The sequence below is a fragment of the Mobula hypostoma genome, chromosome 28, assembly GCF_963921235.1.
Source record: "Mobula hypostoma chromosome 28, sMobHyp1.1, whole genome shotgun sequence".
Classification (NCBI taxonomy): domain Eukaryota; kingdom Metazoa; phylum Chordata; class Chondrichthyes; order Myliobatiformes; family Myliobatidae; genus Mobula; species Mobula hypostoma.
The window spans coordinates 11,869,989-12,014,167 of NC_086124.1; the positions used below are offsets into that span (position 1 = coordinate 11,869,989).

Consider the following 144,179-nt stretch of genomic DNA (forward strand, 5'->3'; position numbering starts at 1 on the left):
TGATATATATAAAATCTAGTATACTATTATGTTATCTTGGTTTCTTATGCTTAAATTACATTGTTTGTAGTATTTTCTTTTTGGTATTGTTATCTTTTGGAATTTTATTGTACTTTAACATTGTATTAATGTTTATATGGCTTACCTTTTTTGTATACTTACTCAATAAAAAGATTTAAAAAGAAAGAAAGAAAGGATTCAAGAGGATATTGTATTCAAATCATAAAACAAGTGAATAAATCCATAAGTATACTTATTTATGGTGCATGAGGTCTAAACCAGCTAAAAAAAAGATGATGCTAATCCCAATTTCAGCAGGTTATGGTGTTTCAAGTTGCTCATAAATGCAGTGAGGATTTCTGCCTAGTCTAACCTTTGAGACAGGGAGCACCACAGTCTGGATGATTTTTTTTCTTCAACTACTCTCTAACTTTCTGTCCATAAGCCCATAAGATATAGGAGCAAAATTAATCCATTTGGCCCATCGAGTCTGTCAATCAACTTTCGTTGTTAAAAACATAAGGGTATAAGAAACAAAAGCAGGACTAGAGTCATGTTTGCTGTCATTCATTATGATTGGGGCTGATGTTTTACTTTTTCTGGAATATTGTGCACAGTTCTAGACTGCCCATCTAAAGAAGGATATATTTACATTAGAAGGAATATAATAAAGGTTCACAGATTGATTCCTGGAATGGAGGTTTGTCTTTCAGAGAATAAGCAGATTCAAAGTAACCCAGATCTCAATGAACATTCACATCCTTCAGTCTCCAACATTTAAAATATATCTTGGCCATACAATTTCTATCTAACTGGATGTCCTCACATTTTTCCACATTATATATGCCACACCCTTTTTCATTTATTTAATGCCTGAATCTTTTCTGCATTATTCTATCAAAGCAACATGCCAGTATATTACCCCAAACAACTTGGATAATTCTGTTTAATAACCTCTTGTGTAGCACCCAACTTTGCATCATTAGTAAACCCACCAACATTCATTAAAACACACACAAAATGCTGGAGGAACTCAGCAGGCCAGATAGCACCTATGGAAAAAAGTACAGTTGACGTTTTGGGCCGAGACCCTTCAGCAGGAGATGCTGACTGGCCTGCTGAGCTCCTCCAAAATTTTTGTGTTACTTGCATTTCCAGTATCTGTAGATTTTCTTTTGTTTGTGATTCAATTCATTAATATAGATTTGGCACAGCTAGTGAAATGCTTTTTGTGGCAACCTGCTATCAACAGGCTCCTAACCCAGAAATGATGTTTTCTGTCAGTTAACCAATCTTCAATCTATACCATCAGAATGGTGGACTGTATTTTATTTTAATAACTCCTTGCACAGCATCTCATCCAGTCTTCTGTAAGTCCAAAATACATCTGATTCAATGATTCACTCTTACAACATGAGGAAACTGTAACAGATTGACAAGCATGACCTGCCTTTCATAAAACCATGCTGATTCAGCTTATTTCTTGTTTCACTGCTCAGCAACTCCCTTAATAATATTCTTGAGTTTCCTTGTTGCTTATATTAAGCTGCGTTCCACTTCTCTCTCTTTGCTTACCTCCAAGAAGACCATAACCTAGTCGTGGTTTGGAGGCTTGTGTGCCTCAATGACCCGGAGGGCTATGTTGGCTGGATTCAGGGCTTTATGCTTTGGCTCTTGGTAGGGTCACCCACGCCAAATAGGTCAAAGGGTAGAGGCCAGACTAAGAGTGGTCCACTGGTCCTCCAGGTTCAGCTCAGGGCTAACAACTCTGACTGCCAAAACAAAATTGTTACGGAAACAGCAATGAAGATTCCTTCTTCACCTGCGTGCGATGGTATTCCTGAGTCTCCACCCGTAACTTGCAAGACTGAGGTAGTGAAAACCGAGAGGAAGCTACAGGCACGATGAAGGAAGCCCTGAACACCGCCAGAGATGGAGGGCCTTCATTGCTGCCCTAAACGCCAGCAGTGTAACAGGCAATAATGATGATGATCTCTTTGCTTAACTTCTGGGATTACATTTCCTGCCTTCTAGTCATGGAAACTTTTCCTGGATCGGTGGGGGTTTGGAAAATGTTGAACAGTGCAAACCCAACTCTAAGGTACTACCTTCAAAATCTTGAGATGCCCAAAATGTCAACTGTTTATTCCCCTCCATAGCCTATATTCTGCACGTTAATTGAGAGGCAGGTCATTGGTTCCTGGGAATTTATCACCTTTCAGTCTCTCCATACTTTCCCTGTAATAATTGCCTTCAGCTCCTTGTTCACTTGAGAACTGCTGTGCTGCATTATTTCTGGAAGGTTTTTTTTCTATCTTCTTCTGTAAATACAATTGCAAATATTTGTTTTATTTCTCTGTCAAGCCCTTATTCACAATATATTTTTTTCTGTCTCATTCTACAAGGAAACAGTATTAACTTCAGCTAAATATTGCCTGCTTACACAACTATGGAAATGTTAATAGTCTGTTTTATGTTTCTTAGGACCATAATATATAGGAGCAGAAGTTGGCCATTCGTCCCATCGGGTCTGCTCCACCATTCGATCATGGGTTGATCCAATTCTTCTAGTCACTCCCACTACCCTGCCTTCCCCCCATACCTTTTGATGCCCTGGCTAATCAAGAACCTACCTATCTCTGCCTTAAGTACACCCAATGACTTGGTCTCCACAGCCACTTGTGGCAACAAATTCCACAGATTTACCACCCTCTGACTAAAGCAATTTCTCCCCATCTCAGTTCTAAATGAACATCCTTCAATCCTAAAGTCGTGCCCTCTTGTCCTAGAATCCCCTACCATGGGAAATAACTTTGCCATATCTAGTCTGTTCAGGCCTTTTAACATTCAGAATGTTTCTATGAGATCCTCCCTCATTCTTCTGAACTCCAGGGAATACAGCCCAAGATCTGCCAGATGTTCCTCATACAGTAACCCTATCATTCCTGGAATCATTCTCGTGAATCTTCTCTGAACCCTCTCCAATGTCAGTATATCCTTTTTCATTTCATCTAGAGATTCAAACAGGAATGTGTCCGATGGGTGACCATAGCTAAGTCTCTGAACAGTGGGGTGGGGAGAAGCATACCCACCATCACTCTCATCCTGATGGCGCCTTTGTGTGTGTGGATGCGTCAAGCTATGTCTAACACTGATGTACATAGCCTTGTACTTGACTCATATTGCAAAGGATTGCCTGGCCCCATTGTCAAGCAGTGACCCATTCAGTAGTACACTGCTGCATTATTTGTCCTTCATGGAAAAGTTCTTTCAATAAAATATCTTTGAACACAAGTTCATCAGGCAGCAGTCAGCATGCACTGTGGCAGAAGGACTTTAGGGATTCCGCAGGATAATTCTGTGGAAGACTGTCAATCCACTTGGCATCACCAGAACTCACCGATGAGCACCAAGGTCTTTTTGGCTGGCAGTAAGTCGAGCCCTTCCTGTCTGATTCTTCTGCATATTTGGAGGTTCACTCCCAATCCATGCTGCCCTCAGATCAAGGTCGAGATTATCTCTAATCTCTGTGGATTGTGCCTTTGCAAGGAATGTCTGAAAAAGGATGCAAGTGTCCTTGTCAAGGTTTATCTCGAGCAGTTGTGTTACAAAGGACACCTTCAAGGAGCGGCACTTGAAAAGGTGGCACCCATCATTAAGGACCCCCATCACCCAGGTCATGCCTTGTTCTCTTTGCTATCATCAGGGAGGAGATACAGAAGCCTGAAGCCACACAATCAACAATTCAAAAACAAGGTTGTTGCTGCTACACCACTTAACTAGCTGGTATATCTCACTCCTGTACGCCCTCTCATCTCCGTCTGAGATTCTGCCAACAATGGTTGCATCATCAGCAAATTTATAGATGGCATTTCAGCTATGCCTAGCCACACAGTCATGTGTGTAGAGAGAGCAGAGTAGTGGGCTAAGCACACATCGCATGAACACTGGAAAAACAGAAACCCCATGAACACTACCTCAATACTTTTTAAATTTCTATTTTGCACTTATTTAATTTAATATATATTTACTGTAATTCATGTTTTTTCTATTATTATATATTGCATTGTACTCCTGCCGCAAAGACAACAAATTTCATGTTATGTGCCGGTGATACTAAACCTAATTCTGATCTAAAGACTATTCTCAAGGATGCATTCTGACACAAATGTTGCGTGCTTTTCGAAAGTCAACGAGGTGAAAAATGTACTTTGGCTTTCCAGTACAACAGAGCACCAACTGACACTTTCCAGGCTGCAAGGATACATGGTAAGGGAGGCACTGAAGCTTGCTGCTACCTCCTAAAAGGCTTTCTGCCACTAGACATTGAAAGATTAAACCTGTATAAAAGCCTCTCAAACACGAGAAGTTGTGCAGCTTAACAACCCACTTGAAGGGTCTCAACTCAAAACATCGACTTCATTTCCCTCTATAGACTTCCTGACCTGCTGAGTTCCTCCAGCATCTCACATACTGCTCCAGATTCCGCCATGTCTCTAAAAGTTTTGATTCACTCAAAATACTATATACGTACACAGAACGTCCTTACACTATAAAATGAGACCCCATAAATGATCAACCATGATCATTGTATGCTGTCTATGTGATTCGCAAACTCACAATATAGAATCAATGACACTACAAACGTATAGACTGAACACTGTAAATGTACAGAACGATTTTTTGTATTTCTTTTATGCAGTGCATTTTTACAATGAAAGCAAATAAAAAGATACTGTCTCAGTCTGAATTCAGATTCACAATCAGGTTTACTGTCGCTGTCATATGCCATGAAATTTGTTGTTGTGTAAAGACGTAAAATAGCTATAAATTCGAAAATAAATTAGTGCAAAAACACTAGTGGTGCTGGAGGAGAAGAAGCCATCCCGAATCGTTGAGCAACATGCACAAAACACTGGAGCCACTCAGCAGCGTTTTGTATGTGTTGCTTTGGATTTCCAGGCTTTCTTGCGTTCCTGAATCGTTGAGTGCGGGTCTGCAGGCTCCTTTAACTCTTCCCAGTGGTTGTCAGGAGAATTCTCGGCATTTCCCTTGTATTGTGCACGAGAAAATGCTTCTATATTTTTTCTCTAAACTCATAAGACATCAAGCTCATAAGACATAAAGAAAAAGGCGATATATAAGTATATAATTACTCGGCCGGGCTTTTAATCATCGTCTTCCGACCAACCTCTTCACAGCCATCAGCCAATGACAGCCTGAGTGTCGCGTTATGGCGTACTTCCGAAGGAGGGGGGAGAGGCCTCAGCACCCCGTGCCATCCGAGGCACTGATTGGCCGAGGCTTTCAGTACGCAGAAGCGTGAGTGGTCGGCTGTTGCACGAGGCCTGTTTGGCGGGTTTTGGCCGAGCGGCGTGCGTAGTTTCGTCCGCCGACCGCTTGCTGAGGAGAAATGTGGAACAACGCGGGTGAGTGAGGGAAGGCTGCCCCTGAGCGTGTGCTGAGGAGCTCGGCCCACCCGGCTTGCCGCACTCCACCCGCTGTCTTTGGTGCGGGCGGAGGCTGTAAGACTGAAAGAAGTTTGGAAGTGTGCAAATGTCAACAGGACGGGGCTGGGAGAATGGGCGGCCCAGTGGCCTCTGGAGGTGTTTTGGCTTAGGGAAGGGGCTGCAGTGGAGATGCGACCAGGTTTAGTAAAGAAGGGATACCGTCTCGGGTAGAAGAAAAGGGATAATCTCCAGATGGGGTCGATTATCCACCTGCACCATAATCAATTAAGTTTTCCAAGCTTCTATCGCCAAAGTACTTGAGAAATATCAACCTTCCAAAACTTGCTTTTTTTTGTACAAAGAGCATTACAACAATAGTGACATTACGGTGAGGGGCTGCCGCACTGAATTTCAGACATGAGGAGCCCTGATTCATTGTAATTATCAAGGAGGGAAAATAGTATTTACATTTGTAAGATGCACGACTTAAAATCATATAAGACTTGCGTCATTTTGTAGCTGTATCAAGTTTTGGTCAGGCCATATTTCAGGTATTGTGTGGAGTTCTGGCTACTGCTGGGGCCAGCCAGAAGAGCTGGTTGAAGGATGGGTTGGAGTATTAGCTACAAGGGCAGGTTGAACAAACCTGGTTTGTTTTCTCTGGGATACAAGAAGCAGAGGGGGTCACCTGACAGAAGATTGTAAAATTATGAGGGCCATAACTAGAGTAGGTAGATTTTTCCCGAGGTTGCAAGTATTAAGGTACTGGAGGGTGTAGCTTTAATCTGAAAGGAAAGTTTAAGGAGACTTGAGACAATTTTTCCTTACGCAGAAAGTGGAAGGTAGGGGAAGCAGATTTTATTAACGTACAGAGTGGAATAGCAGTCCCCTGATTTAATCCTATCCTAATCACAGGACAATATACAATGGCTAATTAACTTACTATCACAGACAGGTATGTCTTTGGACTGTGGGAGGAAACTGCAGCACCCAGAGAAAACCCCACGCAGTCACGAGGAGAACATACTGCTTACAGGCTGCGGCGGGAATTGAACTCGGGTCATCTATATTGTAAAGCATTGTGCTAACCACTATGCTACCGTGCTGCCCCCAAACATTTGACAGTAATGTTCAGGAGGCAATTGGATGTGCATACTTGGGTGGTAGAGGTCAAGGGTTTAGAATATGTTATTGATACTGATAATGTTACAGTTACTTATCTAGGGGTTTCCACACTCCCCCTGTTACTGTATTTCCTTCTACATCCTGGAGATGTTCAGGTAGCTCTGGATCAAAAGGGTTCAAAAACTGCTTCCTGTAATGTAAAAAAACTTAGGAAGTGCACACCAAAATGTTTCCTCAAGGCATGTCCTTGGCTGGACAAACTGGCTATCACGTCAATTAACGTGCAGCTTGAGGCTAAGTGGATTGTTCAGATAAGTTTGTCAAGATTCAAAGTACAATTATTATCAAAGTATGTATGCCATATACAACCCTGATGTTCATCTTCCCACAGGCAGCCAAGAAACAAAGAAATGCCATTAAACCTGTATAAAGAAAACACCAAATACCCAATAAAAAGAACACATCACACAAATAGCAATAAAAGAGCAAATAGCACACAGAATATTAAACATCAAACTGTAGAGCCCTTGAAACAGTCGAAGAATGAAGAATGTTCAGTTTAACTCATCCTGTGCCTGAGTGCAACAAAACTTAGACAATATTCAGACACAAACATAAAAAGGGCAAATGACATGGGACTATAAGACATAGCAGATTTGGGCCGCTTGACCCATTGAGTCTGCTCCACAGTGCGAGCTGATAACTATCTCCATCACAGAATCTAATCACCTACTCTTGATATCCAATGGTATTGCCATCAGAAAGTACCTCTTCACCAATATCTTGGGTGGGTCACTAGTGATCTAAAATGCAAGTGGATCATTGCATAAATGCTATGACTGCAAAGGTGGCTCAGGCCTGTAATCTGAGTGGGTTGCCTTCCTACGCATGGCCTTCCCATCATTTTCAAGGTACAGGTCAGATGCTCCGCAGTTGCAAGGATGATTACATCAGTAGTAACATTCAAGCAGTTTATCATAACCTGGCACCCTATCCTTTCTAAGTATTGATTGCTATCAGTGTGACTGCAAGTATACCATCTACAAAATGCATGGTAGTTAAACACCAGGGCTATTTTAACAGCGTCTTCCAAACTAGCAACCACTATTTTGAAGAACAACAATGGTAGTTGGGATGTGGGGATACCAACACCTGCTGATTTCTTCTCAGTTGTATAACATTCTGAATTAGAAATAAACTGCTATTCCTTCATCAGTGACTAGCTCCTGGAACAACCTAGCAGTGTACGGACTGCTGATAACAACTTCTGCAGCAATCAGGGATGGACCTTAAATGGACTTTCCATTCAATCGGGTGGAGGGAGAAATCCTCTTTGAAAAGAACAGTAGGTAGTTATTTGTATGAAATAGTATTGTGTTCTACTTCTATGACTGATTTGTAACATTTTTGCCAGGCTCTTTCGATGGTGGTTATGGAAATTTTGGAGATACTGGTTCAGGAGGTGGGGGCTACATGCAGTCACCTGGCGGATTTGGTTCTCCTGTTGGAGGTAGTCAGAGTGACAGGAAAACAGTAAGTATTTCAATAGAATTGGCTTCATAAGCACAGCCAAAAATTTTGGGACACAATGTAAAGATTTTCAATTTGAAAATTCTTGGTTCTTGTTTAAATGGGCAGTGCTTTCTGTTTTACTGATTTTTGTTTTTACTATCTTTAGATTATGCAAGTTATATTCTTTTCCCTTTGTTGTTTTAAATGAACAAAAATAACAGCTTTTTATTTGGCTATTTGGTTTGACTTTTTTTTTTGGTTCTGATAATATATGTGTAATAGAAAGTCTATGCCATGCTGTAGTACATTGGCACCATGCTTAACAGTGTGGATATTTTTCCAGGGGCAAAACCACTACAATGGGTTACGATAGTATTATGAATCAAAGGCTGCATAACTGCTTTGCCTGGAATCTCAGGCAACACCTTCCCTTCTCATAGCTGTACTGGGATCAGGCCTGAGTCACTGCCCTCCCTTTGCTGTCCATTATTGTGCACAAACCTGATGTGAATCCCAGCCTTTTAATCACAAGCACGCAGAAATGAAATGGGTTTGATGTGGAGCGATTGCCTGTGAAGGCTAGTGTTGTTTCAGCCAGCTGAGTTGTACAATAACTCAGAATTGTAGTTTAAAGCTCAATTGCTGGGGACTGCAAGCACCTATTCCATGTATTGACAATCTCCTGGTGCCTACAGTTAGTTCTTCACCTCTTAGCCTATATCATGGGTGTTGTCTCTCCCTCTGACTGTACAGCTTTCCTAGCCAGAGTTTTGTCTTTGGTGAAAAATCACGGGTGAGTGATTGGTTATCTAGGCACGGAATAGCTTTGCAGCCAAGCAGGGGGGTGATACCAACTTGCGTCACATCCTGCAGATGGAGCACACTTTCCTCTACCAAAATGGTCCTATTTACTACTTTTGCAGCATATATATTAAAACAAGGAAAGCACAGAAGATGGCTTTGCCCACCCATGCAAGAATGATGTGCAGATACAACATACACCAACAAAATGCTGCCAGAAGCTTACATCTCAGAGGTGAGCAGTCACACTGCTCCCTGCTACTTAAGCAGGCAACCTCTCCAAGTGAAACCATGAGTGACTTAGAGGGCCAACAAAATGCAAATGTTTAAGCCAGGGTCCTAGCACAGTATAGAACGGCACAGTGCACAGCCTATGCAGGTAACTCTTTAACAATATCCTTGAATGTTTGGGTTGGAGGATCAAGAGTGCTTCGTTGCTCTGTTGGGTTGGTCTAAGGGCACTTGCACCTTATTTATAAATGTGAATTACATTTTGTAACTAAAACACTATATTCTTTATTATTACTGATTTCCCCATTGTACTACCTCCATATACTTGCATTTTGAAATGGTGTGTATAGATCAGCGGTCCCCAATCACCGGGCCGCAAGTCATGTGCTACCGGGCCATGAGGAAACGATATGATTTGCCGATATGAGTCAGCTGTACCTTTCCTCATTCCCTGCCACGCACTGTTGAATTTGAACACACGCAAGGTCATTACCTGCATGTCATCCATGTCAGCACGGGAAGGAGATCAACTCCTCGAGCTTGCAAATGACGACGGGCTGAAAAGTATGTTTGACATAACATCTCTGCTGGGATTCTGGATCAAAGTCAAGGCTAAGTATTTGACTGCTACTCTTGCCCGTTGGCAACCCTTCCCCCACCCCTCAGGTCTGCCAGTCTGCAAGAATATTGTCAATAATAAATCGGTCCGCATTGCAAAAAAGGTTGGGGACCCCTGGTATAGATGACATGCAAAACAGTTTTTCCACTATGTGACAATAAATTCAATTATTAGTGTCGCCTTTGAACATTTTTAATTAATACATTGTAACTTTGCCTTTAAGTTATTAAAAAAACATCTTGGAAAGAATAGCATTGTTACTTATTGATAATTTTAAGAGTTGCATATTTTTTAACTGCATCAAAATGGTTCACTTAAAACCAATTGTGGTTTGTATCATTTGACTGCAAATGTGTCCTACATAACAAAGGAATATATCTTTGTAGTCTGACGATGCTGTCATTTTCCTGACTGAGCAAGAGGCAAATAAAATGCATGTTAGTAAAGCTATTTATGGCACATATTTATTAAGAGTATTTTTAAAATAGAAAAAAATGTTTTAAGGATAGGACATGATGACTAATCAAAAATATGATTTTAGTACTTAAAATCCATCAGACTAATTGTCTTCTTGGAGAACAATATAGGAATAGTCATGTCCTTTAACACTGTTACACTTTTTTTCTTTCTCTAAACATGTTATAAAGGATCTGGTAAGCCATAGTTTCAAAGGGTTAACTTTGTTTTCACTCTAGAGATCCCGGACCCAGCAAATCGTTCCTTGTACAGTGTCACAGCTGATGTCTGCGTCACAAACAGAGGATATTTTCAGAATTGGAGAGGTGGAGTTGTCTCAGGTGAATGAGAACTTTAGGTTTTAAGTATGCGTGAATACAGTACCTGTAGAGCAGGGGTTTCCAATCTGGGGTCTATGGACTCCTTGCTTAATGGTAAGGCTGCATGTCATAAGAAATGTTGGGAACCCTTGCTGTAGATTAATTTTAAACTAACATCAATTTATGGGTGAATATCTTTGTAGTTATAGTTGTTTTTATTTTCTGCCCTAAAATTATTTATTTATTACATTTTCCAGCGGTATACAAGTACACAATAAATCTCTAAGATGACCAATATCCTGAAGTTTTGAAAGAGGTGGTAAATACCATCTTCCAAAATAGTATTGATTCTTGAATTGTTTCTGTGGACTGGATGGTACTAAGTGTCAATCTGTTCACTGAACATCACTAGGGAAACTCTGGAATCTATTAATGGAACACATGGAAATGAATAACAGGATTGAGCAAAGTTGGCATGGATATGAAAGCAAAATAATTTTTGACTTATCTGTGAGGATGTGACTAGCAGAGTGGATGATGAAGAGCCAGTGGATTTTGTATACTTGGATTTTTGGGTGGCTTTTAATAATGTTCAACAAAAGCTATTGGTAAGAAGGTTAAACCTTGGAAATGAAGGCAATAAACTGACAGATTGAAAACTGGTTATTGAACAGAAAGCAAAAGATGGGAATAAAAGGTTCTTGGTTTCACGGGATTTGTCTATTGGGTAATATGGGGATTGATGTTTGCAGCCATAGCTGTTTGCAGTTTGTAAATAGTGTGGATGAGGAAGCCTATCACCAAACAGGAAAAAAAAGGTTATGTTAATCTGGTTTAGAAGTCATTTGATTGTTTAATGATTTGTAGTTTTGAAATAAAAATGATGCTAGATATACAAATGTAATGCTCCATCTGTAGAATAAGAAAGAAAAAAAAGCATGGCAAGACAGCCACCTGGAAGTTGTCCTCTAAGCCACACACTGTCTTGTCTAGGAAAGGTATTGCTGTTGTAAGGTCAAAAATCTTGCACCTGACAGAATTGTGTGTATCCCCAAATCTCAAGGCTTCCAGTAGTTTGAGAAAGGAGCTCATGGCCACTTTTTCAAGTAAATATTGACTTTGCCTGCAAAGCACATATCACTTGCACTAAGAAGTAACTTGTCATAATAATGCTAGTTACAAAAAGATTTCAAACCTAGTGTGGAATTGAGAATTGGTGGCAGGGAACCAAAAGCTCGCTGTCACTCCTGCAAACTGAATGCAGTCACCAAATCTATATCTGGTTTCTCTGATATTGAGGAGATTACAGGTGTTGCAGATAATTGCAAGTGTTGAGTAACCAGTGAGTGTGTTTGTGTTGCACGGTTAGAGGAAATGCCCTACTAAAAGTTGGGTGGTAACAGAAACCTTAAAAGCAGTTGAGGGAATGGTAAAATTTATTTAAAAAATAATGTAAGGAAAGGATTTAACTTGTGACAACTTATATTGACAAAATTTTAGTTGAATGTTGCTAATTTTTATCTGGTGGAATGAGTAGCTCGTAATACAATTTAAAGGAAAAGAGAATGGCAGATGCTGGAAATCTGAAACACTGCGAGTTTTTCCTCTGTATCTGCTTTCTGAACTAAGTATTTGCAACTTTTTCTGTTTTTATGATTTTGCAGGTTACTGTGGTTGGCATAATCAAAGATTCAGAAAAAGCCCCAACAAATATCCTATACAAGTTGGATGACATGACGGGACCCCCCATGGATGTGAGACAATGGGTAGATACAGATGTAAGTTAACAAGCCACATATTGTACTCGATGTTGCATTTTTTAACTACCTTTTAAATATAAAATCAAATAACTGGTGACCTTTGTTTCTTAAGATGTGTGTCAGTGTGCATACTATTAAAAGATGCCATGTCCAAATGTGCTGAATAATCTATTAAAAAGTTGAATCTGATAACCTCATGATGTAGGTAATTTAGCAGTTGTAAAATTCTGTTTATGATAAAATATAATAGTGCTTCTACTTTCATCTGTAACTTAGCTATTTCTCCTTTACAGTAATTAATCCTTTAGTGTTTGTGACAGAAAATTCTGTATTGTACACACAGTGTTATTTTCTAACTTGCCCCTTGTCCATAAGTCATAGGAGCAGAATTAGGCCATTCAGCCCATCAAGTCTGCTCTGCCATCCTATCATGCTTATATGAAATTTCCCTTGCAATAAATAATGCTATTATTTTCTCAACTATCTACATGCCAACTTTTTGAGAACGATACACTGATGCACCCAGTTCCTTCTGCATTTGGAATCTCAACGTTTGGATAATGGCCTGTAAATAGCACATAACCCCTTCATTTTAGAGACCCAGGATGGTAACCAAGGCACAGAACAATTACGGATTGATAATCGGCAGCACCACATTCCATAAATAAAACATAAACTTAAAAGATGTTGTCTTAATATCGTTTAAATTTTGGCATACATATAACATTCTGGTAATTCTTTCTGTCTAGAGCCAAAATATCCAAGCCCAGAAGTACTGATGGCTGGACTGTACTTATTGCACCATGTCTTTGCATAGCTGTGGCTTTACACATACCCCCTTTATTCCAGTCCAAGAGTTAAACAGCATGGAAACAGGCTCTTTGTCCCAACTGGTCCATGCCAGCAAATATGGTCCATCCAGACTAGTTTCATTTGTCAACATTTGGCCCATAACCTAAATATTCAACTATTTCAGTAACTGCTTTAACTTTTCTTCTTTTGTCGGCTCCCTGAACAACAAATATACATACTAAAGTGCCTCAATTTCACAGATAGCTCATAATTGTAATTTCTTTTAGATTCATTCCATAATGTGATCTTGCTAGAACTTGTACAGGTTCACATTATTATGCCTATGTTCACAATTTAAATTTTGCGAATTCAATACCTTTGAATATCACCGCCCGTACTGACTGTTCAGATTGAATTCGCAATTCAACTTATTTTTAAGTACAGTTGATGAGTTGAATTAACAAGATTGAATCATATAATTGAGGTTTAACAGTTGAAAGAGTTAAGAATTTGAGCACTTGAGCACATGGGACAAGGTGGTAGGATGGGTATAAAATAGTAATTAGAAATAAGCAATGGAAGGAAGAACTTAAGGAATAAGCTTCTAGATTTCAAGCTATGTGAAATGAAAAATTTTCAGGCTGAACTTTTTTCAAGTCAGGAAATCTTTAAATGATGAGTAAACTGTAAAAAGTAGTTTCAACATTTACATTTGTAGCATCTGAAATGAAGTTAAAGCTTCAAAAAGCTATGAAACAAAAATGTTATGCTGAGTGATTAAAATGCTTTGACAAAAGAATGGTTTAAAGTGTATCTTGAAATAAATAGCTGTTCCAAAATTATAACCTGATGATTATAAACTGAAGGAGGTTACGGACGGGGTGGCATTGGAAAGATTTTACAATCTTTTATTTTTTTTAAATTTGGGGGTGTGCTGTACCAGAAGCCAAGCAGATTGTGATGTGAAGTTTGACTAAACTTCAGATTAGTGGCATATGCAATTTGGGAAGTGTTCTAGAGAGCCTTTTATAGTCCAGAGATAGCAGGGGAATGATTGAGGATTTCAGGAGCAGGTGAGCTGAGATGCATTGGAGAAGGAAGTGTGTACTGCTGATGAAAGAGCTGAAACAGGGTCCAGACAAGATAAAATATCCAAAATGCAAGCAGTCTGGATTAGCACTAATAATGGCCAGGGAGGGGATTAGAGCTGAAAATAAAAACCTCCAAATGCTGGAAGTGTGAAATTAAAAGAAAACTGGGAGGGTAGGGGAGTGTTTAAAATAACAGCAAGGCTGAGCAGTATCTGAGGAAAGAGTTAAGGTTCAGAACTGGGAAAGAGTTTTTTAAAATTTCCATCAGAAATGGTGGGAGAGATTGAAAGCACAAAGGGAATATTTGTGATTGCAACCCTGCCCTCAATTTACAGCGATGAGTTGTAGGGGTTGTCTGGTCGGATGTGTTAATTGAGACAGCTAGGTGGTAATAAGGGTGGAAGGACCAACATAGTTGCTTCAGTCTTCCCAATATGGCCATTGATGTTACAGTTGGTGCACAGGAAAGGTTAAGTGGTGGTGATGTAGCTGTGGTGATCTGTAGGCATAACTTTGAATGATTTCGCCAACAAGAGAGGAAACGTCTTAAGAATAGATCATTGACGTCTTTAAAGATAATGATGTATGAGCAGAGGACAAATGTAAGGGGGTTGTGTGGAACTTTTGTAGTATACTGGATAGGCCATAACTGGAATATTGTTGCAATTCTGGTCAACACTCCAGAGGGGTTACGAATGACCTAGAGTATGTACAGGGAATATTCACTAGAATGGTTCCACAGATGAAGTATTTTGCCTATAAAGATGGACAAACACTACTTTTTCTCATTGGAGACAAAAAAGTAATTGAGAATCTTAATGTGTTTAAAATCAATATAATAGAGAAAAATAGAAGTTAACTCCTTGGATGCTTCAAAGACTTGAGATATGTTTGAAGAGATGGGAAGAAACTATGGGCTATGGAAAACCTTTTTTAAACATGTTTATAATCTCCAGGTGATGGAAAGAAAAACTTACAAAAGGACTTTCATTGATATTTAAGGGAAAAGTCATTTGTGGGGTCCCAAGGGGAAGAAGTAATTTCACCCAATAGATCTGTGTGGAACCTGATGAAGGCAGTTCCACCCAACACAGACAATCGTGAAGTCATTTTCTAGAATTTAGTCAGTAACACATTTTAGTTAGCTGCTTTTTGCCAAATGCATAATATCTTTATTTGCTATTTGCTTTATGTGCATTTTGCTGTTGATCTAATATGATGCCAATTTTCTTCCCCTTCAACTGCGTACGTTGCCATTTTAATTTTGTGTGCTCCTATTTTGTTTATATTTGCTCTCAGCTATGTTTGAAATTCTACTTCTGATTGTCTTCCCACTGATTTTGTTTAATGCAGGAAGCTGGAAGTGAGAATATCGTGGTTCCTCCAGGCACCTATGTAAAAGTAGCTGGGCATCTTCGATCGTTTCAGGTAATGCATAAAGGTGTAATCATTAATTGTAGAGCATCAGTAGATCTTTGTCCAATTGATATTTATTAAATTTGGTTAGTTTTGTATCTTGGGATATGTGGGTTTGAAAATTGTTGCTTTTGTTCTATGTTATTCTCATTATTTCTTCTGACTGCTGAATACTTAAGTAAGGAACTTGTATATTTTAACTGCAGTTATTGTAACAATGCTTAGCGTTTTTTCTTAAAATGGAAAATTTTATTTGTAGAATTATAGTTAGTCTGAATGTGCTTCTGAATAAATGAAACATTTGATAGTTTTTGTTTGTGGAAGAGAACTAAATTCTCTGAGAAAGAGAAACAGTATTTAAACAATGCTAATTCTGATGATCAGTTAGTCTTCGATTGTGGAGTTTGGACAAAAGCGATCCATTATTTACGCTAGAAGGATGAGGACAGGGCAGTAGACTTTCCTTTGCAAAGGAGGTATTGGGTGCCTCAGTGGGGTTAAAAGTGGAAAAAATCCTAAAGCTTAACGAGGTGTATCCCAGGTTGTTCTTGAAGGCAAGGGAGATTACCAAAGATCTGACAAAAAAATTTCAAATCCTCTCGGCATAAGTGCTAGGTAACTAGAGGACAGCAGATATGGTACCTTTATTCTGGAAGAGAAGCCACAGGTCCTAACGTAACAGGAAAATTATTGGTGGAGAAAATACTTTATTTGGAGAGGGAGGAAATGTGTTTAGTCAGCATAGCTTTAAGAGGAGACACTTTATAACTAATCATATTGGATACTTAAAGAGCAGTATTGGTTGTGAGGTTGATATAACTAACATGGACCAGTTAACCTTTGATATGGTCATTCTTGGGAGACTGGTCCACCAAAGTCAGAGGCAGCTTTTGTCATAACATTCAAGTATTTAGATGTGTGCTTAAAGCACAAGAGCATAGAAGGCTGAATTCTGGAAAATAGTATTTATATAGTCAAGTTCTTGATAATTTGTATTGACTTGAAGTGCCTGTTTCTGTACTCAAAATTCCATTAGCCTTCTACTTGTAAAAAGTCTGTAATTGCTTTACAGTACATATTTTTTGATTTTGAGAACTGTTTGAGATCCTATGTAACTGTTCAACAGCGTTTTGATCAAGTGGCATTTATTCTTGGTAGAACAAGAAGAGCTTGGTAGCTTTTAAGATAATGCCTTTGGAAGACATGAATGAACTAACATCACATATGTTGGAGGTGGTGCAGGCCCATCTATTGCTGAATAAACCACAGGTGTGTACAAAATATTTATGAAACCTTGGGCTTTCTGTCATTATGTTCCTAATATTTAACTTTGTAATAGAGTGAGAAATTGTACTGCCCTTCATAATTGTTGACTTTTGAACTGTGGTTTCTATCTTGGGTAACCTGAACTGGAAAAATGTTTCATTAGGTGAATGGTCACGAGCCAAGAGATTAATCATCTGATGGGGTTGAGAGGGAAAATAAATCAGCCATAATCGAATGACAGAGTCATTGCGAGATCATAAGTCATTTGATAGGCTGAATGGCCTAATTCTGCTCCTATGTCTTGTGTCTTACTTATTCCTAGTTGACTAATTCACTGTGGGGTGGAGGGCAATGTGGGTAAGACCTCTATTAGTTGAGTGAACATAAATTGATTTGATATGGATAAGGATAGGGGATTGGGTACTGAGGGAAAAAAATGGTCATTTATTTGCATGGATTCAAGTATTTGGGAGAGGGGGAATACTCAGGACAGTTGAAATTTATTCAGTTTTGAGTTTCAATACAATTTAAACCAAATATTCACATGGTTGTAATCCTGCATGTCTTTTTCTTTAGTCTGTCCCCGGAGGATCTTCTCTAGCTTTGCACAGTTCAATGCGAAATGAAGCAGGTCCAGTTGGAATATATGCTGGTGCTAATGACGCACTGATGAATGGTCTAACAAGTCAACAAAGTCAGGTAAAACAAACTTGGCATGAACCTTGTCTAATAATAATCCATTTTGCCTCTTTAAATGTCTATTCTTTAGACATCATCTATTCTTTTGCATCCACTTTAATTGACTTTTGTGTAAAGTTGCATTAAAATGGATCTCACCCAAATCTTATTTTCCACCTCCTCCCCCCCGTCTCCCCCCCCCACACTTCCTGGAATTATATTGCTTTACCATGATTTCCAGGTGAATTAAAGCCCATCTGGAAATTGTTCCAGTTCAATCATTCTCCTTTGCCTTGGTGTGTCTAATCTTTTGCTTGGTGTCATTTGTACACCCAGTGAGATCACAAGTCATCCTTTGCACATTTCCTCTCTTGCATGAATTAGATATTTTGGTTTCTACATCACCTTTGTGAAATACTTCAGTTCTGTTTACTGCAGCATACCCAACCCTGCCAATGTGCGTTGTTATAGTGTGTGATACTAACAAACTCCAATGACGCTTTTAGTTGCTACACTGTCCTAATTATACTGTTGTTACACCAGACATTTTTTGAATTGTTATCTTAAAGTTGGAAGTAAAATTTATTATTGAAAACTGATATGTATGTTTTTGTGCTGCCAAAATAATATTTCTTCAGGTACTGAATTTAATTCGAAATTGTCGGGAACAAGAGGGCATGAGCATTGACTACATGAAGAGAACACTGAAGAATATGAACATTGTTGCTATCAAGTTAGTGTCATTTTTGTTTTAGCAAAAATACTTACAATAAATTTATGTTAAACAAAGACTGATGGTTACAGTTTTATTTTAAACAGGCAGGCTGTGGAATTTCTGAGCAATGAAGGACACATTTACTCAACGGTGGATGAGGATCACTTCAGATCAACGGATGCTGAATAAATGTGAATCAAGCATGCTTTTAGTATTTGAGCTGTTCCAAAACCTGCAGAGGCTTTGTCTTGGATACTACACTGTGTGGGTAAACTTAAGTAGAATTTGAAAGAGGGAACAGTGATACCTCTAGGCATTTTCCTTGTTTTTTGTTGTGTAATTTCAATGCAACAGCTTGACCTTTCCAAACATCTCTTCGGTAGTCCTGTAGCACAGTATCTGATACGTCGTTCCTCTGAGGCTATAATAGAGGAAATTGTACTACTGCTACTGCTTGGATTTAAAATGGAGAATTTAAATGGTCTTAATGCCCAGTCTTATAAGCATTTATTTTTGTATAAATATGATCAGAAGAAACAAAATGTATTGATATAATTTAACTAGTTAGCTTAGGAACTTTTAATTTTTGCAAATGCCAAAAATTATGAATATCTGTTAAAATTGCCAGTTTTATGGGCTGTTTCACTTGCCCTTGTGCATCCAATTGGATAAAGTGTCCTAAGTATTAATTGCTAATAATTTATGTAGAGTATAAGTTGTCTCAAACTTTGTTAAAAAAAACAGGTTTTTAGCTTCATAACTTTTTTTTGAATATGGACCTGAATTATATTTGTTTTTGCTGTCGCAACATCAATATCAAAACCCATGGATTAGAATTTAGTTTTTGTTCATCCATTATTTTCCTAGAATTTTTCTTTTCTTAACTGTATAAAGTCATTTAGAATTATAGAATAGATTTAAAAATATTGTCAGTTTAAGTGGTACATATGTATAATTTTTGTTAGAATAATAAAACAATAATTTTGCATTACATTATTACCTCTGCCTTTTATACCTTTGGGAATGGAATACCTTTTTAATTGAATAAAATTGAACAAAATGAAAGTTTTAAGGCATAGACAAGTGAAGGGATGGCTGCATTAATAGATATACTGGGGTTGCACAGTTGGAGTAACTTGAGTTTGTAGCTCAAGAAGTGGGAGAACAGGTACAAATGAAGGCTTTAGTATCAAGTGAGGTAAGATTGGAAACATATAGGCAGTAATTTGCCAGTGAAGTAGGATGATGGTGATACGAGAATGTGACATTGACATTCAAAACTTTGTTTCAAGTAAGGTAGAGGCATTGTAAACATTTCTATTTCGGTCTGGGATGGTTAGTTTCCTAGGCAAATGTTCAAATTTTCTTTCTTTGGACCTAGTGGATCAGAAATGAGACCAGTGGCATGGAAAGTAGTCATAGTTACATAGTGAGGAAACTGGCTCCATTGGACTAAATAGTCTATGCCAGCCATATTGCTGTCTGAGTTCATCCCTTTTGGTCTGCTTTTGCCACGTATTTCTTTAAACCTTTCCTAGCCTTCTTACCTATTCAAATGTCTTTTAAGTGTTCTAATTATACATGCCTCTACCACTTCTTCTGGCAGCTTGTTCTATGTACCTACCACCCGTTGTGGAAAAAAACTTGTATTCTTTTAAATCTTTTCCCTCTTAGCTTCCATGCCCTTTAATTTTAGACTTCCCTATTATTTTGGGCATGGGGGAATGTGGACAGTTTTGTATGGAGGAATGGTCTAAAATTCCTCCTCACCATTGTGCAAGTCTGATCAACCACTGCAGGAAACGTTTGGTGGAGGTTTTTGCTGCTCTGGACAGAGAGTAGGTACTCGGCGAAGCAATCTCCCAATCCAGGTTGGGACACTCTGATATTCAGGAGGCCACACCAGGAGCACTGAATACAGTAAGTGACCCCAACAGACACACAGGTAAAGTGTTGTCTCACCTAGAAGGACTGTTGGGGCCCTGAATGGTAGTGGGGGAGGAGGTGTAGGGGCAGGTGTAGCAGTTGTTCTGCTTGCAAGAATAAGTGCCAGCAGGGAGTTCAGTGGGGAGGGATGAATGGACAAGTTAGTGGCATCCCTGTAGAAAGCAGGAAGTTTGGGGGGCACGGGGGTAGGGAAAGATAACTTGGTGGTGGGATTCTGTTGGAGATGGCGGAAGTTACAGAGAAGTATGTGCAGGAGGCGGAGGCTGGTGGGGTGGTACGTGAGGACAAGAGGAACCTCACCCCTGATGGGGTGAGGGCAGACTTGCGTGAAATGAAAGAGATGCGGTTGAGGGCACATTTGATGGAGGACCATATAACAACCCATGTGTTTCTTGCAATAGTCTGCGATATCTACAAATTTGTTCCTCTAAATCCTGTGGACTTGTTGGGTGGTCTATAATAAGCCCCATTAATGTGGTTATACCTTTCTTATTCTGTAGTTCCACCCATGAGAGCTCAGTAGACGAGTTCTCCAGTTTGCCCTGACTGAGCACTGCCATGGCATTTTCCCTGACTAGTAACGCCACCCTTCCCCCTTTAATCCCTTCCACTCTGTCATGTCTAAAACAACAGAACTCCGGAATATGGAGCTGCCAATCATGGCCCCTTTAACCAAGTCTCACTAATGGCTGCAATATCATAATTCCATGTTTTGATCCATACCCTGAGCTCATCTGCCTTTCCTACAATATTTCTTGCTTTGAACTATACACAGTTCAGAATATTAGTCACACCATATGGTAACTTTTGATTCCTGACTTTCTTTGAGGTCTTAACATCTATCTCCACAACCACTCTACTATCTGTTCTGGCACTCTGGTTCTCATTCCTGCAACTCTAAACCTCTCCCTGTGCAGAATTAATAAATCTTCCTGCTAGGATATTAGATCCCTCCAGTTCAGGTGCAATCTGTCTCTGGCAGAGAGCCCAATGATCCAAAAATCTGATGCTCTCCCTCTTACACCAACTCCTCGACCACTTGTTAAATTGTATGACCTTTTTTCTGGCTTCACTAGCACATGGCATGGGTAGCAAACCTGAGATCACAACCCTATAGTTAGTTAACACTTAACTCCCTGAACTCACTTTGCAAAACCTGATCCCTCTTCCTACCTATGTCATTGGCATCTATATGAACCACAACCTCTGTCTGCTCACCTTCCCACTTTAGAATGCTGAGGACTTCCAAGATGTCCTGGATCCTAGCACCCAGGAGGCAACATAACATCTGGGAATCTTAATCTTATCCACAGAACCAGCTTTCTGTCCCCCTAACAAATCCCCTATCACCACAGCTCACTTCTCCCCACATCCCTTCGGTGACACAGTCAGGCTCAGTGTCAGAGACCTGAATGCTGTGACTTTCCTCTGCTAGGTCATTCACTCCCAATAGTATCCAAAGTGGTATACCTGTTGCTGAGGTGTATGGCCACAGGGGTACTCTTCACTGGCTGTTAACCTTTCTGCCCTTCCTGACTGTCCCCAGTCTCCTGTGTCCTACACCTTAGATGTAACTACCTCTTTCTATGTCCTATCACCCCCTCAGCCTCCCGAATGATCTGGAGTTCATCCAGTTCCAGCTCCAACTCTTTAATGTGAAGAGCTAGAAGCTGCAGCTGGATGCACTTCCTGCAGGTGAAACTGTCAGGGATGCTGGAGGTCTCCATCCCACAAGAGGAGCATTCCACTATCCAGCTTGACATCCCTGCTGTTCTAACTGTGCAAATATAAAGAAGGAAACAATAATTAAATGGAAAAATATATACCTGCAGCTTTTTCGCCTTCCCTCACTCAAGCCTTTCCTCGCTGAAGCCTTGAAGAGCTAAAGCCTCAATAACCACTCTAACACTGTCCACTCCAGCAAAGGCTGCTCCACTTGCCCACCTTATTTTGATTTGTTCTTGCCAGTGAATCCCAATTGCTGATTCGCCACTGCTCAAACACCAAACTGTTGTGAATTGATGCCTTATGTACTCAATATGCGAACCTGAGTGAGCCATGTCTTCTTAGGCTTCCGATTGCTGATTGGCTGCTGCTCATATATTCTTCATATTTTAAGGAATACAAAGCAACTGTTTGTTATTGCCAATTGTATGGTATACAACTTCATTAAAACTTGTAATTGTGGTCAGAGTACAACATTAAACTTAAGTTATGGATTGCTGACTACTTAATACCAGCCATGCATATTTGTACTAAAATCTGAAGGATATCATCTTCACACAAAAAATAATCGCACACAGCATAAAAATTATAAAGTATATTTACAAATTTCAGCTTTATCAAACCGTTAATAGGAAAGAGAAAGAAAAAGTACAAGGTTCCATTACAGTTAAACCAGTCCAATGTGCACAATGACCATTGGAGCTTGTACTGCAGTCATCGTTTATTCACCCGCTGGACCTACAGTCTACACCACATTCCGAATTTTGTTGGAAATCCATCTCGAACAAATGAGCCCTCTCTCCTCTTTCCTCTCTCTCACACAGGAGTATTGGTCCTTCCTCCTTGAAGCCATTCATCTGCACAAAGCACTTTGTGCCATGGGGACTCTTCTTGGGGACCTGAGGTGGAAGGTGTTGCATCGGGCAGTACCGTACAAGAGATTCTTGAGCAGGTTCACTGACTCCCCGTCCAGCTGTCCATTCTGTGGACAGGAGGAGTCAGTGTACCATGCGTACACGGAATGTGAGAGGTTGCAGCCGCTCTTTGAGTTTATCAGGGAGCTGCTGCTGAAGTTCTGGATGCACTAGTCTCACGCTCCTCATATACGGGCATCCAGTTTGGGAGGGGACAGGGCGTTAGGAGCATCTCCTGGTAGGCTTGGTCCTGGGTCTGGCCTAGGTGGCCATCATGGGTCTAGGCGATGGAAATTAAAGGGCATTGCCCGGGCCGACTGCATGCCCCTTTTCCGAGGATACGTTTGTGCCTTTGGAAAGGGAGCATGCGGTCACGGCGGGCACATTCGGGGACTTCCGTGAGTGGTGCCCCCACCCCAGGTATTGACTGTTCTATAGATGGTGGTAACCATATTTTAATTTGAGTATACTTACTGTATTGTAAATATTGATTGTCTGTACCTTGTGTATGAGTTGTAAATAAACTTTTATAGTTTTGTAAAAAAAAAGTGGGGAACTCTTCCAACGGCATTCCTCCCCTCCGTCCTCTACAGTTCCTACCAGGAGATCTGCAAACCAGACCACTGTCTGTCACCAAACTCTCTCCGGCCCACTTTCTCACACTCCCACCATCCGGATAGGAATGTTGTGTCATCCAAAGTTGAACAACAAGGCATCTTATCTCTAGCCGAAACCAAAACATTCTACCAACAGGAGACACTACTTTTGCAGAAAGCTGCTAAATGAAATACCTACAGTATATCGGTATAAATCTTAACCAGGACATTACACATACATGTAAATACTTCCTGCTGGATTTCAGCAAAAACAAAATAAAATGTAAGAGAATGGTGATGGAAACTATTTCAAAACAGTTATCATGGACATACGGGCAAAACTGAGCAGATGCATTACAAAATGCTCTGCCTTTGTCTTTTGAATGGATGGTGCAAGTCATCCCAGGGCAAGTACCATTCATGTTTCTTTTAACTATCTTTTAAGGATAATGATGTATTACAAAGTATTCCTCTGACTCATGCATGTTTTCTATTGAGAAGAAAAATGACACAATTGCTTTCCTGTGTAAGTGTGCTGTTAGCAAGACAGAGCAGAAGTAAATTCTTATCTTCAACCAAGGACACCTTTCATCATATCCTGTGGGATAGAACAGACAGAGTAGTTCATAACTAGGCATCCATGTAGTGCTATGGACTATCAAGAGCAGGAGGTATTGATAGTACTGTGCAAAAGTCTTAGGCACCCTAGGGTTGTGGGACAGGTGGCAGAAGAGTGCCAGGGTGGTGGCACAGGTGCAGACACACCCAGATCTGAGATACTAGGCAAGGTTATTTGGTTCCAAACAATTGGTTTATTGATCATTATAGAATGTCTTTCTGGTGTTTCCCACTCTCTCCCTTCTCCCCAACCTTGATTCCCCTCTCCCTGCCCCCTTCCCTTTCTCAATCCACAATGGAGACCCCTATCAGAAACAGGAATATCATCATTCACACGTCATGAAATTTGTTTTTTTTGTGGCAGCAGTACAGTGCAATACATAAAATCACTACAGTACTGTGCAAAAGTCTTAAGCTCTATAATATATATGCCTATGACTTTTATACAATATTGTGAGAAACAATTTTAGTACTAACAATCAAGGTGGGGGATCAACCGCGAAGGGCATGACTGAAAACTTGATGGTAAAGATGCAAACCAGCGTCCCTGTTTCATTGCCATCCATATTGTAACACAGAAATGTTGAAATGGATAAATTTGACATTGTCAAAATATACATTTCTATAGCTCTGGAAGTGAAAGTTGTTTTCTTTACTTCATCTTCAAAAAAAATCTTTCCAAATTATTATTTATCATACTTTGGGTTCAGTCATTTCAGTGCAGTTTCCTCAGAAGCTGTTCATCCTCCAGTCCTCAGGCATCTGCAAAGGAATAAAAGTAATTTTCCAATTTTAAAGTGAACTATTTAAACGTTGACCCAGATTGCAAAATGTCATAAAACACGATTTATAATTCTATTTGTCATTCTGATGTCAGCTGAAAGCTGTTGTGACATTGATTACATTTTGATTTATCTTTTGTCAACCTTAATTCTGATAAGAACTTTGGTAAGTCAGAGTGGATTTGGTGTTTTTGTATTTAGCCAGTAACATCATGAAGGTTTCTACCCACACTCCTCATGGACTGTTTGTCCCAATTCCATCTGGGAGGAGGCTACATAGCATTCATGCCAGAACTACCAGGCTCAAAAACAGTTACCTTTCCCAAGCGGTAAGGCTTATTAACACCTCCCTCCACAACGCCCCACCACCACTACTTTATCATTTCCTGTCAGTCACCTTAGGCACAGTATCACTTCATGGACACACAATCAATATACATATATAAGCTATCTTATGTAATTATACGGTATTAATTGTGTTTTTACATTGCGTTTTTTTCTGCTACAAAAGATCAGGAGTAAGAATTACTAAATTCTCCTTTACACTTGTATACTGGAAATGACATTAAACAATCTTGAATCTTCACAAGATTTTGGTTCTTTGCGGGAATGGGACCTGGTCTCAGGGCCTCACGACTGGCCACTTTTTGATATCCCTAGGACACAGGGGCTGGAAGACTAGCGTGCCTTCAGCGTGCCAGATTTTTGTGGCTCTGGAGACAGGCCGATTCTAGGCTGGTGCCCCCGACTGAAGCGTTGTGGGAGAACACCGAACATCGGGAGCAGCAGGTTTGCTGCCGTGGGATGTGTGTCCAGAAATCTGAGCCTTTCTGGGGATGACTCTCTGAGTGCAGAGCTCAGAAAAAGCAACACAACAGACTTTTAACATTGTAAATCAGCAAGTTGCTTATTATGACGTCCCTCTCGTGAAATGGGGAGACTTCTTTTTCCCTTTGCTTAGACTGTGTATAGATAATGAAGTATCAGTGGGACATGTTGCATGTTAAGGGGAAAATGAGTAAATAGCTTCTAGTAGGAATTTATCAACAAAATTCATAGAAAGACATTATTACTTCTGAACATTTTATATTTGATAAAGAGGTGGGGAGAAAGAGTGGGGCTGTCAGTTTTAATTAAAAACCCATACTATGGCTGTTGATAATTTGGTTCTTCAGTTAAGGACATCTCCAATCCATGGCTAGTCTGACCTAGCTGTGACTTCTAATTACCCTCTAAAGTGGAACAACTGGTCACTCATTTCAGGAAACTATTTCCGATCAACACCAAATCGTTGCCTTGCCAATGAAATTCATGTAGAATGAAAAATAAAAAATGATTAAATTACAAGGATGCTTTGGAAGTTGCTTAACTCAGGTAAATACTCAGGGAATTGCTGTTGTTCCTCTCCGCTCCTTGTAGTGCATCAGATGGCAACCTGCCATTTCTTTAGCATTTGTCTGTCGTTTTTTTTAAAAATATGAGGCCCAGTTGCTAGCTCAATGCTCAACCCAGCATGGATGAAAAGCGTGCAAGGAGCTGGTCGGATCTGAACCCAGGACCACTCGCCTCGAAGTCTGGTGTGGATGCCACTACACCACCAGCCAGCTAATTATGGAATAAAAATAGTCCATTTTGGTGTGCTTTATAGATCATAGTTTGGGAGATTTCTGTAGTCACAGAGATGCAGGTAATAGGTGATAATATCGATGACCTTGTACTATTCATGGAAAAGAAGGGAACACCTTTAAAATGCATGTTAAAATGCTTCCTGAATGAGGCAGCCACCAGCTTAATCAGCAAAGGTTCTAGATTTGCTTCGGAGAAGTATAATGATTGTAACAACAACAACAATGGTAATTTTGGATAGGCAGAATCACACAAACCTAAATGGATTTCTTATGGGTGGAATGGGAAGAGGTAAAATGAAGGTAGCTTGGGAGCATATGGAGAATGATCATTAACCTATCATATAAGGTGGAGATGAAACATGGAATGGTGCACTTATCCCATAAAATGACAAGCATAACTTGGATTTATGAGGGTTCTCTTTGGTTTGGAGAGTGGATAAAATTAATTTAAAAGTTGCTTAATATGAGAAAAGGTCAAACAGACACAAGGTGGTGATGCTGCAGGGAGCTGATTTGACCTGTCCAAGGAAGAAAACATTTTAGGATGTTCTCATGAGAGGGATGGGGGAGAAAGTAAAATTTAGCTTTTAGACGAACACAGTAATGAATATGGAGCAACAAACAATCTGCAGGATAAATTCAGTGGGTACAGTAGGAGGAGGGAATTGTCAATGTTTGAAACTCTATCAAGGCTCTTCTGATGCAGTTTTGACTCAACGTGTCAACAATTCCTTTCCTCAATACAAATGCCACCTGACATCATATCTACAATAATAAATATGTTAACTTCTGCTTCATATCATATAATGAAAGGCATCCAAATGGTTGTTGTGATGCGTCTAGTAGTGTTGTGGGTAGTGCTTGTCGCTCTCACTTTCAGCTTCCACCGCTGGCTAGCTGTCTCACGAGGAGAGATGAGTGTATAAGTCTCTCCCTGCCAGTACATAACCTCTCCAATAGCAAGCCTCATGTGGTGCCTCCTTGCTGGTGACAAACAGAAGCCGAACTCCTTTCAGACTTGGGCTGAACTACAGGGGATGGGGAGGAAGTCTGGCCCCTGCACATGTAGCACACAGGCCCACCAGTGTGTGGATGCCCCTTGGTGAACCAGATTTCCCAGCTATGGGTAAATAGCCCCACTGCCTCGTGGACAGCCTCGGGAGAGACCAAGGCTACGGGTGTAAACCCAGACAGCAAATCCAGAGTGGAGACCCTAAGACGGCTGGACGTCATTGAACATCCTTCCGGCAGCTCCTGCAGCCAAACGTATTGCTTCATAAGTTATCCTTTGGACTACACTGGTGAGGCCGAGAGGGTGATCTTGACGACTGGCCGTCTCAGGATCTCCATACCTTCCTCCCAGGCTTGTGATGATCATCATCACCCATTGTCCTTCAAGACAGATGGATACCAACCACCACATCACTCTAACAAGAAAATTGCCAGCGAGATGGACCTTGGCGAAGGTGAGGTCAGCGTAGAACGGGTTGATATGCTGGGACATGTCAACGTTAAGGAAGGGGATGTGCTGGAGCTTTTGAAAAACAACATTGGGTTCAGATTTATTTATCACATGTACATTGAAATATACAGTGAAATACACCGTCTGCATTGTCAATCAATGCACTGGAGGATGGGCTGGGGCAGCTTGCACGTATAGCCACACATTCCATGCCAACATAGCATGCCCACAATGCTCTTGGAAAAGGTGACTGAAAGGCCTGTGCTGTGTTGTACAGTTCTAAGTTCTAAATGCTTTAATATCCAGGTTTTCTATCAATGGGGGATCTTTCAATCTGCAATTATAACAGAATTCCAGTGTGACAAAAGGCAAATAAAATTTCTACTGTATAATTTTTAAAAAGCTGATTCAAAGATCGTATAATTTATACAACCTTGAGTTTTGTTTGCTTACAGGCAGCCACAAAGCAAGAAACCCAAAAGAACCCAATTTAAAAAATGAAAATAAAGACCACAACCAAATGCGCAAAGAAAAAAAATGTTGAAGGCATTTTGAATGAATTTTAATTTTAAAAATAGTGTAAACAAGTATTTTTTTCTTAATGTTATGAATCTGATAACATTGAATTTTGAAACTGAATAATTTCTATAATTACGGGAATATATCATAGCTTTGTAGTATTTCTCTAGAACTTCATTAAGCAATATGTGCAATAATGGTTTTATCAGCCAACAAAATAGCAACTTTCTAATTTCGATCATCTTTAATCAGTATTTCTTTGGACTAATTGATATTGGCTAATCTATATGCGTGCATTAACAATTTATTTTGCATCTAATAGGACTAAAATTGCATGCTAAAATTTTGCTGCTGCTAATCCCATAATATATTTGAATTTGATTTGAATTTCTTATTATGTACTTGGCACGAGTAAGAGGATGGTTAATATTCTATAGCTAATTTCATCTGATCTTTGTGACCATTTGGCGAATGGATTTTTAGTGAATTATGTGTGAGAGTTAAGATTTCTCCATTTTCTTTAACTTCCTAATCCTAAGCGGTGAAATTGAACCAGGTTGTTGGTGCTGTAATAGCGTTATGCTAACCCCCATGTTAACCACACTATGTCAAGGATAGAACTTAAGTTTTCATTCTATGCTTTCCCCATTTTCTGCCTATTCCTAACCCTACAAGTTTGAAATGTAGTACCTTATTACATCAAAGCTCTTTTGTTACCCTATTTTCAATGATACTCCTAATTTTCACCTGCAGGTACTAATACTTGTCGAAATTGAATTGACTCGTGTAAAGTATTACTTTATTTTGACCGTACAAGTCAATGATGACTTTCAGTCAAACAATCAACACTTCTTTCCTTCTTCCAGCAAGTGGCTACCTTCTGCACATGGACTTCTGTAATTTTGCTAGGCTGCATTCACACGATCTCCCAAACTTGCAACTCCAACCTCCAAGAAGAGGGGATTTGAGTGCATTGGATCACTACTACCTGCAGGTTGCTAAGCCGATCCTCCTGACTTGGATACATATTACTATTTCTTCATTATCACTGGAACCCTGGAACGTTTTTTTTTCTCCCCTAGTCATATTTTTCAGCATTCCTAAGGGGTGGATCGCCACTACCTTCTCAAAATGGTTGATAAAAAGCCGGTCTTGCCAGCAGTGCCCTGATTCTGAAAAAGTGAATAGCATTAAAAAATAACAATGGCATGTACTTGTATGTATTTTTCTCTAGCCTCTGTAGCGTACAACCAAATTGCATGAAAATAGACCGTGCATTTTTGATTCAATATAGGTCTGCACCCCAGACATTGCGCATTCATGCTAAAGGTAGAAAGTGGTAACAACAATCAGATTATCGAACATTACTGGAGACAGAAAGATTTTGGCTCAACAACTATTTTTTGTCACAAATTAAAGTAATATTGAAACAGTGAGCTACTGGTCTCCCTCTCTCATTGGTGCAGTAGCGATCTCTCTCTCCCTTGCTGGTGAGAGAGCCTGTCTGAGATACCAAAGTGTTGGGTTATGGACTGTAGTTCTTGAAGGACTCTAGATCAAAGCCTCTTTGAGGGGTTTTGGCTGTTCGCTGTTGCTTGCATGGTGGGAGGTGGTGGATGGTGCCTTTGCTGGTGTAAGTGCAGAGTGGAGGCGGAGGGAAAGGGGAAGGGTCAATACTTCCGCTGTTTATACGTGGGAGGGGAACTTCGGGGTTCTGATGTTTCTGTTATTCATTCTTTCGGGCTCTTTTCTGTTTCACAGAGGTCTTCGAAGAGCAAGAATTCCAGGTTATATACATTCTCTGATATTAAATTGAACCATTTGAAGTTACACAACCAAGCCTCTTTTGGCTTCCTCTACCAAATCAGATTGAATATTAGTTTGTTTCTTTCCCAATTACCGATAGCTCTATACATCCAAGTATTTATATATTGTATATTCAAATTATTCTTTATGCACTCACCCCTAGGTTGCTCATTTTTCAAAAGCTATGGTGTCCATATTCTCATTGTATGTAGAGCTGTTAGGTTGGCTTCTTCTACCTGTTCATAGTCATGGTCACCGTCAACGTCCAACTCTTCTGTCATTTCATTGGAAGGAATCTGTCTTGCTTTACATAAGGCCCTTGGAGCAACTTCGTCCAAACTTTCATAATCATGGCCAGATTCGCGGCTTAATTTCTCTGCTGTTTCATTGGAAGGAACCGGATAACAAAGAGTTAGAGATTAGAACTTTAGACAATTGTACATAACACTGGACAAAGATTTTGCTTCCTGAATACTTTTGGGTGCACCTTACGGATTTTGGGAAGCTGATCATGAAAATCATCATGTAAGTTCCTCATCATGCACCATTTTTTGAAATCCCCTATATTTATAATTTAAATTCATCATTCAGGTCAGAATAACTGTTGCCAAGATAAGGAAGGCATTTTTGTTGGTCCACACATTGAACAGGTCATTAATGTTCGAAGAACTTATAGCGGGACTGGAGAAAATCGCAAGGAAGGCATTCAAGGAACTTCTTGAAAATTTTCTTGGCAGCTACAGAGCACTAAACCATATGAAGCTGGTTGACAACATGCTTCAAGCATACAAAACCATGAAATGCAACATGTCACTAAAGATTCATTTTCTGCATTCCTGTTTAGACTTCTTTCTTGTGAATTTTGGCACTGTCAGTGACGAGCATGGTGAAAGGTTTCACCAGCACATTGCGGTCATGGAGAAACGGTATCAGGGCAACTGGAATGCATCAGTGCTAGCTGATTATTGTTGGAGAATTAAGCAAGAAGCCTTAATCATAGAGTACAAATGAAAATCATCAACAAAACATGTTTAGCTTAGTTGAACTATTGCAAAACATCAGCACTGCTATGCAATTAAATGCATTATATTTGATAAAAGTTAATTTCTTGTTTCTCCAAATTCTTACATGATGCAGGTAGTCAGAAGTTACGTTTGTGTTCAGCTTCAAGGGGTCTATCATGAACAAAAAAAAATTCTGACGAAGCAAATTTGAAAAAATTTGCTGTCCGGTGTAATCAGAGTATCCTGAAAGACCGTGAATTTTCTGCTAATTCCCAGTGTTAAATTACTTCCATTATGCTTCCAAGCATAAAAGAGCAAGCTGCTGTACATGTTGTTCACATTTCTATGTGAAGATCACCTTGGCTGCAGTCGCAAATTTGCCTTCTGTTGGTTGGGACCTATGCTCTTTTTGTGTTTGAACAGCATGTCATGTCTATGCTGTTTGCCTTCTTAAAGAGTTCTGTGGGGGCAATTTCTTTCCAGTTCTGAAGGCTTAGGTTTCTCCATATTCTTTCTGGCTTTTTCATTCCAGTATCTGATCACATAGTTACTATGTGCACTGTCTCCAATTACCTGTTTTCTCCATGAAAGGCTCTAGCACTGCCGTGAAGAGACATTGTGACTAGAATGTCGAGAATAGTTCCCTTTGATGCATATTTGGTATTAGTAATAAGTACTTTACTGATCCCAAGTGGAAAATTTCATTACAACGTTTAAAAACACACTTAGCAGTGTGCAGGCTTAACTAATACTATAGTACAGAATAACAATATACACAATAATCATTTACAAATGTGCAATAATGTACAAAATAATAAAACAGCGACTATTGTACTATGATGCATGTTCTCCTTCTGCATAGAGATGAACTGTTGTATAAGCTTATTGCATTTGGTAGGAAAGATTTTCTGTAACGATCCTTGTGACAGCGGAGCTGAATAAGTTCAATTAAACCATATAATTGAACAGACCATTTGGTTGTTACTCCATGGTGGTTTATGTTGACTCTACTAGGACCTCTTTTTGACTTCAAACAAAAACATTCTTCAAGTACATATCTCACTCATTTTTATTTCTTTCCAACTTGTTTACCTGGTTCAATTGGTCATATCATTTGCAGACTGAGCTTCCTCTGCATTCATAGCCCTCATTTATTGCTTCTTTTCTGGCCCAAGTATTTGGATTACATTCCTAACGTTTACCTTAAAAGCAAAAAGCTGCAAGAGATAATTGTAAGGGAATTGGCCCAATCAGGAATCAAACTCAGGTCACTGGTACCGCTGAGGATTGTGAATAAACCCACGATACAGGCACGAGTTGACGTGCAAATTCAAAAGCAAGCTTTACTTTCTTTTAGCCAAGATGGGCAAAAGAGGCAACTAGTCCAACTCAAAAGTGCAGTGATCCAAACTCAAGTTCAATAATCCAAGATCTTGATGCACAAATAGGATCCAGAAATGGCAGGCAGTAAGCAGAGATGAAAAAAAAACACACTGTAAAGACTCTCCCCCCCAAAAAAAAACCTGGAGGGTCTTTCTACTTACAAAATCACACTTTAAGACAGAGCAAAGTATGGGAATAGGAGGCAGGGTTTAAATACACAGACATTAATTGGGAACATGGACAGTCAATGATCAATAACAAGAAAGTCCAATAACTTTTGAAAAAAAATCTGAGGGATCTAGGTCTGCCCCTGCTGGCCAACCCTGGAATAGATTGGAGTCCTAACAGACAATTATGTATTCATTAACTGCTAGAGCTTAGAGTCATAGAGTTACCCAGCATGGAAACAAACCCTTCGGCCCAACTCATCCGACTATGCCTGCCTGAGATAGTCCCATTTACTTGCTCATATCCCTAGTCTAAATCTTTCCTGCAACACACGCAAAAGTTGCTGGTGAACACAGCAGGCCAGGCAGCATCTCTAGGAAGAGGTACAGTCGACATTCCGGGCTGAGACCCTTCGTCAGGACTAACTGAAAGAAGAGCTAGTAAGAGATTTGAAAGCGGGGAGGGGGAGGGGGAGATCCGAAATGATAGGAGAAGACAGGAGGGGGAGGGATGGAGCCAAGAGCTGGACAGGTGATTGGCAAAAGGGATATGAGAGGATCATGGGACAGGAGGCCTAGGGGGAAGGAAAAGGGGGAGGGGAAAGCCCAGAGGATGGGCAAGGGGTATAGTGAGAGGGACAGAGGGAGAAAAAGGAGAGAGAGAGAAAAAGGAGAGAGAGAAAAAGAAAGTGTGTATATAAATAAATAAATAAATAAATAACGGAAGGGGTACGAGGGGGAGGTGGGGCATTAGTGGCAGTTAGAGAAGTCAATGTTCATGCCATCAGGTTGGAGGCTATCCAGACGGAATATAAGGTGTTGTTCCTCCAACCTGAGTGTGGCTTCATCTTTACAGTAGAGAAGGCCGTGGATAGACGTATCAGAATGGGAATGGGACGTGGAATTAAAATGTGTGGCCACTGGGAGATCCTGCTTTCCAATCTTTCCTATCTGTTTACATGACCAAATATCTTTTAAGCATTGTAATTGTACCTTCCTCTACTACTTCCTCTGGCAGCTCATTCTCCCTACTTAGGGTAAAAGACTGTAACCATTCACTTTTAACTACACTATTCATGATTATCCCTTGTGGAAATATATCTGCAACCCTGAAGTCCTCAGATCTGTAATTTTTACAAAATCTAATGTGACAAAATGGAACCTGTGAGATCCTAGGGTGCTTTGCATGTCTGTGTGTGCTTTATGACAGGAGATGTGTGTGCTTTATGGTGGTTGGGGGGGGGGAGTGTTCTGACAACAGAGTAAAATAGGACACAACTTCTAAAGAAACTTTGAAGCACATATGTCAGGAACTAGAGATGGATGCCGATGATGATGAAGATAATGGAGGAATGTTATGGAATGAAACAACCTAATTATTGTTCTCTGTTAAATGTATAGAAGTGCTCTGTTTAAGGCTGAAGCTATTCTCCAACAACACTGTATGGAGAAGCTTCCCTTGTAAGTAATATAATGTGCTTTAATTTGATCTATTCTGAATCTGTTGTAGTTTGTTACTGTATATTGGTAGACCTAGCTGAATATCAGGGGATAAAAATCCTAGTTTATCAAATCTCTTCTGTTAACTCCCCCCACCCCAGTCCCAGTAACATCCTAGTGAATCTTCTCTGCACCCTTTCCAGCTTAATGGCATCCTTCCTATAGCTAGAGGAACAAGATCGGCATGCAGTACTTCAAGTGTGGTCCCACCAATGTTGTGTCCCAACTCTTGTAGTCAGTGTCCTCTCTCATAAAGGCAAGCATGCCTAACACTGCCTTTCCTCGCCTTGTTTCTCTGTGTAGCACTTCCGAAGGATTATGTACTCGTACTCCTAGGTCACTCTGTTTTACAAGACATACTAAATAAGAATACAAAGGAGAGTAGGCAAGATAGAAAGTCAGGGTGAAAGATGATATATTTAAGGGGAATCTTAGGGGAAACTTCTTCACTTAGAGGGTGGTGCAAGTGTAGAACCAGCTACCAGTGGAAGTGGTAGATGCAGGTTCAATTATAAAATATAAGAGAAATTTGGACAGAGAGGCACAGAGGACCATGGTGCAGGTAGATAGGACGAGGCAGATGATCAGCTGGTATAGGTTAGATCAGCTGGAAGGGCTGGTTTGATTTTTCAGATTTGTTTTGGATGACTCTAACTTAATCTTGAATTTTGGGCAAAGAAAATAACATGTATCATTTGTTATCAGGAATAGAAGTCAAAACTCCATCAGGGCAAGAGCCATTGAGAAGAACATCTTACCTGCAGATGGGGGAGTACGCAAGATGGAGGTTTAGGGTGAAAGGTGATATATTTAAGGGAATATGAGGGAAAACTTCTTCACTTAAAGGGTAGTGCAAGTGTGGAATGAACTGCCAGTGAAAGTGATAGGTGCAGGTTCAATTATAACATTTAAGAGAAATTTGGATAGAGGGGTACAGAGGGTCATGGTCCAGGCACAGGTAGGTGGGATTAGGCAGAAGGCCAGCAGCCACGAAATAAATCGGCCAGAAGGGCCTGTTACTATGCTGTTGTGCTCTATGTCTCTATGATAACTAATCTTGAAAACTGTCAGATTTGTCCTCAACTTGAATATTCAGATTACACTAAATTAAATTTAAGCATGAGTTTCAGGAAAGGAAATGCAAGTATTCACGGAAATGATAACATTTATCATTCGTTATTAGGAATAGAAGTCAAACTGCCATCAGGGCAAGAGCCATTGAAAAGAACATAAGATCATAACATATAGGAGCAGAATTAGGCCATTTGGCCCACTGAGTCTGCTCCACCATTTCATCTCATGACGAACATGAAGAATTTTCCTCTCATGAAGAACATCTTACCTGCAGTTATATAGGAACTTCTGAGGATACTTAGCCAAGATGCTAGCACATAGGAAAATGTTTGGAGTTGCATTTACACAGTGCTTTTATTGAAGTTTGATCTTCCATAAAACACTGCAAACAATGAATGTTTTTAAAAGTATAGCGACTATTACAGTGTAGGAACTGTAGCATCCAACTGAGATTGTGAAGTAGATTAACAGGCTATTTGGTTTTGTCTGAAGTCTAAACACTGCCCAGGACTTTGGCATCGTTTCACTGAACTTTAAATTATACTTTTGATTTCTATTATTCATTTGAGAGTATAAGGGGAGTCTCAATATAACCTCTTGTCTGAAGATATCTTCAAAAGAGGAGCACTCTCAGTACCATCTTAGATTACATGATGGTATGAACCCATGATTTTGATCAAGATACAACTATATTACTACAGAGGTAAATGTGATATTGTGTTCTCCGATATTGAATGAGATACATGTAAACCCTTCAGTGACTTGGAGATCTTGAGAGCTAATCTAACTGATAGGATTGAAAGTGAAAGAGCCTAATGCGTCACTCAATTTGATCAGCTAAGTGACAACGTGTTTTGAAAGTAGGAGGACATTTTGATCGGTCATTTATCCTGCCCTCCAAGAGGACCACAACCTCGTCGTAGGGTTTGGAGGCTTGTGTACCTCAGTGACCCAGAGAGCTATGTTGGCTGGAGTCGGGGCTTTATGCTTTGGCTCTTGGTAGGGTCACCCATGCCAAACAGGTCAAAGGGTAGAAGCCAAGAGTGGTTCACTGGTCCTCCAGGTTCGGGGGTTCAGCTCAGGGCTAACGACCCTGACTGGTCAAACAAACAAAGAGCAATGAAGAACCCTTCTATACAGATAGAGGATCTACCCTGCTGCCCTAAATGCTAGTGGCATAGCGAGCAGTAAGTTTATCTTGTGGTACTAACACAGGGACATGTATAACAGGTGGAAGTTCATATTTAGTCTGTGTAGAAATAGAATAGTGCGGTAGAATAGAATATGGTGGAAATTCTAAAATAACTGCTTGGAACTCTGGTTAGATTCCAGCATGGAGCTCTAAATTTAGCTGGACACATTCCTGCAGGAATGATGTTTTTAGCCTTCGAAGATATCAAAGGCCAAATACGTCAGCTGGAGCCAAAAAGAGAGTAAATTATGAGAATAATTTTCACAAAGCAGTTTGGCCACCCCTTGAATAGAGATGATTAAGGACTGATTATGAAGTTTAGATTAGTGATAAGGTGTAATAGAAACCCAACAAGTAGGCAGTTCTTCCAAGAGAACATAATCTTTAAACTGGACTTAAGCCGTGCAGGGTAATCAGGAAGCATTTCTTTACAGGTCGGGCCAAGACCCTTCGGCAGGACTGGAGAGAAAATGATGAGGAGTAGATTTAAAAGGTGGGGGAGGGGAGAGAGAAACATGAGGTGGTACCGGGAGGGGGAGGGATGAAATAACAGCTGGGAGGTTGATTGGTGAGAGAGAGTCAGGGCTGGAGAAGGGGAGTCCACTAGAAGGGAACAGAAGGCCATGGAAGAAAGAAAAGGGGGGAGGAGCACCAGAGGGAGGCAATGGGTGGGCAAGGAGATAAGGTGAGAGAGGGCAAAGGGGATGGGAAATGGTGAAGGGAGGAGCCATTACTGGAAGTTTGAGAAATCGATGTTCATGCTATCAGGTTGGAAGCTACCCAGACGTTGTTGTTCATCCAACCCGAGTGTGGCCTCGTTGCCACAGTAGAGGAGGACGTGGAATGAAGCAGAGCCAGATGAAAAACAGAGCAGATACGTTCTCATTAAATGGCAGAGTAGTCTTACGGTTCTAAATGATTTAGTCGTCTTGCAATATTTATTGTTCTGGAAAATAATTGGTGACTGATGATTCTGAGCTTTGAGCACAGAGGGGCTCTGTTCATAAAAAATTAAAGAAACTGCTTGGCTGTACGTAGGTCGTTCTAAGAACTGTTGAATAGGAAACAGGTCATGCTTATTGCAGACTTCTTTTAATGATCAGTGGAAACAATTGGCACAGACAGAGTAGACAGTGAGAAACTTCTTTCCCAGGCAAGACCAGAGAGCATAGGGTGAGGAGTGCAAGATCTCTGCTTATTTCTGATCCTTAAGGTTCTTCCGGGAGCCAGGAATGTCGAGCAGCCTTAATTCCAAGATTACAGTTTACTTTAGAGTACAAACATACAAGTACGAAGCAAAATAAGAGAGCTGAGAAATGATGCTAAGAGGTGTTTAGATGCAAAGACAAAGGAATAAAGAAGCTAAGATGGTGCCACTGGAAAATTCTATCATTGTTATAGAGAAGGCAAGTCATTCCTTAGACAGGAATAAACTAGTTAATAGGCTACATAATTAAAACAATTGCATCATGTGTGTAATGTGCTAATACTTAGCCAATGAAAAATGAGGAAGGTGTTAAACAAGAGAAAATGTGCTGATGCTGGAAATCAAAGACAAAGACACATGCACACAAAATGATCAGGATGAAGGACCTCAGCCTGCAACTTCAACTGTTTACTCTTTTCAATAGGTGCTGTGTCTGGCCTACTGAGTACCTCCAGCATTCTGTCTGTGTGTTGTTAAGGTGACAAACCGTTAGTTTAGCTGCTATACCGCTTTCTGCCAGTGAGTGCGAAAAATACATGAGTTTGTTAAAAAGTACAAACCGTATAAAAAGCATTATCAGAAAACAAAAGTGGTTTCCAACAGGAGTAAGATGTTTAGAGGGTATCCGAGGAAGAAATTTTTTTCCATCCCCAGACTGGTTGGCATCTAGGATGCTTGGTGCGAGTGACGGAGGCAGAGACTCTCATATCACTGAAGCAACAACTGAATGCGTACTTGAATTGCCGAGACATAGTAGGCTGCAGATCAAATGCTGGTCAGTGAAATTGGTATAGGTAACTGGTGGACAGCATGGATATAGTGGGCTGAAAGGCTTGTTTCTGTGAAGTATGACTGACTATCATGATACATTTGACAAAGTCATGATAAGCAGTGACTGGCACAAGTGACAATTAATCATTGCCATCACAAGCTAACAGAGAAATTTATCAACAAACTATTTATGCAGCCAGCAAACTGAATGAATCAATTTGATATTAATTTGCCCTGCATAAAATCAGCCATCTTTTCCCAATTCAAACCAATAAAAGTATCACTTTTCAGCTTACCTTCAGGAAGTTTAGGAGTTTTCTTTTTTTCCCTTTTTTGGGCTTTTGTGTATTCATTAGGAGTAGCTTCTGCATGTTGCTTGGAAAAGAGTTTTCCTGATGGCAATGTCTTGCTCTTGGCTGCAGTGTTAGATTTTGGAGAGACATGTGTTCTCTTTAACAAAATAAAAGAGTCATTTTTTAGACATATTCATTGTTCTACACACTTTTCATCCCACATTGCACTGCATACCTCAAATTCCAAATCCTGGCTCACGTATACACCTACTGCTCCTCATGTATCTTAACCCAAACTTGGTTTTTGGCTATGTATATATCTACACGCGGATAACTCAACCATGCTCCACACCTGTATATTTCAATATCAACCACTTGTGAGTAAAGAGGGCAAGAGGTCCTGATTCATTTTTACCTACACATTCTTTCTTTGATTTGGATTATTCTATGGTGTTCAGAATCAGAATCAGGTTTAATATCACCGACGTATGTTGTGAAATTTGTTGTCTTTGCAGCAGCAGTACAATGCAATACATAATATTTTATAAAGACATGAATTACAATAAGTGTTTATATGTGTGTGGGCACGTGGCCAAGTGGTTAAGGCATTGGACTAGCAACCTGAAGGTCGTGAGTTCGAGCCCCAGCCGAGGCGACGTGTTGTGTCCTTGAGCAAGGCACTTAATCACACATTGCTCTGCGACGACACTGGTGCCAAGCTGTATGGGTCCTAATGCCCTTCCCTTGGACAACATTGGTATCATGGAGAGGGGAGACTTGCAGCATGGGAAACTGCTGGTCTTCTATACAACCTTGCCCAGGCCTGCGCCCTGGAGAGTGAAGACTTTCCAGGCGCGGATCCATGGTCTCGCAAGACATTTATATGTGAAACATCCTGGTTTCCTTGGCTGTAAAGTCTAGGGAAGACACACTCTCCGATCTCACCAAACTCGTGAGATTAAGACGGCTCTCCCACCCCAAACGCCAGTTTCTGTGGATGCTGTGTAATTTGCTATCCTGTTACAAATTAGTGCCATGAAACAACAGCCAACACACTGCATACGATTAAAGGAATTATATTTATGAATCTTATCTTAACTAAAGGGTTAGTAAAGAATAACAAAAAGGAAAGGGCCCATTCTAATCAAACAGTCAAATGTGCACAAGTTGGAGCTCATCTTGAACTTCTCCATCACTCACGCGCTGTATTCCGTCTTGGTAGCCTCTAACCTGATGGCATGAATATCCATTTCTCCTTCTGGTAAAAAATACTGTCCTCCACCCTTTTTCTATTCCCCACTCTGGCCTTTTATTTCTTCTCACCTGCCTATTACTTCCCCATTGCTCCCTTCGTACTCCCCTTTCTCCTAGGGAACACTGGGGGGGGGGGCTTCTTCACGCAGAGAGTGGTGGGAGTGTGGAATGAGCTGCCAGACGAGGTGGTAAATGCGGGTTCTTTTTTAACATTTAAGAATAAATTGGACAGATACATGGATGAGAGGTGTATGGAGGGATATGGTCCATGTGCAGGTCAGTGGGACTAGGCAGAAAATGGTTCAGCACAGCCAAGAAGGGCCAAAAGGCCTGTTTCTGTGCAGTAGTTTTTCTATGGTTTCTATCTTCTGTTGGGGTATGAGGCAGCATTCCAGACTCAATTTGAAATTCTAGAACTTTAGATAACATGTTCATAAAGGACCCATTTCTATCAGCCATCTATTTCCCCCTGGTCTTCTGGGCATATCTCAGTATGCCTAAACCACATAAACAACACATTACACAGCCATTGTCATTGCCATCTGTCACATGACTGAACTTTATCTGTCATGAACTCTTCCAACCAGCAAGGGGCGCCAGGTAGCGGCAGATCTTGACACACGTGAACGTCAATTACTTGACTTTATTAGAGTTGCTTAATGATGTTTCCACAACCAATGATCTCAATTTAAGGACTCTTTATCTCATGTTCTCGTTATTTACTGCTATATATTTGCATTTGCACAGTTTGTTGTCCTCTGCACTCTGGTTGATCTTTTATTATTCTGTTATAGTTACTATTCTGTGGATTTGCTGAGTACGCCCACAGAAAAATGAATCTTCGGGTTGTGTATGGTGACATATAGTTTTTGATAATAAAATTTACTTTGAACTTTAATGACTATTTTTATCATTAAGCTAACACTGTGTTTTTTGTGTTGCTCATTCTTGTCCTTAAGTGATTACTTTTCAATTTCGACCCACACGGGTTTCCTGGGTTTTATGTTCTGTTTAAGGTTATTTTGGGCCAGTACTGATCGCTGACTCCTGGATTTGAGTTTTGTGTGCTCGAGTCCCAAGTAAGTGAGCTCCTAGTTTGATTCTTCCCTATATTATTCTCCAAATAAATCTTCATTGTTAAGTTCTACTATGGGGTCCTGAGTTTATTCTGCACCTGGGTCTGCTCGTCCGAAGATCTTTGTTCCGCTCACACTTTCCTGCTAATTAGACTAAATTACTTCTCTCTTTCTCAGATGAAGAGTCCCTCATCTGAAACACAAATTGTTTCCTCAAATGCCGCCTAACCTGCTAAACTTTCCAATACTTTACATTTTCTGTTTTTGTATCAAGTTGGCTCAGGTTTTTTTTTTAAATATTCTACCTCTACAAGCTAGCCTGCTGGGCAAATCCCATCACCTTACTGTTGACAAAATCTAACACTGATCAAAGCAACACACACAAAATGCTGGAGGAACTCAGCAGGACAGGCAGCATCTATGGATGTGAATAAACAGTCGACGTTTCGGGCCAAAACCCTTCACCATGACTGATCAAGATGACCAAGGAGCTTAATGTATTTTGATACATCCAATTACAGGCGTTCTTTCTTTCTCCCCCCACATACCTTTTCCCCATCTTCTTATCTACTGAAAACTAACTTTCTCTCTCTCCCCCTCTCCCTCTCCAGAGCAGTTACAGCCTGGAGCAGATCAGACACCCTCATACTGAATGGTACAGCAGTATTGAAAGGCTACTCCTACTTCTGTTTCACAAACAGGAGAAAATGTGCAGATGCTGGAAATCCGAGCGATGCACACAAAATGCTGGAGGAACTCAGCAGGCCAGGCAGCATCTATGGAAAAGACATTTCAGACAGAGACCCCTTGCCAGCACTGGAGGCAAAAAACGCTGAGGAGTAGATCTACTGTAGTTGTAAAATAGTCAAATTAAATAAGTAGTGTAACACTCACAACACGCTGGAGGAACTCAGCAGGTCGGGCAGCATCCGTGGAAATGATCAGTCAACGTTTTGGGCCGGAACCCTTCGTCAGGGTTCCGGCCTGAAACGTTGACTGATCATTTCCACGGATGCTGCCTGACCTGCTGAGTTCCTCCAGCGTGTTGTGAGTGTTGCTTTGACCCCAGCATCTGCAGAGTATTTTGTGTTTTAAATAAGTAGCGTAAACATTAGAAATAAAAAAAGTAGTGAGTTAGTGTTCATGGGTTCAATGTCCACTCAGAAATCGGATGGCCGAGGCGAAGAAGCTGTTCCTGAATCATTTGAGTGTGTGCCTTATGGATTCTGTATCTCCTTCTTGATGTTAACAATGAGAAGAGGGCTTGTCTTGGGTGATGGGGGTCCTTAATGATGGACGCCACCTTTTTGAGGCACCGCTCCTTGAAGATGTACTGGATACTCAGAGGTTATGATGGAGCTGACTAGGTTTACAATTCTCCGCAGCTTACTGTGATCCTGTGCAGTAGCACACCCCCCCATCCCCTGCATACCAGATCGTGATGCAACCAGTTAGAACGCTCCCCGCGGTACATCTGTAGAAACAAGGCTGCAGAATGAAGGAGGAAAAGATCTGCATAAAGAAGAAAGAGGGAGAGTAAATAAAGGACAATTGAAGAAGTGAGAGACAGAGGCATAACCTTGAAAGAGAGAAATGGGAATGCAGGAAGAAAGGCTAGATATTATTTTGCATGCACCTGATGAAACTGTTGCTGTCTAATCAAATACAAAAAAACTTGAGCCTCTGACGGCTATGCTGATGGAGGAGTGGTTAATAGTCACTTTGAGTAGCACAAACATTCACCAAAATAGTTTGTGGTCAGTCCTTTGTACCGTAAGTTTCACAAGATGGAGAGACCTCTCTACCAAAGGAGGTGTAAGACACTCCTTCCCTCTGCTAGCCTGCAGGTCTCCCTCGGGTAAGGTGTAGCACCTGCTCAGCCCCCCCGATCAGGGTCGCGTGACCATGGGAGCAGGTGGTGGATGGTCGTACGCGCAGCCGGTGCACATCACAAGTCCTGGTTATGCGACCACTGACACCGGGCAGACAATCTCTGAACAGTATTGATAATGGCTGGGGCGGGAGGGGGGATGGTGTCACTCGACTTGTAAAGACACTACCCAGAGAACGACAATGGCAAACCACTTCTGTAGAAAAATTTGCCGAGAACAATCACAGTCATGGAAAGGCCATGATCACCCACGTCATACGACACGGCGCATAATGATGATGTCATATGACATGGCACATAATGACGATGCTTCCATAGCTTTTTTTAAAAAAAATCACCCTTTTTTGTAGTTTGAGTAGGATTTACCAACACAATTTACCTGCCTTTAAGAACAAAGGAAAATCTTTATACAGAATCTGAACCTTTCTCTTTGCCTTGTTCATCCTTTCAACTAAATCATCCTAGGCGCACACAATGTTTCTAGGTACCTCCAGTGAAATAAAGAAACCAAAAAAAAACACTCACAGACGTTAATAAGAATCAGTGAAACCCTAGTACAAAAGTGAAATTCAAAGGACACTGGAAACTAATTATCCTATTGTAAGAAATTTAATGCGGGTATGGACTGACCGTACATCAAGAAAGCAGCATCCAGCGCTAAAGATCCTCACCATCCGAGGCTTCCCCTCTTCTCATTACGACCAAAGAGGAGGTACAAGAGCCTGAAGACCCACATTCAACGATTCAGGAACAGCTTCTACACCCACCCCTCATCAGGCTTCTGAACAGTCCATGGATACTGTTGTGCTCTTCATTTTTAAGGCTTTACGTAATTTATCTCTGTGCACTGCTGCTCCAAAGCAACAGATTTCATGTCGTGCAAGGTAGTGATGATAAATCTGATCCAAGTCCTAACCGGCAGCATGTTGAGATAAATTGAACCACAAAGACATTACAGACGTTGTTAGACAGGCTCCGGTAACCAAGTATAAAAGTTGCATTACCATGGAGTTAGCAGCAGAGGGCGTAACTGTCTTAAGAAACCCATTACATTTTGGCAAGTGAAATTTGTAATAAAGTGACTCTCTTGAACTTTGAGCCAAGCAAACATAAAGGGAAAAAATGGGCGTGGTTTCATACATCTTTGGTATGTTTAGCTGGAATCACATTCAATCCTAACCTCTCCTAAGGCACAATTTCACCAGAATTATTAAGCATGAGCAATTTACATTAAAAATATTATTAGAGTTGTTTACAATCAAGAGAAAATCTGCAGACGCTGGAAATCCAAGTAACACGCACACACACAAAATGCTGGAGGAACTCAGCAGGCCAGGCAGCGTCTATGAAAAAGAGTATAGTTGACGTTTTGGGCCCATCTGCACTAGAGAAAAGAAAATCTGCAGTCCTGATGATGGGTCTTGGCCTGAAATGTCGACTATACTCTTTTCCATATATGCTGCCTGGCCTGCTGAGTTCCTCCAGTAGTTTGTGTGTATTGGGTGCTTTACATCCTGTTTCTTGTGTTAACTAACTTGTGATGTGTGGGAATACGGTCGAAGTTTCAGGCTGAGACCCTTCTTCAGGACTGGAGGAAGAGGGGAGAAGTCAGAATAAGAAGGCAGGAGGAGGGGAGGAAGAAGTACAAGGTAGCAGGTGATGGGTGAAACCGGGAGAGGGGGAGGGAGTGAAGTAAAGAGCTGGGAAGTTGTTTGGCAAAAGAGATAAAGGGCTGGAGAAGGGGGAATCTGATAGGAGAGGACAGAAGACCATGGAAGAAAGGGAAGGGGGAGGAGCACCAGAGGGAGGTGATGAGCAGGTAAGGAGATGAGGAGCGAGAGGGAAAACGGGAATGGGGAATGGTGAAGGAGAGGGTGGGGACAATTACCAGAAGTTTGAGAAATCGATGTTCATGCCATCAGGTTGGAGGCCACCCAGATGGAATACAAGGTGTTGCTTCTCCAACCTGAATGTGGCCTTATCGTGGCAGTAGAGGAGGCCGTGGACTGACATGTCAGAATGGGACTGGGAACTAGAATTGAAATGGATGGTCAGCAGGAAATATTGCTTCTTGTGACGGATGGAGCGAAGCTGCATGACGAAGAGGTCTCCCAATTCATATTGTGTTGGCTAAACTAGAAGTACTGTTTGGGGCCCTGAATGGTAAAGAGAGAGAGGGGTACCTTTTCATAGACAATCATGGCAGGCAGCATTAGAGAGCATTGAAGTGTTGGAAGTAGAAGTGGGAGTAGGGAGAAAACTGTCTTTAATTAACATGCACTCTTCCATTTTAAAGCCTTGTCTAATGGGCATCAAGATACTTTGAGACACAAGACCACCAACGGACTAGTGATAGCAAGATCTTGCACTGAATTTATCTCACAGAACTGCTGCCATCTTCACCAATGACGCCTGTGGGCAAAAGTGCAGGATAAGAAACCATCACTGCACTGATGATCAGAACTTTGGATGTCCCGTTGGAGACAGTTGTGTGTTACAGGGAGGTGGCACAAGGGGGCCCTGGTGTGTGAAGGGCAACTGGAGTTCGGCGTGAAGTGTACCGCACCTCACACAGGAGGCTTCTCCCACTGAACAGCTGAAGTTGTTCTACGCACCATTACCAAAGGAAATAGTTTCTCTCCATTATTCATCAAAAACATCTCAGTTAGGTAACATTAGAATGATTGAAAGCATGGCAGAGGAGGAAGCCATGTTTTGTATTCATGGAAATAAAAGCCAATCTTATTTCATAATTCCAGTGTCACCCTAGTGAACATATGCGGCCCCAAAGCTAATCTCCGCACTCTGATACACTGTATGGTGTGCTGAACACTGTTCTTGCTCTAAAATGCAAGGTTCTTACCTCAGGAAGCGAGGGTGGTTTGAGCTGATTGTTGTCCGGAAGAGGAGATTTAGGAGGATTTTTAACCGGGGTAGATGCTACTGAGAGAGTTCCTTTGCTAAGTCGTTTAGGAGGCCGAGGTGGAGGACACTGAGTCGAAGTAGACCTTTTCAACAGGTCATAGTACATGGAGTTGGTTAGCTCTTCTACTGTGGCCACGCGTTCGTAGCAGCAGTCTTCTCCGCCATAGCCTTCCAAGACTTGGACGGTCATAGTCACCCATTCTACTGGGATTGAGAAGCACTCAGAAGGATTGTCCAGAGAGCTGGCAATTAAAGTAGGCATCTCAATGATCTCCTCCAGTCTGATTGTTGGGAAGGATGTCAAGGTGTCATTCCGTAAGAAAGGATCTTTAGATGTGACCTTGACTTGTAAAGGGAGTTTGAATTTTTCAAATATTTCTGAGATTTTGTATTTCTTTGTGTCATGAATTTCTTCTACAAATCGACCCTCCAGGTAAAGGGGAAGCATTAGAAGCTGACCTGCATCCCCCTCCTCCTCCTCCTCATCCTCATCCTCATCATCCTCTGGGACCTTGCTGCACACAACCACATCCAATTTCTGAAGGACACCATCAACAGCCATTTGCGAAGTACTCTTAAACATGGTAACCAAGCGGTCCCCAACACAGAGAGAAGATAATTCATCTTCATTCCATGTGCAGTCCTTTGTAACCACGATGTGTAATGGGTCTTCTTGGGTTATGGCGTTGCCGAGATCAAATACAGTTGGAAACTCCCTTGGACGTCTTTTGAAAGTTCCCTTATAATGTTCAGAGATTAGAAAATGATGAGAAATCTTCTTGTGCACTGACGTCGCAAGAATTTGCTTCAACACCACTTTCTTGAAAATTATTATATTTTTGCCCTTTCTAAGTAGACTGAACCATTCAGCTTTGAAAGGAACCTGTAGGTCTGGGGCATCCAAAATCTCAGCGGTTATTGGAAACATGTCTTGAGGTTGGTTTGAAATATCAGTCAATGACAATGGTTTGATGAATGTAAGATCTTTCTGTTCCTCCGTGACGTCCCTCACGTCAACTTCCAAAGTTGAGGGTATTTTCACGATCTCTTTTCTGACTGTAGAAAGATATTTATATAAATGAGTATCTTTTCAGATGGCATACATAAACTTCAAACATCCTATGCATTAATCCATCAAAGATTCAAAGTACATTTATTATCAAAGAATGTATAAATTATACAACCTTGAGATTTGTTTGCTTATAATTTAGAACTCAGGTCCTCCAAACCCAGCAACATACTTCTAAATTTTCTCCTTACTCTTTCAACCTTATTTACAACTTCCTGTAGGTAGGTGACCAAAACTGCACACAATACTCCAAATTAGGTCTCACCAATGTCTTATACAACTTCAACATAACATCCCATCTCCCATAATACTTTGATTTATGAAGGTCAATGTGCCAAAAGCTTTTTTAACGACCCCATCTATCTTTGATGCTACTTTCAACAAATATGGACCTATATTCTTAGATCCCTTTGTTCTACCACACTTGTCAGTGCCCTACCTTTCACCATATAAAACCTACCTCGGTTGGTCTTCCCAAAGTGCACGATAGCATTTCTTGCTGTCCACTACACCCCCCAATCTTGGTGTCATCTGCAAATCTGCTGATTCACAGAGCAAGGAATCTGAAGAACCCAATTTTTTTCAAAAAGAAGAAAGACCAAAAAGAGAAAAAGAAGAAGAAATTGGATGGCAGTGGGGAAGAGTCACATTGTAAAAAAACATTCTAGGATGCAGGTTGGTGTATGCAAACAGAAATATATTATTCTTCAGGAGAGACAAACTGGCCAATTCCTACAATGCCATAGCTCTGCAAAACCCAAGAGAAAAAAGGGGATTAACAGGTGAGGCCTTTCTTTATTTTTCACTACAAATTAAGAAAACAAACTTTCAAATGTGACGTCAAATCAAAACGCTGTTGGCTTAGAGTCATAGAAAAGTACAAAACAGAAACAGGCCCTTTGGCCCATCTAGTCTGTGCAGAAACCATTTCATATTGATTTGCACTGGGACCATAGCCCTCCACACACCCATAGCCCTCCATACCTCTACTATCCATGTACCTATCCAAACTTCCCTTAACCATTGAAACTGAGCTCACATTCACCACTTGTGCTGGCAGCTTGTTCTACACTCTCATCACCATCTTTGTGAAGCAGTTCCTCCTCATGTTCCCCTTAAATTTTATACCTTCACCTTTAACCCATGACCTCTAGTAGCAGTTCCACCCAACCTTAGCGGAAAAAGCCCTCATAATTGTATATACCTCTATCAAATCTCAAATAAAGTACTTTATTTAAATGCTTCCTTACAACTGAGGTCCTCCAGACCTGGCAATATCCTTCTAAATGTCCCTACTCTTTCAACCTTACTTACATCTTTCCTGTTGGTAGGTGACCAAAACTGCATACAATACTCCAAATTAGGCCTCAACAATGTCTTATATAACTTCAACATAACACCCACAAACAAAATACATTGTGTGTGTGTTGCTTGGACTTCCAGCGTCTGCAGATTTTTTCTTGTTTGTGATTCAACATAACATCGCATCTTCTAGACTTCATACTTTGATTTATGAAGGCCAATGTGCCAAAATATTTCTTAATGAACCTATCTACCTGTGACGCCACTTACAAAAAATTATGGACCTGTATTCCCAGGTCCCTTTGTTCTACCGCACTTGTCAGTGCCCTACAGTACAAGGCCTATTCTGGTTGGTCCTACCAAAGTGCAGACATCACAGTTGTCAGCATTAAATTCCACCTGCCATTTTTCAGCCCATTTTTCCAGCTGGTCCAGATCCTGTTGCAAGCCATGATAGCTTTCCTCGCCGTCCACTACACCCCCAATCTTGGAGACATCTGCAAATTTGCTGATCCAGTTCTAGTTTCCTCAAGAAAATATAAAAGATTCCACACCATTAGTTTGGAATAGAGAAAGGAAGTTATCCCCATTGCCCTGGAAACTAAAAATTACTCGGAAAGATCATCTAGTCAGTAAGATGTTAGAGTTTGCTGTACACACTTTGCCTGCATTACAGTAGCTAGTACACTCGAAGTGTTACATCTTGTGCTGCAAAGCAGTTTGGGATACCAGGAGACTAAAAAAATGGAACAGAAAGGTAGAACTCTCTCTGTTTAGCAACATTGGTTGGGAATAGATCAGTAGAAGTTAGTCCAATCACTTTACACTGCCAGCAATCATCAATCAGGTTCAAACCCTGCCACTGTCTAGAAGGAGTCTGCTCCTTCCCTTTGTGAGCACAAGGGTTTCCTCCCTCATTCCAGAGATGTCCAGGTAGTGTAAGTGGTAGTAAGTTTCGGGCCTGCTAGGTTGGCATGGAAATGTGACACACGCTTGCGGGCGGCCCCAGCACAAACTTCGCTGATTGGACTTGGTGCAAAACAGCGCATTTGACTGTATGTTTCAATATTTTGATGCACATGAGACAAATAAAGCCAGTGTTTACTATTTTAGTGGTATTTACTTTCATTGTTAATATCTACCAAATGAAGGAAAAACTTTCAAATAATTTAGAAGAGTAGATTCATATACCATAGAAACATCTCCTTTGGCGTACTGATTCCACACCAACCACTGAGCTCACATTCACACCTTGATCTCATCCACTTGCGCGGCACCCACTCACACAACCTAAACGTCATTTTCCTCCGCCAGCTGAGCACTGTGGCTTCCAGTGTGTGAGAACACAAAGTCGTACTCTCACATAGGCTGCTCTTAAAGCACCTCACAAACCAGTAACTTCCACCATCAAGTAGGCATGGGCAGCAGGCACAGGAAGGACCTCACGTCAGTCTCAGGTTATTCTCCAACTTTACCTACTTTGTCGACATGCAGCTGTTCATTCAGTGTCTAAATCCTGGAATTCCATTCCCTTTATCACCCAGGGTCACCCTCACCAGACGAATTCAGTGAATCAAAGGAGTGAGATTGCCACTGCCTTCTCAAAGAAATTGGATATGGACAATCGCTAGCCTTGCCAGCAACATCCTCACCTTATTAATTTATTTTCTTGAAAGAGCATAATTACTACAGTAGGATTAACAGCTGATTGCCATTGGCTAACCTCACACAAGTGTCAGCATGGTGAAAATTTGCAGAACATATTTAATAAGGAAATTACAGTGAAATAAAGCCTTTTCTTAAATGCAAAAAAAAAGGTGTTTTTCCATAGATTTAAGAAGTCTCAAAGCTCTCATGGGCAGTGGAGTGGAGTTAAATCTCTACCAAACGAGGTGTGAGGTGCTCCTTCCTTCTGCTAGCTGGCAGATCACCCCTGGGCAAGGTGTAACACCTGCTTAGCCCCCTCCCCGCCCCCAATCAGGGTCACGCGAAGCCGTGGGAGCAGGTAGTGGATGGTCGTATGAGCAGCTGGTGTATATCACAAGTCCTGGTGATGCAACCGCTGACGCCAGGCAGACAATCTCTGAAGAGTATTGATAATGACTGGGGTCACCCATCTTGTAAAGACACTGACCAGAAGAAGGCAATGGCAAACCACTTCTGTGGGAAAAATTTGCAAAGTACTGTCATGGTTATGGAGAGACCATGATCGCCTACGTCATATGAAACAGCGCACAATGAATGAACAAACAACACTCTCAATTCTTTTAGATATAGAAAGCCAGTTGACCTCTTATTCTTTGAAAAGACAGTCATATTTGATCCAGCTTTCCCCTCTTCCATTGGTCATCCTGTTACCCATTATGAGACTATATTTTCAATTTAATATTTGTACTTATTTTTGTCTTGCTCAATTTAGCAATTTATAGCTGAAAGGGTGAAATGGAGATTTTCGTCTTCATGGATGATCAGATTATGTATTAAAATAAATCACAAACAAGAGAAAATATGAGATGCTGGAAATCCAAGCAACCCACACAGAATGCTGGAGGAACTCAGCAGGCCAGGCAGCAACTATGGAAAAGAGTATAGTCGACGTTTTGGGCCAAAACCTTTCATCAGGATGAAGATATTAATTTATTCTGTATTGACAGACAATATCACTGCACACCACATTTCCAGGAATATTTATCCACATTTCCAGTCACCTGATTTTCAGTGGCCTTGTAAATCACTTATCTGTGCTTTTTTGTAATTACAGGACTATTCTCCTGGAGATACCGGGATTCCACTCTCTACCGAATACCATTTCATTGTTGCAGCTATAACTCTGCAAATGCTTATATATTCACAAGTCATATGGTTGCATATCCTATAAAATCTATAATGTAAGTGGAGTATAAATTACTGGATATTCCTGAAGTTCAAGACCATTTACAGGTGGAGCTGCTGCATTTCTCTATCAACATTTCAGGAAGCTGGGATTTTTCCACATGAGCGCGGGAGGGATTGAATGAGGTACAAGACCATAAGACATAGGAACAGAATTAGGCCATTCAGCCCATCAAATCCACTCTGCCATTTCGTCATGGGTGATCCTGGATCCCACTCAACTCCATACACCTGCCCTCTCACCATATTCCTTGATGCCCCGACCAATCAGGAATCTATCAACATCTGCTTTAAATATACCCCCAGACTTGGCCTTCACCACAGTCTGTGGCAGAGCATTCCACAGATTCATCACTCTTTGGCTAAAAAAAATCCTCTTTACTTCTGTTCTAAAAGGTCACCCCTCAATTTTGAGGCTGTACCCTCTGGTTCTGGATACCCCCACCCGAGGAAACATCCTCTCCACATCCACCTTATCTAGTCCTTTCAACATTCAGTGGGTTTCAATGAGATCCCCACACATTCTTCTAAATTCCAGTGCATACAGGCCCAAAGCTGCTAAACACTCCTCATATGTTAACTCCTTCATTCCCAGAATCATCCTCATGAACCTCCTCTGGACTCTCTCCAATGACAACACATCCTTTCTGAGATAAGGGACCCAAAACTGTTGACAACATCTCGGCATATCTAGAAGATTTGTGTGCAGCCTGCAAAACGTAGCCATGTGTCACCTGCGCCATCTCGAGATTGAGCGCCTGTCGTGATAGTTCATAAATAGACAATAGGTGCAGGAGTAGGCCATTTGGTCCTTCGAGCCAGCACCGCCATTCACTGTGATCATGGCTGATCATCCACAATCAGTACCCTGTTCCTGCCTTCTCCCCATATCCCTTGATTCTGCTATCTTTAAGAGCTCTATCTAACTCTTTCTTGAAAGAATCCAGAGAATTGGCCTCCACTGCCTTCTGAGGCAGAGCATTCCGCAGATCCACAACCCTGGTGTGAAAAAGTTTTCCCTCAACTCCGTTCTAAATGGTCTACCCCTTATTCTTAAACTGTGGCCTCTGGTTCTGGACTCCCCCCAACATCGGGAACATGTTTCCTGCCTCTAGCGTGTCCAATCCCTTAATAATCTTATATGTTTCACGGGAGTCTCTGCTTCTGAATTACAAACACTCTCTGGGTGAAAATATTCTTCCTTTTCTAGGGAGGATTCTTGACACGCTATGTAGACACGTCGACTAAAGAAGAGGCCATACCAGATCTCGTAGTGAGCAATGAAAGTGGTCAGACGACAGATCTCCAGGTGGGTGAGCATATCAGAGACAGCGACCACAATTCCCTGACCTTTACCATAGCCTTAGGCAATGGTATTAGCAGACAGTATGGGAAAGTATTTAATTAGGGGAGGGCAAATAATGGTGGCACCTCCTCCAAGACATGTTCCAGTAACTGTCAAAGAGAAAGTGAACTAAAGGAAGATCGACAGAGGCAGAAGTCAATGCGCCGGTCCATTCTCCTATCTTTAGGTATCAAGATTCATGTGTGTTTGTAAGGAAGCCAAGCTATCTGACGACATGTTCGGAACCAATCAACTCAAATCAAATCAGCGCAGCTCTCCGGTGAAATGATATCGTATTGGTTAAATAGGGTACCGTGCACAATTCTGATTTGATGGAGACAGCTGTAAGAAGCGCGGAGGAACATCTGGAGAAACTTCTGAAATCCTCGGTTCGCTGCCGCTGCTACGGTGCGATCGAGAATCTCCGGGGGGAAGGCCCCAAAATTCTCGGCTTTGCCTGCTGCCGGCGGCTGGGGCTGGGGTCGAAGTGCTCGGCAGAGATGGTGCTCGGTGCTCGGTGTTGGAGGGCTGGTCGGAGGCTCGAAGTTTTTGGACAACTCAGAGTGGGACTGTGGTTGGGCATGGCAGGGAGAGTTTTCTTCCTTCTCCCATCTGCGTGAGATGTGGGACTTTTGAGAGACTTTGATTTTTTTTTTACCGTGCCCATGGCCTGTTCTTCATCAAGTCATGGTATTGTTGCACTGTTGTAACTATATGTTATAATTATGTGCTTATGGTCAGTTTTTCAGTCTTGGTCTGTCCTGTGTTTCTGTGATATCACACCGGAGGAATATTGTATCATTTCTTAATGCATGCATTACTAGATGACAATAAAAGAGGACTGTGTGTCCTCATAATCTTAAAAAAAATCCAGGTTTAATTGTCATTCAACCATCCATGAATACAGCCAAATGAAACCGCGTTTCTCTGGGGTCAAGGTGGAAAACATACACAGCACATTCAAAACAGCAAGTTAAAAAAAACACACACATGCAAAAAAAAAACACATTTAGCCCAAGTTCCTGAGCAACATGCTCCACAAATTGATGGTATAGTTCCCTGGCAGTGTGCAACGAATATACACATGCAATTCATCCTGTTGTTCCACCAAACGAACACTGGACGGCAGCACCAACGGGAAAGGCCAGCCTCCAACCGAGCATGGATACCACGCTCCATCTGGACCGCAGCAGCAGACACGCTCGCGGCTTGAGGCCAAGTCCTCACGGCAACTGTGGTCACACAGCTCCCTGGCTGTCTGTTGTTCCACCAAACAGGGGAAAGAAGCCTGTGGCCTCTTGCGTCATCGACGTCCAACAGGGCCTCATGATCGCAAGAGAAAGGATACTGACGGACTTTTACTGCTGCACCATTGAGAGCATACTCACCAACTGCATCTCAGTGTGGTATGGCAATTGTCCCATATCAGACCGCAAAGCACTCCAGCGTGTGGTGAAAACTGCCCAGCGGATTATTGGCACCCAATTGCCCACCATTGAGAACATCTACCATAAACGCTGCCCGGGCAGGGCGAAAAGCATTATCAGGGTTGCATCTCACCCTAACCATGGACTTTTTACTCTCCTCTCATCCGGTAGGCACTACAGGAGCCTCCGCTCCCGCACCAGCAGGCACAGGAAGAGCTTCTTCCCTGAGGCTGTGACCCTGCTGAACCTCTCATCACAGCGCCAAGCAGTATTGCACCCGTATTGTACTGTCTCAGTACTTTTATATTTGTGAGCTGTAGCACTTTTTTTATTCACAGTTATTTTGTAAATAATACTATTCTTTGCATTTCTGGTCAGATGCTAACTGTATTTCATTGGCTTTGTATCTGCACTCAGCACAATGACAATAAAATTGAATCTAATCTAATCTAAAATGTCCAAGACAATTGCCCATGGTTACACTGCACGCCGCTTTTGCACACCAACGCCGATGCCTTCAAATAGCAGGCAGCAACATGGCCTGCAGCCGGGCTAGCTCTTCTAGACCCAGTCCAGCTCCACTATCACGCCGGCCAGCTCCTCCAGCACCCAGTCCAGCTACTCCAATCAACGAGTAGCTCACTGATGGAGTAGACCTGCAGTGCTCAAACTTCTTGGAGTCCAGTGTCGTCTTGCTTTCCTAATAAAGACGTTCAAAAAGGAAAAAAAAACCACACATTTGTTGCCCCCGCCGCCCCCCCCCCAGAGGCCGCTGCATCTGAACGGGCCGCCATGTGACCTGAGCAATGCAACAATGAGGAATCATTATCCAGTGAAGACAAAGGAAGATAGGAAGTAAGAAGAGCTGCAGTAGAGACCACAATGGATCAATTCAATGTGATCACTGAGGTTCTGCAGTATGTTGGGGTGGGGGGGGGGTGATTGGACGAAGAATCTACTGCACAAACAATTGCTGGAAAAGCTATACTCCATGACATGAGAGCATCTCTGACATTTAATAACTATTCAATCAAATGATGAGAAAAGCCTAGGAAGTTATTAAATAAATTAATGAAGTATTTGAAATTGCTGGAAACACTTAAAGAAATTAATAACATTCTGGTAAACATAATTAATTTAAAAAAAAAGAACCTTACTGAAACTTGCCTTTCTTGCTCCCAATATACTGAAAGGCACCATGAGCATCACTACCACAGAGACTGGTAATGGGATCCATTACCATGGAGGGTTATTTCTAGGATGCTTACTACCAGATGGATCAGTACTGGGAATCTTACTATCACAGGAATCTGACTAGCACATAAACACACTCCTCCCCGGGGGAGGGGGAGGGATCTAACCAGAGTTTTATAGAGCTGCAACATTACCTCATGGCTCTTGAATGGATTCTCCTGACTAATGAAGGATAACACTCCATATCCTCCTTAATCACCCTATCAACTTGCGCCGTGACTTGTGGGATCAACAGATGAGAACCTTAAGATCGCTCCCTCTGTTCCTCCATGCTGCCAAGAATCCTACCATTAAGGATGGTATCCTTTCTTCAAGTTTGACATTCCAACAAAGCTTATCACTTCACCTTTCTCAGGACTGAATTCTATCTGCCTCTTCTCAGACCAGCTCTGCATCCAATCAATGTCCCCTTTGTAACCTACAACAGCCTTTCACACCATCCACAACACCAACCTTCGTGTCATCTGCAAACTCACTAACCTACCCTTCCACTTCCGCATCCAAATCACAAAGAGCAGGCACCCCTGAGGAACACACTGGTCACTGAACTCCAGGCAGGATACACTCCATCTATTGGCTTTCTGTGAACAACCTAGTTCTGAACCACACGGCCAAGTTTCCCTGGATCCCGTGCCTCCTGGCTTTCTGAACGAGCCTGCCATGGGGAATCCTAGTCAAACGCCTTGTACACCACATCTACTGCTCTACCTTCAGTTTTGTCACATCCTTAAAGAATTCAGTTAGTGTTGTGACGTGTGACATGCTTCTCACAAAACCATACAGACTACCCTGAATCAGACCATGCTTCTCCGAACGCTCATACTGTAAATCTTAACTCTATGAATCCTCTCCGATAGTTTTCCCACCACAGGTGTAAGGATCATTGATCTATAACTCCTAGGGTTATTCCTACTACCTTTCTTGAACAAAGGTTTAAGAAGCCACCCTCCAATCTTATGGTACTAGTCTTGTGGAAGTAAGGACACAAAGAATATTGCTGAAGACAGAGCCATCTCTTCCCGTAGAAACTTGGGGTATATTTTGTCCAGCCATGGAGACTTATCTATAATTTTCTGAGTGCAGAGCTAACACGTGCTACAGCCTTCATGCTTATCCATGTCTAAGGTAAGGACATGGTCAGCACAGTTTTATGGGCCGAGGGGCCTGCATTGAGCTGTAGGTTTTCTATCTCTCTTTAAGTGTAAGTGATTTCACTTGCTGGACTGCACTCTTCAAGCACAATTACTGGCCCTTTGTACTTCAGATTTCTAATTTCAATTTACATTTTGTCTCTAAACTTCCTTGCCAACTTCTTGGCAGTGATGTTACATGTCCAGCAGGAGCTCACTTCCATCTACAGTAACGAAGATCCATGTTGGGTACTTGGGCTCCTCTGCTCTGTTAACTTATTCCATATCCCTCTCTGCTTGGATTGTATGTATGACTTTATGACTCATTACATTTCCTCTAAGACATCTCCCTGAAACTGTGGTCATCTTGTGCAACAGTGCAGGCGGACCTTTTTTTGTTTTTTGTTTAAGAAGAGTACTCTTCTGCTTGCTAACGGTCTTCCTCCTCCTGCAGGGATGCAAAATGAACCATCTCTTTTGTGCTTCTGGCAATTGTTCCATTAAGCTAGGCATTCTATTTCAATTATTCTTGTTGCTTACCACAATATTTGCATCTGTTGTTGCTCTTTCTTTCTGTGCTTCGGTTGACTACAAGGACAGAATTGTGATATCAGCTCTCTGCTCTCTAGCTCATCAAGTCAGATTGTAGACCATTGAGAGGTCTTACAGAATTTGACTATGTCTGGTTCTCTTAATAGATGTTCCCTCAGTCCTGCATCTCAAATTCTACCAAAAAAAAACTTCCTTTATTTATCAGGGATCTCTGAAGCCTAAATTTTCATTTCAGTCAAGTACGGGCCAAATATTTTTCCTTTTGCCTAACTTGTCCTGGAAAACTTGAATCTATCCACCATTGCGGAGAGGGTTGCAATAATTCTTAAAGGTTTTGACAAGCTCTCTCAGCATTTCTTTGCCAGGTCTTGTTGTTCAGTAAGACCCCCCTCCCCATGTACCAACCAGATAGCAACTATATCACAAACTCGAGAAAACCTGGAAGTCCAAAGCAACGCATACAAAATGCTGGAGGAACTCAGCAGGTCAGGCAGCATCTATGGAGATGAATAAACAGTCAACGTTTCGGACCGAGACCCTTCATCAGGACTGGAAAGGAGTCAGACTAGGAAGGTAGGGGAGAGGAGGAGGAAGTACAAGGTGGCAGGTTATAGGTGGAGCCGGAAGAGGTTTGCCAGCTTGATCAGCCCACGTCCTCCTCTACTGCCACTCAGGTTAGATTAGATTATGAGAACACTCAGTCCTTTTTTATCGTCATTTAGAAATGCATACATGCATTAAGAAATGATACAATGTTTCTCCAGAGTGATATCACAGAAAAACAGGACAAACCAAAGACTAACACTGACAGAACCACATAATTATAACATATAGTTACAGCAGTGCAAAGCAATACCATAATTTGATAAAGAACCAACCATGGGCACTGTAAAAAAAAGTCTCAAAGTCCCCGAGTCGATCAACTCCCGAGCCCCGATAGCAGCGGCAAAAGGGAGAAACTCCCTGCTATAAACCTCCAGGCACCGTCAACTTGCCGACGCCTTGGAAGCAGCCGACCACAGCCGACACTGAGTCCATCCGTCTGAAAACTTCAAGCTTCTGACCAGCCCTTCTGATACAGCCTCCCGAGCGCCATCCTCTGCCGAGCGCCTTCGACCTCGCCCCGGCTGCTGAAACATGCAAAGCCGAGGATTTCGGGGCCTTCAGCTCCAGAGATTCCGGTTACCACACAGTAGCAGTGGCAGCGAAGCGGGCATTTCAGAAGTTTCTTCAGATGTTCCTCCGTACTCTCACATCTGTCTCCCATCAAATCAGAATTGTGCACAGTCCCCTACTTGACAGATTACAGATATTCATCACCGGAAAGGCCGCGCGCACTGCTGTTGAGCTGCCATCTTCTCCTCCTCGTTGGAGGAACAACACCTTATATTCCATCTGGGCAGCCTCCAACCAGATGGCATGAATATCACTTTCTCAAACTTTCAGTAATTGCCCCCCACCGCCCCTTCACCATTCCCATTTCCCTCTCTCACCTCATCTCCTCACCATCACCTCTTTCTGGTTCTCCTCCCCCTTCTCTTTCTTCCATGGTCTTCTGTCCTCTCCTGTCAGATCTTTCCTTCACACCCTCCTCCCCTTCTCCCGTTTTCACCCATCATCTGCCACCTTGTACTTCTTCCTCCCCTCCCCCCACCTTCTTAGTCTGACTCTTTCCCCACTTCCTTTCCCATCTTGGCCCAAAATATTTACTCTTCTCCATAGATGCTGCCTGACCTGCTGAGTTCCTCCAGCATTTTGTGTGTGTAGCAACTGCATCAGTTTTGTTGCCTTCTCTTCGTTAGCCAATGCCCTCTCAGTATAGATAGAAAATTCCTGCCTCTTTTTTTCCATGAATCTGGCAAGTTGCAAGCCCCAGAGTCCAGTTGCTGAGGACATTTTATCTGCTCCACCTACCAATATTCAAGCAGGTAATGTTTCATCAACGGGGAGAATCCAAGACTGTTGTTTCCAGTTCCAAGGCTTTGCCATGACCATATGCTACCTCAGTGGAGCTAGATTTGTTTAGTTCCGTCATGCAACTGTCACTCCCTACTTCTGCAAATTAAATGCAAGGTCTATCTTGTTGTGTACTGTTCAGCTTGCTCTCCTAATATACAAAAACAAGCTACAACATATTCAGAGTGGATCACGTTATTAATGTATTTATTAGCTCACTTGAAAGGGAAGGTATACTTCCAGCCAAGTTTCGTCTGGAAATATAGCTTTGATCTTATGTTTCAACCAAAGCACTTTTATACTTTAAAAAAAAACACCAAGAAAACAGTACTGCAGCATTAAAACCAGGACCAACATGATCCAGGACAGCTTCTTCCACCAGGCCATCAGGCTGATTAATTCACGCTGACTCAGTTGTATTTCTAAGCTATATTGACTGTTCTGTTGTATATCTTACTGTACATACTATTTATTACAAATTACTACAATTTGTACATTGCACATCCAGACAGAGGCGTAACAAAGATTTTTACTCATTTATATGAGGGATGCAAGAAATAAAGTCAATTCAATAATTAGGTTGCTCCATTCTATAACATTACTTTCCTTTGTTACCTTTATCCTTATCTAGTTCTCACATTTGTTCTTTAGAAGCTCCATCCTATTGTCAAAACATCCACCCTGCCGTAAAACACCCATCTCCTGTCATAAGACACACATCTTAATGAGACATTCACAGACCAAACCAGCAAAGCACCTTGGGATTTCTTAGGTTCCCTCCTGTTCACATTACATTTTACAAAAGTTACAAATTCATAAAGATTTCAGCGTTACAGATATATTTCCACAATCTCTTCCACTCCATATTTTATCACTCCAATAGGTCCACATCGGATACACTCTCACTGCCTCTCCGCTCAGCTTTGGGTCACCTAGACAAAAGCCATACCTACGTCAGGTTGCTGGTTATTGATTGACTATAGCTCAGTGTTCAACACAATCATACCCTCAGTTCTAATCAACAAACTCCAAATCCTAGGCCTTTGTACTATTGTGTATTTAATATTTCAATAATATTAGAGTAGTATTGTAAATATCTTGTTTTATAAGCACTTTTTGTTGTTTAAATAATTCATTATGGTTTATATACAAAAGTACGTGCATGGTATATATTATACCTCATCATACGTGCGCGCCTCACTAACGGTAAAAATCAAAGTTAGACTCATGTTCCCAGCTTCCTTGTTTCCCTTTCAATTAGTTTTAATGCTTTAGGGTTACAAAACATAACAGTGGTGAGGTATTTTTAAAATTAACCCGAGACGATCAGTAACCGACCTGTTGAAGTGCAGCGAGATGATTGGGTTTAAAAAAGCATGAGAGAAACAGTTGTGTGGGAAAAAAAAACAGCACCACAAATGATTTTTCAGGAACAGACAGGGACTGTCGAGTTAAGGTAAAAGACAGAAAATGGAAGAATTCATGGGCGACAATAATAATAATAAATAAAAAAGCAGAAATGGCTGGTTATAATCAGAAAGATTGAAGCATTTGATTACACAACAGATCACTGGATATTATATATGGAATAATGGAGTAGTATTTTAAAGCAAATGGAATAGCCAATGAGAAACAACATCTAATTTTGCTGCGTGCATTGCATTTAAAAGCCTACAGTTTGCTTAGATGTTTGAATGCTCCAACCAAATCAGCTGAAATGAGCTTTACTGATATTGTAAAAGCAATGGAGGAACATCTAGAACCGAAACCATTGTTGATTGCAGAACACTAAGGTTCATAAGCAGAATTAAAAGAAAGGGGAGTCCATTTAAGTGTACATGGCTGAATTGAAGAGATTGTCTGAGCATTGTCAGTTCAGTGATGGGCTTAATGATGCACTGAGATATCATTTAGTTTGTGGAATCTTCCAAGAAAGCATTCAAAAATGGCTCCTAAGTGAAGCACAACTTACACTTATAAAAGCAGTTGAAATTGCTGTATTAATGGAAACAGCAGAGACGCAATTGAGTTGCAGTCAGGAATGAAAGTGAACGCGAACAAAATTGCAGCATCTAAACAAAAACCAGCCAAGCCGAACAAATTGTGTTACCGTTATAGCAGGGGCTCACATACACCAGACTAATGCAGATGTAAAGGTGAAACATACAGAAAAAACCTCCATAAGGACCACAACCTTGTCATTGGGTTTAGAGGCTTGTGTGCCTCAATGACCCGGAGAGCTGTGTTGACTGGAGTCAGGGCTTTATGCTTTGGCTCTTGGTCGTTTCACCCATGCCTTTTTTTTTTAAAAGGAGGAGCAGGAGAAGATGGTGGCGCGACACAGCGTGCGCGGCCTCTCCGGTGAATGATATCTGTAATCTGTCAAGTAGGGGACCGTGCACAATTCTGATTTGATGGAGACAGACGTGAGAGCACGGAGAAACATCTGGAGAAACTTCTGAAATGCCCGCTTCGCTGCTGCTGCTACTGTGTGGTAACCGGTATCTCTGGAGCAGAAGGCCCCGAATGCTTAGCTCTGCTTGTTTCGGCGGCTGGGGTTAGGTTGAAGGCACCCGGCAGAGGATGGCGCTTGGGAGGCTGTATTGGAGGGGCTGGTCGGAGGCTCGAAGTTTTCGGAAGGACGGACTCGGTGTCGGCTGTGGTCGGCTGCTTTCAAGGCATCAGCAGTTGACGGTGTCTGGAGGTTTATGGCAGGGAGTTTCTCCCTTTTGCTGCCTGCTATCGGGGACTCGGGAGTCGATCGGGACTTGAGACTTTTTTTTACCGTGCCCATGGTCTGTTCTTCATCAAATTATGGTATTGCTTTGCACTGCTGTAACTATATGTTATAATTATGTGGTTCTGTCAGTGTTAGTCTTTGGTTTGTCCTGTTTTCTGTGATATCACTCTGGAGGAACATTATATCATTTGTTAATGCATGCATTACTAAATGACAATAAAAGAGGACAGCGTGTCCTCATAATCTACGTTTGTAATCTAATCTAATTTTTACTACAATCAATTGAAACACCTTGACAGCACACAGGTGATCTCCATTTAACTAATTATGTGACTTCTAAAACCAATTGGCTGCACCAGCAATGATTTAGTGATTCATATTAAAGGGGGTGAATTCTTATACAATCAATTGTTTTGTATTTGTAATTAACTTAGGTCACTTTGTAGCGATCTTTTTTCACTTTGACATGGAAGAGTCTTTTTCTGTTGATCAGTGTCAAAAAAAGTGAAATTAAATCCATTGTGATTCAATGTTGTAAAACATTAAGACATGAAAACCTCCAGGGTGGGGGAAAAGAGGTGCGAATAATCTTTGTAGGCACTGTATATACTTACTGTAATTCATTTTTTTCTATATTTATTATGTATTGCATTGTACTGCTGCTGCAAAGTTAATAAATTTCACGACATATACTGGTGATATTAAACCTGAATCTGATTCCAGTTTTGACTGCAAATTTCTATCCAAGGGTTATAAATACATAAAGTAGATTATTTAATGAAAATTATATTTCCATTTTGTCTCATTCACAATACACCGGTGTTTATGCAATTAATGTATTGCAAAATTCATTTTATGATCTTGAAACTGTGTTAGAAGGAAATAAAAGCTTGTGAAGTTGGTAACTTACAATTCATAATTGCTTGAATTTCATATACTGGTGAAATGATCAGTTCCCCATTAAGATGACTGGGTATGCAGGCTCCTCCAGTTTCAACTAATTTTACTCTCCTTGTTATTAGAGTCTTTGATTCAACGATTTCCTTGACTGTGTACAATTTGTCAATTTCACATTCAATAAACTGCCCTTTTAGCATAAGTGGAAGCCAAACATGGTATTGCTCCGAACTGCTGTTGACGGTGCAATCCGCATACATCTGTTCCTCATAGAGCGTTGTTGAAATGATTGTTACAGGATCTCCCTTCTTAACAGCATAATGCTCAGTGACAATATCAGTCATGGACTGAAAAGTGATTACTTCTGAGCCACCTTGCTTAATTTCTCTTGACTTAATTATTTCTTCAATTGAGCTGAAAGGAAATTCTTCAGGAATAAGCTTGAAGCTCCCTGTGAAGAGAAAAAGCTCAAAGTAAGTTTCATTATCAGAGTACATGCACGTCACCACATACAACCCAGAGTTTAATTTTCCTGCAGGCATACTCAGCAAATCTATAGAATAGTAGCTATAACAAGATCAGTGAAAGATCAATTAGAAGACAACAAACTATGGCAATGCAAATATAAATAATGAGAACCTGAAATAACAAGATAGAGAGTCCTTAATGTGAGATCATTGGTTGTGGGAACATCTCAATGGATGGGCCAGTGAGCGCAGTTATCCGCTTCTTCTCCCCCCCCCCAAAAAGCCTGATGGTTGAGGGGTAGTTACTGTTCTTGAACCTGGTGGTGCGAGACCTGAGGCTCTTCTACCTTCTACCTGATGGCAACAGCGAGGAAAGAGCATAGCCTGGGTGGTGTGGATCTCTGATGATAGATGTTGCTTACCTACGACAGCAATGATGTGTACGTACACTTCTGTGAGATTTTTGTTGTTCTACGATACAGTGTAGATTTGGATGCATCTTTAGAAGAGAGGTCACATTAGCACTGTGCAGACTTAGTCTTGACGAATCTCAACCAGCACTGGTTGTCTAACTGCAATGAATTCTGTTTTTGGCATTGGTCTGTTTCTAAATCTATCTTTGGAAAATAACTGACAGGAAGAAATGCAGTATGGATTGGAAGTGAAATATGAACTACCAGTGAAATTGATATTGAATTTGTTGAAATTAAAGAAGTTAAGGCACCATTTCCTTAAAACCATCACAGTGCAGTGAAGTTCGTATGAGGAACCAACTAAGCTGAAGATGCAAGCACTGTTTCCTGGTAAGCAGTACACAATCATTTTTCTAGTGAAATCCTATTTTTTTTGAGATACCTTTGTCAATACACTGAAAGTCAAAGTCCTAAATATCTAGAGGTCTCTACGACCAATAGTAATGTGCAGCTTATGAGTCTTCCATCTCCAAGGTCACCAGCTCAATGCTCTCAAGGGGGAGGTGGGACATGAGCGGAAGTTAGAGAAGTCGATGTTCATGCCCTCAGGTTGGAGGCTACCCAGACGGAATATAAGGTGTTGTTCCTCCAACCTGAGTGTGGCTTCATCTTTACAGTAGAGGAGGCCGTGGATAGACATGTCAGAATGGGAATGGGATGTGGAATTGAAATGTGTGGCCACTGGGAGATCCTGCTTTCTCTGGTGGACAGAGCGTAGGTGTTCAGCAAAGCGGTCTCCCAGTCTGCGTCGGGTCTCACCAATATATAAAAGGCCACATTGGGAGCACCGGACGCAGTATATTAGTGAGTCGGCTGGCATGAACATGGACTTCTCTAACTTCCGCTAATGCCCCACCTCCCCCTCGTACCCCATCCGTTATTTATTTTTATACACACATTCTTTCTCTCTCTCTCCTTTTTCTCCCTCTGTCCCTCTGACTATACCCCTTGCCCATCCTCTGGTTCCCCCCCACCCCCGTCTTTCTCCCCGGACCTCCTGTCCCATGATCCTCTCATATCCCCTTTGCCAATCACCTGTCCAGCTCTTGGCTCTATCCCTCCCCCTCCTGTCTTCTCCTATCATTTTGGATCTCCCCCTCCCCCTCCCACTTTCAAATCTCTTACTAGCTCTTCCTTCAGTTAGTCCTGACGAAGGGTCTTGGCCTGAAATGTCGACTGTACCTCTTCCTATAGATGCTGCCTGGCCTGCTGCATTCACCGGCAACTTTGATGTGTGTTGCTTGAATTTTTTTTTTGTCCTCTTGTATCTCACCAAAAATCACTCTAAATGTACATACAAATATATTTATTCAGGAGAGAGCACCTGTGACAGGTCGAGTTGTTGGGTGAACGATTAGTTGTTGTACTGCAGATCATGGTCTTTCTTGGGGGCTTTGCTATTGCGTGCTTGGTGGGTGGAGGGCGCAGAATCCTTTTTTTGGGCTGAAGTATAGTGGGGGAGGGGTAGGTCCTTGCTTTTCTGCTGCTTGAGAGTGGAAAGGGGGGAAGTGTGGGGGAGTTTAGAGTTCTTAAGTTTTTGACTGTCACTCATTCTTAGGGGAACTTCTGTTTCGAGGATGTCTGTGAAGAACAAGAATTTCAGGTTGTATATTGTATACATTCTCTGATATTAAATGGAACTATTGAACTACTATATATTGCTCGGGTGGGGGAAGAAAACAATGTACATTCTGAAAACTTTAGAGCAACAAGTCATGATAAGTAAAGAGGCAAAAAGCAGAACAAGGGAACAGACTGAAATAAAAGTACAGAGATTAACTTCGGGGCAGCTGAAAATTGAGAAAGAGTACATATTCAAGAGGAATGAACTTGAACTTGTCTTTTAATAAATGGTGGCTGACCCGTAGTTAACTACTTAGATTTTATAGGAAGCTAGAGATGACATAATTGTATTGTAAATCTTTAATTTTATTCGATCTTCTTCACACTGAGCTGCATTCCTCGTCTCATTAAAACAGATGACATACTCACAGGCAACTCTATTCTGATAGGTATCTGGCTGAAGTCAAATGAAGTGTATTGCAACTCCTGGTGAGATAACATCTATAAGATTATAAGATACAGAAGCAGAATTAGGCCATTTGGCCCATCAAGTTTGCTCTGCCATTTCATCAAGGCTGATCCACTTCCTTCTCAGCCCTGATCTCTTGCCTTCTCCCCATATCCCTCGTGCCCTGATTAATCAAGAATCTATCAATCTCTGCCCTAAATATACTCAATGACCTGGCCTCCACAGCAGCCCGTGGCAATGAAATCCGCAGATTTCTCACTCACTGGCTAAAGAAACTCCTCATCTCCATTCTAAACAGAAGCCCCTCTATTGAGGCTGTGCCCTCTGGTCCTAGTCTTCCCCACCATAGGAAACATCCTCTCCACATCCACTCTACTGAGGCTCTTCTGTAGTTTTCAATAAGGTCACCCCTCATTCTTTTTGAATTCCAGTGAGTGCAGGCCCAGGGCCATCAAAAGCTCTTCATATGACAAGCCTTTCAATCCCAGGATCATTTTCCTGAACCTTTTTTGAACCCTCTCCAAAGTCAGCACATCCTTTCTACAACAAGGGGCCCAAACCTGCTCACAATGCTCCAAGTGAGGCCTCACCAGTGCTTTATAAAGTCTCAGCATTACATTCTTGAACTCATCCTCACAGCTTTCACTCCATCATCTTTTGGCCCACCTAGTCCATGCAGAAGCCATTTAAACTGTCTACTCCCATCAGCCTGCACCAGGACCTATCCAAACTTCTGTTAAACATTAAAATCAAGCATACATGCATCTTATTCCACACTCTCACCACCCTCTGAGTGAAGGAGTTTCCCCTCATGTTCCCCTTAAACTTTTCACCTTTCACCCTTAGCCCATGACCTCTCATTGTAGTCCCACCCAACCTCAGTGGAAAAAAGTGCTGAAAATCCAAACAAGACACACAAAATGCTGGAGAAACTCAGCAGGCCAGGCAGCAGGTATGGAAATTAATAAACAGTTGACAATTTGGGCTGAGGCTCTTTCATCAGGACTGGGGAAAAAGAAGATGAGAAGTTAAGAGGAAGAAACACAAGGTGAAACCAGGAGAGGGGGAGGGGTGAAGAGCTGGGAAGCTGGTAGGTGAAAGCAATGAAGGGTTGGAGAAGTGGGAATCTGATAGGAGAGGTCAGAAGGACGTGGAAGAAAGGGAAGGGGAGGAATGCCAGAGGGAGGTGATGGCCAGACAAGAGGAGGTGTGAGAGGAATAGGAATAGGAATGGTGAGGGGAGGGCAATTAACAGATGTGTGAGAAATCAGTGTTCATGCCAAAATTTCTTGAATGTCCAGTAAATGCCCCCCTTCACCATTCCTGTTTCCCCCTCTCACCTCATCTCCTCACCTGCCCATCATCTCCTTCTGGTGCCCCTCTCCCTGCCCTGAGGAAGAAAATCCAGTCTCTGAAATTTGAGTATTTTTGAAGAGGAGACCAAGAAAATAGAAGAGGAAAGTTCAGATGAGGTGGTCTTCATGGAGGCCTTTAAAAAGGTCCCCAATGGTAGGATAGTCTGAAAAGTTAGATCACAGGCAAACTTTCAGATTAAAAAAATTGATTTGATGATACTAGACCGATAGTTATTGTGGAGGACTGATTTTCAGACTGAAGACCTGTGACCATTGGCACACTGCAGGGATCTGTGATCACTGTTGTTCGTAATTTATATTAATGACTTGGATGAGAATGTCACTGACATAGTTAGCAAATCTGCAGCTGATGTAGGTAGAAAAAGCCAGGAGGTCCTGAAGAGAGATATTAGGGACCTAGGTAGAAAGCTGAAAAACAGGATTTCCAGGGTAGTAATCTCTAGATTGCTGCCTATGCCAAGTGCCAGTGAAGGAACAAATAGGATGATTTGGCATATAAATGTGTGGGTGAGGAACTGGTGCAGGGAGCAAGGGTTCAAAGTTATGGATCATTGAGATCCCTTCTGGGGAACATACGAATTGCACAAAAGGGACGGGTTGAACCTGATCCAGAGGGGGACTATGGTCTCGGCCTGAAACGTCGACTGCACCTCTTCCTACAGATGTTGCTTGGCCTGCTGCGTTCACCAGCAACTTTGATGTGTGATCCTTGTGTGCAGGTTTGTTAGAGCTATTCAGGAGGGTTTAAACTAATTTGGCAGGGGTATGGGAACTGGAGTGATAGTGCTGAGGATGAGGTTTTCAGAGGTAGTGTGTGGTGAGACTGCTAGCAAGGAGAGACGATGATAGGGCAACTGGGTGAGTTGCAAGGTGAAAGTCAGACATCACAAAGGGTGACTACAGGACTGAAGGTGTTATATTTGAATGCATATAATATACAGAATAAGTAAGATGAACTTGTACCACAGTTACAGATTGACAAGTATGATGTTGTGGGCGTCACTGAGAGAAGATTATACCTGGGAGCTTAACGCTCAAGGATACACATTGTATCAGAAGGACAGGCAGGTTGGCAGAGAGGATGGCATGGGTCTGTTGGTTTAAAAACTAAAATCAAATTATTAGAAAAACGTTGTAATATTGATGTGACTTGGACACTGCTGTAGATTGAACCACATTTATTCAACAGACTTCCATTTTTTACTTCTTCAGGCACTCTGACGCTACGAATACTCACACAAATACATTACATTCCCCCTTCAAGATTTTTTTTTTCTTTTTACAATACTGTGAATTACCAAAACAATGCCTCTAGGTATGCCCTTCTTACAGTGCAACAACTATGACATAAACTAAAAAAAATCTTACCTTCTTGTACTGTATTCTGCATCGTATGTTACAATACTAACAGCAGTGTATTTTCTTTTACTAACAGACTAATAAACCTTTTATTTCACACCTTGGAACTTATGACATGTGTGACTTTGCCTCAAACTGTATGTCTAGTCTCTGTATCTAGCTGGAAGTTTGACTTGTCTCCCAGACCGTGTGTGATACAACTGTGACTGTGCTTGACCTTCATCTGTGTCAGTCTCTCGAGTGGCCTCTGTGTCTTTGGGGTCTGCACCATTCTTGGTGTCGTTTGTTTCCATGTCTGTGTATGTGGAAATGTCCTGTGCATCTGTACGTGGAAACTCCCTCTCGCCTGTCTTCAGCAGATGCTTCCTGTTCCCCCTGTAGACTCTTCTATCCAGCGTGCGAACTATGAAGGATTTTGGTTGCTGATGTCTGTTCACAACCACAGCTGGTTGCCAGGTGTCTCCTCTCCAATTTCTGACATTGTCACCTGTATGCAGATCTGGCAACTGTATTGTACGTCTGTCATAGTAGCTCTTTTGCTTTATTTGCTTGTACCTTTGCTTGTCATGTACTTGAGCATTACCTTCTGGAGTCAGTAGAGTTGTGGATGTTGGCAGTTTGGACTTCAGACGACGTCCCATCAACAGCTGCGCAGGAGAGAACCCCACACCCTCAATCGGTGTGTTGCGGTATTCAAGCAGAGCGATGTAAGGGTCACCGTTGCTGCTTTGTGCCTCCTTGAGCATGTTCTTGACAGTTTGTACAGTTCTCTCTGCTTGTCCATTAGACTGAGCGTGCCCTGGACTGGAAGTAGCTTATTCCCAGCTTTCTGAGAACCCTCTGAACTCACCACTGGCATATTGTGGACCATTGTCACTAACACAATATCAGGAATCCCATGTCTTGTGAATGTCGGCTTCATTGCGGTAATGACGCCTCGACTGGACTTGTCACTTAACTTGGTGATCTCCGGATATTTTGAATAGTAGTCCACACAAAGCAGATATTCTGCACCATTGTAGTGAAAGAGATCTGCTTTGGTTGTTCGTGGTTGTTCAATCTACAGCGATACATCAATATTACATGGTGTCAGAAGTGGGATACCTCTGATGCAGAAGAAATCCCAAAGGGTAGACGCAGGAAACAATATCTCCCTCTGGGCGCGTTGAAAGTGCATAATTTGGAACTTTCTGCATCCAGCTTGATCTGCCAGAAGCCTTGATTTGCGTCTAATACTGAAAAGTATTTCGCATTAGGCATGCGGGAGACAATCTCTTCAACCGTGAGCAGTGGATAGTGCTCTCTTCTGATGGCTTGGTTGAGATCCTGTGGATCCATGCAAATCCTCATCTTTTTTTCTGTGACCACTGTCACCATCCTATTCACCCAGTCGGTCGGTCCTGTTTGTCCTGTTATGACTCCCATCTGTTCCATTCTGTGTAGCTCCTCCACTACTTGATCCCTGAGAGCTACTGGAATCTTTCTCGGGGCATGCTCGACTGGTGCAATAGCTGGATCAATCTGGATATGGTGTTTCCCTGGTAAACATCCTAATCCAGAAAACAAGTCATCAAAGTCTTTGAGAATGTCATTTTCTTTTTCAACACCATAGATTCGCTTCACCAGGCCTAGCTTTGTGCATGTTGCTTTGCCCAGTATTTCTGGAACATGTTGCTGTACTATTTCAAACTCCATCTTGTGTTTTTGTCCTTTGTACACACAGGTGAGTGCTTTTTTTGCTCAATGGTCCCGTCTTGTGGCCGAAATATGCAAAAACCTTGCAGGTGGATTTTCTCAGTCTTCCTCTGATGTCCAGTGAGTTGAATGTTTCTGCTGACATTACATTGCAGTTTGCCCCAGTGTCAAGCTTAAATGTCACATTCCTCCTGTTTATTATCAGATCTCGAGTCCAATCATCTTCATCCTCCATCTCTGCATGGTCAATATTCTTGATGCATGCCTCCTGTTCCACTTCAACTGTGCCAATGAACATGTCACTGTTGCCCTCACTCTGTTCCACAGCATGCATTTTCCTTGCGTGCTCCTTCGATTTGCACATCTTTGCGAAGTGATTTCTTTTCTGGCATACCTTGCATGTCTGACCAAAGGCTGGACATTTTCTGTATCCATGTTTATAACCACATCTGTTGCAGTTAACTTCCTTTTGATCATCCTGTGGAGCTGGCTTTGTCCTACTCTTGTCAGTTTTCAGTTTTTATTTTGTGCACTTCAATCTCTTCATTGAGCACTTTAACCTGACGATGTGATCTCGCTGGCACTGCAAACATCAATTGCCTTTTCTAATGTAAGATCCGCCTCTCTCAATAGCTTGCCTCTCACTTGATCATCTCGTACGCTGCATACAATCCTGTCACGTATTAAAGAGTCATGCAGTTGTCCGAACTCAACAGTCTTTTGCCTTGTTCTTCAAATCTGTTACATAGGCATCTATGGTCTCTATTGGTCCTTGAGCCCTTGTGAAAAACATGTGTCGGATGTACAGTAGGTTTTTTCTTGGTTCGCAGTAATCTTGAAACTTTTTCTTCAACACTTCAATTTTATCTTGCTCATCACCTTGGAGGACAAACTTGTTGCAAACTTTTATTGCCTCTTCCCCCGTCACATGCAGAAACGTAGCACATTGCACTTTCTCTGTCTTTTCAGCTAGGCCGCTAGCAGTGCAAAACAGCTCAAACTTCTGGATCCATATTTTCCAGTTCTCAGCAAGATTACCTTGTAGGCTTAAACTTGATGGTGACTGTAACTGTGACATCTTTTACGTGTCTTCTCTTCCTTTTTTTTCCACGATTTCTTCTGACACCATGTAATATTGATGTGACACAGACACCGCTGTAGATTGAACAACATTTATTCAACAGAGTTCTATTTTTACTTCTCTGCATCCTGACGTCATATGCACTCTGACGCTACGAATACTTACACAATACATTACAGACGTGACATAGGGTCAGAAGGTGTTGAATCTTTGTGGAGAGAGCTAAGGAACTGCAAGGGTAAAAAGAGTGATGGGTTTACATATAGATCCCCAAAACAATAGTAAAGGCGTGGTCTACTACTTATAACAGGAGACAGAAAATGCATGCCAAATAGGCAATGCTACAACAGTTATGAGGGATGTTAATATGCAGGTAGGTTGGGAAAATCAGGTTGGCGCTGGATCCTAAGAGGGGAAATTTCTAGAATGCCTATGAGATGGCTTTGTAGAGCAGCAGGTAGTCAAGCCCACTAGGGGGATCAGCTATTCTGGATTGGCTGTTGTGCTAGCAATGGACCGGAATCACTTAGGGAGCGCAAGGTAATAGAACACTTAGGGGCCAGTGATCATGATATAATCATATTCACCCTGCAACTTGAGAAGGGGAAGCCAGGTCAGATGTATCAGTATTACAGTGGAGTAAAGGGAACCACAGAGACATGAGAGAGCCGTTCGCTAGAATTGGTTGGAAAAGAATACTGGCAAGGTTGATGGCAGAGCAGCAATGGATGGAATTCAGAAGGTGAAGGATATATATACATCCCCAACGAGGAAAAAATATTCTAAGGCGGAATGACACAACTGTGGCCAACAAGAGAAGTCAAAGCCAACATAAAAGCCAAAGAGAGGGTATATAATAAGGCAAAAATTAGTGGGAAGTTGGATAAGGAAACTTTTAAAAACCAACAGAAGGCAACTTAAACAGTAAAGAAGGAAAAGGTGAAATACGAAGGTAAGCTAGCCGATAATATTAAAGATGATGCCAAAAATTTCTTCAGATACATGAAGTGTAAAAGAGAGAGAGATGAAAGTGGATTTTAGACTCTGAAAACAAAGCTAGAGAGGTAGTAATGGGGGACAAAGAAATGGTGGACGAACTGAATAAGTATTTTCCTTCAATCTTCACTGTGGAAGACACTAACAGTATGCCAGAAGTTCTAGAGTATCGGGGGCAGAAGAGTATGAAATTGCCATTACTAGAGAGAAGATTCTTGGGAAACTGAAAGGTCTGCAGGGAGATAAGTCACTTGGACCAGATGAACGACACCTCTGAAAGATATGGCTGAAGAGATTGCGGAGGCTTTAATAATGATCTTTCAAAAATCAATTGATTCTGACATAGTTCCAGAGGAATGGAAAATTGCAAATGTCACTCCACTCTTCAAAAAGGGAGGAAGGCAGAAGAAAGGAAATTATGGGCCATTTAGTCTGACGTCAGTGGTTGGGAAAATGTTGGAGTTGAGTGTTAAGAATGTGGCTTTGGGGTATTTGGAAGCACATGATAAAATAATCTGTAGTCAGCATGGTTTTCAAGGGAAAATCTTGCCTGGCATATCTGTTGGAACTCTTTGAAGAAATAGCAAGCAGGATAGACAAGGAGAATCAGTGTGCTTGGATTTTCAGAAGACCTTTGACAAGGTGCCCCACATGAGGCTGCTTAACAAGTTAAGAGCCCATGGTATTACAGGAAAGATACTAGCATGAATAAAGCAGTGGCTGATTGGCAGGAGGCAAAGAGTGGGAATAAGGGGAGACTCTTCTGGTTGGCTGCCAGTGACTAGTAATGTTCCACAGGGGTCTATGTTGGGACTGCTTCTTTTACATTATATGTCAATTATTTGGATGACAGAAGTCATGGCTTTGTGGCCAGGTTTGCAGACAATATGAAGATAGGTGGAGAGGCAGGTAGTTTTGAGGAGGTAGAGGGGGTGCAGAAGAACTTAGACATATTAAAGAAAATGGGCAAAGAAGTGGCAGGTGGAATACAGTGTTGGGAAGAGTGTGGTCATGCACTTTAGAAGAGGAAATAAAAGGGTTAATTATTTTCTAAACAGGAAGAAAATCAAAAATCAGAGGTGCAATGGGACTTGAGAGTCCTTATACAGGATTCCCTAAAAATTAATTTGCAGGTTGAATCAGTGGTGAGGAAGCTAAATCCTAAATGTTAGCATTCATTGAGAGGACTAGAATACAAAAACAAGGATGTAATGTTGAGGCTTTATAAAGCACTGGTGAGGCCTCACTTGGAGCTTTGTAAGCAGTTTTGGACCCTTTCTTTAAGAAAGGATGAGCTGACATTAGAGGGTTCAAAGGAGGTTCACAAAAATAATTCCAGGATGGAAAGGCTTGTCAAATGAGGAGCTTTTGATGGCTCTGGGCCTGTAGTGTCTGGAATTCAGAAGAATGATGGGTGACTTCATTGAAACCTATTGAATGTTGAAAGGACTTGATAGAGGGGATGTGGAGAGGATGTTTCCTATGATGGAACAGTCTGAGAATAAAGCACACAGCCTCAGAATAGAAGGGCGTCCTTTGAGAAGGGAGACATGGAGGAATTTCTTTAGCCAGAGTGTGGTGATTCTGTGGAATTCATTGCCACAAGCGGCTGTGGAGGCCAAGTCTTTGAGCATATTTAAGACAGAGGTTGATAGATTCTTGATTAGTCGGGGCATGAAGGGATATGGGGAGAAGGCAGGAGATTGGGGCCGAGAGGGAAAATGGATCAGCCATGATGAAATAGTAGAGCAGACTCAATGGGCCAAATAGCCTAATTCTGCTCTTATATCGTATGGTCTATGACATTAAAATTGTTGGAAAAATGGACAGTGAAGATTATCTTAAATTACAGTGGGATCTTGATAAACTGGGTGAATGAACTGCTGAATGGCAAATTAAGTTTAGTTTGGATTTTTTTGTTTCAAGGTCTTTCTGCATTTTTGTAAGACAAACTAAAGCAGGACTTGCATAGTAAATTTTACAACATTATTATAGAATAGAGAGACCTGAGGTTGCACGAACTTAGTTCCTTAAAAGTTGCAATGCAGACTTTGCACGCTTGCCTCATCAGTCAGAATACAGAATACTATCGGGGTTTTTGCAGCCAAATAGGATGTTGGTGAGGCAATATTTGGAGTATTGCATACAGTGCTGGTCACCCTGCTACAGGAAGAATTTCATTAAGATGGAGAGGGTACAAAATAATTTCCAAGTATTTTACTGGGACCGGAAGGCTAGAGGTATAAGGATTGACTGGACGGGCTAGGACTGGAACATAGGAGACTAAGAGGTAACTTTATGGAGGTTTGTAAAAGTTAGAAGCTAAAGTCTTTTTCCACTGGGTAAGGTGGGTCCAAAATCAGATGGCACGAGTTTAACATGAGAGGAGAAAGATGTAAAAAGGACACGAGAACCAACTGGTCAATAAAAGGAAAGACCTGCAGAAAAAGTGATAGAGGCAGTACAATTGTAACTTTTAAAAGACATTTGGACAGATAGTATAACTGGGAAAAGTTTAGTGGGAAATGAGGCAAATGCAGGTAAATTGGACTAGCTCCTTTACGCAACTTGATCACCATGGAAATGTTGGGTTGAAGGGCTTGTATCTGAACTGTGTGTAGCTCCATGACTACGAACCTCCTCTAGACACTTTCCTAAGCCTCCACACCCTCCCTGTAATGAGGTAACCAGAACAGAACACCAAACTCCAAATAAGGCCTGATCCAAGTTTTATACAGGAGACTCAATGTGACTTGCTGACTCATATATTCAATGCCCTGACTGATGAAGGGAAGCATGTCACGTGGCTTCTTTGCCACCCTATCTACTTGTGATACCACATTCCGGGAACTATGGATTTGGACCCAAAACTCCTCTCTACATTTATGTTCCATTTACTGCCATTTATTATGCACATTCTCCTTTACATATGCCCCCTCAAAGTGCAATATGTCACACTTGCCTGGATTATACGTTATCTGCTATTTCTGTGTCCAGTTCTGGTCGCCTCACTATAGGAAGGATGTGGAAGCATTGGAAAGGGTACAGAGGAGATTTACCACGATGCTGCCTGGTTTAGAGAGTATGCATTATGATCAGAGATTAAGGGAGCTAGGGTTTACTCTTTGGAGAGAAGGAGGATGAGAGGAGACATGATAGAGCTGTACAAGATAATAAGAGGAATAGATAGAGTGGACAGCCAGCGCCTCTTCCCCAGGGCACCACTGCTCAATACAAGAGGACATGGCTTTAAGGTAAGGGGTGGGAAGTTCAAGGGGGATATTAGAGGAAGATTTTAATCAGAGAGTGGTTGGTGCATGGAATGCACTGCCTGAGTCAGTGGTGGAGGCAGATACACTAGTGAAGTTTAAGAGACTACTAGACAGGTATATGGAGGAATTTAAGGTGGGGGCTTATATGGGAGGCAGGGTTTGATGGTCGGCACAACATTGTGGGCCGAAGGGCCTGTACTGTGCTGTACTATTCTATGTTCTATGTTCTATAACTACGCAAGATATCCTTTTGTACTCAGTGACAACCTTCTTCACTGTCCACATCTACACCAATTTAAGTTGTATGCAAACTTATGCTAATCAATCATCTACGTTTTTGTCCAAGTCACAGATGTCACTGGACAACAAAGATTTTGCTTCCTGAATACTTTTGGCAGCACCTTATGGATTTTGGACTGCTGATCATGAAAAAAAGATCACCATGAAATTTCCATATCATGCTCTATTTTTTTTAAAATCGCCTATATTTGTTATTTCAATTCGTAATTCAAGTCAGAATAACTGATGCCAAGACCAAGGAAGGCATTTTGGTTGGTCCACAAATCAAACAGGTCATCAATGGCAGGCAGTTTGAAGGACTTCTATGGGACTGGAGGGGTGGTGGAAGGGTGGGGTGGGGGGGGGGAAGAAAAAGAAAGAGGAAAAAAATTGCAAGGAAAGCATTCAAGATTGTTGCTGAAAATGTTCTTGGCAACTACAGAGCACCGAACTACGTGCAGCTGGTTGGCAACATGCTTCAAACATACAAAACCATGAAGTGCAACATGTCACTAAAGATTCATTTTACATTCCCCTTTAGAATTCTTCCCTGTAAGCCTTGGCGCTGTCAGTGACAAGCACGGTGAAAGGTTTCACCAGGACATTGCGGTCATGGAGAAACGGGATCAGGGGAACTGGAATCCATGAGTGTTGGCTGATTATTGTTGGGCACTTAAGCGAGAAGCCTCACGCACTGAGTAAAAACAAAAATCATCAACAAAACATTTTTAGCTCCCAGTACTGATCCCTGTGGAATAGATTTCCAGTCAGAAGAGTATCCACTCCAAATTCTAATTCTACCTCATCTACCTGGCTCCATTTGCCTCACACCCCCCTCCTCACCCGATTTCACCTACTGCATGCCAGCCCCTACCTCACACATCCTAAACAAAAAGAATCGGGTTTAGTATCAGTGACATGTGTCATGAAATTTGTTGTAATGCAGCTACATTGCATTATATTATGTAATAATAAAAACATTAAATTACAGTAAGTAATTCACTTTTGCAGCCAATCTCTAGGCCTGAATGTGGATTGTAGATTAAATTTAAAATGCAGCCTTGTACAATAGTTCCTAGAGCTGTGGACTTCAGTTAACTGATAAACCAGACAATGCTGATTAACATTCATTTTGGGTGTCTGGAGGGAGGGAGGGAGTGAGTGAGTGTATAAAGAAGGAGGTGTGAAAATTATATGTAATGCAAAGGAAGCATTGTAGATGCATTGTAACTATGAATTGTCCTTTGATCTTCAGCATACAAAATATCATTTAAGATTGGGTTGAACAGACCTCTTCCTTCAGTGTCTCACTTTGTCGAATAAAAGACACAAGAACATAAACAAGAGTAAGCCATCTGGCCCATCGAGTTAACTCTGCTATTCAATAAGATCGTGGCTGATCTGGCCATGGACTCATCTCCACCTACCTGCTTTCCCAACCACCCCAGCCCCCCCCCAAACCTTTAATTCCCCTTCTATGCAAAAATCTATCCAACCTTAGTCTTAAATATATTTACTGAGGTAGCCTCCACTGTTTCATTGGGCAGAGAATTCCACACATTCACCGCCCCCATTAAATTAAATAAGCAGTGCAAAGAGAGAGAGAGAAAAAAGTAGTGAGGTAGTGTTCAAGGGTTCAATCTCCATCCAGAAATCTGATGGCAGAGGGGAAGAAGTTGTCCCTGAACCACTGAGTGTGTGCCTTCAGGCCTCTGTACCTCCTTCCTGATGGTAGCCATGAGAAGGGAGATTCTGGCCATCTCTTGCCTATATTCTCAATCACAATGCAGGGTCTTAACCTGGAACATTGGCTATTCCTCTGCTTCCACAGAGGCTGCCTGACCCACCAGGTTCTTCCAGCAGTTTGGTTTTGTCCAGATTGCAACATCTACAGTCTCTCAAATCTGCACCTTGCAGCTTTTTTCCTCTCTCTAAGAAGATGTAAATAATTCTATAAAGAGAAGGGACAGCAGCTGCAAGAGGCAGATTTGCCTATACGTGGTAATGTACCTGCGCTTCTCTGAAAGGCTCTAAGCACTTTACAGCAGGAAAAAAAGAAAACATTTTGATCTGTGGTCACTGATTTAAATAGGAAAAAATAGCAGCTAATCAGTTCCATCTAGACCCCATCACCCTGTTACCTGGTTCCGTTTATCATTTTTCATTCTTATCAGATTAAAGCACCTGCAGCCTCTTGTCACCTTCCAACATCTGTCATTATCTCCACCCCCCTCCTTGCCCAGAGAGGAAGCTCCTTCAAACAGTAATGTGATTATAATCTACAGTGCCAATAAAAAGTTTTCACCCTCTCCCCCTACGAAGTTTTCATGTTTTATTGTTTTACAACATTGATTCACAATGGATTTAATTTGGGTTTTTTTTGGACACTGATCAACAGAAAAAGACTCTTGAGTCAAAGTGAAAACAGATCTCTACAAAATGATCTAAATAAATTATAAACATAAAACACAAAATAATTGATTGCACAAATATTCACCATATCTACAGTCAGTACTTAGTAGATGCACCCTTAGCAGCAATTACAGCTTTCAGTCTGTGTGGACAAGTCTCTTAAATCTGCACCTTGCAGCTGTTGTCCTCTCTCTAAGAAGATGCAAACAATTCTATGAAGAGAAGGGAGAGCAGTTGCAAGCAGCAGATTTGTCCCTTTGGTGCTTGCACATCTGGACACTGCAGCTTTTCCCTGTTCTTCTTCACAAAACTGCTCAAGCTCTGTCAGATTGCAAGGGGATCGTGAGTGAACAGCCCTTTTCAAGTCCAGCCACAAATTCTCAATTGGATTGAGGTCTGGACCGACTTGGCCACTCCAGGACACTTACTTCGTTGTTTTTAAAAACCATTCTTGTGTAGCTTTGGCTTTATGCTTGGGGCTGGAAAACAAATTGCCTGCGAAGTCACAGTTTTCTTGCAGACTGCTCCACCCACATTTTCCTCCAGCATTTCCCTGTATTTTGCTGCATTCATTTTACCTTCTACCTTCACAAGCCTTCCAGGGCCTACTGCAGTGAATCATCCCCACAGCATGATGCAGCCACCACCATGCTTCACGGTAGGGATGGTGTGTTTTTGATGATGTGCGGTTTAAACATGCCGTTTAAATCTGATGGCCAAAAAGATCAAGTTTGGTTTCATCAGACCACAGAACCCTCTACCTGCTGACTTCAGAGTTTCCCACATGCCTTCTGGCAAACCCTAGTGGAGATTTTGTGTGAGTTTTTTTTTCCCCAACTATGGTTTTCTCTTTGCCACTCTCCCATAAAGCTGCAACAGTTGTTGTATACGTAGTCTCTCCCATCTCGGCCACTGAAGCTTGTAACTCCTCCCGAGTTGTCATAGGTCTTCAGGTAGCCTCCCTCACTAGTCCCCTTCTTGCTTGCTCACTCAGTTTTTGAGGATGGCTTGCTCTAGGCAGATTTACAGCTGTGCCATACTTTTTTTTCCATTTTTTGACCATTGACTCAACTGTACTCCAAGGGCTCCAGTCTAGTGAGCTGGAAATTTTCTTGGATCCATCTTCTGATCTTTTTGCAGAATTTCTTGGAGTGTTTTTTGTCTTCATGGTGTAGGTTTTGCTAGGATACTGGCTCACCAGCAGCTGGACCTTCTTCTGACTTTTAATGGCCATTGGCAGTCCAACTTAAAGGTGCATTACTGCCACCAAATGCACTGGAGTGTTGTGTAGAGAGCTGGGAATTAAAACCCCTATTAGTTCTTTATCAAACGAAAAATAAATTACCCCAAAGAGCCCTAAATATGTAAATAAAAGACAATATTGTGAATCGAATTAAAATCACTTCCATAACTTAAAGTTTTTGAATGAAAACTGTCAATGCCCAAAGCTAGTAGTGCAGCCGGCATCTGCTTTCTTTCAACCTTGCATGCTTCACATTATAAAAGAATATGTTCAACTGTTCCATGACAACAAAACCCACACACCCCAGAATGATGTTTTCCAACAAGATACAAGGAATAATTAAGTATAGTATGTCCAATTCTAAGTTGAGTCAATATAATTCCTTCCCTTCTTGTTTTACCCCTTTCTCCTATCACTACAATAGTTTTATGTAATCTGTAAAGGTGTCTTCCCTTTTGCCCAATATTCCACAAGTCTTGCCATAATCCCCTAATTCTTAGCCCCATCGACCCCTTTAAAAAATAAGGAAATTGCCTTTTAAACTCACAAGAGAGCATAGGCCATCAACTTTTTACTGTTGATGTTTCTGTAGCAGGCAATTTCTTTTTTACGAGGCCGAGTTGTTAGCTCGATGCTCAACCCAGCACGGATGGAAAGCGTGCACGGGAGCCGGCTGGATTCGAACTCCGGAGCCTTCGCTCCGAAGTCCGGCGCTGATGTCACTACGCCCCTTAGCTTCTGATTTACTAAGTGGAAGGTCAAACAATCAACCCACTCATTCCCCTCCACACCTCTATGTGCAGGGACCCATAAGAAGCAGACATGAAGACCAATACTTTGAATAGGAAATAAAGTTTGAAGAGCTTCCAGCAGTAAATCTGACCTACTACTAGAATGATCTGTTTTTAAGACTAGTCAAAACTGAAAGAGAATCTGAACAAATTATAACTTTGCAAGGACAGATTTCCTCCACCCACTGTAAGCCCAAAATGATTGCAACCAGCTCTGTAGTATACACTGAAATAGTTAGTAAGAAGTTTCTTTATTGTTACCTGTAATTCAGGCACTAAAACAGCCACACCAACATTCCCTGTTAAATTATCTTTTGATCCATCAATAAAAATGGTTACATATCACAATAATTTTCCTTATCATATTGTTGAACCAACATACTCATGCATATCAGGATCCTTGTACTTCCTTAAATCATGCAACCTAAAATCAACTAAAGTCATTGGGGGAAAAAACTACACTGGGGTTACCGAAAAAGCTACAGTGGGACATATTGCGTAATCCAGCAAATCCATATTCCCAGCATGATAAGAACCCAGCCACCCAAAACTAAAAATACACATCTTGTGATGTTTCTAACAGTTTTACAATGCACTTTTAACAGGGTGATCATTCCTCTGGCCCCTCAAGTTAATCCAGTATGTTAACAGCAACTTCAACCTCTGCAACTGTAAGGGTAATTGTCCCATTTCAACCAGTAAAGCTGAAACAGAGACGACCTTACCACACCACAACACAGTCTTAAAGCCTGTGCTTGTATCACATCCAAACATTTTAAATTTGAAGGTGAAGCTGATTGAGAAGACACAGAATTATAATCAAGTACTGATCCAATTAAACAAATATAAATGATCAACAGAGATTTTCGCATAGCACCCCAAGAATACCTACGTAGACACCCAAGGATATTTGATGCCCCCATGCATTTGTCAATAATCTTACTGATATGGAGCTTCCATGTCAGCTTATTATTCAGCCACGTGTCGAAAAATCTTACCGTGGACATTTCTTCAACAGTTTGACTATATAATTTCAAATTATGTGCAGGTCTATTGATTCTCTTTGTAAAACACACAACTTGTGTTTTAACTACTGAAAACTTAAAACCCACTCTAGTTGCCCAACGTTCAACCTTATTAAATGCTAATTGCATCCTATATATAGTTAAATTGAAATTTCTACCTCTGATCCACAAGGCTCTAACATCTGCAAAGTGATTTACCCACCCCAATACCCATCTCAGGGAAAATATCATTAATCATTATAGGTCAGGTCACTCGTCTGAGGGCTGCTGGTACCATGTAACCCAGTACTACCTGTCGCATGGTCGGGTGGTCGGCGACTAAACCGGCTCCCCCACCAGGCTTGCCTGGTGAGGAGGGTGGCTAGACACCCTGCAGGATGAAAAACAAGACCTGTCAAAGGGCGGATGAACCCTCTCGTAGGGTCAATGGCCATCTAGCAAACACGTGCTGTGAAGTACGGAAAGGGCATCCCTTGTGTCAAAGCTTGGTCTGGTCATTCACTGCAACAGAACCTCCTCCAGCCGTCTTGGACCCTATCATGCCACTGGATCCGGGAGGGGATGTCGAGAGGGTGGGTCTGGACCTGGGCAACCCCCTACTCACCTAAAATCCACTCACGCACAAGCTGTTCCTTTTTGAGGAGTGGGGTACCACCCCACTAACTGACTGAAAGGAACCATCATGATCCTATGGGATGGATAGCCAGGGCTAATAAAGGGCTATAAATACTGCTTTGTGGGGTTCCATTCTCTATCTCGTAGAAGCCCGCAGAGAGAGTCTAAATAAAGGGCAAAGAAAAAGATATAGCCTTCCGCTCGCTTGTAATTTCTACCATTTAATCAGAAGACCCTCCCTCCATAACATATCTTATGCTTTTTCTATATCAAAAATACTGCTATTACAACTTCTTTATTTACCTGTACTTTCCCAATATCATCTTCCAAACACAAAACTGAATAGGCACGACTACTGCCATTTTCCATGAGAAGGGAGGATGGGTTAAACTCCAAATATGATTCAAAAATGTTAATATTATTTCGAGAGTTGTTGGCCCTTATGTTTAAGCATACAATAACATATAGCATCCTTTCCTGGAGCCTTCTGACCTGTTAATAGCTTTCTTAAATTCATATAAAGAAATCTCTACATCACTAATACTATCATTGCTACAGCTGACTTCCAACACTGTTTTCACTTAGAACCCTAACCCTACATTGCTTAACCTCTTCATTTACATTATCTTGATTATGAATTGCAGCAAATGACCAAGCCAGTAACTCAACCTCCTCTATTAACACACACAAAATGCTGGAGGAACTCAACAGGCCAGGCAGCATCTATGGAAAAAAGTACAGTTGGCAATATGGCCCAAATACGTGTAACATCAGGTGGATTTGATAAATCAGAAACAAACTTCTTAAAGCCTTGACCATTAGAAATCAGGCTTCTGGCAGTCCACTGCCCATTATGTACTTCACAAGGAGGCTGAGATACAGATACCCCACCCATGAGAGCTTCAATTACATTTTCACACATAACACCAGATATACCCAGATACCTTTCAGCAGCTTTCACAATAATTTTCATTTTTTCAGTACAACTAGATGTCCGAGAAGTACAATTCACCTCATCCACTATAAACATCACAAACTTCATTTTATCAATTAGTAAAGTATCTTTAGTAAGAGAAGTATGATGCCGATATGTAGCCTCTGACTTCACGTTCTGTTCTCTGACTGGTAATACTTCATCAACCTTTGGTTTAACTTTTTACAAGGCCTCTGCATAAGATACACATAATTGTACTTTAACCTGTTGAACTTCAGCTGCCTTTTTAAGCACTTCAGATCCTCTATAAGCTGCACTGTTTCCTCTGAAATCACAATATTTAAACTTTACACCTTCACAATCTTCACACTTATGTTCTCCACCACACTTACTACATCTTAGCTTCCCATGACATACTGCCACAACATGCCCAATCTCTGACATTTGTAACATCTAAGCAGAGGTGGAATATAAGCTCGTACATTATAACTGACGTACCCCAAACTAACCTTATCAGAGAGCTTCACTTAATCAAAACATATCAATACAGATGAACTATCCATCTCTTCCCCATTTCTGACTACTTGCAATCTCTTTACCTCCTTAACCTTTTCTATCGAAATTTTCACAGGAACACCCATTTTAACACCCCTACTACATCTGTTTTCATTAGGCAACATAGACGCCACCTTTTTGCCAAGCAAAGTCTTCAACCGTAATGCCTTCTCAACCTGTTTCTTATCCTTACAAAAATTAACACATCACCTCCTCTTAAGGCACGAGCACCATCTATATTCCCTATGGCTGATCTTAACTCTGTAATTAATTTAATGTGATTGATAGAAAAAGGCTGTTCCAGGTCAAATTTAATCAAAACTTTGGAGTCTTCTTTCCTTTGTTCTTTTTCTCCAAAATATCCCTTCCTCTCCATCACTTGAAATCATTCCAATATTATGTTTCTTTCTGTTTTCCAGATCCAACTTCCTTTCACCAACCCACACACACCCATTTGCAGTTCCCTTTCCAGATATTCCCACCTACGTGAACCTACACCATTTCCCAACATCCCCAAACCATTCACAGCCATCACCACCAACTATCACTCTGACTTCCCACCGGAGTTAGCAGTTGGACCTCCCCAATACAGTTGCATTTCTTACTACAATCATTTGAAACACCTTGCCTGCACACAGGTGATCTCCATTTAACTAATTATGTGACTTCTAAAACCAATTGGCTGCACCAGTGATGATTTGGTGTGTCATATTAAAAGTGGGGGGGCGGAGTAAGTACTTAATACAATAAATTATTTTGTGTTTTATATTTGTAATTAATTCAGCTCACTTTGTTGAGATCTGCTTTCACTTTGACACGAAAGAGAACTTTCCTGTTGATCAGTGTCGAAAAAGCCAAATTAAATCCACTGTGATTCAATGTTGTCGAACAAAAAAACATGAAAAATTCCAAGGGGTGGTGAATATTTTGTATAGGCACTGTAGATTTACAATTTTGATTTGGAGTGGGAGCAGGCCACTAAGAATCACCTCAAAATATTTGTATGCATGTATTTTTTAAATTTGTTAGTTTATCTACTATCTATCCATTAATCTATTTATTAATTTATCTATCCATCTATCTACCTATCTATCGTTCTATCCATTTATTTATTTATTGAGATATAACACTTTGAGTTGGTCCTTCTGGCCCTTCGAGTCACACCACTCAGCAGTCTACCGATTTATTCCTAGCCTAATCTCAGATCCAACTTGAAACTACTGCATGCTCTCCCTCTTCTGGTATGCATGCGGATTATGGACTTTGACAGCAGAACTGCAAAAGGAGACCCAGACAGTAGCAATGAGATGCTTCAGAAGGCTCCCCGGCATCTCCGAGGCAGACCATGTCTCAAACGACAAAGCACGAAGAACCATCACCCAACACGTGAGTCACCACGACCACAGTGAAGGAGAGGAAACTGAGATGGTACGGCCACATAACAAGATCAAGTGGACTCTCAAAGACTATTCTTCAGGGAATGATGCAGGGGAAAATAAAAAAGGGCAGACAGAGGAAGAACTAGACAGACAGCATTGAAGAGCAGACTGAAGAGAGCTTTGCCACAACCTAGGCACTCGCCCACAACCGTGGCAGAGGCAACTGATGCAGTGTCCATCCCTTCAGCACCCCTACAACCCAGGCAGGTTGTGGGATCCATAACGGTAACTGTAAATCAAAGGCACTTTACAATGACCAACTAACCTACCAACCGGTACGTCTTTGGGCTGTGGGAGGAAACCAGAGCACCCGGCGGAAACCCACACGATTATGGGGAGAACGTAGACTCCTTACTTGAAGTGGTGGGAACCGATCCGGGGTCGCCTGTACTGAAAGCATTGTGCTAACTACTACGCTACAGAGCCCCCCCTAAATACTGCTGCAGAACTTTCTACGCTCACCCAAGAGGGACAGTAGTTAGCATTGTTGTCGCAGAACTCCAGTGATTCTGGTTCAGTCTTGATGTTGAATGCTGTCTGAATGGAGGTCGAGTTTTCTCCCTCCTCACGTGGGCTTCCTTCGTGTGCTCTGTTTTCCTTCCACATCCCAAAGTTCTGTCAGCAGGTTAACTAACTACAATGAATTAGACCATAAGGCCATAAGATACAGGAGCAAAATTAGGCCATTTGGAGTCTGCTTCACCATTTCATCATGGCTGATCCATTTTCCCTCTCAGCCCCAGCCTGCTGCCTTCTCCCTGTATCTTTTCATGCCGTGACTAATCAAGAATCTATCAACCTCTGTCTTAAATATACTCAATGACTTGGCCTCCACAGCCGCCTGTGGCAATGAATCCCACAGATTCATCGCTCCCTGACTAAAGAAATTACTCCTCATCTCCGTTCTAAAAGGACAACACTCAATTCTGAGGCTGGTCCCGGAGGATAAGTTAATGGCAAAAGAATCAAAAGGAAGTTGGTAGACATTTGAGAGAAAATATATCATAAGGCTACAGGGGGAATAGGACTGATGGAATTTCTCTGATTGGAGATGGCATGGACTTGATGGACTAAATAGTCTCCTTTGTCTTGTAATAAATAAGTAGATATTATGTCACATCCAGAGATTGGGTGGCTCCTAAACATGACCTGACAGCAGGCATAACATCCCTATAGCTAGTAATACAATGATATTGTAGGCTCCAAATTCCTGCATCACCTCATTTCTAGAGGGCATATGCTATCATGAGAGGCTGGATAAAACTTGGGTTGTTTTCTCTGGAGTGGCCGAGACTGAGGGGAGATCTGGTAGAGGTTTGTAAGATTATGAGAGGCATAGATAGGGTGGACAGAGAAGGTCTGTTTCCCAGGGTTGAAATGTCTAATGCCAGAGGGTATGCATTGATGATGAGAGGGGATAGGTTCAAAGGGGATGTGAGGGACAAGATTCTTACTTAGAGAGTGGTGGATGCCTGGAATGCGCTGCCTAGCATGGTGGTAGATGCAAATACATTAGAGTTTTTAAGAGATGTTTGGTGTTGGCACGTGGCCAAGTGGTTAAGGCATTGGTCTAGTGATCTGAAGGTTACTAGTTCGAGCCTCAGCTGAGGCAGCGTGTTGTGTCCTTGAGCAAGGCACTTAACCACACATTGCTCTGCGACGACACCGGTGCCAAGCTGTATCAGCCCTAGTGCCCTTCCCTTGGACAACATCGGCAGCGTGGAGAGGGGAGACTTGCAGCATAGGCAACTGCCGGTCTTCCATACAACCTTGCCCAGGCCTGCGCCCTGGAAAACCTTCCAAGGCGCAAATCCATGGTCTCATGAGACTAACAGATGCCTTTAAAAGGATAGGCACATGGATGTAAGGAAGGTGGAGAGATATGGACATTATGCAGGTAAGACGGATTAAGAATTTGGGTGTTTTTGATTTGCTTCTTAGCCGGTTCGGCACAATATTGCGGGCCGAAGGGCCTGTTCCTGTGCTGTACTTTTCTATCTTCTATTCCTATTTCTAATTGAAATTGGCAGTAGAATAATAGCAACAAACTCCACTTGCTTGCTACTGGATTGAGGTCTACAACATGGTCCCAGCAAAGAATGAAGGATGGTATGGTCAGTTGTAACATAACGTAAGGCTCATGACCTGTATACGTTCATTTGCCAAGATGCAAGTAATTTCTAAACACTGTTCATGGATTAATGCCAAAATCACAGCATGCGCGAAGTTAAAGAAAGAAAATTTAAGTATGGAAGAAAAAAATCCTGTAAGTCGTCATCCCGTATTTCAAACCTCAAATTTGACATTAAGTTTTTGGATGTCTTAAGTGGGTCACGTCTATTGTGTTATTTTGGGACATGGTGTTGTTGAGAATTTCCATAGGCTATCTGGAAGAAATGTTGGTGAGCAAGAGAGTTCTTCTATTGACCCTATGGTGTCAATGTCATACCTCTTGTTTCATTTTTGCACATCCTCTGACTGCCAAAAAAAACTCTGTTCTTTAAGCCTACTGAAAAGTTTGGGCTTTCAGAACTTTCACTTGCCTGATATGTTGTACATACATCTCTGCTCTTTCACTAGATATCTCCATCAGTAAAGTTAGAGAAAGTTATGAAGATGTGCCATCTTGTCCTTTGTTGTCCCTTTCCGCGCCTTGTGGCGCATTGAGTGGCAACCTTGCTGTTTCTTTAGCATTTTTTATTTGTTGTCGGGCATTTTACGGAAATAAACTAGAAAGTCAAACATCTGATCTCAGCAGTTTTTTCCCTAAATTTACAGGGTTAAAGGACAGGGTATGCCATCCGCTGGTGTAGTGGCATCAGCACTGGACTTTGAGGCAAGTGGCCAAGGCTTCGAATCCGGCCAGCTCCCTGCACACTTTCCATCCATGTTGGCATGAGCAAGTCAGCCTCGTAAAAGCAGATAAAATGCTCAAGAAATGGCGAGGTTGCCACCTGATGTGTCACAAGGCGCGGAAAGGAATAATGTAACATAGTTTAAATAAAGTGAAATAAACATACGTTGGGACATTAATACAAGTAACATCCGGATAATATACTTGTGTGTCAATATCAAAGTCGTTTTACTGTAAGTACCAACAGCAGCCTGTACAGACTTATTCTCATACCAGAACATTTATAAACTCAGTGGGTTATGTTCAGAAAATATAAACTGTTGGAAAAAACTCAGAAAATGTGTACCTCGAGGTGGTTGCTGGTTGGGTTGATGGAACGTTTGCAAATGGGTTGCCAAGATCGGGGAGAAACTCAACCCAACCATATAAACTGGGTGGAGATGCGTATATCAAAATAACCAGCATGACTTTCTGTGGACAGAGAGTTGAAAGGCTACTAAAACCGGTAATATTCAAGAGTAACAGTTGTTCAGTGAACACACATAAATGTTGCTGGTGAACACAGCAGGCCGGGCAGCATCTCTAGGAAGAGGTACAGTCGACGTCTCGGGCCGAGACCCTTCGTCAGGACTAACTGAAAGAAGAGATAGTAAGAGATTTGAAAGTGGGAGGGGGAAGGGGAGATCCGAAATGATAGGAGAAGACAGGAGGGGGAGGGATGGAGCCAAGACCTGGACAGTTGATTGGCAAAAGGGATATGAGAGGATCATGGGACAGGAGGCCCAGGGAGAAAGAAAGGGGGAGGGGGAAGCCCAGAGGATGGGCAAGGAGTTATAGTGAGAGGGACAGAGGGAGAAAAAGGAGAGATATATATAATAATAAATAAATGTGGGCACGTGGCCAAATGGTTAAGGCATTCGACTAACGATCTGAAGGTTGTGAGTTCGAGCCCCAGCCAAGGCAGCGTGTTGTGTCTTTGAGCAAGGCACTTAATGGCACAGTGCTCTGTGATGACACTGGTGCCGAGCCGTATGGGTCCTAATGCCCTTCCCTTGGACAACATCAGTGTCATGGAGAGGGGAGACTTGCAGCATGGGCAACTGCTGGTCTTCCATACAATCTTGCCCAGGCCTGCGCCCTGGAGAGTGAAGACTTTCCAGGTGCAGATCCATGGTCTCGCAAGACTGACAGATGCCTTTACTTTAATAAATAAGTAACGGATGGGGTACGAGGGGGAGGTGGGGCATTAACGGAAGTTAGAGAAGTCAATGTTCATGCCATCAGGTTGGAGGCTACCCAGACGGAATATAAGGTGTTGTTCCTCCAATCTGAGTGTGGCTTCATCTTGACAGTAGAGGAGGCCGTGGATAGACATGTCAGAATGGGAATGGGACGTGGAATTAAAATGTGTGGCCACTGGGAGATCCTACTTTCTCTGGTGGACAGAGCGTAGGTGTTCAGCAAAACGGACAGCTCTTAGCTCCATCTCTCCCCGTCCTGTCTTCTCCTATCATTTTGGATCTCCCCCTCCCCCTCCCACTTTCAAATCTCTTACTAGCTCTTCTTTCAGTTAGTCCTGACAAAGGGTCTCGGCCCGAAACGTCGACTGTACCTCTTCCTAGAGATGCTGCCTGACCTGCTGCATTCGCCAGCAACTTTTATGTGTGTTGCTTGAATTTCCAGCATCTGCAGATTTCCTCATGGTTGTTCAGTGAGGTGGTTTAAAATTTGCAATTGTTTTAAAGAAAAAGGATTTAACTTGATTTGTAAATTAGTAAAATCAATGATGGGATATTGTTTTGTTCTTGAGGTGCAGTCATCATTGTAAGAAAAGCAGCTATTAACTCACAGTAAGATATGGACAGAGTGCTAAATACGAGTGTGTGTGTGTGTGTGTGTGTGTGTGTTTGTTGAGTAATATTGACCAGGGTGGCAGGGATAATCGCCCCCTCAGTTTTGAGATGGAGTTTTAATATATACCTGACAGAGCAGAAGAAGCTTAACTCTTCATTTAAGTGATCCTATTGGTGTGACCATCCCTCAGTACAGGATTTTGATTCCTGGAGTGGGATTTGAATCCAGAAATTTTTGATTTGGAGGCACCTCATCAACCATCACTTAAAATACAGTTACTGAAAAGGCGTAATATCAATCAGGAACAGCAATATAGTAAAATTCTATACTTCAGCATGCTTCAGACAGATTAGCAAATCTTCTGGAGATGTTATTGTTAAAATACAACATTTTTAATTCACTTGTTAAAATGTTACACAGATTTATAACGAATTTCCCAGTGAGCTCATGAAAGTGTCTTGTATTCCTATTGGAAGTAATTCATCATCTTAAATTAAACAGGACAAACTTTTGAGACATGCTTAACTGGTTAATCAAACCATCACAATGATCGTAGCATTGAAGATGACTAATAGATTCGTTCTGGGCTTTCTTTCTGTATCCATTCTTCCTTTCCCAATATTAAGTCAGAATACTTTTAAGTGATGCTCTAGTCTCTGCCTCATAGTCACCGTTAGTAAGATATTCTACATTACAGTATCCTTCTATGTGAAAAAGTAAATTCTAATTATTGTAATTCTAATTGACTACCCCTGGCTGCCGTGCTTCGTGTCTGCTAACTTTGTGACGATTTTCCCCCGCTAATATGGTCATGCACTTTGGTGGAAGAAATAAATGTGCAGACTATTATTTAGATGGGGAGAGAATTCAAAATGCAGGGATGCAAAGGGACTTGGGAGACCTTGTGCAGGATACCCTAAAGGTTAACCTCCAGGTTGAGTCGGTGTTGAAGAAGGTGAATATAATATTGGCATTCATTTCTAGAGGTATAGAATATCAGAGCAGGGATGTGATGTTGAGGCTCTATAAGGCACTCGTGAGACCACACTTGGAGTATTGTGTGCAGTTTTGGGCTCCTTATTTTAGAAAGGATATACAATACTGACATTGGAGAGGGTTCAGAGAAGATTCACAAGAATGCTTCCAGGAATGATAGGGTTACCATATGAGGAACGTCTGGCAGCTCTTCAGCTATCTCCCCTGGAGTTCAGGAGAATGAGGAAGAATCTCACAGAAACAGATTAAATATAGCAAAGTTATTTCCGATGGTAGGGGATTCTATGACAAGAGGGCACGACTTCAGGATTAAAGGGCATTGTTTTAGAACTGAGATGCGGAGAAATTACTTTAGTCAGAGGGTGGTGAATCTGTGGAATTTGTTGCCATGAGTGGCTGTGGAGGCCAAGTCATTGGGTGTATTTAAGGCCGAGATAGATAGGTTCTTGATTAGCCAGGGCATCAAAGGGTATGGGGAGAAAGCAGGGGAGTGGGGATGACTGGAAGAATTGAATCAGCCCATGATTGAATGGTGTAGCAGACCCGATGGGCCAAATAGCCTACTTCTGCTCCCATATCTTATGATCTTATAATATGATTAACAAAATACCGAGGTTATGGACCTACCCTGGGGATTCGGATCTCAGCACTCAGTTTGGTTTGGAATGCTGTTGTTGTTGCTCACTTCAATTGTCTGCATGATTTGTCTTTTTCCCCTCTTTCTCTGTGTATTGGGGGGGTGGGGGGGTTGATGTTTATGTTTTTTAAATTGGGTTCTTCCGGGCTTCTTGCTTTGTGGCTGCCTGTAAGCAGACAAATCTCAAGGCTATATAATTTATACATTCTTTGATAATTAAATGTACTTTGAATCTTATAATTGTTTGATGGATAGCTGTTTCACCTAGTCCTGGCAAATCAGCAAAACAACACAAGAGGGATTAATTATTCAAAACATTTTGAAATATTCAAACCAAAATTAGTGAGAGAGAGAGTGTCTATGGCATGTTGAACCATTGGGGTGAACGTGTTTCTTGATGGACTCCAGATCATGCTCTCTTTGGGGGCTTTTCTATTGCTTGCTTGGTGGGTGGTGGCAGGGGAGGCTGATGCTTTCTGCTGGAATGAGTGGGGGAGGGAGGGTTGATTCTTTGCTGCTGCCTTTGCGTGGGAGGGAGCTTTGGGGTTTGAATGTTTTTCTGCCATTCATTCTTTGGGGTTTTTCTTCTGTTTTGTGGATGTCTGTGAAGAGTAAGAATTTCAGGTTGTATACTGTATACATTCTCTGATATTAAATGGACCCACTGAACCATTAATGCTCTCCTGTTTGATACATGTAAAATATAGTTATTGAAAAGGCTAAATATCAATCATGCATATTGAATCATAATACAGTAAAACTCTGATAATCCTGCATGCTTGGGACAGATAAACACATATTTGGAGATGTTATTAATATTAATACTACCTGTTTAATTCACTTTTTAAGATTTTACACAGTATTCTAATAAATTTCCCAGGGTACCAGTCAAGTTCAAAGGGAATGGGAAATGGGACCTTTATCATTTGAAAGAGAATGTGGGAAACGGGGGCCCCAGCATATCAGACAGAAGCTTAGCAAACATGATTAGAGCAATGTACACAAAATGCTGGAGGAACTCAGCAGGTCAGGCAGCATCAATGGAAAGGAGTAAATAGCCGACATTTCCGGCCAAGATCCTGCTTTAGGACTGAGAAGGGGGTGGGTGGTGGGGGGAGGGGAAGGAGGATAGGTGAAGCCAGGGGTTGGGAAAGGTCAAGGGCTGGATATGAAAGAAACTGTTAGGAGAGGAGAGTGGACCATAGGAGAAGGGGCAGGAGGCGGGGACACAGGGTGAAGTAATAGGCAGGTGAGAAGAAGTAAAAGATCAGAGTGAGGAATAGAGGAATGGTGGGGAGGGGAGGCTTTGTTCATTGGAAGGAGAAATCGATATTCATACCATCAGGTTGAAGGCTACCCAGACAGAATATAAGGTGGTGTTCCTCCATCCTGAGGGTGGCTTCATCTCGGCATGAGAGGAGGCCAAGGACCAACATGTCGGGACAAAAACATTACCAGATGCCAAACGACCGGGGTTTATGAATATTTGGATAGCGGATTATTAGAGTTTTACTCATAAAATGAAATAATCGTGCTGTCTTCTCATAAAGATAAAAGCACCTGAGTAGTTTAGTGGGAGGTTGAATTTGGATTTATCGCCCACTCTTTCACAGACAATTTTCTGCAGCTCGACGTGAATTATTTTAATAAACTCTCCTGTTGACAAACAGCATTCATTTCCTGATATTTCGTAGACTGATCCTGTGAAAGACAAACAACATTTTAAAAAACTTGTTGAATCTGAGTGAAACATGAGTAACATTCCAGATTTCATGAGATGTACAAGCTGTTTTCCTCCCAAATTCCAAAAGCTCAAAGTCCAAAGTAAATTTTATTATCAAAGTACATATATGTCACTCTATATAACACTGAGATTCATTTTCCTGCGGGCATACTCAGTAAATCTATAGAATAGTAACTATAACAGGATCAATGAAAGATCAACCAGAGTGTAGAAGACGACAAATTGAGCAAGTGCAAATATAAATAAATAATGAGAACATGAGATAATGAGATAAAGAGTCCTTGAAAGTGAGATCATTGGTTGTGGGAACATATCGATGGATAGGCAAGTGATGGTAGTTATTCCCTTTGTTCAAGCCTAATTGTTGAGGGGTAGTAACTGTTCTTGAACTTGGTACTGTGAGCCCTGAGGCTCTTGTACCTGATGGCAGCATCAAGAAGAGAGCCTGGCCTGGGTGGTGGGGATTGCCGATGATGGATGCTGTTTTCCTATGACAGCGTTTCATGTAGGTGTGCTCAGTGGTTGCAAGGGAGTGGTTGGGTGCTATACGGCAACTCCTTTGCTTACATCTTCGGAAACAGCTCTATTTCCATCTATAATATCTTTATTTTTCCCCTTGGGATTCTATTGAAGACCCTGACCTGGAGTTACGTGCTGACTTCAGTTCTTCGCGACAATGGGACCCGTTCTCGGGGTTTCAGGACTGGCCGTCGCTTGGCACGCCAAGGGTTCGGCCTGAGAGTCTGGCTCGTATTTGGAAGCCTAAGATCTCAGGGCTCTGGAGACGGGCGGATTGAGGGTCGGTGTCACGGCAGGAGACCCGTGTGTCGTCGGGGGAGCCGGAAAATCTACTGCTGTTGTGTGCTCGAAGACCCGGGACCTTTGCGATCCTCAGGCACAGAGTTAGAAAAAAGACTTTTAAACATCGTAAATGAGCGAGTTGTTTGTTATGTTATGTCTCACCGCTCGCAGGGAAAATGGAGACATCTCCTTCTCCTTTCTTAAGGAGAGAAAGAATCTGTGGTATGTTGAACCCCAGATGAAACGTGAGGTCTTTGGGGTAACTGCAAGTCTGTGTCTTTGCTGTTGCCTTGCTCACGCTGTGTGCTCGTTGGCGGTGCTGATGCTTGCTTTTTTTTGCTGGTGGGGGGAGGGGGGATCGTTGCTCGCTGCCACTTACGTGCAGGAGTAAGGGGTTGGGGGGGTACCTTGGGGTTCTCACATTTAACTGTCATTCGTTCTTTGGGGCACTTCTCTGTTTTTGTGGACGTTTGCGAAGAAAAAGCATTTCAGGATGTATATTGTGTACATTCCTCTGACATTAAATTGGATCTTTGAGCCTTTGATGTAGTTGGTCCTAGACAGAGACCCTCTATAGTAACATACAGGAATTTAAGTTACAAACTCTCTCCGTCTCTGATCCTCCAAAGAGGACTGGGTTATGGACCTCTGGTTTCCCTCTCCTGAAGTCTATAATCAGTACCTTGGTCTTGCTGACATTGAGTGAGAGGTTGTTGTTATGACACCATTCAGCCAGATTTTCATTCTCCCTCCTACATGCCAATTCATCACCACCTATGATTTGGCCCATGGCAGTGGTGTCATTAGCAAACCTGGATACAGCATTGGAGCTGTGCTTAGCCACACAGTCATAAGTGTAAAGCGAGCAGAGCAGGGGGCTAAGGACACAGCCCTATAGTGCAGCTATGCTGATGGAGACCATGGAGGAGTATGGTATGACTTCAGGAATGACAGAATGTTGTGACTTTAGTTCCAAGCCAAAGTAGTGCCTCCACTCACATTGCACTATAAGTGGTTAAATCTGATTTTGAATGATATTGGATGAGCAATCCTTGTATAATCTTCAAATTCCACCTTGACCAATTTAAATAAAGTAATTAAATGAAATAGTAACAGCAACCACTAAGGCATTGTTATTAATGTCATCTGATTACCACCCAAACTGGACCCCCTACAATTCACCTACCGACACAACCCATCGACAGATGACGCAATAGCCACTGCTCTACATACTGTCCTTACACATCTGGAGAAGAGGAATTCTTATGTAAGAATGCTGCTCTTGGACTGCAGTTCAGCATTCAACACTATAGTTCCATCCAGGCTTGACAAGAAGCTCAGAGACCTCGACCTTGACCCTGCCTTGTGCAGGTAGATCCTGGACTTCCTGTCAGATCGCCAGCAGGTTGTAAGACTGGGCTCCCTCACCTCCAACCCTCTGACTCTCAATACAGGAGCCCCTCAGGGCTGCGTACTGAGTCCCCTCCTTTACTCCCCGTATAACCATGACTGTATCGCCACCCACAGCTCCAATCTGCTAATTAAATTTACCAGTGACACTACACTGATTGGCCTTATCTCAAACAATAATGAGGTGGCCTACAGGGAAGAAGTCATCTCTCTAACATAGTGGTGTCAAGAAAACAACCTCTCCCTCAATGTCCCAAAAACAAAGGAGCTGGTTGTGGATTACAGGAGGAATGGAGATGGGCTAACCCCTATTGACATCAATGGATCTGGGGTTGAGAGGGTAAACAGCTTCAAGTTCCTTGGCATTCACATCACTGAAGACCTCACGTGGTCTGTACATACCAGCTGTGTGGTGAAAAAGGCACAACAGTGTCTCTTTTACCTCAGATGGTTAAAGAAGTTCGGCATGAGCCCCCAAATCCTAAGAACTTTCTACAGGGGCACAATTGCGAGCATCCTGACTGGCTGCATCACTGTCTGGTATGGAAACTGTACCTCCCTTAATCACAGGACTCTGCAGAGAGTGGTGTGGACAGTTAGCACATCTGTAGATGTGAACTTCCCATGATTTGGGACATTTACACAGACAGGTGTGTAAAAAAGGCCCATAGGATCATTGGGGACCCAAGCCATCCTAGCCACAATCTATTCCAGCTGCTACCATCCGGGAAGTGGTATTGCAGCATAAAAGCCAGGACCAACAGGCTCCAGGACAGTTTCTTCCACCAGGCCATCAGACTGATGAACTCGCGCTGATTTGAATGTACACTGTATATATTGACTGTTCTATTTATTATAAATTATTATAAATTACTATGATTGCACAATGCACGTTTAGATGGAGACATAACATAAAGATTCTTACTCCTCATGTATGTGAAGGATGTAAGAAGTAAAGTCAATTCAATTCATTAGTATACTAATGATCTTCAAGGAAGGAAATCTATCATAAATTTGAGAAATTCTGCAGATGCTGGAAATCCAAAGCAACATGCACAAAATGTTGGAGGAACTCAGCAGGTCAGGCAGCATCCATGGAAATGAATAAACAGTCGGCATTTCTGGACAGTTTTAAGACAGATTTTTCCTTCTTCAGAAAGACTGTCATGCTCTACCCAACATGATCTGTGACTCCTGAACCACCACTAACTGAACTTTATTTGCCTTCCCAACTTGGAACAAGTGGAGGTGGACAAAATTATCGGCATTATCAGTGATGTCCACGTCTATGAGTTAAAATACTCTCCTGACTTTTTCATGAACGTAAATATATCATCTGAAGTAATAACCACTTCTTAATGTCACAAGCAAAAAGAGCAACACTTCTAAAGGACAAAGAATTCTTTCAATTCAAAGAATTGAAAGCCTTGTGGTCTATCTGGGGTTTTGACAGTTTTTTTTCCCCTCTTAATGGTTTCATTTGGCTGGAGGGACTTTTACTGTGAAGCTGCTGCTTAGAATTTCATGCAAATTTGTGAAATTTGCATAAAGTAATATGTACAATATTCCAATTAGTGTGATTTTAAGTAGCCGAGGAAAGATGGGCATGGTGAGGGGTTTTATCACCAATGACGCACTCTTAAGCTGTAGCAGATATAGCAATTCAGGAAACACAACAGACCCTCCATGCACGGAAGGTACCACAAACAGCGATGTAATCATGATTAGTTCCTTGAGAAATAAATATTGATCGGGTCAGCTAGGTAATTCTTCTGTGCTATCACAGGGCAGTTGGAGTCTTGGTTTTTACTTTACCTGGAAATTTCACCTCTTTTTGCACAACCCATCCCACCATCAAGGATATCCTCAAAAGGCGATGCTTCACGAAGGCAGCATCCACCATTAAGGACCCTCACCATCTGGAACATGCCCTTTTCTTGTTACTGCCATCAGAGAGGAGGTGCAGGAGCCTGAAGACTCATATTCAATGGCTTAGGAACAGCGTGTTCTGTAATGAGCTCTTTGGGCCTGTCTGGGGCGCTGGAGAGCGTTGGGCACTGAGGTTTTTAAGAGCACCTGAATTGGTTAATTGTTGTTTTAACAAGAGTTGTTAATCATTTAGAGTTCATTCTATTTTATTCCAGCGACTCACTCTTGTAATGTGGTTTGAGCTTGCTATGTTTATTTTGATAGACTCAGGGATTTCACGTTACCTGTATTTCTTAGCGGACATTCGATTAGTGCAAATCGCGGGGTCCTAGTTTTGAGAATGTTGTGTCAAGTGCTGTTGCTCAGCCAAACCACTGCTGTTATGTTGGAATTCTTATGAATAAACTTTGGTCATTGTCTTTACATCAGAATCTGTCCTTCCTCTGTATCTGGATTTGACATTGCCAATGGACTTCATGACATGCTCCCTTCCGCCGTCAGATTTATGAATGGTCCATGAATCCATGAACACTCATTATTCCTTTTTTTTCACTATTACTTTTATTTTTGTTATTTATAGATTTTAATGTCTTTGCATTGTACTTGTTCATTATGTGCACTGCGTTGTATGACGTGGGCGATCTTCGACCATGATTGTTCTTGGCAAACTTTTCTACAGAAGCGGTTTGCCATAGCCTTCTTCAGGGCGGTGTCTTTACAAGATGGATGACTCCCAGCCACTCTCGATACTCTTCAGAGATTGTCTGCCTGGTGTCAGTGGTCGCATAACCAGGACTTGTGTCATCTGCACCAGCTGCTCATACAACCATCCACCACCTGCTCCCATGGTTTCACGTGACCCTGATCTGGGGGCTAAGCAGGTGCCACATCTTTCCCAAGAGCAACCTGCAGGCTAGCAGAGGGAAGGGCGCCTTACACCTCCTTTGGTAGAGATGTATATCCACTCAGCCACCCTAACATTATACTGCTGCCGCAGAACAGCAGATTTCTCACCATAAAACCATAGAAACTACAGCACAGAAACAGGCCTTTTGGCCCTTCTTGGCTGTGCCAAACCATTTTCTGCCTAATCCCACTGACCTGCACACGGACCATATCCCTCCATACACCTCCCATCCATGTATCTGTCCAATTTATTCTTAAATGTTAAAAAAGAACCCGCATTTACCACCTCGTCTGGCAGCTCATTCCATACTCCCACCACTCTCTGTGTGAAGAAGCCCGCCCCCCAATGTTCCCTTTAAACTTTTCCCCCCTCACCCTTAACCCATGTCCTCTGGTTTTTTTCTCCCCTTGCCTCAGTGGAAAAAGCCTGCTTGTATTCACTCTATCTATACCCATCATAATTTTATATACCTCTATCAAATCTCCCCTCATTCTTCTACGCTCCAGGAAATAAAGTCCTAACCTATTCAACCTTTCTTTGTAACTGAGTTTCTCAAGTCCTGGCAACATCCTTGTAAACCTTCTCTGCACTCTTTCAACCTTATTTATATCCTTCCTGTAATTTGGTGACCAAAACTGAACACAATACTCCAGATTCGGCCTCACCAATGCCTTATACAACCTCATCATAACATTCCAGCTCTTATACTCAGTACTTTGATCAATAAAGGCCAATGTACCAAAAGCTCTCTTTACAACCCTATCTACCTGTGATGCCACTTTTAGGGAATTTTGTATCTGTATTCCCAGATCCCTCTGTTCCACTGCACTCCTCAGTGCCTTACCATTAACCCTGTATGTTCTACCTTGGTTTGTCCTTCCAACATGCAATACCTCACACTTGTCTGTATTAAACTCCATCTGCCATTTTTCAGCCCATTTTTCCAGCTGGTCCAAGTCCCTCTGCAGGCTCTGAAAACCTTCCTCACTGTCTACTACACCTCCAATCCTTGTATCATCAGCAAATTTGCTGATCCAATTTACCATATTATCATCCAGATCATTGATATAGATGACAAATAACAATGGACCCAGCACTGATCCCTGTGGCACACCACTAGTCACAGGCCTCCACTCAGAGAAGCAATTCTCTACTACCACTCTTTGGCTTCTTCCATGGATCCAATGTCTAATCCAATTTACCACCTCTCCATGTATACCTAGCAACTGAATTTTCCTAACTAACCTCCCATGCGGGACCTTGTCAAGGGCCTTACTGAAGTCCATGTAGACAATATCCACTGCCTTCCCTTCATCCACTTTCCTGGTAACCTCCTCGAAAAACTCCAATAGATTGGTCAAACATGACCTACCACGCACAAAGCTATGTTGACTCTCCCTAATAAGTCCCTGTTTATCCAAATGCTTGTAGATTCTGTCTCTTAGTACTCCCTCCAATAACTTACCTACTATCGACGTTAAATTTACTGGCTTATAATTTCCCGGATTACTTTTCGATCCTTTTTTAAACAACGGAACAACATGAGCCACTGTCCAATCCTCCGGCACCTCACCTGCAGACAGCGACATTTTAAATATTTCTGCCAGGGCCCCTGCAATTTCAACACTAGTCTCCTTCAAGGTCCGAGGGAATACCCTGTCAGGTCCCGGGGATTTATCCACTTTAATTTTCCTCAAGACAGCAAGCACCTCCTCCTTTTCAATCTGTACAGTTTCCATGATCTCACTACTTGTTTCCCTTAATTCCATAGACTTCATGCCAGTTTCCTTAGTAAATACAAATGGAAAAAACCTATTTAAGATCTCCCCCATTTCCTTTGGTTCCGCACATAGCCGACCACTCTGATCTTCAAGAGGACCAATTTTATCCCTTACAATTCTTTTGCTCTTAATATAACTGTAAAAGCTCTTTGGACCATATGGACTTGAAATGAAATCCCTCAAATTTTGAGGTGCAGGAGTGATCACGTGAGCCATAGTTTTGATGTTGGGATGACAAGCCATTATGCCACTTAACAAACTAAAGCATTCAAAGGAACCAGGCTAATGAAACATTTAAATTCCATGGCTATTTTAACTTTGTGGTGTAATTGCGATCGGAACTAACTTCTGCTTTGTAATTACGTTTCTACTGGAACTAATAATTCATTTTCTCTACTCTTCACAAAAAGAGGAACTAGGACTTCATTTTTTTTTGCTTACTAGACGTAATTCCTACTTCCACCCAACTTGGAGATAAGGTGGATTAGTGAACGAGCTTATCACGGCTCCTCATGGTGTCGTTTGTCGCCCTTCTGCCTGAACTGTATTCCAGATCGTTTAAAGTCATTTCCAGCATGCAGTTGAAAAGGAGAATGAAGCAATTGTCACTCCGGATCTCAAACATGAGAAAGGCTGCAGATGCTGGAAATCCAGAGCAACACACACACAAAACGCTGGAGGAACTCAGCAGATCAGGCAGCTGAATTTCTAAGGAAAAGAGTAAAACAATGAATGTTCTGGGCGGAAATCTTTCTTCAGGTCTGAGAGGGCTTGCTGAGTTCCTCCAGCATTTTGTGTGTGTTACTGCAGATTAGATGACTCACCATAAAAAAAACACAATAAGATAAAGAACACAATAATAATAATAAAAAAACACAATCAATATAAATACATAAGATAGCTTAGATGTCCATAATGTCGCACTAGGTCCAGGACTGTTTGTACTTTAGGTGACTGACAGGGAATGATAAAGTAGTGGTGGTTGGAGGTGTGGAGGAGTGGGTTAGTGGGTGGAGGAGTTGATCAGCCTTACTACTTGTGGAAAGTAACTGTTTTTGAGTCTGGTGGTCCTGGCGTGGCGTCCTCCCTGACGGGATTGGGACAAACAGTCCGTGGGCAGGATGGGTGGGATCACATGAAATGTTATGGTCGTAAGGGGAAAGAAAAGCAGGTAACGAAAAGAGACTAAAAAGAAAACAAAAATGCGGGAAACAATCAGCAGGTCCAGCAACTGGTGGAAAAGAAACAATTAACATTTTACGTCCAAGTCCTTTCATCAGAACTGGAGAGAAACAAAGTTAGCTTTCGGTTTCAGAAAAAGTGGGGCCAGATAGGTAGAAGAAAGAGAATATCTCTGATAACTTGATCCCAAATTTATTAATCTATTTCTCTATCTATGTATTTATTTATCAATCAACCTATTTATTTATTGATTGATTGGTTGATTATTGAGATCCAATGTGCCCTTCCAACCCTTCGAGCTGTGCTGCCCAGCAATCCTCCAGTTTAATTCAAGCCTAATGCCGGGACAATTTACAATGGCTAATTAACCTACCAACCGGATCGCCTTTGGACTGTGGGAGGAAACCGGAGCACCCGGAGGAGACCCACGCGGTTACGGGGAGAACGTACAAACTCCTTACAGGCAGCAGTGGGAATTGTACCCTGGTCTTGTGCAGTGTGAAGTGTTGCAGTAACCACAACGTTACTGTGCCACACCCAAGTGAGTTAATGTAGCAGGTGTTTTGTATAATGTTAGTAGCAAGGCCGTGCACAGCAAGCCGAACTTAGGTAAGGGCTCCTGTACTGAGAGTCCTCCAAGTGCTCAGAAATCTAAAGCATCTGTTTTCTACAGCCACCAATATTGTTTCTTTATATACTTGCTATAATTCTTCCATTTTACTGAATAATCACACAGACACCACTCATAGCTAAACTCGAGGAAATCTGCAGATGCTGGAATTTCAAGCAACACACATAAAAGTTGCTGTTGAACGCAGCAGTCCAGGCAGCATCTATTGGAAGAGGTACAGTCGACGAAGGGCTAGTCCTGACGAAGGGTCTCGGCCCAAAACGTCGACTGTACCTCTTTCAATAGATGCTGCCTGGCCTGCTGCGTTCCACCGGCAACTTTTATGTGTGTTGCTCATAACTAAACTATTGGAACACATACTGTATCCAGTCGATAATAATGGGGTGAGTTAGCACATTGCTTTACGGGTCCAGTGGCCCGGTTCTATTATTGCTGCTAGATCAAAGTACTGGAGCTGCTTGCTGGCATTTGAAGGAACATTAGGACCCAGCACCTGAAGACTGAGGTGAAAGTAAGCCACCATGGTCTGGTAAGAAAGTGGCAGGGTAGCGTAGTGGTCAGCTCAATGGTTTACAGTATAGGCACACCCGAGTTCAATTCCTGCCATTGCCGGCAAAGAGTCCATAATTTCTCCCTGTGACCACCGGGCATCATAGAGTCATAGAGAAGTACAGGCCATTCGGCCCATCCAGTGCAGTGCTTCAGTTTCCTCCCATGGTCCAAAGACGTACCGGTTGGTTGGTTAATTGGTCATTGTAAATAGTCCTGTGATTAGGCTAGGGTTAAACTGGGGGATTGCTGGGCGGTGTGGATCAAACAGCTGGAAGGGCCTATTCCGGTCTGTATCCCAATAAATAAATAAATGGCAACTCAGAAATATTAGTGTGTGAGTGCACCAGGTAACAAATTGAATTTATTTTTACCCCTCACCTTCAAGGTGAAAGCCAGTCACTAGCAGTGAAAGCCTTTTCCCGGCATCCAGGAGTGGATTGTGAAGTGTAATCTTGTTGATGATGCTTACACAGTGAAGGGTATTGAAGAGACACAAGAAGTGATAAGGTGTGTGGTGACTTTCACCTTGATGTGCTGGGTCCTTACATCATCAGCATTCTCTCCGTAACACCAGGGGAGGAATTCTAGTACTCTGACTTAGCCGTAATACTAAAGTAACACTACGCGCCCACAGCAACACTTAACGATGCTGCAGCCTGCACAGACACCGGGACTTGCTGCAGATTCCACGTTTGAGAGGATAGAGAGTCATGTAAACACCTAATTCAAAAATGGCACAACAGTTTGACGTTCTCTCAGTACCTCAGCAGACGTTCCAGCCTATATGGTCTTGCTCAAACATCTGGAATGGGTTTAGAGCCTTCAGCCTTCTGAAACCATGTGGCTAACACTGCAGCTTTGCACTTGATGTGGATAATATTTTATTTTTTTATTTACTGCCCATTACAACACTGGTCGTTAAGACAGCAATGAAGGGTCCTCCATCTCTGGCGGTGTTCAGGGCTTCCTTCATCTTGTCAGTAGCTTCCTCTCGGTTTTCGCTACTGTCAGTCACACAAGTCCCGGGAATACCGACACACTCAGATGTAGAAGGATTCTTCATTGCTGTTTCCATAACAGTTTTGTTTGACCAGTCAGGGTTGTTAGCCCTGAGCTGAACCACCGAACTTTGAGGACCAGTGGACCACTCTTAGTCTGACCTCTACCCTTCAATCTGTTTGGCATGAGTGATCCTACCAAGAGCCAAAGCATGACGCCCTGACTCCAGCCAACGTAGCCCTCCAGGTTATTGAGGCACGCAAGCCTCCAAGCCCAACAACAAGGCTGAGGTCCTCTTGAAGGATGTGGATAACAGGAGGAACAAAAATGTAGGAAAATCTAACAATACAATTAGGCTCAGACAGAGAGCTAGAAATCAGACTGAATACAAAACTGTGATTTCAAAAACTGAAAATGTGAACACAACATACCTTGAAAATAAACTCCAGAGTGGATCTCCAGAATTCTTGGAAGAGTGGAAAAGTCCAAAGAAGAAATATAGTCTTCTAAAGAGGTGATTTCAAAATCTAAATGGTGAAATTCTGCCATTGTGCACTGACGGGTCGTTTGAACTACTGGGCTTCTGCAGTCATAACTACAAATCTCAGCTCGCAATGAAATGAGTACAGAGGGCTCAGCTATTGCAGTTATAGTTTCAGGGAGAGAGAAAAAAGGGCACTTCTGGTTTGAATTCTGATGAATGCACGCCACAGAAATGACAGTATATCTGGCAAAGTTCCAACCCCACCCCCTAAAGAAAAGCTCAAACAGGAAGTAGCATTTGGTCGAAATGACTCTAATGCACAGAGGGCTTTATAAATATTGGAACTGCAGAGGGGACTTGTCATCTCTTCACACGATTTTATTTCCTCTCTTGAAGGCTGGGGTGCAGAACAAAAGTTGGAGATTGTCACAATGATGCCGAATGTATTTCGTGGAGATATGAATCAGAATCAGGTTTAATATCAGGCATATGTCAAGAAATTTGTTAACTTTACAGCAGCAGTACAATGAAATATATGATAAATAAATATAGAGAAAAAACTGAGTTATGTTAGGTATATCCACCTTGCTGACAATCAACACTGGTTTGCTGCTCTATTCTCTATATCCACATGACTGTGTGGCTAAGCATTGCTCAAATACCATCTATAAATTTGCTGACAATACAACCATTGTTGGTAGAATCTCAGGTGGTGACGAGAGAGCATACAGGAGTGAGACATGCCAACTAGTAGAGTGGTGATGCAGCAACAACCTGGCACTCAACATCAGTAAGACCAAAGAGCTGATTCTGGACTTCAGGAAGGGTAAGATGAAGGAGCACATACCAATCCTCATAGAGAGATCAGAAGTGGAGAGAGTGAGCAGTTTCAAGTTCCGGGTTGTCAAGATCTCTGAGGATCTAACCTGGCCCCAACATATCAATGTAGTTATGAAGAAGGCAAGGCAGTGGCTATTCTTCATTAGGAGTTTGAAGAGATTTGGCATGTCAACAAATACACTCAAAAACTTCTATAGATGTACCATGGAGAGCATTCTGACAGGCTGCATCACTGTCTGGTATGGGGGGACTACTGCACAGGACCAAAAGAAGCTGCAGAGGGATGTAAGTTTAGTCAGCTCCATCTTGGGTACCAGCCTACAAAGTACCCAGGACATCTTCAAGGAGCGGTGTCTCAGAAAGGCAGCGTCCATTATTAAGCATCTCTAGGAAGAGGTGCAGTCGACATTTTGGGCCGAGACCCATCGTCAGGACTAATTGAAGGAAGAGCTAGTAAGAGGACTTACTAGCTCTTCCTTCAGTTAGTCCTGACGAAGGGCCTTGGCCCGAAACGTCGACTGTACCTCTTCCTAGAGATGCTGCTTGGCCTGCTGCGTTCACCAGCAACTTTGATGTGTGTTGCTTGAATTTCCAGCATCTGCAGAATTCCTCGTGTGTCCAATATTAAGGACCTCCAGCACCCAGGGCATGCCCTTTTTTCACTGTTACCATCAGGTAGGAGGTACAGAAGCCTGAAGGCACACACTCAGCGATTCAGGAACAGCTTCCTCCCCTCTGCCATCCGATTCCTAAATGGACATTGAACCCTTGGACACTACTTCACTTTCTTTAATACACAGTTTTTCTGTTTTTTGCACGCTTTTAAAAATCTATTTAATATATGTATACTGTAATTGATTTACTTATTTATTTATTACTATTATTTATTTTTTTCTCTTCTTTATTATGTATTGCATTGAAGTGCTGCTGCTAAGTTAACAAATTTCACGTCATATGCTGGTGATAATAAACCTGATTCTGATTCTGATACATATGTCTATTAAATAATTGTTAAAATGAGCAGTACAAAAAAAAAAGAATTTCTAAAAAGTAGTGAGATAGTGTTCGTGGGTTCAATGCCCATTTGGAAATCAGATGGCAGAGGGGAAGAAGCTGTTGCTGAATAGTTGAGTGTGTGCCTTCAGGCTTCGGTACCTCCTTCCTGATGGTAACAACAAGATGAGGGCATGTCCTGGGGATCCTTAGTGATGGATGCTGCCTTCCTAAGGCACCTCTCCTTGAAGATGTCTTGGATACTACAGAGGCTAGTACCCATGACGGAGCTGACTAATTTTACAAGTTTCTGCCACTTACTTTGATCCTGTGCCCCACGCCCCCATACCAGATGGTGATGCAGCCACAAATGAGAGAGAATCTGCAAGTGCTGGAAATCCAAGCATCACATAATGCTGGAGGAACACAGCAGGCCAGGCAGTCTCTATGGAAAAAAGTAGACAACGTTACAGGCCGAGGCCCCTCAGCAGGGCTGGGAAGACTTAAACTTCTTCAGGGCAGGCATCCCTGGAAGTGACTTTGCAGTGTAGTAGTCAAATCACAAACAAGAGAAAATCTGCAAATGCTGGAGGTCAGAGCAGCACACTGTGGTAAACCATGTATATAGGTTGTAACTGGGTTACCTGTCTGGATACGGCCCTCTGCAGACTGCTTCTGTGGCTCCTCCCACAGACCCCTGAATAAAGGCGATTGTGCCACTGCTCCTCCCTCAGTCCAGGACAGACGCAGCATGGACGAGGACCCATTTTACTGTTAATAAAAGCCTTTCAGTATTTACTCTACTTCCAGTCTTTTGGAGTAATTGATAGTGCATCACACACACAAAATGCTAGAGGAACTCAGCAGGCCAGGCAGGCTATGGGAAAAAAGTACAGTCGACATTTAGGGTTGCAGTGATGCAGCCAGTCAGAGTGATCTCCATGGTACATTTGTAGAAGCTTTCAAGTGTCTTAGTTAACAAACCAAATCCCCTCAAACTCTTCATGAAATTTCACCGCTGTCTTGCCTTCTTTATAGCTACATCGATATGTTGAAACCAGATTAGGTCCTCAAAGATATTGACACCGAGGAACTTGAAAATTGCTCCCTCTCCCCACTTCCGATCCCTCTATGAGGATTGGTTTGTGTTCCCTTGTTTTACCCTTTCTGAAGTCCACAATCAGCTCTTTGGTCTTACTGGCATCACCATTTCTATTAGCGTGAGTCAAGCATATGCACTTTAATCCATGCATTTTCTCAATTCTGATGGAGGAAACTGCAGATGCTGGTGCTCATTTCAACTTGCTGGTAATCTCTTTCTTGGTAGCCACAGTTATAGGTTTGGAAGGGTTGTTGGAATAACCCAAGCAGGTTATGTCGCTGGCTGGTGGTGTAGTGGCATCCACATCGGACTTCGAGGCCAGTTCCTGGGTTTGAATCCAGCCAGCTCCCTACACGCTTTCCATCCATGCTGGGTTGCGCATTGAGCCAGCAACTGGGCCTCATAAAAAAAAACAGAGGAACTCAAAAAGCAAGAAATAGCGGTTTACAAGTCAAAGATGACAAGATTTCCAAGATTTACAAGCTCACACTGATAGAATGGTAGTGCAAGAATTAGTATAATATTATATCGTAATGGCTGCACATTCACATCATCCAGATAAGAAATGATGGTAGTATTGTACAGGGTGTCTGCGATAGTAGGGTGTGGTAAACAGAGCTTAAACAGGGTTCTGGTAAACAGCTGTTAATAATATCCTAACAGGAAGTGGTCATCACTTCCCCCAGCCATAGGTTGACTCATTCTCGACCCTAATGCCGAGGTTAAGAATGACTTCATACAGTATTCATTTGGAGCAGCATAGTTGTCTCAGTCTGTTACTAAAAGTGCTCCTCTGTTCAGCCAAGGTGACATGCAGAGGGTGAGAAACATTGTCCAGAATTGTCAGGATTTTCCATAGGGTCCATTGTTCTACCACAACCTCCAGTGTGTCCAGTTTGACTCCAATAACAGAGACAGTCTTTCTAATCAGTTTATTGAACCTGTAAGCATCACCCATATTGATGGCAATGCCCCAGCACACCACTGCATAGAAGATTGTTCTGGCGACAACAGACTGGTAGAACATGTGAAGGAGAGGCCTGCATATTCCAAATGACCTCGGTCTCCTCAGGAAGTAGAGGTGACTCTGGCCCTTCTTGTACACAGCCTCTGTGTTGGTGCTCTGCTCAAGTCTGTCATCCCGATGCACCCCCAGGTACTTGTAGGTCCTCACCACATCCGTGTCCTCACCATCAATAGTAACAGGGAGCAATGAAAGCTTAGTCTTCCTAAAGTCCATCACCATCTCCTTTGTCTTACTAATGTTGAACTGCAGATGATTCAGCTTGCACCATTTGACAAAGTCCTCTACCAGGGCCCTGTATTCATCCCTATCCTCCCTTTATACACCCAATTATTGGTGAGTCATCTGAAAATTTCTGCAGTTGACATGACTCAGTGTTGTATCTAAAGTCTGAGAAACACAGGGTGAACAGAAAGGGAATTGAAACAGTCCCCTGGGGCCCCAGTGCTGTTTATAACCATGTCTGACACACAGCTCTGAAGCTGCACAAATTGTGGCCTGCCAATCAGGTAGTCCGCTATCTAGGATACAATCGAAGTGCCATCCTGCATTGAATGGAGCTTTTCTCCCAGCAATGAGGGCTGTATGATATTGAAGGCACTTGAGAAATCAAAAACCATGATCCTCACAAACAAGAGAAAATCTGCAGATGATGGAAATCCGAGCAACACACACAAGATGCTGGAGGAACTCAGCAGGCCTGCAGCATCTATGGAAAAAAAGTACAGTCGACTCTTCCACTTCCTTCAAACAAATGTCAAACTTGGCTTCTCCCCCTTCCTTCAAACAAAAGGGGTAGCCATGAGCACTCGCATGGGTCCCAGCTATGCCTGCCTGTTTTTCAGTTGTGTGGGACAGTCTGTGTTCTAAGCCTAAAATGGTGACCATCCCACACTTCTCCTACGCTACATCAATGACTGCATTGGTGCTGCTTCCTGCACCCACGCTGAACTCGTTGACTTCATCCACTCTGCCTCCAACTTCCACCCTGCCCTCAAATTCATGTGGTCCATTTCTGACACCTCCCTTCCCATTCTTTGATCTCATTATCTCTATCTCTGGAGACAGCTTACCCACTGATATCTATTATAAATCTACAGACTCTCACAGTTACCTAGACCAGGGGTCCCCAACCTTTGTTGCACTGCGGACCGGTTTCATATTGACAATATTCTTGCGGACCGGCCGACCGGGGTGGGGGGGGGAGGGGTGGTTGCCAACGGACAAGAGTAGCAGTCAAATACGTTGCGTTTACCCCAAAAAGACTACAATGACCATGAAGCCTTGCGCGGGCACCAGTGCGCATGCGTGACTTGCGGGTGCCGATTTTTTTTTTTTTACAATTCGTTTTTGGCGATTCTGTTCACGCCGGGGGTGGGGTGGGGGGGGAGGGTGTTAATCACGACCGGAATATAGGTGATAAGTGGCTAATACACTCAATTTTGTTTCTAAAAGGGCTTATCTAACGAATTTAATATTAAACACACAGCGCATATTTTCCTCGTGTGAATATAGTGATAAGTCAGTTATCAGGGGAGGACAGGGGAGCTTGAAGTAAGTGTTGAACGAACTTCCAATAGAAGTGGCAGAAGCAGGTTCGATATTATCATTTAAAGTTAGATTGGATAGGTATATGGACAGGAAAGGAATGGAGGGTTATGGGCTGAGTGCAGGTCGGTGGGACGAGGTGAGAGTAGCGTTCGGCATGGACTAGAAGGGCAGAGATGGCCTGTTTCCGTGCTGTAATTGTTATATGGTTATATAAGTAAGTCAATAGCATCATAACATTTAAGTAACGTTTGGATATTAAACACACAGCACGTATTTTCCCCGTATGAACATATAAAATCATTGCAACACACCAATATCGCTGAATCAGTGGGAGCCCTGGGCTTGTTTTCCTGCAACAAGATGGTGCCATCAAGGGGTGATGGGAGACAGCGATACTCAAATGGGTTCCTTATGTCCAGTCTATTCCGCAATTTAGTTTTTGTTACATTCATTGCAAAGATACGTTGGAAATGGAAGCAACGTTTTCAGTGCTTCCATGGCTACCTCAGGATATTCACCCTTGACTTTGATCCAGAATGCCGGCAGAGATGTTATGCCAAACATACTTTTCAGCCCGCCGTCACTTCCAAGCTCGAGGAGTTGCTCTTCTTCCCGCGCTGACACGGATGATGCGTACATAATGACTTCCCATGCGTTCAAGTTCCAACAGTGGGCGTGACGGGGAATGAGGAAAGTTGCAGCTGACTCATATCACCAAATCATATCATTTCCTCCCAGCCCAGTAGCGCTTGCCTTGCGGCCCGGTGGTTGGGGACTGCTGACCTGGACTATACTTCTTCCCACCCTGTTACTTGTAAAAATTCCATCCCCTTCTCTCAATTCCTCTGTCTCTGCCGCATCTGCTCTCAGGATGAGGCTTTTTATTGTAGAACAAAGGAGATGTCCTCCTTTTTTCAAAGAAAGGGGCTTCCTTTCCTCCATCATCAATGCTGCCCTCAACTGCATCTCTTCCCTTTCACACAAGTCTGCTCTTATCCCATCCTCCCGCCACCCTACCAGGGATAGGGTTCCTCTTGTCCTCACCTACCACCCCACCAGCTTCCCCATCCAGCACATAGTTCTCCGAAACTTCCACCACCTCCAACAGGATCCCACCACCAAGCACATCCTTCCCTTCCCCCCCACTTTCTGCTTTCTGCAGGGATCGCTCCCTACGTGACTCCCTTGTACATTCGTCCCTCCCCACTGATCTCCCTCCTGGCACTTATCCTTGCAAGCGGAACAAGCACTATACCTGCCCCTATAACTTCTCCCTCACTACCATTCAAAGCCCTAAACAGTCTTTCCAGCTGAGGTGACACTTCACCTAAACAGTCTTTCCAGCTGAGGTGACACTTCACCTGTGAGTCTGTTGGGGTCATATACTATGTTTGGTGCTCCAGGTGTGGCCTCCTGTATAAAGATGAGAACCGTCGTAGATTGGGAGAACTCTTCGCCGAGCACCTATGCTCCGTCCACCAGAAGTGCAGGATCTCCCAGTGGGCACCCATTTTAATTCCACCTCCCATTCCCATTCCAATATGTCCATCCATGGCTTCATCTACTGTCGTAATGAGGCCACACTTAGGTTGGAGGAACAATACCTTATATTCCATTTGGACAGCCTCCAACGTGATGGCATGAACATCGATTTCTCAAACTTCTAATAATGCCCCCACTCCCCACCCCTTCTCCATTACCCATCTCTTTTACTTCTCTCACTTTATCTCCTTGATCGGCTGGTGGCGTAGTGGCATCAGCGCCGGACTTCGGGGCAAGAAGTTCGAGTTCGAATCTGGCCGGCTCCCTTGCATGCTGTCCATCCGTGCCTGGGTCAAGTGTCGAGCTAACAACTCGACCTCGTAAAAAAAAACCTGGAGAGGGATGGGCTATGACGATGAACATACCAAAAAAGCTTGTCATGACGGTGCCCTGACGACACCACCAGGAGATAAGGGTGTGCGCGTGCGCACACACACACACACACACACACACACACATACTTTATCTCCTTACCCAATTGCCTTTCTTCCATGGCCTTCTGTCTCATTCACAATCAACTTCCCAGCTCTTCCTTCCCCCTCTAGGTTTCACCTGTCACCTGGTGTTTCTCTCTCCCCTCCCTCCACTTTTTAAACCTACTCCTCAGCCTTTTCTCTCCAGTCCTGCCGAAGGGTCTTGGCCCGAAACGTTGACTGTACTCTTTTCCTAGATGCTCCGTGGCCTGCTGAGTTCCTCCAGTATATTGTGTGTGTTACCAAGGTCCTCACAGTACTGCACCGCTTATCCAAATGGGAGTAGGCTCTGTTGAGCAGGTAGATGACAGCATCATGGACTCCAATGTGCTCCTTGTAGGCAAACTGCAGGGGACTGAGGGCTGATCTGACCAGGGGTCAGAAGTGAGCCAGATCCAGGGTCTTCATGATGTGTGAGGTCTGGGCCACTGGACGGTAGTCAATCAATACTTTCGGCGGCCCTTCTTGGGTACTGGAACGGCACGTGATGTCTTCCACGCCGTTGAGACTGTTCTTTGTGTCTCTCCACAACTCCCGTGTGCTACTCTGCTCAAGCTTGTTCTCCAGCTCTCTCCTGTGTTCCTTTCCAGGCTGAGACTCAGATTGGAAATGCGTCGGAGAAGTCCACACAGCTGCTCAGCACACTCCTTCAGGACCTTGCGGATCACACCATCAGGTCCCGGTGCTTGTCTGTGTCTGACTTTCCCCAGAGACCTTCGGGCTCGCTCAGTAGGGAAGGTGAGTCCATGATGACTGGGGGAGTTGGTGGAATGTGGGGGCTGGGTGAGGTGAAGATCGGGACAGTAGCAGTTGGTATGTGGAGTCATGGATGGGAGGTGCAGGGGAATGAGGGTGTGTAGACAGAGGCAGCCGGTGCTGTTCATCCATGCATTGAACTGGAGTGGGGTGGGGGGTGGGGAGAGGGGGGAAAGGAAGGGAGGTGCTGGTGCTGAGGGAGCATTGGGTGCCTCGGCACCGGGCTGGTGTGCTGAGGGGGATGTCAATAGGAAGGCAATTGTCAAGCCTATTGAAGAATTGGTTTAACTCATGCACGGCTGCATTCCAAGACTCTACAGCCAGGCTGAATGAAGCCAGTGATGTTCTTCATGCCTCTCCACACCTTCCGTGTGCTACTCTGCCCAAGCTTGCTCTCCTGCTCTCTTTAGCCACCCTGATCTTCTCCTTTATCTCCCTCTGCACATTTCAATTCCTCCCTGTCTCCTGATCTAAAGGCTCTCTGTTAGTGGTCGAGAAGAACCTTCAGATCACTGGTGATCCATGGTTTGTTGTTAGGGAACCAGTGAACAGTTCTTGATGGTGTTACAGTGCCCACACTGAACTTGATGTCACCAGTGATGCAATCAGTAAGTCCGTTAATGTCCTCCCCATATGGTTCACAAAGCACATTCCAGTCGGTAACCTCAAAGCAGCCCTTCAAGGCCTCAAAGGCCTCTGGAGACCATTTAGTATCTTGGTGGTAACTAGCTGTTGCTGTACTTTGGGCTTATACAAGAGCATAAAGTGAACCAGGTTGTGATCTGATCTTCCAGTGGGGGGAGAGCTGTGGAGGTGTATGCATCTTTAACATTTGTACAGAAGAGGTCCAGTGTTTTATTTTCTCTTGTATGACACTTGACAAACTGAAGGTGGGTAGGGTTGTCGAGAGCGAAACATGGCTGAAGTCTCCCGATACTGCAATGAACGCATTGGGGTGTTGAGTCTGGAGTCTTGCGATGGCAGTGTGAATGATGTCAGCAACGGGACAGTGTCCGGGAGGGCAGACTGTAAACAAAGAGTAATGTGGCGTGGCTGAACTCGCGCGGTAGGTAATACGGGCGCAAACTCACAGCGAGCAGTTCGAAGTCAGGACCACAGATTCGTTCTTTCACAGAAATGTGACCGGGATTACACCATCTGTTGTTCTCAAGCAGAGAATTCCAGCATTCATCTTATAGTCTTCCTTTGCCCAGCAATTCAAATGCTCAATTATTCTACCCCGCCGTCCCTCTGATAATGACATAGTACAGAAAGAGCTGGAAAAGACTCCAGGTTTGATTGAGAATTGATTAATACCATTCACACCATGTAGATGTACTCATTGATTTATTGAGATACAGTGTGGAACAGGCCCTTCCAGCTCTCAATTTACGGTGACCACTTAACCTACCAACCAGTACGTCTTTGGACTGTGGGAGGAAACCAGAGCACCCGGAGGAAACCCACGCAGTCACAGGGAGAGTGTACAAACTCCTTAGAGGCAGCGGTGGGAATTGAACCCAGGTCGCTGGTACTGTAAAGCGCTGTGCTCACCACTACGCTACTGTACCGCCCCAATGCCAGGCAATGCCTGTCTAATCCTCATTCATTTGTATTCAACAGCATTAGTCCCTCTGAATTCCTCACCTCTTACTGATGTCCAGAAGCTTAACCAGACCACTCAACTTAACCAGTTGATTGGTACCCCATCTGCCTTCAAAGTCAACCTCTTACCTCACTGCATAATGATCGCTGTTTTTGTACATCTTATTTTTAAGTTAACTTATTTTTTATTATTTCTTACTTCTCTTCTAATATTTGTGTATCTGTGCACTTGTAATGCTGCTGTGACATTGTAGTTTCCTTTGGGATCAATAAAGTATCTGTCTATCTATCTACCTAGATGAGAGCCCACTTGTCACTGGGGATGAAGTGGATTGAATGTCCTTTCAAACGCAGCATGACAATAACTCTATGGATCAGCGCACTGCACAACTATCAGCAAAATCTTCATTTTACGCCTTATGCTGAGCTAGCTGGAGATGACTTGGCCTTGACACTGCCCTGCTGGAAACCACTTTTTTTTTTAAACCATACTTCTTAAAGACATGTACTTTTTAACAAACTTATCTATTTTTCACTCTCACTGGCAGAAAGCGGTATAGCTAACCGTTTCTCACCTTTCTCATTTTTCATTGGATGAGTATTAGCTCATTACCCATGTGATGTAATTTTTAAAATTATGTACTCTACTAACTAATTTATCTTTACCCAAGAAATTTCTCTTATCTTATCTATAAAAGTGATAGAATTTTTAGAAGCACCATCTTTTATTCCATTATCTTACACCCGTTAATGTTAATTCCCCTCTTAGTATTGCTAAAAATACTCCATGAAGTCTGCATTCCAGTTCACAGTCCGGTCCATCGATCCGTATTCCAGGTTTTCCGGTTTTCCCTTGTCCTGTTGTGTGCCTTAATTGAGGCACATAATTCTGATTTTTTGCTGGCTACATAAATAGCTCCTGGGTTCAGCTTCATTTGCTGGACTGTTCCTTCCCCTACCCCTTCCTTCTGAAGCCCTGTCTGCAACCTCCGTCTGAAGCCTTACCTGCAACCTCCGCCTGAAGCCTTACCTGCAACCTCGGCCTGCGTCCTCACCTGTATCACTGTCAAGTTCTACACTGGAGCAAGGCTAGAGCCTTGCTGTGTCTAGATAAGGAACTGTCTTTCGCAGTTCTCTGTGTCCACGCCTTTGCTAGGTAGGTCTGGCTGTTTGCTGCTACCTTGAGTTGGGAACTATCCCTCTGTCCACACCTTCGCTAGGTAGGTCTGGCTGTTTGCCGCTACCTTGAGTTGCGAACCATCTCTTTGTTCCCTCGCCTCTGCTGGGTAGGTCTGGCCATTCACTGCTACCTTGAGTGGAGATCTGTCTCTCAGTGTTTTGTTTATGAGTCCCAGCCCTACGTCCTACTCCCTAGGAGGGGTCCTGACTCTGTGTAGAGCCCCGGCCCCAAGTCCTGTTCCCAAGGAGGGATCCCGACTCTGTGTTCTATATTCCTGTTCTCTCACAACCAAGGCTCTGTGTTCCTGTTCTCTCACGACCAAGGCTCTGCATTCCTGTCCTCCTTGACCAAGTCAAGGCTTCGTGTTCTCGTCCTGTCCATGTGCCTCGCCCAGCCCAGGAGTACCTTGCCCAGCCTGGAGCTGGGGTTCCCTCGTCCTGTGCTGGGGTTCCCTTGTCCTGTCCAGGAGTTTCACGTCCAGTCCTGTTGCCACTCCTTGTCCTGTAGCCACGCCTTGTCCTAACCTAGATCCGGGGTCCGAGCCCGAGTCAAGACCCAGGTTCCGGGTCCCTGTCCAGTCTCTGGCTCAGAGTCCTTGTCCAGGTCCCACTTTCCTGGTCTAGTCCTAGCCCAGGCCCTGTATCCTAGCCTTGTTCAGGGCCTGTGTCTTGTCCAGCATCGTTTCTTCCCCACTTCCCTTGCTTGGTTGACACACCTAGTCCTGTTCCTAGTACTTCAGTGTCTGTGTCTTGCATTTGGGTCCGCTCCCAGCGCCCCCTGTTATGACAATTTCAGGTTTCTTGCTTTGTGGCTACCTGTAAGCAGACAAATCTCAAGATTGTATAATTTATACATTCTTTGATAATAAGTGTACTTTGAATCCATGAATCCTTATTACTTGTTTCCAGGCTATATATAAAATTGTAACAACATGCACCTCGCAACTAATCACCACTCACTTAGATAACTACAATATAGAAACATAGAAAACCTATAGCACAATACAGGCCCTTCGGCCCACAATGCTGTGCCGAACATGTACTTACTTAGAAATTACCTAGGGTTACCCATAGCCCTCTATTTTTCTAAGCCCTATGTACCTATCCAGGAGCCCCTTAAAATATCCTGTTGTATCTGCCTCCACCACCATCGCCAGAAGCCCATTTCATGCATTCACCACTCTCTGTGTAAAAAAAACTTACCCCTGACATTTCCTCTGTACCTTCTCCCAAGCACCTTAAAACTGTGCCCTCTCATGTTAGCCATTTCAGCCCTGGGAAAAAGCCTCTGACTATCCACACGATCAATGCCTCTCATCATCTTGTAAACCTCTATCAAGTCACCTCTCGTCCTCCATCGCTGCAAGGAAAAAAGGCCAAATTCACTCAACCTTTTCTCATAAGGCATGCTCCCTAATCCAGGCAACATCCTTGTAAATCTCCTCTGCACCCTTTCTATAGTTTCCACATCCTTCCTGTAGTGAGGTGACCAGAACTGAGCACAGTACTCCAAGTGGGGTCTGACCAGGGTCCTATATAGTTGTAACATTACCTCTTGGCTCTTGAACTCAATCCCACAGTTGATGAAGGCCAATACACCATATGCCTTCTTAACCACACAGTCAATCTGCGCAGCAGCTTTGAGTGTCCTATGGACTTGGACCCCAAGATCCCTCTGATCCTCCATACTGCCAACAGTCTTACCGTTAATACTATATTCTGCCTTCATATTTGACCTACCAGAATGAACCATCTCACACTTATCTGGGTTGAACTCTATCTGTCACTTCTCAGCCCAGTTTTACATCCTATTGATGTCCCGCTGCTACCTCTGACAGCCCTCCACACTATACACAACACCCCCAACCTTTGTGTTATCAGCAAATTTACTAGCCCATCCCTCCACTTCCTTATCCAGGTCACTTATAAAAACCATAAAGAGAAGGGGTCCCAGAACAGATCCCTGAGGCATACCACTGGTCACCGACTTCCATGCAGAATATGACCCCTCAGCAACCACTCTTTGCTTCTGTGGGCAAGCCAATTCTGGATCCACAGAGCAAGGTCCCCTTGGTACCCATGCCTCTTTACTTTCTCAATAAGCCTGGCAAGGGGAACCTTATCAAATGCCTTGCTGAAATCCATATACACTACATCTACTGCTCTACCTTCGTCTATGTGTTTAGTCATAGCCTCAAAATATTCAATCAGGCTCATAAGGCACAACCTACCTTTCACAAAGCCACGCTGACTATTCCTAATCATATTGTGCCTCCCTAAATGTTCATAAATCCTGCCTCTCAGGATTTTCTCCATCAGCTTAGCAACCAACTACTGAAATAAGAATATACTTACAGAAAGAATGCCATAAGGGTATGAAAGGATGTAAAGAACAACTGATAATCGAATCTGTAAATCTAAATGAAGCCCAGCAGAAAAGCAGCAATCTTCATGTTGTTACATTAACGCCCAAAAAGCATTCGGTTTTGTCCCACATACATGGTTAATAGAATCTCTTAATATATGTAAACTACACCCAATACTTGAGAAATTCCCACATCATCTGATGAAACATTGGCGTTCTGTAATTACCCTATCTATTAACACCCAGAAAGGAACAACCACTATTATCAAAATAAACCGATGCATTTTCCAGGGTGACAATTGAAGTCCACTATGGTTTTCTCTATCTTTAAATTGGCTCTCTAATTTACTGAATCGTCCATTATTAAAGACCTCCAGCACCCAGGGCATGCCCTTTTCCCACTGTTACCATCAGGTAGGAGATACAGAAGCCTGAAGGCACACACTCAGCGATTCAGGAACAGCTTCTTCCCCTCTGCCATCTGATTCTGAATGGACATTGAACCCTTGGACACTACCTCACTTTTAGATATATAGTATCTGTTTCTTGCACCATTTTAAATCTATTCAATATACGTATACTTTAATTTATTTATTTATTTTGTTTTTTTCCCTTCTACATTATGTATTGCATTGAACTGCTGCTGCTAAGTTAACAAATTTCACGACATATGCCAGTGATAATAAAGCTGATTCTGATTCTGAAATAGGGTATCAACTAAGCAAATGATACTTTGACACCCCGTCTATACAGGGACGATTTAAAATTATACAATAAAATTACATTTGAAATTAAAAGATAAAGCAATTAATTCAAATAGTAGGGCTAGGAGCTGGTGGTAGACCTGAGGAGAGCTAAGGTACCGGTGACTCCTGTTTCCATCCAGGGGGTCAGTGTGGACATGGTGGAGGATTACAAATACCTGGGGATATGAATTGACAATAAACTGGACTGGTCAAAGAACACTGAGGCTGTCTACAAGAAGGGTCAGAGCCGTCTCTATTTCCTGAGGAGACTGAGGTCCTTTAACATCTGCCGGACGATGCTGAGGATGTTCTACGAGTCTGTGGTGGCCAGTGCTATCATGTTTGCTGTTGTGTGCTGGGGCAGCAGGCTGAGGGTAGCAGACACCAACAGAATCAACAAATTCATTCGTAAGGCCAGTGATGTTGTGGGGATGGAACTGGACTCTCTGACGGTGGTGTCTGAAAAGGGGATGCTGTCCAAGTTGCATGCCATCTTGGACAATGTCTCCCGTCCACTACATAATGTACTGGTTGGTCACAGGAGTACATTCAGCCAGAGACTCATTCCACCGAGATGCAACACAGAGTGTCATAGGAAGTCATTCCTGCCTGTGGCCATCAAACTTTACAACTCCTCCCTTGGAGGGTCAGACACCCTGAGCCAATAGGCTGGTCCTGGACTTATTTCCTGGCATAATTTACATATTACTATTTAACTATTTATGATTTTATTACTATTAATTATTTATGGTGCAACTGTAATGAAAACCAATTTCCCCCGGGATCAATAAAGTATGACTATGACTATGACTATGATTATTTTCGAATGATATAATCAAGAACTTTGGACTAGGTAATTGCAGAATATTGAACATAAAGAAAGGTGCCCGAGACAATAACTGTTTATTCCCATCCACAGGTGCTGGATGACCTGCTGAGCTCCTCCAGCACATTGTGTGCATTGCTCTAGATTCCAGCATCTGCAGCACCTCCTGTGTCTATGGTCAGGGTATACATTGTCACAGTTGTAATATCTTCAACTGGTATCATCCCAAAGCCACTACACAATAGCACTAAACAACTAGGCCTACAAAGCAATTCCCACATAAATCTCCAGAAAGCCACAATACTAACACCACCGGAGTTGTCTGTAAGTTCCTAGCACTTGAGAAATGAGTGTGCTTGGCTAAAAATTGTACCTCAGGTTTTAGCAGCTTGAGCTGAGAAACATTTTTTTAAAAATCATAATACTCAATACATCTATAGAATAATAACCACAACAGAATCAATGAGAGACCATCCAACTCACGTGTTCAAAGAGAGTGCAGAAGTAAAAAAAATGTGCAAATGCAAAAAGAAGAAATAATATATAAATAAATAAACAATAAATATCGAGCACATGAGATGAAGTGTCCTTGAAAGTGAGCCCAGGGGTTGTGGGAAAAGTTCAGTGAGGGTGCGAGTGAAGTTATCCACTCTGGTTCAAGAGCCTGATGGTTGAGGGGTAGTACCTGTACATGAACCTAGTGGTGTGGATCCTTAGGCTCCTGTACCTTCCTCCTGATCGCAGAGGTGGAAGAATTCATGGCCTGGGTGGTGGGGGTACCTGATGATAGACGCTGCTTTCATGTGACAGCACTCCACGTAGATGTACTCAGTTGTAGGGAGGGCTTTACTTCTGATGGGTTGAGCCACATCCATTACCTTTTGTAGGCTTTTCCATTCAAGGGCATTGGTGGTTTCATACCTGACCACGATGCAACCAGCCAATATACTTTCCACCACACATACTCCTAACTTTTACATGGACAGATCTTTTGGAGTCTCACATGTTTCCATCTCTTCTTCCGCTGGACCCCAAACAGATCTGCAGGAAGTGGGGGAGTACGACTAAAGGAAGTTCTGTCTGGCACTGTCATTGATGTTAACTGGACTCTTCACTTGGAGGCAATACACATTCAGAATATCCTCATTTCGAAAAAGACATCTTGTTTGCTTCAGGCTCAGACCCTGTATAACATAGACACAAGAAATTCTGCAGATGCTGGAAATCCACAGCAACTCACACAAAATGCTGGAGGAACTCAGCAGGTCAGGCAGTATCTGCGGAAATAAATAAACAGTTGACATGTCGGGCTGAGACCCTTCTTCAGGACCGGAAAGGAAGGGGGAAGATGACAGACTCAAAAGGTGGGAGGAGGGGAAGGAGGATAGATGGAGGTGAGAGGTGAAGCCAGGTGGGTGGGAAAGGTCAAGGGTTGGAGAGGAAGGAATCTGATAGGAGAGTAGAGTGGACCATAGGAGAAAGGGAAGGTGAAAGGGACCCGGGGGAAGCAATAGGCAGCCATGAAGAGGTAAAAGATAAGAGTGGGGAATAGAAGAAGAGGGGAGGGAAAGATTTTTTTTAGTCTGTTACTAGCAATGTATCTGGGATCTGTAAGTGCACTGAATGCTAAACCAGACACTTTCACAAAAAGGACATGCCAACAACTGATTTCCAGGCCTAAGCTTTGAAGTTGGCTCCTTAACATTGCTAACCTTTAATCATTGGAACACGTTCCAAAAGTGTTGTGAAGAGCGAAACTGATTAATGACCACATCCCACTTTCGTGCTAATAATGTGTCTTTAATGTGGCAGGCATGAAGCTGTTCATATTTCTTTAAAAAATGCACTTTTACATTTGAGCATCTCAAGTATTTATTTTCATTGACTGAAGCATGAGCATATACAGTGGTGCTCGAAAGTTTGTGAACCCTGTAGAATTTTCTCTGTTTCTACATAAATATGACCTAAAATGTGATCAAATCTTCACATGTCCTAAAGCTAGATAAAGAGTACATAATTAAATAAATAACACAAAAACATTATACTTGTTCATCTATTTATTGAAAAAAATGATCCAATATTCCATGTATTTGTTGGAAAAAGTATGTGAGACTGCTTTCAGCACTGGTGTGGCTCCCTTGTACAGCAATAATTAAACGTTTCCGGTAACTGTTGATTAGTCCTGCACATCGACTTAGAGGAATTTTAGGCCATTCCTCCTTGCACAACTGCTTCAACTCTGGGATGCTGGTGGGCTTCCTTGCACGAACTGCTTGTTTCAGGTCCTTCAACAACACTTCTATAGGATGAAGGTCAGGACTTTGACCTCGGCCATTCCAAAACATGAATTTTCTTCTTTTTAAACCATTCTGTTGTTGATTTACTCTTTTGTCTTTTGGATCATTGCCTTGTTGCATTATCCAACTTCTATTAAGTTTCAGGTGATGGACTGCTACCCTGACATACAATTTTGAATTCATTGATCCCTCAACGATTGCAAGCTGTCCAGGTGCTGAGGCAGCAAGGCAGCCCCGAACCATGATGCTCCTTCCATCATGCTTCACAGCTGAGATGAGGTTTTGGTGTCGATGTGCCGTGCCCTTTTTCCTCCAAACATAGTCATAATTATAGTCATACTTTATTGATCCCGGGGGAAATTGGTTTTCGTTACAGTTGCACCATAAATAATAAATAGTAATAAAACCACAAATAGTTAAATAGTAATATGTAAATTATGCCAGGAAATAAGTCCAGGACCAGCCTACTGGCTCAGGGTGTCTGACCCTCCAAGGGAGGAATTGTAAAGTTTGATGGCCACAGGCAGGAATGACTTCCTATGACGCTCTGTGTTGCATCTCGGTGGAATGAGTCTCTGGCTGAATGTACTCCTGTGCCCAACCAGTCCATTATCTATCCCAGCATGTGAAGACAGACTCTGGCGGATTGAGCGGACGAGACCAGCGGAAGGTCCAACGGTCAAGAAGACGGTCTCTGCAAGCGTCGTGGAACGTGTAGAGCAGGACAAGACACAGAAGACGTCCTGGTCATCCACTGCGCCTAGTCCCATCTCCAGCCATCTCGACTCTGTCTTGCCTCTGGATCCAGATGGGAATTGGGAAGAGAGAGTGAGGCTGACGCTGTGCAACTCTCCCTCACTTAAATCCAAATCACGCGCTAGTCTCGACACCATCATTATGGTGTCGAGGTCCTCTTCGACGTCAACGATGGATGAACAACAGCAACAACAACATTATGTAGTGGATGGGAGACATTGTCCAAGATGGCATGCAACTTGGACAGCATCCTCTTTTCAGACACCACCGTCAGAGAGTTCAGTTCCATCCCCACAACATCACTGGCCTTACGAATGAGTTTGTTGATTCTGTTGGTGTCTGCTACCCTCAGCCTGCTGCCCCAGCACACAACAGCAAACATGATCACACTGGCCACCTCCGCATCGTCCGGCAGATGTTAAAGGACCTCAGTCTCCTCAGGAAATAGAACGGCTCTGACCCTTCTTGTAGACAGCCTCAGTGTTCTTTGACCAGTCATCAATGTGCATTTCTGCCAAAAAGTTCAACTTTTGTCTCATCTGTCCACAGAACATCGTCCCAGAAGCATTGCAGATCATCCAGGTGGTCTTTTGCAGACTTGAGACATGCAGCAATGCTTCTTTTGGAGAGCAGTGGCTTCCTCCATGAACACCATTCTTGTTCAGTGTTTTTCTTATAGTGGACACATGAACTGAGATGTTAGCAAGTTCTAGAGCTTTTTGCAGGACTTTTGCTGTTACCCCTGGGTTCCTTTTCACCTCCTTCAGCATTGCACATTGTGCTCTTGGTGTGATCTTTACAGGATGCCCACTCCTAGGCAGAGTAGCAACAGTACTGAATTTCCTCCATTTGTAGACAGTTTCTCTAACTGTGGTCTAATGAACACTCATGTCTTTAGAAATACATTTGTAGCTTTTCCAGCTTCATGCATCTCTGCAATTCTTCTTCTAAGGTCCTCTGAAAGTTGTTTTGATTGAGGCACAGTGCCCATAAACAGATCTTTCTTGAGAAGAGTAGTAACCTGACTTTTTGTGTCTTTTTTATAGGGCAGGGCACCTCTACAACCCACACCTCCAATCTCATCTCATCGACTGGAACACCTGACTCCAAATAGCTTTTATAGAAGGCATAACCCCAGAGGTTCATGTACTTTTTCCAACAAATACATGTAATATTGGATCATTTTTCTCAATAAATAAATGAATAAATATAATGTTTTTTTGTTATTTATTTAATTGGGTTCTCTTTATCTAGTCTTAGGACTTATGTGAAGATCTGATCACATTTTAGGTCATACTTATGCAGAAATAGAGACATTCCTACAGGGTTCACAAACTTTCTATCACCACTGTATATAGAATTCCTCTCTGCATCTTGTGGCACATCAGGCAGCCACCTTGCCATTTCTCTGGCATTTTGTCTGTTTTTTTATGAGGCTAAGTTGCTAACTCAGCACGGATGGAAAGCATGCAAGGAGCTGGCTGGATTTGAACCCCGGACCACTCACCTCGAAGTCCGGTGAGGATGCCACTACAAGATTTTGCACCATGTGTAATTGTGGCGGTTTCATAAAATATGCCCAGTTTGTAATGTATTTTTTTTGATAAAATAGAAGCACAGATAGAATGGACAGCTAGTGCCTTTTTCCCAGGGCTAATACTAGTGGATATAACTTTAAAGTGTTTGGATCCAAGTACGGGGGGATATGTCAGAGGTATGTTTTTCACACGGAGAGTGCGAGGTGCATGGGACGTGCTGTCAGGGTAATGTTAGAGGCAATTACATTAAGCATATTTAAGAGGCTTAGATATGCACATGGTTGAAAGAAAAATGGAGGACTATGTGGGATAGAAGGGCTAGATTGATCTTGGAAAAGGTTAAAGCATTGACAAAACATCATGGACCTGTACTGTGCTGTACTGTTCTATGTTCTATGAAACAGCTGTAACACAAACCATCATCAGTTAACTCACATCAGACACTAATTTAGCAAATAACTATACAGAAATGCTAGTGCATTTCGTAAGAGCCCTTTGACGTCATCTTCAGTGGGACATTGCCAGTAAGTATCTTTGCTGACGCTTCCTGAAACAGAGAAAGCAAACCAAGCCGAGACAGCATGCCAACAGCTATTGTAATGGATGAGGCACCATCCGTATTTCAACCCCTTCTTCCAGGGAAGGCTTTTGAACTTTTGATATGAAATTCTCCACTCACGATCAGATCAAGCTACAGGAGAAACTGAAATGTAAAGTATCATCCTGTTGCAATAGCAGCTGTGGAATTAGTATCACTGAGACAGTAGGGTACTAAATTGAGGGACTGCTTCGTTGAGCATCTCCTCTCCATTCGCCACAAGCAGAACTTCCACGTGGCCAAGCGTTTGAATTCTGATTCGCATTCCTGTTCCAACATGGCCTCCTTTTGTGCAAAAAGGTGACCCTATTGCAAATTGGGGGACCGCTTCATTGAGCACTTCCACTCCATCCGCCTGGAGCAGAAATTCCCAGTAGCCAAACGTTTTAATTCCAATCCCCTTTTCCATTCCCACATGTTGGTCCATAGCCTTCTCTTGTGTCATGATGAGGCCACCCTTAAGGTGGAGCAGCAAACTTTATATTCTATCTGGATAGCCTCCAACCTGATGGCATGAATATTGATTTCTCCTTCTGGTAAATGAATTTCCCCCGCCCCTTCCTCTATTCCCACTCTGACCTTTCACTTCTTCTCACCTACCTATTATTTCCCCCTGTGTTCCCTCCACGTTCCCTCACTCTCTTCTCCTATCAGATTCCTTCTTCACCAGCCCTTGGCCTTTCCCACCCATCTGGCTTCACCTATCACCTTCTAGCTACCCTCCTCCCCCTCCCCCCACCTTTTAATTTTGGCATCTTCCCCCTTCCTTCTCAGTCTTGGCCTGAAACGTCAACTGTATACTCTGTTTCCATGGATGCTGCCTGATCTGCTGAGTTCCTCCAGCATTTTGTGTGTGTTACTACAGTACTTCAGTTACTGGGCAAGTATTCAGAAACCTGGACTACTTTGCCCTGAAGCATGTGTTCAACTTCCACCAAATTCAAATCGTCACACAAATGTGGAATGAAAATCGAATGCTGGTTCAAAGCTCAAAGTTCAAAGTAAGGTTCATTATCAGAGTACATCCATGCCACCATATACAACCCCGAGATTCTTTTTCTGTGGGCATTCTTAGCAAACCTATCGCAGAACAACAGAAAACTGTAAACAAGCTGTACAAATACAGATATAAGTAAATAATAATAAATAACAAGCATGAAATAACAATGTAACAGAGTCCTTAAATGAGTGTAGTTATCTCCTTTTGTTCAAGAGCCGGATGGTTGAGGGGTAGTAACTGTTCTTGAACCTGGTGGTGCAAGTCCTGAGGCATTTGTACCTTCTACCTGATGGCAGCAGTGAGAAAATAGCATTGCCTGGTATTACCTAGTGTCCATTATGCCACTGGTGTTGAGGGCGGCAATGAAGGTCCACCATTTCTGGCAGTGTTCAGGGCTTCCTTCATCATATCAGTAGCTTCCTCCTGGTTTTCACTACTGTCAATCATGCAAGCCCTGGGTGGAGACTCAGGAATACCATCGCGCTCATTTGTAGATTCTTCATTGCTGCTTCCATAGCAATTTTGTTTTACCAATCAGGGTTGTTAGCCCTGAGCTGAAACCTTGTACCCTGAGGACTGGTGGACCACTCTTAATCTGGCATCTACACTTTGACCTTTTTGGCATGGGTGACACTACCAAAGCCATAAGACCATGAGATCATAAGACATAGAAGTCAGCCATTCGGCCCATCGAGTCTGCTTCGCCATTTTATCATGAGCTGATCCATTCTCCCATTCTGTCCCACTCCCCCGCCTTCTCACCATAACCTTTGATGCCCTGGCTACTCAGATACCTATCAATCTCTGCCTTAAATACACCCAATGACTTGGCCTCCACTGTGGCCTGTGGCAACAAATTCCATAGATTCACCACCCCCTGGCTAAAAAAATTTCTTTGCATCTCTGTTCTGAATGGGTGCCCTTCAATCCTTAATTCATGCCCTCTTGTACAAGACTCCCCCACCATGGGAAACAATTTTGCCACATCCACTCTGTCCATGCCTTTCAATATTCAAAATGTTTCTATGAGGTCCCCCCTCATTCTTCTAAACTCCAAGAAATACAGTCCAAGAGCAGACAAACGTTCCTCATATGTTAACCCTCTCATTCCCAGAATCATTCTAGTGAATCTTCTCTGAACCCTCTCCAACGTCAGCACATCCTTTCTTAAATAAGGAGCCCAAAACTGCCCACAGTACTCCAAGTGAGGTCTCATCAGTGCCTTATAGAGTCTCAACATCACATCCCTGCTCCTATACTCTATTCCTCTAGAAATGAATGCCAACATTGCATTCGCCTTCTTCACCACCGCCTCAACCTGGAGGTTAACCTTAAGGGTATCCTGCACGAGGACTTCCAAGTCCCGTTGCATCTCAGAACTTTGAATTATCTCCCCAGTTAAATAATAGTCTGCCCATTTATTTCTTCTGCCAAAGTGCATAACCATACAATTTCCAACATTGTATTTCATTTGCCACTTCTTTGCCCATTCTCCCAGTCTATCCAAGTCTCTCTGCCTACTCTGTTTCCTCAGCGCTACCGGCCCCTCCACCTATCTTTGCATCATCAGCAAACTTAGCCACAAAGCCATCTATTCCATAATCCAAATCATTGATGGACAACGTAAAAAGAAGCGGCCCCAACACGGACCCCTGTGGAACACCACTGGTAACCGGCAGCCAACCAGAATAGGATCCCTTTATTTCCACTCTCTGTTTCCTGCCAATCAGCCAACGCTCTATCCATGTATGTAACTTGCCCGTAATTCCATGGGTTCTTAACTTGTTAAGCAGCCTCATGTGTGGCACCTTGTCAAAGGCCTTCTGAAAATCCAAATATACAACATCCACTGCATCCCTCTTGTCTAGCCTTCTTGTAATTTCCTCAAAAAATTGCAATACGTTTGTTAGGCAGAATTTTCCTTTAAGGAAACCATGCTAAGTTCTACCTATCTTGTCATATGCCTCCAGGTACTCCGTAACCTCATCCTTGACAATCAACTCCAACAACTTCCCAACCACCGATGTCAAGCTAACAGGTCTATAATTTCTTTTTTGCTTCCTTTCTCCCTTCTTAAATAGCGGAGTGACATTTGCAATCTTCCAGTCCTCCGGAACCATGCCAGAATCTATTGACTTCTGAAAGATCATTGCTAATGCCTCCGCAATCTCCACAGCTACTTCCTTCAGCCAAAGCATAAAGCCCTAACTCCAGCCAACATCGCTCTCCGGGTCATTGAGGCACAGAAGCCTCCAAATCACGACAGGATTGTGGCCCTTTTGAAGGAAAGCTGGTAATGTTAGCCATCAAGTTTGCATGTTGTTTAAATTACACTTGAATCTATTCCAGATACACATCCTGTACAGCTCTCTGATCTCACCAAAAACCATTGAGTTTAAAAAGCTGGATGAATAATAAATGGTAGTCTGGTTGGAAATCTTCAAACTCCAAGAAAGAATAAAAAAGAAGTTCTAAACCAGAGTACGGATAGTTTCCTGGCGTGATGCCTCTGGAATTTTACAGTAGAGACTGAGATCTTTATTTATTGAGAATAGGCCCTTCTAGCACTTTGAGCCTCACCGCCTAGCAATCCCCCCGATTTAACCCTAGCCTAATCACAGGACAACTTATAACGACCAATTAACCTAGCGATTGGCACATCTTTGGAGTGGGGTAGGAAACCGGAGCACCCAGAGGAAACCCACATGGTCACAGGAAGAACAGACAAACTCCTTATAGACAGCTGTGGGAACTGAACCTGTGGCACTGGTACTGTAAAGTGTTGTGCTCGCCATTATGCTACCATACCTCCCACAGTGTTCCTCCAAAAAAGAACTTTGAAAACGTCCTTTGACATGTCTCACCATTTCGCATGAGACATGGAGGTCACAAATCGTGCTAAATTACAGTTGGTAGGGAAACATTGGACTGGTAGGAAATGCAATCGTCTTTATAGTTTTGCAAAATTGTAACAAAAGTAATGAACCGGAATTGTTGTGAAGAGTAAAACTGATTAATGACCGCACCCTATTTTATTTGAGATTTTCATGCCAACACAGTCTTTTACTTGGTCTTGGAGGAAACTCCATGGCTAAAATGTGCAGAGCAAGATCCTGGGGTCTATAAAGAGCAAGAGTGCTACTATAACAGTCATGGCTTGTAAGGGGAAAGACAACAGACATTTGTTCCTGTGAGCGTGTGAATGACAGCTTCTCACTTCACCCATTTTCTGCAAAACTTGCTTTGAATTCCTGTGCTAGATTTGTGGCGGTATGTGCCAACAGCCTGAGGGAATGACTCATCCCAGGCATTGTCAGAGAGGAGAAATGGGCACTAAAGAGAGCAGCATTGATAAACAGAAGCATGACATGACAAAAGCAGTGACAAAGGACATGGGGCTGGCAAGTGACAATCAGCACTGACGCACCTCTGGGATGTGTGCTTAGCCCACTGCTCTACTCTCTCTACACCCATGTCTGTGTGGCTAGGCACAGCTCAAAAGCCATCCATAAATTTGCTGATGATACAACCATTGCTGGCATAATCTCGGATGGTGACGAGAGGGCAAACAGGAGCGAGATATACCAGCTAGTTGAGTGGTGTCACAGCAACAACCTTGCACTCATTGCCATTAAGACCAAAGAACTGATTGTGGACTTCAGAAAGGGTACGATGAGGCAACACACACCAGTCCTCAACGAGAGATCAGAGGTGGAGAGAGTGAGAAATTTCAAGTTCCTGGGTGTTAATATCTCTGAGGATCTAACCTGGTCCCAACATATCAATGCAGCTATAAAGAAGGCAAGACGGTGGCTATATTCATTAGGAGTTTGAGAGATTTCCTACGTCACCAATGACGTAGATTTCTATAGATGCACTGTGGCGAGTATTTTGACTGCTGCATCACTGTCTGGTCCTGCGGGGGGGCGGCGAGGGAGGTGGGTGGCTACTGCACAGGATTGAAGTAAGCTGCAGAGAGTTGTAAAATGAGTCATATCCATCATGGGTACTAGCCTACGTAGTATCCAAGACACCTTCAAGGAGCAGTGCTTCAAAAAGATGGCATAAATCATTAAGGGCCCCCATCACCAAGGACATGCCCTCTTCTCTGTTCTAACTTGAACTGGTAGCCTTAAAAGAGCAATTCCAGAAATTAGGTCTGACCCATTTAACAGGGCAGGAACATTTGTTCTTTAATATTTTACCAACTGTGTCAGCATTTTGTGTGCCATAAAAATGGGGCAGCATGGTAGCACAGAGATTAGCACAACACTTTACAGTACAGGTGGCTGGGTTCAATTCCTGCTGCTGCCAATAAGGAGTTTGTACGTTCTCCCCGTGACTGCGTGGGTTTCCTCTGGGTGCTCCGGTTTCCTCCCACAGTCTAAAGACGTACCAGTTGGTAGGTTAATTGGTCATTGTAAATTGTCCCATGATTGGGCTAGGCTAACAACCTGGGTATTGCTGGGCGGTGCGGCTCGAAGCCACGGAAGGGCCTACTCTGCACTGCATCTAAATAAATGAATAAAATTTATCCCTGCACCTCTCAAACTATATCCATTTTGGTTTTGAATGAAATTTCAGCTCTCTGGGTTAGACAATTCTGAAGATTCAGCAGCCCATGCATGAAGAAATTGCTGTTCATTTCTGTCCTATCCCTTACTTTGAGACTGTGATTCCTTGCTCTAAAATCCTCATCTACCCAGTTAAATAATATAAACATTTTTTATTTTCAATAAACTTACTTTTCCTTCTTTTAATCTCTAAAGACGTAGAGGCCAAGTCTACTGAACGTTTTCATCTATGTCAAATGTACATCTTCAGAACCGGCCTATTGAATCTTTACCCTACTGTCTCTACAGCAAGTACGTCCTTTCTGTGCAGGAAGATGAAAAGCCACAGTGGCGCACAATGCTTTTACTGCTTGGGGACTGGAGTTTGGAGTTCAGTTTTGCTGTCGTCTGTAAGGGGTCTGTACTGGAATTCATGGGTTTCCTCCGGGTGCTCCGGTTTCCTCCCACAGTCCAAAGACATAGCGGTTAGTAGGTTAATTGGTCATTGTAAATTGTCCCGTGATTAGGCTGGGGTTAAGTTGGTGGGTTGATGGTGGTGCAGCTCAAAGGACCAGAAGGGCCTATTCCGCGCTGTAGCTCTAAATTAAAAAAAATAAAATCGTACACATTAATCAAGGGGTGGTCTGAGGAGAATCCTTAATAAACGTAGCAAAAACTTTTTCTTTTGTAACTTCAAAACATTAAGCTAATTCAAAGGAAGACAAGGGAATCCAAAATGTGAGTCTAACTTCATGTGCTCGAGACCCATCTTTTCATAATTTAAGTCAATGATTTAGCCGGCGTGACAAAATGACACATGTCTAAGTTTGCTGACGGGTGTAAGATTAGGGAAGGCAGCGCAAAAAAGTCAGACAAGCTGAGTAGTCTACAGCCTACCAAATGGAGTACATTTTGGCAAGCCACCCGCTTTGGTTGAAAAAACAGAAATAGTGCTGTTTAGATGACAAAAGATTGAGAAGTGTTGATGTTTAAAAGGGACTTGAGGTGCCCTTGTTCATCAGAAGTCCCTTTGAATATCAACATCACTGAAAGAAAACATGTGAGTGAGGCTGGCCAACAATTTGGAAGGCAAGTGTACTGTATCTTTGCCTTTAATCCAAGTGGATTTGAGTTCAGGAGTAAAAGATGTTCTCTAACTGATCACTGAGCCATGGCTGAAAGGTTATAGTTGGGAGTTTAATATCAAAGGATATACTTTGTATTGAAAGGACAGGCAGGAAGGCATAGGTGGTGGTGTAGCTCTGTTGGTAAGAGATGGAAGTACATCTTTAGAAAGAGGTGACATAGGGTCAGAGAATTTCAGATATTTGTGGGTGGAGTTAAGAAACTGCAAGGGTAAAAAAAAAACAATATGGGAATCATGTATAGCCCTCTAAATAGTAGCCAAGATGTGAGGCTGAGATTGCAAAGGGAGCTGGAAAGGGCATGTAATAAGGGCAATGTCATAATTGTAATGGGGACTTCAATATGCAAGGGGATTAGGGAAATCAGGTTGGTATCAGGTTGGTGACAGATTGCAAGACAGGGAACTTGTTGAATGTCTATGAGATAGATTTTTAGAGCGGCTTGTGCTCAAGCCTACTAGAGGAAAGTAAATTGGGTGTTGTGCAATAACCCAGATCTTATTAGTCAGCTTAACATAAAGGAACCCTTATGAGGCAGTGATCATAAAATAATTGAATCCGTACTGCAATTTGAGAGGAAGAAGCATAAGTTTCATGTATCAGTGTCACAATGGAATAAAGAGAATTACAGAGGCATGAGAGAGGAGCTTGCCCGGGTGGACTGGAGGGGGTTACTGGTAGGGATGACGGCAGAACAGAGGTGGCTGAAGTTTCTGGGAATAGTTCACAAGGCACAGGACAGGTATCTCTCACAGAAGAATAAGTTCTCAAATGGCAGGGCTAGGCAACCGTGGCTGATAAGGCAAATTAAGGACTGCATAAAAGCCAAGTAAAGGGCATATAAGGTAGCAAAAGTGAATGGGAAGTTGGATGATTAGGAAGCCTTTAAAATCCAATGAAAGGAAACTAAAAAAGGCTATAAGAAGGGAAAAGATGAAATATGAAGGCAGACTAGCCAGTAATATAAATCAGGATACTAAAAGTTTGATCAGTTATATAAAGAATAAAAGGGAAGAGTTGATAGTGGACCACTGGAAAATGATGCTGGTGAGGTAGTAATGGGGGATAAAGAAATGGCTGATGAACTAAATGGCCACTTTGCATTAACCTTCACTGTGGAAGACACTAGCAGTGTGGCAGAGGCCTGTGAGGTCAGGGAGCAGGAATGAATGCCATTGCTATTACAAAGGAAAAAGTACGAGGCAAACTCAAAGGTCTTAAGGTAGGTAAGTCACCTGGACCAGATGGTCTACATCCGAGAGTCCTGAAAGGGGTTACTGAAGAGATAATGGATGCATTGGTCATGACCTTTCAAGAATCATTTGATTCTGGCACAGTCCCTGAGGACTGGCCGATTGTAAATGCCACTCCACGCTTTAAGAAGGGAGGAAGACAAAAGAAAGGAAATTATAAGTCATTTAGCCTAACCTCAGTGGTTGGGAAAGTGTTGGAGTCCATTATTAAGGACAAGATTTCAGGGTACTTAGAGACCAATGATAAAATAAGTCAAAGCCAGCATGGTTTCTGTAAAGGGAAATCTTGCCTGACAAATCAGTTGGAATTCTTCAAAGAAGTAGCAAGTAGGGTGGACAAAGGAGGGGGAATGGATGTCATTTACTTAGACTTTCAGAAGGCATTTGATAAGGTGCCTTACTTGAGGCTGCTTAGTAAGATAAAGTCCTATAGCGCTACGGGAAAGATATTGGCATAGATAGCGGAATGGCTGACAGCAGGCAACAGCGTGTGGGAATAAAGGGAGCCTTTTCTCGTTGGTTGCCAGTGACTAGTTTTGTTCCTCAGAAGTCAGTATTAGGACTGCTACTTTTCACATTGTCAATGATTTAGATAGTGGAATTGGTGGCTTTGTGGCAAAATTTGCAGATGATACAAAGATAGGTGGAGGGGTGAGGAAGCAATGTGATTGCAACAGACTTAGACAAATTGGAAGAATGGGCAAAAAAGTGGCAGATGGAATACAGTATTAGGAAATGTATAATAATGTATTTTGGTAAAAGAAACAATAGTGCAGACTATTATCTTAATGGGGAGAAAATTCAAACATCAGAGGTGCAAAGAGACTTAGGAGTCCTTGTGCAAGACTCCCAGAAGGTTAATTCACAGGTTAAGTCTGTGCTAAAAAAGGCAAATGCAAAGATAGCATTTATTTCAAGGGGATTAGAATATAAAAGCAAGGAGATGATGCTGAGGCTTTATAAAACACTAGTCAGGTTGCACTTGGAGTATTCTCAACAGTTTTGGGCCCCTTATCTCAGAAAGGATGTATTGTCATTAGAGAGAGTCCAGAGCAGTTTCACAAGGATAATTCCAGGAATGAAGGGATTAACATATGAGGAGCGTTTGGCAGCTTTGAGCTTGTACTCACTGGAATTTAGAAGAATGTGTGGGGATCTCATTGAAACCTACCGAATGTTGAAAGGACTAGATAAGGTGGAGGTGGAGAGGATGTTTCCTCCGGTGGGGGTATCCAGAACTAGGGAGTACAGCCTCAAAATTGAGGGGCAACCTTTTAGAACAGAGGTAAGGAGGAATTTTTTTAGCCAGTGAATCTGTGGAATGCTCTGCCAAAGACCATGATGGGGGCCTAGCCCGTAGGTATATTTAAAGCGGAAGTTGATAGATTCCTGATTGGTCGGGGCATCAAGGGATGTGGTGAGAGGGCAGGTGTATGGGGTTGAATGGGATCCGGGATCAGCCATAACGAACTGGCAGAGCAGACTCGAAGGGAAGAACGACCTAATTCTGCTCCTACGTCTTATGGTCTTCTACTGTCAGCAGAAACAGCTCTGCTGGGTTAGTAGCTAAGCCACACGTGAAGGCTGGGAGCTGGACTTGGTTGTCAGAGGCTATTTGAGGTGCACGCCATTCGGACTATTTAATAGGTAGTGTGAGCCGTGGCTGTAACAACCTTACAGAACCATTTCTACTATATATAGTATTGAACAAACAGCAAATACAACTAAAGACCACATCTATTTTATCTCACTGTCCGACAATGTGGTCACTTGCAGGATTGCTAATGAGGCAAGGGAAATTGCTGAACATCTGGTCAAATTATTTTGAATAGTGGTTTCAAGGCATAAATTTGGGAATAATTTTCAGACATGTCTTGCATCCCTTTTGGCATAATGATTACTGATGCTCTGGTGTACTGTACAGGTTGTTATGATCAGAACATAGTAGGAGGTGTGATAGGCTGGGAGGTAAGAAGATAAAATGAAAATGGGACCCGGGCACTAGGACAAATAAGGTAGCAAAGATCAGCCTAGATTGATCATCATCATCATGTGCCAAGCCGTATGATGTGGGCGATCATGATTCTTCTTGGCAAGTTTTTCTACAGAAGTAGTTTGCCATTGACTTTTTCTGGGCAGTGTCTTTACAATACGTGTGACCCCAGCCATTATCAATGCTCTTCAGAGATTGTCTGCCTGGCGTCAGTGGTTGCATAACCAGGACTTGTGATATGCGTCAGCTGCTCATACAACCATCCACCACCTGCTCCCATGGTCACGTGATCCTGATCGGGGGTGCTAAAGAGGTGCTACGCCTTGCCCAAGGGTGACCTGCAGGCTAGAGGAAAGAAGGAACACTCACAACACGCTGGAGGAACTCAGCAGGTCGGGCAGCATCCGTGGAAACAATCAGTCAACGTTTCGGGCCAGAGGGAAGGGGCAGAAGCCCTGTAAAGAAGGTGGGGGGAGGGTGGGAAGGAGAAGGCTGGTAGGTTCCATGTGAAAAACCAGTAAGGGGAAAGATAAAGGGTGGGGGAGGGGAAGCAGAGCGGGGATAGGCAGGAAAGGTGAAGAAGGAATAGGGGAAAGCACAATGGGTAGTAGAAGGAGGTGGAACCATGAGGGAGGTAGTAGGCAGCTGGGGGAGGGGGCAGAGTGAAACTGGGATAGGGGAAGGGAGGGGGAGGGAATTACCTGAAGTTGGAGAATTCAATGTTCATATCCAGGGGCTGGAGACTACCCAGATGGTATATGAGGTGTTACTCCTCCAACTTGAGTTTAGCCTCATTGTGGCAGTAGAGGAGGCCATGTATGGACATATCGGAATGGGAACGTGAAGCAGAGTTGAAGTGGGTGGCAACCGGGAAATCCTGTCTGTCGTGGAGGATGGAGCGGAGGTGCTCGACGAAGCGGTCCCCCAATCTGCTTCGGGTTTCACCGATGTAGGGGAGGCCGCACCGGGAGCACCGGATGCAATAGATGACCCTAAAAGGCTCACAAGTGAAGTGTTGCCTCACCTGGAAGGACTGTTTGGGGCCCTGAATGGCGGCAAGAGAGGAGGTGTAGGGACAGGTGTAGCACTTACGCTTACAGGGATAAGTGCCGGGTGGGAGATCCGTGGGGAGGGACGTGTGGATCAGGGAGTCGCGGAAGGACCGATCCCTGCGGAAAGCGGGGAGGGGTGGAGAGGGAAAGATGTGCTTAGTGGTGGGGTCCCGTTGAACGTGGCGGAAGTTGTGGAGGATAACGTGCTGGATCCGGAGGCCGGTGGGGTGGTAGGTGAGGACAAGGGGAACTCTGTCTCTGTTGTGGTGGCAGGAGGATGGGGTGAGGGCCAAAGTGCGGGAAATGGAGGAGATGCGGGTGAGGGCATCATCATCTGCAGAGTATTTTGTGTTAGAGGAGAGAAGGAGTGCCTACACCTCCTTTGGTGAACTTTGATTTCAAGCATCTGTAGTGGAGGTCAATCGTGTACAGATATACTTTCAGTATCACAAGATAATCATGACAATTGCTGGTAACTTCATCATCATTATAACCACAATCTATGCAGCCCAAGAGATGAAGTGTAGGAAAACAACTGGGAAATATTGGCGTTCATAAATCAAAGTACTCAGTACAGGAGATGGGATGTTATGTTGAAATTGTATAAGACATTGGTGAGGCCTAATCTGGAGTATTGTGTGCAGATTTGGTCACCTACCTACAGGAAAGAAGTCAATAATTTTGAAAGGATACAGGGAAAAATTACAAGGCTGTTGCCAGGTCTGGAGGACCTGAGTTATACGGAAAGATTGAATAGGTTAGGATTTTATTCTTTCAAACATAAAAGATTGAGGGAAGATTTGACAGAGGTAGACAACATTAGGAGGAGTATAGATAGGGCAATTGCAAGCAGGCTTTTTCCACTGAGGTTGGGTGGGACTACAACTAGCAGTCATGGGTTAAGGGTGAAACATGAAAAGCTTAAGGGGAATATGAGGGAAACTTCCTCACAGAGGGTCGTTAATGTAACCCTCAGGCTCGCCTGCTCGTGTTCGTCTAGGGGAATCAGCTTTCGGCCCCGCCAAACCGGGTATTCACGTTTGTGTGGATGCTGTATAATGCACCCCCAATTACAAACCCACAACGCAAAATATCAGACAGTACACCATATGCAATTAAATGATAGACTTTATGAATCTTAATCTGAATATAGGGTTAGTATGAAAATAAACAAAACGAAAACAAGGGCCCAAATTAAAGTCACAGTATCAGTTGGAGCTCACTCAGTAGGCATTCCTCCACCATCGATCTCCGCCGAACATTGCTGACTCTCGGACCCTCGGATCCCAGTATATGCCGTCCGGTGGCCTACCAGCGCTCTCCGCACGCGTCCTTCCTCTTCCCTCTTCCTCTCTCCTCGACGAAAGCCCGTGAAAACCCCGGCTCCCAGACACACAAGAAAGAATAACATTTCCCCCATTGGATAGTCACTGAATTCCAAAGACCTGTTATCTCTAGTCATAACCCAAACATTTCTGCTGCAGAGAAACCATTACCTCAGCAGTTAACATTACAGAGAAGCCTTTACATTAGAGTGTGGAACAAACTGCCAGCACAAGTGGTGCAACTGAGCTTAATTTTGACGTTTAAGAGAAGTTTGAATAGATACCAGACATCCCACCTCTCCCGGAAGTTCTGGGAGTCTCCGGCATATTAATAGTGGCTCCCTGATGCCTGCAAATTATATACAATATCACGGAAATCAATTTTTTTGAGAGCGAGAGCCAGAGAGCAGGCAAGTGAGAGCGCGCGAGCGACCACGAGAGAGAGAGAGCGAGAGAGAGCGCACCATGGGAGAGTGTTCCAAAAAAAGAAAATATAAAAAGTACATCACCCCAGACTACCCTAAAGTGTACCCCTGCCTAATAGGGATCAAAAATAATGACAGTGTTGCTCGCTGCACTGTTTGCAACAGTGACTTTTCTATTGCCCATGGTGGGTTAAGACTGTAAAAGACATGTTGAGGTGAGTTTAACAGGTGTCATTCGTTCATTAGTATAGCTAATGTTATTTAAACTAGCTGGCTAGCTGATAAGGAGCTACTCTATTGCAGACATCCCACCTCTCCCGGAAGTTCCGGGAGTCTCCCGCAAATTGATGGTGCTACCTCCCTGAAATGAGTTTTTGCAGGGTGGGATGTCTGAGATACATGGAAGGTTGCAGTATGGAGGGCTATGGTCCCAGTGCAGGTTGATGGGAGTAGGCAGTTTAAATGATTCTGCAGGGCCTGGATGGGCCGAAGGGCCTGTTTCTGAGCTGTATAACTCAATGACTCTGCAATAAGAAATTTCTATACACTTTATTTTAAATGACAAACCCCTCAATCTTTTAACTACATTCCTTCATTTGCAGCTCTCACTAGTGAAAACATCTCAACATCTACTCTGTTACGTCCCCTGATGAAACTACGCAAGAGTACGGACACAGCCTTGTGGTGCATCGGGCAGCAACCATATAACTATATAACAATTACAGCACGGAAACAGGCCATCTCGGCCCTTCTAGTCCGTGCCGAACGCTTACTCTCACCTAGTCCCACCGACCTGCACTCAGCCCATAATCCTCCATTCCTTTCCTGTCCATATATCTGTCCAATTTAACTTTAAACGACAATATCGAACCTGCCTCAACCATTTCTGCTGGAAGCTCGTTCCACACAGCTACCACTCTCTGAGTAAAGAAGTTCACCCGCGCCATTTCTTTAGAAATTGTGTCTGTTTCTTATGAGGCCAAGTTGCTAGCTCAGCACGGATAGAAAGCATGCAAGGAGCCGGTCAGATTCGAACCCAGGACCACTCGCCTCGAAGTCCGGTGCAGATGCCACTACACCACCGGACTTCGAAGACACAGCCTCTCTTAACAGAATCTGAAATGAAAGCGTTGGAAAGGCTGAAGTTGGTGAACTCAGTGCATGTTCTGAAACTGCTGCTGGAGGGAAGATATTCCTGGAATTTATCTGGGCCTTCATTGAAAAATTGGAAATGTGTTAGAAGTCAAGTCCTGTGAAGACTGAGTAAGAGTGAAATGCAGAACTAAAGTAGCAGGCAAGTGGAAACTCAGTTGTTTGCAAAAGTTATTTGATCTGCATTCAGACTCTGTACTATAAGGACACAGCAGCATAGTGGTTAGTTATAACAATATTATAGCGCCAACAACTGGGGTTTAATACTGCCACTGTCTGTAAGGAGTTTGTACATTCTCCCCATGACCAAAATCAGAATCAGGTTTAATATCACCTGCATGTATTGTGAAATGTGTTAACTTTGCGGCAGCAGTACAATGCAATACATAATAATAGAGAAAAAAACTCTGAGTTACAGTAAATATATATACTGTATATATAAGCACTGTGAACACCATGAACACTACCTCACTACATTTTTATTTCTATTTTTGCACTACGTATTTAATTTAATTATATATATATTATAAAATAGTAAAATTAAATAAGTAGTGCAAAGATAGAAATAAAAAAGTAGTGAGGTAGTGTTCATGGGTTCAATGTCCATTCAGAAATCTGATGGCAGAGGGGAAGAAGCTGTTCCTGAATCGTTGAGTGTGTGCCTTCAGGGTCCTGTACCTCCTCCTTGATGGTTACAATGAGAAGAGGGTTTTGTCCTGGGTGATGGGGATCCTTAATGATGGATGCCGCCTTTTTGAGGTATCGCTCCTTGAAGGGGTCCTGGACCCTATGGAGGCTAGTGCCCATGATGGAGATGAATAAGTTCAAAGTTCTGTGTTTCCTCCAGGTGCCCTAGTTTCCTCCAACTTTCCAAAACGTACAGGTTACTAGGTTTATTGGTCAATGGGTGTAATTGGGTGGTACATGTTTATTGGGCCAGAAGAGCCTATTACAGTGCTGTATCTCAAAAACAGAAACTCCATAGTACACACAATTGAAAGGTATATTTATGAATCAGTTCATCTAGCACAGGGGTTCCCCACCTTTATTATGCCATAGACCATTAAGCAAGGGGTCTGTCAACTCCAGGTTGGGAACGCCTGACCTGGAATATGTGGTTGGCACCTTGGAAGGTAAGAAAGGAGGGAAGAAAATTGGGGTTTGGGGTTTGGGGTTTATATTTGAATCTCATGCAATTGCATGGGGAGAGGTCAGGAATGGGTATTTGTGAAAGTGGATTTTCAGAAAACCTCTTTGGAATGCTGACTGCAGAAGAGAGGAAGACATGCCTGATGATGGTATCACAATGTAAGTGTCTGGATTTACGAATTAAGCTCCACTGAATGTCGAGGTTGGTTAGAATTGGTAGGTGAGGACAAGGGCAAATCTATCTTGGTTCCGGGAGGAAGTCGAAGGGATGGATACACAAATGCAGGATTTGGAAAAGGACATGTGCTCCATTTTAACTTCAGTGGAAACAATTTACTGTTCAAGATAAAGGGAAGCTCCAGTGTAGGAGATCAGTGTCACTATGGGAAGCAGGTGACTTGTAGCCTTTATCCAAAAAAGGAGATAGGAAAGCAGAGGGAGGGAGGTTAAGCAAAGTAAGAGATGAATCAGTTGGAAAGGAGAGCAAGAGAGGAAACAATGCAAATATGGTGACATTTTCCAGTTCAGGGAAAGAGCAGGAGGCAGTACTGAAATCAATGTAGCTGAGCCAGAAGTGAGGTAGGAGATTTGAGTAAGACTGAAGCAGGCAATGCACATAACCCAGAGAGAGCCACAGCCAATCCTTTATTTGGAGTAAGTACATGGAGGTAAAGGAGAAGTTGCACAATAAGAGAACAAACTAAACTTTACATTGGAAGATAGTGGTGAACAGAGAACTAGTCAGGTCCCTATCCGAAGTAGAAGCTTGCAGGTGCAGATTGAGACGTAGAGGGAACTGCTGTCCGTGGTGAAAATGTGACAAAGGATGCCAGAGAATTTTTAAATGAAAGCTCGATACCAGATTTCAAGTGTCGAACAACTAATTTTAGCATAATATTATGGAGAGTCCACAAGTGTGGAACTTTGCAGAACAAGGAAGAAGCTTGTCTTTAACCAGCACCCTTCTTAGATGTCAAACACTTGACAGTCCATAGAATCTTTTCATGATTTGTGATACATCTCTCTGTGTTCATCTTGTTTAAGCAGCTGTGTTATCGCCTTTATTGCCTAGCACTGTAATCTTAGTCACGTAGATTTGCGACTTAATTAAAAAGGAAATACAGGATGTTCACAAGACCATTTTAGCAACACACAGATCTTTTAACCCTATATTCGGAATTTCCTTCCACAAAGAGACTGAAAATTAAAAATGGTAGCGGGAATCAGTGGTGTTGATGGGAAGAAGCTGGCAGCAAGAGAAAAAGAGGCAAGGTAAGAAGATTGGACCTCAGTGGGAGAAGGACTGGCTAAATGAATGGGTCACTTGTGGATGCTGGGGAAGAGATAGAAGCAAGTTAGAAAATGCTGCATCTGGAGCTTCTGGATCATGGATGCAGCCTGGACAGGCCCACTTGCTACTCAGGCCCCAACCAATCAGAATAAGGCTTATTATCCCTGACATATACTATAATGTGAAACTTGTTGGTTTGTGGCAGCAGTATAGTGCAAAGAAACAAAAATCTATAAATTACAAATAAATAATGCAAAAATGGAATAAAGTGGGTTCATGGATTGTTCAGAAATCTGATGGCAGAGGGGAAGAAGACAAGCAAAAGGTTAATTTTTTTCAAAAAACAGTATTATGCTTGTTGGCAGATTTAATTTCAATGTTGTCTTTGGTTCCCGGAGTTAATTATGTTCTGTAAGTTCAGAATAGATATGAGTGACTGAATAGAGATTCAAAAATTCAAAGTACTTAAGCAATATACAACCCTGTGATTTGTCTTCCCACGGACATCCACGAAACAAAGAAAACCATGAAACCTATTCAAAGAAAAACATCAAACCCTCAACACGCAAAGAACAAATTCTGCAAATAGCACCAGAACAATGTGCAAAAAACACAGAATCCACAAGTCATCAAACAGTCCGGGAATATTCAGTTCAGTTCAATCCTGCACTGTGTAGTTCGCTGACTGCAGGCCGTAGCATCAGCCCGCCCTGATCAAAATCGCACAAAACGGCAACTAAAAAAGCGACCAGAAACAAGAAACACATCATAATGTGAACCACGGGATCCAATCCACACACTGTGTGGATTAAACCTTGCTCAAGACCCAGAACTCTGGCACCATCCTCCAGCATCATTGAGCGAGAGTGAGAGATAGACCACTCAGGCACCTTCCTCAGGCAGCAGTGAGCTAGAGCAAGAGAGATACTGGTCACCCACAGGATGTCAGCGCTGAACACACACATGCTTCCCCCCCCCCTGATTTCAATCTTCCTCAATGCTTTAATAGGCGGGAGCGGTGAGAAATGAAGTCGATCGTGTGCTCATGCCATCTCCAGACTTCTTGGTCCCCAGGCCACAAACATTACTCGAAACCTCACCGAACTCCCCCAGAGACAGCACAGTGCCAGATCGCTCAATCGGCCCGAAAACATGCCATCAAGATGTAGATCACAGGCTCCAATAGTAGCTGAATCACACTTGAAAGAAGAAGTGAAAGAAGCAGTTTCATGAACTGAAGGATGCCACTGTGGTTGTTTTGTTCGTTGGCGCCATCCCCTTCAGATCTTGGAACAAATATACCCAGATCTGAAGAAAGGGATAGAGCAAAGAAACTAAAAAACTTGATGTCACGTTGACAGTTGAAATGAAAATATAATAGACACTGAGAGGCTGGATGAAGGCAACCAAGTGGAGAAGGAATGTTACAGAGAAGAAAAACCCTCAACAGTGTGGGTGAGGACTTATGCCTGAAGAAATAGTTACTAAGATGAGAATGGTCCAGTCAGAGCATTGAGTTTCAAAGTTGGGAGGCCATAGTGCAAATGTACAGAATGCTGTTGAGGGTGCACTTGGAGAACTGTGTTCAGTTTTGGTCGCCCTGCTATAGGAAAGTTATTAGCAATGTTCACTCTAACTTGTAATCACCGGTGTGTGCAAAAATCTTGTGCTGTACAATTTTTTTGCCCAGTGATAACAACATGTGCGCACCGAATAATTTCTTCAATAAAAACAGTATAAATAAGCTAGTTCTACAATCTGCAGACAAATCATCACAAACTCCACGTTGTCAATACCACCCATGTCAGAAACTGGAAGAGGAAATGTGACTGTGTACAATCGTGAAATATACTTAACATGCCAATGAGGTAGAAGGTGACAACTTTTAATGCACATTTTAAATTTCTTTGTGCACTAGCAGCACACATGCACACCTTAGAGGGAACTTTGGTTATTAGTGAACTGGAAAGAGTGCAGAAAAGATTTACAAGGACATTGCCAGGATTTCAAAGTTCAAATTACTATCAGAGTACAGACATGTCACCATATGCAACCCTGAGATTCTTATTCTGCGGGCATACTTAGCAAATCCATAGATCAGTAACGGTGAACTGTGAACTTCCTCTAGTGTCAAGGTGAGGCCACCCTCAGGATGGAGGAGCAACATGTTATATTCTTTCTGGGTGGCCTCCAGTCTGATGGCATGAATATCGATTTCTCCTTCTGGTAAACAAACTCCACCCCCACCCTCCATTCCCATTCTGGCCTTTTACCTCTTCTCACCTACCTATCACTTCCCCCTGGGTTCTCTCCTCCCCTTTCTCCCATGGTCCACTCTCTTCTCCAGCCCTTGACCTTTCCCATCCACCTGGCTTCACCTATCATCATCCAGCTAGCCGCTTTCCCCTCCCCTCCCCCACACCACCACCTTTTTATTCTGGCATCTCCTCCCTTCCTTCTGGGTCCTGAAGAAGAGTCTTGGCCTGAACCGTTGACTGTTTATTCCTTTCCCTAGATGCTGCCTGACCTACTGAGTTCCTCCAGCATTTTGTGTGTGTTGTTGTAGTAAAGTTACTGGGCAAGTATTCAGAAACCTGGACTACTTTGCCCTAAAGCATGTGTTCAACTTCCACCAAATTCAAATAATCAAACAAATGCGGAATGAAAATTTAATGCTGGTTCAAAGTAAAATTTATTATCAGAGTACATACAGGTCACCACATACAAACCTGAGATTCTTTTTCTGCAGTCATACTTAGCAAATCTAGAAAAAAGTAACCGTCAACTGTAAACATCAGGAAATATAGAAACATAGAAAATAGGTGCAGGAGTAGGCCATTCGGCCCTTCAAGCCTGCACCGCCATTCAGTATTATCATGGCTGATCATCCAACTCAGAACCCTGTACAAGCCTTCCCCCCATACCCCCTGATCCCTTTAGCCACAAGGGCCTTATCTAACTCCCTCTTAAATATAGCCAATGAACTGACCTCAACTGTTTCCTGTGGCAGAGAATTCCACAGATTCACCACTCTCTGTGTGAAGAAGTTTTTCCTAATCTCGGTTCTAAAAGGCTTCCCCTTTATCCTCAAACTGTGACCCCTCGTTCTGGACTTCCCCAACATCAGGAACAATCTTCCTGCATCTAGCCTGTCCAATCCCTTTAGGATTTTATATGTTTCAATAAGATCCCCCCTCAATCTTCTAAATTCCAATGAGTATAAGCCTAGTTGATCCAGTCTTTCATCATATGAAAGTCCTGCCATCCCAGGAATCAATCTGGTGAACCTTCTTTGTACTCCCTCTATGGCAAGGATGTCTTTCCTCAGATTAGGGGACCAAAACTGCACACAGTACTCCAGGTGTGGTCTCACCAAGGCCTTGTACAACTGCAGTAGTACCTCTCTGTTCCTGTACTCGAATCCTCTTGCTATGAGTGCCAGCATACCATTCGCCTTTTTCACCGCCTACTGTACCTGCATGCCCACTTTCAATGACTGGTGTATAATGACACCCAGGTTTCATTGCACCTCCCCTTTTCCTAATCGGCCACCATTCAGGTAATAATCGGTTTTCCTGTTTTTGCCACCAAAGTGGATAACCTCACATTTATCCACATTAAATTGCATCTGCCATGAATCTGCCCACTCACCTAACCTATCCAAGTCACCCTGCATCCTCTTAGCATCCTCCTCACAGCTAACACTGCCGCCCAGCTTCGTGTCATCTGCAAACTTGGAGATGCTGCATTTAATTCCCTCGTCTAAGTCATTAATATATATTGTAAACAACTGGGGTCCCAGCACTGAGCCTTGCAGTACCCAACTAGTCACTGCCTGCCATTTTGAAAAGGTCCCGTTTATTCCCACTCTTTGCTTCCTGTCTGCCAACCAATTCTCTATCCACCTCAATACCTTACCCCCAATACCGTGTGCTTCAAGTTTGCACACTAAACTCCTGTGTGGGACCTTGTCAAAAGCCTTTTGAAAATCCAAATATACCACATCCACTGGTTCTCCCCTATCCACTCTACTTGTTACATCCTCAAAAAATTCTATGAGATTCGTCAGACATGATTTTCCTTGCACAAATCCATGCTGACTTTGTCCGAACTGTAAACAGTAAACAAACTGCGCAAATGCAAATGTGAATAAATAGCAATAAATAATAAATATGAAATAACAATATAAAAGAGTCCTTAAAAGAGCGTAGCTATCCCCGTTTGTTCAAGAGCCTGATGGTTGAAGGGTAGTAACTGTTCTTGAACCTGGTGGTCTGAGTCCCAAGACACCAGTACCTTCTACCTGATGGCAGCA

General features: G+C 42.7%; 2 protein-coding genes across 3 annotated transcripts; one reads left to right on the top strand and one right to left on the bottom strand.

Annotated features, from left to right (window-relative positions):
- Positions 1-5,316: 5,316 nt before the first annotated feature.
- rpa2 (replication protein A2) lies at positions 5,317-19,221 on the top strand. The gene is made up of 9 exons (XM_063035523.1): positions 5,317-5,429; positions 7,990-8,108; positions 10,434-10,535; positions 12,179-12,292; positions 15,511-15,585; positions 16,732-16,842; positions 17,416-17,538; positions 18,156-18,250; positions 18,337-19,221. The coding sequence occupies exons 1-9, from the start codon at positions 5,414-5,416 to the stop codon at positions 18,419-18,421; spliced, it is 840 nt and encodes a 279-aa protein (XP_062891593.1). The 5' UTR covers positions 5,317-5,413; the 3' UTR covers positions 18,422-19,221.
- Positions 19,222-20,413: 1,192 nt separating this feature from the next.
- themis2 (thymocyte selection associated family member 2) lies at positions 20,414-103,484 on the bottom strand. Of its 2 annotated transcripts, XM_063034652.1 has the most exons (7): positions 103,283-103,484; positions 92,476-92,616; positions 62,544-62,981; positions 45,905-47,022; positions 38,824-38,977; positions 30,387-30,608; positions 20,414-24,794 (listed from the first exon to the last, which is right to left on the bottom strand). In XM_063034652.1, exons 1-6 carry the CDS (start codon positions 103,398-103,400, stop codon positions 30,412-30,414), a joined length of 2,166 nt encoding a protein of 721 aa, XP_062890722.1. In that variant the 5' UTR covers positions 103,401-103,484; the 3' UTR covers positions 20,414-24,794; positions 30,387-30,411. The 2 variants fall into 2 exon arrangements, with proteins under 2 accessions (XP_062890722.1, XP_062890723.1); XM_063034653.1 differs by lacking the exon at positions 20,414-24,794 and having other exon boundaries at positions 30,479-30,608; positions 38,824-38,943.
- Between the last annotated feature and the right edge of the window lie 40,695 nt (positions 103,485-144,179).

Excerpts from the sequence above, each read along its gene's own strand:
- rpa2 (XM_063035523.1), top strand. Across the intron at positions 17,539-18,155 it reads TAACAAGTCAACAAAGTCAG|GTACTGAATTTAATTCGAAA; the intron begins GTAAAACAAACT and ends ATATTTCTTCAG. Across the intron at positions 18,251-18,336 it reads ATGAACATTGTTGCTATCAA|GCAGGCTGTGGAATTTCTGA; the intron begins GTTAGTGTCATT and ends TATTTTAAACAG.
- themis2 (XM_063034652.1), bottom strand. The coding sequence starts at position 103,400 with ATGGCAGAATTTCACCATTTAGATTTTGAAATCACCTCTTTAGAAGAC. Across the intron at positions 62,982-92,475 it reads CCTCCCACTAAACTACTCAG|GGAGCTTCAAGCTTATTCCT; the intron begins GTGCTTTTATCT and ends TTCTCTTCACAG. Across the intron at positions 38,978-45,904 it reads AACCACCCTCGCTTCCTGAG|AGAACACATGTCTCTCCAAA; the intron begins GTAAGAACCTTG and ends ATTTTGTTAAAG.